Source organism: Capra hircus, chromosome 17 (genome assembly GCF_001704415.2).
Source record: "Capra hircus breed San Clemente chromosome 17, ASM170441v1, whole genome shotgun sequence".
In the NCBI taxonomy this organism is placed as follows: domain Eukaryota; kingdom Metazoa; phylum Chordata; class Mammalia; order Artiodactyla; family Bovidae; genus Capra; species Capra hircus.
In genome coordinates this window covers 51484444-51628622 of record NC_030824.1, presented here as the reverse complement: position 1 = coordinate 51628622, position 144179 = coordinate 51484444, and the positions used below count along the sequence as shown (strand labels likewise).

Genomic DNA, 144179 nt, shown 5'->3' with positions numbered 1-144179 from the left:
GCGGATTCTTTACCACTGAGCCACCAGGGAAGCCTGTAACCCTGGGTAGCCTTGAGTAAATCCAGGGGAATGTGACACAGGATAAAGATTTACTTCAACATAGCATTTGTCTATGTTTTACCTTTCTTCTCCTTAGTCTTTCCTGCCTGTCTGTTACATCAACAATGAAATTTTCCTACAAATTTCTATTAAAACCTTTTTTCCCATTCAGTTGAGAAAATGATCACAGATATACTTCCTGACTCCATTTGCCACCAGACATTACTTTGATGTTCTGAAGGGATTCTACAGAGTTCCTATCAGAGAAAAGAGAAAAAAAAAAAAAAAACCCACATCATTTCGGATTACTGTAAATGCTTGTCTGCAATTTGCAAGTCTGCAAATTGTCAAACTTTGTGTTTAGTTTACAGATTTGAATAAAAAATTTAAATTACACATGAAGTATTAATGTTTGATTGTGTGACTTACAATTAATATACATTCAAGTGTGCATGGATATGTACATAAGCAATAAATACCCACTTGCATATTTTTAATTGTTAGACCATAAAAGGTTGCACTTTTGTCTTACTATTTTATGACGTTATATCCCAGTAGTAACACTAAGATGTAGTCTTTAAACAAAGTACTTATTAGATTATCTAAATTGTGAAAATATAACATTTTGCTTAAAGAGCTGCAGTCTAACACCTGTAAATACTTTTTAAACCATTAAAAAAAACATAACAACCAAAGCTACTCTGACAACTGAAGATCAAGGGTACATATCAAACTGTAAAACAGACCTAACATCTGAATTTTCATTCCAGCAAGACACAGCCTGTATTTCAGTTTAACTTTCTTCTAATTGATTTAGCAGGCCTGACCCTGAACGGCACATAATACAGCCAGTTTGATGAAGTGTGGCCTATCCTGAGGTCACTGGGTAACCATAAAAAATTTGTACTGAATCCTAAGTCTAAGACTTTAAAGCTGGACAGTAATATTCACAAATATATTCAAAAATAAAGTTTCCAGTTGCTATGCACTTTTGAGTTGTACTTTGTTGAGAAGAATGTTCTCTGAAACAAACAACAATATTAGGGACAGAAGCAAGGAACATTCATAAAAAGAAATATTGAATTATGATGGTACAGAAATAATTTTGCATTTCACTAATTAATCCAAAGGTCCTTTATTTGAGAATGGGGAGATGAGTTAGATAATTGTGTTGCTTCTTCCTAGCCCTGACAGTCGGGGTAAACAATAAAGATTAATACCTTAAAGAGGAAAAGAGTAGGGCCAAATGGCGGTTTTCTTTTGATACTCCATATAACTTGGATCTTTTTTTCTGGCTTTCTCTTTCAAATCATGTTTTTTTCCCAATATAAGTATCCTAAAAAGGAATCATCACTCTTACATCAAGCAAAAACTTAGTGATGGGATAACCAGAACAAATCCAGAAAGATAGCTGATGTGTTTATAGCGGTACCGTCCTTGTTCATTTTACTTTGATTTGTGTGTTGCTAGCAAATTCCTTAGCAAAACAACCTCTGAGTCTGTTTTAAAGTGATTTAGAAGGGAAGAGCAAAAAATAATTTGATTTCCACTCTCCCTGATATGTTCCCTCTCATTACAAAAACCCACTTGAAAAAAAAAATGTGATTCAAATCTCTTGTTTCTGACAGCTACTGCGGAGGGAGATACCATGACTGCATTCTTAGACAGCCATCAGACATCATAACCCAGGGGCATATAGTTGAATAAATCTCTAGTATTATCCAAAACGAATTTGTATTCCCCCCTCCCAGTATCCTGGTCTTCAGTGTTGATTGTGCCTCCTGTCTGAATATATTTTCTAAAGGCATTGATAAGCAAAGTTGTTGTGGGCAGAGATCATTCTAAAGAAACATAAAAACTTCATAAAAGCTACACCAATATCCGTGCTTGGAAAATGGGTGCGATTTACAGTGGTACATTTGTGTTTACTTTCTGATGTGTTTTCTGGTTCACACAGCATTTCTAACTTGAGAGTAGAAAATAGAAGCCCATAGGCAAAGGGGAGAGAGATAATTTGGCAGGAAAATTTGCATCCTGACAATAAAATGAAACACTTCTGCCCCTCTGAAATATATTTAATTTCTGTAATAATTTTAAAGAATTTCTTTTTAAAAAGTACCCAGTTGAAAAGTTATGTGCAACATTTGTATATTATCAATGTTCTCCTTAAAGCTTTCTTCATATAGATATTATTTTTCTATAAAGATCAATGAAATATTTATTATAGAGACATTCTAAGTAGGATAAATTATAAAACTGCTTAAAGTAGCATAGAAAATGATTTAATTTAATCAGAAATGTGGTGTGGTAGCATGAAATTTCAATTATTAAGTAGGAACACCATAGATATTAAGTATACAATATGATGACTAAATCATTCTTATGAATAATATGTTATCAACTTTTTGAAAATTATATGGCATAAGTTCTAATGAGGTGGATGAAACTGGAGCCGATTGTACAGAGTGAAGTAAGCCAGAAAGAAAAACACCAATACAGTATACTAATACATATATATGGAATTTAGAAAGATGGTAATGATAACCCTGTATGCGAGACAGCAAAAGAGACACAGATGTATAGAACAGACTTTTGGACTCTGTGGGAGAGGGAGAGGGTGGGATGATTTGGGAGAATGGCATTGAAACACATATACTATCATGTAAGAAATGAATCACCAGTCTAGGTTCGATACAGGATACAGGATGCTTGGGGCTGGTGCACTGGGATGACCCAGAGAGATGATATGGGGAAGGTGGTGGGAGGGGGGTTCAGGATTGGGAACTCATGTACACCCGTGGAGGATTCATGTCAATGTATGGCAAAACTAATACAGTATTGTAAAGTAAGAAAAAAAATAAAAAAAATAATAAGAAAATTATATGGCATATTGAGAGATTTTTTTGATAGAATTTATAAACAATTCAGAGTTGTGTTAATCTATCCATTTTGTACATGAAAACAATTGAAATGGAGACAAGGCAAATCATTTGCCTGGTGTCCCATTAGTATTCTGTGTAGAATGGACTACAAGGGCTATTACTGATCTATCACACTCACCCTGCAGTGTAGGGATCCTTCTACGGAGCAGGACCATCATAGTAATGTGTATCAAGTGTGAATTTAGTATCAGGAAAATTTTACATAACTTCATGTTGAAAATTTGTGTAATATTTCATAGTCACTCCGACATACCATAAATAAAATATCTTATGATTATAATAAAGATTTTGATTCATGGCACAATATTTTCTAAATACCAAGGTGATTTATTATTTGAGCATTGTGTAGTCCTTGTGTAATTGTACACTCATGAGATAAAGCAGACAACTTATTAATGGATGGAGGTTGTGAATTTGCTTTTGTATTTTGTATTTCAGACCTGTTAAATGGAGGGAAAAGAAGCAGACTAAATCTTGAAACTGTGCTTCACAATTGTACAATATTTGGTGTAGTAGGAATTTGAATATTGTTAACTGATATTTTAAAAATAATTCTGATGAGTATTGCTTTTTGGAGCAAGTCAGCCAAAGATGTAGCTTCTTGACCCAGGCTTCCTAAGAAGCTTACAAGTTTAATAAATTGGGTTTTTGTAGAAAACAACCCAGAATTCCAACAAAGTTAATACTTCCTAAGAATCCAACAGCAAGCGTGACAGATATGTTTCTAAGCATACCCTTCAATGTAAAGAAAAAATGAAAAATATTGAGAGGTCAGGGATTATGAGGTGGGTTAGAGATTGAAAAGAGATGGAGTAAACCCTAGAATGTTTCAGAAAATAGAGACCTTGAAACAAACAATTAGACATAAGATGCAATATGCTTTCCTGGAAGTAAGAAATTGCCTATTTAGAGCCTCAAAATTCACTCTGAAGCAAGAGAACAACTGTCAGAGAGGCCATGAGAGAGAGGTTAGTGAGAAATGAGCTCAAGGGAAGTACAGTTGTATGGTAAGAGAATCTGTCTCCTTTCTCCTATACATGATTTCAAATTTCATGTACTAATAGTTCATACTGAACACAGAATTGTGGACAAGAGCATGGATTCTAATTTAAGGGTTATCTCTAATTGCAAAATGTAGATAATAATTTTACTTACCGAATGATCAGCATTATTGGAATTCTTATTATAAACTAGGAACACTTTGCATATGTGAACTCATTAGACCTCAAGATAAATCCCTTGAGGTAAGTTCTCATGCTCTTGTTATAAAGATTAAAAGGAGAACTAAATGCCCAGCACATCAATGAATGTAGCAAACTCTCCAAAAGGCTAGCAACTAGGATCATCTTAATGAGATGGGCTTTAAATTAAAATGAGTGTAAGTTTATTTTTTTGTTGAAGTATAGTTGACTTACAATGTTGTTTTAATTTCTGCCCTACAGCAAAGTGATTCAGTTATGTGTAAAAACAGTGCATGTGTGTGTGCTCAGACATGTCGCTTTTATAGCCACGTTGACTGTAGCCCACCAGGCTCCCCTGTGCATGGGATTTTCCAGGCAAGAATACTGGAGTGGGTTGCCATGTTCTCCCCCAGGGGATCTTTCCAACCCAGGGATCAAACCCATGTCTGTTGCATTGGCAGGCATATTCTTTACTACTGTGACACCTGGGAAGCTTGATTATATAAATACGTATTTTAAAAAATACTCTTTCCCATTATGGTTTATCATAGGATGTTGCATACAGTTTCCTGTACTGTACAGTAGGACAATGTTGTTTATGGCTTCTGTATAAAATAGTTTGCATCTGGTAGCCCAAACTCCTACTTCATCACTCCCCTGTCCTTTCTCCCCTTTGACAATCATGTCTCTGTTCTGTATGTCTGTGAATCTAATTCTGTTTCTTAGCAAAGTTCATGGTGTCATATTTTAGGTTCCACATACAAGTGATATGGTATTTGTCTTTCTCTTTCTGACTGACTCCACTTAATATGATAATCTCTAGAGCCACCAAATTACTGCAGCTGGTGTTATTTTGTTCTTTTTTGGGACTGGGTAGTATTCCATTGCGTCTATGTACTACATCTTTAGCCATTTATCTGTCAATGGATGTTTACATTGTTTGCATGTCTTGGCTATTGTGAATATTGCTGCTAGGAAAACCGGGGTGCATGTGTCTTTCTGAATTATAGTTTTGTCCAGATACATGCCCAGGAGTAGGATTATTGGATCATATGGCAAGTCTCTTTTTAGTTTTCTGAGGAACCCCCATGCTGTTTTGTATAGTGGCTACACCAGTGTACATTCCCACTAACAGTTTAGGATGGTTCCCTTTTCTCCACACCCTCTCCAAGCATTTGTTATTTGTAAACTTCTAAATGATGACCCTTCTGACTGGTGTGAGGTGGTACCTAATTGTAGTTTTCATTTGCATTCTTCTAACAATTAGCATGCGAAGAGTTGACTCACTGGAAAAGACTCTGATGCTGGGAGGGATTGGGGGCAGGAGGAGAGGGGGGCGACAGAGGATGAGATGGCTGGATGGCATCACTGACTCGATGGACATGAGTCTGAGTGAACTCCTGGAGTTGGTGATGGACAGGGAGGCCTGGCGTGCTGCGATTCATGGGGTCGCAAAGAGTCGGACACGACTGAGCGACTGAACTGAAGTGAACTAAACAATTAGCAGTGTTGAGCATCCTTTCACGTGCCAATTGGTCATTTGTATGTCTTCTGTGGAGAAGTGTCTATTTAGGTCTTCTGCCCATTTTTCCAGTGGGTTGTTTGGTTTTTTGCTGTTGAGCTCTTTGTATATTTTGGAAATTAAGCCCTTGTGAGTCATATCATTCGCAAATATTTTCTCCCACACCGTGGTTGTCTTTTTGTTCATGGTTTCCTTTGCTGTGCAAACGAGCTTGTAAGTTTGATTAGGTCCTCTTTGTTTATTTTTGCATTTATTTATGTCAGAGAATGTTTTGCCTATGAAAGTGAATATACGATTACTCAATATCTAGTTAAAGTCATTGTTGGTAGTGACATGACCAATGTCAAGAGAGGGGATGAACAGTTATACCTGAAATTACTTATGAATCTAAGACTCATCATAGTATCTGAAGATCATAACAGATCATCCTGTCTATGTTATGTGTGTCACATTTGTAGTTCAACTATTTTTATTCACTCCTTGTCTTTTGGAAGGTGCCTATTTTTACTGCACAAAGATATGCCTTGAAAATGGGATTCTAAGGAATACATTTTTTGTTTGTGTCTGCCTGATTCTGCTCAAAATATAAAAAAAATACATTGTGTGGGTGTAGTGAAATTTCTGATTGTAGTTGTATTTGGTTGAGTCTTTAAGAATTTTCACCCCTTGTCCACAGTAATTTTGAATGTCTTTTCTCACTATGCCAAGAGCTACCAAAATTTTTGCCTTTTACAACAGAGCTTTGCAACAATAGTTGGCACCAAGGTTCTCCAGCATGTCGGAACAAGCACTTTTGCTAAGGGTCTGGAAATGAATGATTTTAGCTAAAGCCAAAACTTGCCTTCATATCTCTCTGATCTTGGACACAGAGCAATGAGAGTTAAATGAGATTGGGATACTGATTCCCTGTAACAAATATAAACTGGTGCCTGTATATATTGTACATGAATAAAAGGGCAAAAAGTCAATGCTTTTTGAATATTCACCCTAGAAATAAAATGATCTTCCACAGTAGATTTTGTGGCTTTTGAGTAAAGTATAATTATGACCTTAAAATATTTAACATTTCCTAATTTTTGAATAATGTATTTGTATATTGCAATTTAGGGCTTCCCCAATTGCTCAGCAGGTAGAGAATCTGTTTGCAATGCAGTAGACACAGGAGACTCAGATTCAATCCCTGGGTCAGGAAGATCCCTGGAGAAGGAAATGGCACCTACTCTAATATTCTTGCCTGAAAAAACCCCATGGACAGAGGACCCTGGCAAGCTACAGCTCAATGGATCACAAAGAGTCAGATACAATTGAAAGACTAAGGACACATACACGTACACGTTGCAATTTAGTTAAAACAGTTATTAGTCAACAAGCACAGTATGAAATACATTATAAAGTGATTTGCCAGTTAGATGCACGATTACTTTATTAAGAAAACTATAATTGGACAAACATTTGGGATATATTTTAGATACAATTTTTAAAAATAATAGAATGACACAACTCTCCAGCTATGAAATATCCTTGGAGATTGTTGGAAGTAATTTATGCAAGCCAGTCAGCTCAAAATGATAGCATTTTTCTGTTGAGCTTTGATACTTTTCAAAAAGCCAAGAGAGAAAGAGGAGGGAATAGATTTTGAAAAATATTTGTGTTGCTAAAATAATGGTCTCAATAAAATGCAGAAATAAAATATAGGCTGTGCTCCAATAAACTGGTAATCTCCTTGGCGGGGCTCTGAGTAATCCTTTTTTCAGATTGAGCATTTTTTTTCTTTAGGAAGATGCAGTATGCACATTGATTTGTCAGGAAAATAAGCCCCTCTAGAATCCATTGACAACAATTCAACTCTAACTCTGTGAGCATTATATGCTATCTGATATTACTCACACAGAAGAATTTTTTACACTTGCAGGATGTTTTCTCCATCTTTATTTTAATTTCTTTCTTAGTACAGAGAATCTGCCTTGACTCCAGTGGTTTTTTTTTCTCCCTTCCTCCTTTTGTTTTTAGTTTTGTCTGCATTCTTTTGAAAGTGGCTTACTTCCAGTGGTTTGCTCTATTCCTTAGTCAACGTTATAAGTGAGTTTCTTCTTGGATCCAAGTTATATCTTAAATAGATATCCTGATTATTCTTATGCCATCCCTTTATCAACAGAAGTGATGACTGCCTTCCACAATGGTACAGAGGATGTTTTACTAAAACGCTATATTTGGAGTTTCACATATTATAAGAAAAACATAAAAAGAAAGCACTTATCTTTATGGGAAATTGCAGAGAGTAGAAATACTTGCACATGCACTTCAAATACTAATTATCTCTAAGGATACAAGAAAACAATGTGGTTTTAGACTTCAAGACCGTTTGAAAATGATATCAGACCTTCCACAGTTGAAGAGTCAATATAGCAAAGTGCCAAGAACATAGACTTTGGAAAAAGATGCCTCTACATTGAAATCACTCCTCATGGGACTTACTAACCTTGTGTCAGGTTTCTTAAGCTCTCTGAGATTCTGTTCCCTCATCTGTAAAATAAGGATTGTAGTATATACCCCACAGAGGTATTGTAAGCATTAAGTGGGATAATATGTGATTAGAAGGGTAAAGCATCAGTAGCAGTTAGATGGCGGTTGCAAGGGAAAGAAACATTTCATTGAATTATAATAGGAAGTTTTGGGCTTTTCCCATTGTAAGAAAGGCCACGGGAAGAAAGAGCCACCCCTATGGACCGTTGATCAGGGCCTTTTATTGGGCGGTCGCTCTCGGGCAGAACTCCCGGGGGCGGGTGAGCAAGAAAGCGAAGGGGGTCTGTGAAGCAAAGGGAGTCTGCGAGGTATGAGGGGTGGGGAAGGGTTTTATAGCCCGGGCCGGGCTCCCATATAAGGAAGAAAACGCAGGCTCAGCGGTGATTGGTGTCCAAGGGCTCCGTGTTGGCTCCTGATTGGACGGCGAGGGCTCTGTGTCGGCTCCTGATTGGACAGCTTGGTTGTCGGCCCACCTCCGGGGCTTGTCTGCGGCACTCTGCCAGGACATGTCCCGACATGCCCGGGCATGCCCAGGCATGCCTCAACACGCCCGACCTTGCCCTGACCTTTCATCCCGGCCTTTTTGATATAGGACAAGGGGTGCCGATTCTCTCTGGCTACTTCCTGCTGAACGGGGGCGACGAGGGGTAGGGTATGGCCGGGATGACAGGGGGCGTCTGCCGTTAATCTTGCCACGGAGTGCTTGTTGGGAGCCCTTGGTACTGCTGTTGCAGAACCATCAGCTGGACCATGTCGAGCTGTTGTTTGATGAAGGCCAAAAGCTTATTTAGGATACAAGGCCTGAAAGTCAGGAGCAGCAGAAGAATGATGATCGGTCCCATCAGGGAGGATAGCAAAGTTGTCAGCCAAGGGGAGCTCTGGAACCAGGACTCAAACCAGCCCTGCTGAGCCTCCCTCTCTCTCCTCCTGCGCTCTAATCCCTCTCTTACTTTAGCCATGGACTCTCGAACCACCCCAGTATGATCAGCGTAGAAACAGCATTCTTCCTTGAGGGCTGCACAGAGGGCCCCCTGCTGCAAAAACACCAGGTCTAATCCTCTGTGGTTTTGTAACACCACTTCGGAAAGAGAAGTCAGGGACTTTTCTAGGGCCGTCATGGACTTTTCTATGTGGGCGATGTCTTCGTCAATTGCGGCCCTCAGGGTGATGAAGCCCTGATGTTGTGTGGTCAGGGAAGCAATGCCTGTGCCCGTCCCAGCTGCTCCCAGGGCTAACAGCATTGCCAGAGTAATAGCTGTAACGGGCTCCCTCTTATGCCTAGGAGCTGGGGTATTTCGGTCCCAAAAGTTGTAGAGGACCTCTTCTGGATGGTACGTAATCTTGGGCACTACCGCTACCATGACACAGAATTCCCTGCTCTGGTTGAAGACAGCCAAGTGGAGACAGGGCGTTAACCCAGTCTGTGAGCATACCCACCATCCCCCGGTGTCGGGTATGACGTAGGTCTTATTGGCGAAGTTGGTATCATCGCCAGTCTGGGCGCACAAGGTTTGTTTATCTGTAGGGACCGTGCCTAAGCAGGTCCCCGAACCCCATACTTCTTGCAGGGTAAGGCCCACCTTGCGGTCTCCCCAAGAGCACTGTGGTGGGTTGGAGAGAATGGATAAGTTGTAGGTAGCATTTAAGCCCACGGCCTCGTAGTAAGGTGGATGTAGGGAGTAGCAAAGCCAGCAGGATTGGGTCGCGTTAGGATTGGAGTGGTTGAGGGCCTTGTAAGTTTCTTTGACCAAGGCCCACAGGGGTTCCTGGGTCTCTGGTGGGTCAGTCCGGGTCAGCTGAAGGGAGGGTGTAAGGGTAGGTGAGGTCACAACACTTGTGGCGTTTGTCCCCCGTGGTGAGGGGCGGGGAGGTGCAATAACCTGGTTGGGCCCCACAGCATGGGCCTGAACAGGTTCTATTGTCTGACTAACAACCAGAATTCCCCCTGGCTTTGCTTCAAACCACTCAGCATAGAGTTGGAAGCCCCATGATAGCCCGGATACCCAAGACCTCTCCAGTTTAACCGCTTTCTGGTTGAACGTTACCTTCACCTGAGCAATTCCGCAATAGGGTGGGACAAACGAGAAATTGACTAGGTCCCGGTTCCCGACCTCCCATTTCCATCTCCCATCATTGGAGGTCACACAGCTCCAGGACCAACAGAAATAACGTTGCAGCCCACCACAAATCTCCCAATTATGTGTCTTTAGGTGTCCAGGACATGCCCAGAATCCAAAGTTTCTGGTCCGGGTCGCTGACCAAGTAGTCTGTATAAGGTCTTTGAGGTTGAAATACATATCAGGCCACCACGTATTAGGGGGGTGAATTCCGGTGGTCAAATTGAGTACCTCGCGAGTCAGTCCATTCTGGAGCGTCCAAGTGATCTGAAAGGACTGGTGGGGGTTCTGGTTGGTGTGTTCCCCTTTCCCCAGGGCCCCCAGTATCCCCAGAGCAACCCAGAGCAGAGAGCCCCACATTGTTCTGAGGTTGGGGTGAAAGGGGTGCGGTGGACAACCAGTGTCGGGGGTCCCGTAAGGATGGAGCTGGTAACCAGGTCAGGGCGTCCCAAGGGAATAGCACCCCAGGAGTAGAAAGCAGATGGCTAGGTATGTGAGGGCCAGGGACAGTCGAAGAGTGGGGGACCAATCGCGGGAGGCTGCGGCCGCTAATCCAATGGCAAAAAGTATGGCCAGACCTGCAATTGTCAGCAGCCACAGCAGGTGATACCAGGCCAGCATCAGATCGACTTGGACGGTGGTCTCTCAGTTATTCAGGAATCGGCGACAGAGGGGTTCGGGTAATGGTCAGTTTGGTTGGCCCCGTGAGGGTGGAGCGGTAGGAGTGATCAGGAGCGGGGGTCGGGGCTGGGGCCACCCCTGTCTCTGGGAGACCCGGGGGGGCTCGTTTGAGTTGGGTCAGGTGGTACCAGGGCTCGTGTCCCAGGAGTTTGGCTGCTGTAGGAGTGGTGAGGATTACAGTATGGGGTCCCGTCCAGCAAGGCTGTAGTGAGCAGGGACTCAGGGTTTTTAGCAGTACCTGATCTCCTGGTGCTAGAGGCCGGGTGGGCCCCTCATCGTCTGTTGGTTGCGGCAGGACCCGGTCCGCGTGTTCCCTCAACAAGGATCGTAGGAGGGAGAAGAGGGGGAGGTACCCCACGAGTGGGGGAGCCTCTCCCTCGGAGAGGTGAGTCAGGAGATAGGGCCTGCCATAGAGCAGTTCAAAAGGGGTCAAACCTGTTTTGGAGTGTGGTGTGGTGCGAATGCGAGTGAGCGCCAGAGGAAGGAGGTCGACCCAAGATAGCCGCAGTTCTGAGGCTAGCTTGGTCAGATGTGTCTTGATGATGCTGTTCACCCGCTCTACCTTGCCTGATGATTGGGGCTGATAGGGGATGTGGAGATGCCAGCTGATACCCAGGGCCGCAGCCACCTGCTGAGAGATCTGCGAGATAAATGCTGGCCCATTGTCAGACTGGAGAGAGTTTGGCAACCCAAATCTGGGAATGAGATGGGCCGTCAAGACCTCCGCCACCGCTGCTGCCATTTCCTGGGCTGTGGGGAAGGCCTCGACCCATCCTAAAAAGGTGTCCACCAAGACCAGCAGATAGCGGTAGGCTCGATGTCTGGGCATGTGGGTGAAGTCTATCTGCCAATCCTGCCCGGGCATATGTCCCCTAAACTGGTGAGTCTCCTGTGGGGGTCGGAGTCCTCCTTGAGGAGAGGTGGAGGCGCATGTTAGGCAGGAGCAGTGGACGGCATATATGGTCTGTCTGAGATGTAGGGGAGAAAAGACAGGGCTGAGAAAGGAAAAGAGAGCTCTTGGTCCGATGTGGAGGGTATGGTGAATTTGGGATATTATGGTACAGGGGGAGGTCGTGGGGATCAGGAGACCCTGTCCCATGGGACGGTCGATGATGGGCTTTAGCCCCCTGAGGTTGCGAGTAGACAAAGGAAACTGGGACCGGGCTGGGAAACAGGTGGGGTCCCTTAGCCGGATGAGGACTGGAGGGTGGTGCCGAGCCACCACCGGGACTCGGGTGTCCCAGACCTCAGGATTAACAGGAGAGGTTGGAGGGTCAACAAGTAGCATTAAGAAGGCCCCTGACGTGGGAGCCGATCCTGGAGCTTGCTGAAGAGTGGCCTTCAGCTTAGCAAGTATATCTCTTCCCAAGAGAGGAGTAGGGCAGGAGAGGATGACCAAAAAGGAGTGGGTAAATAGACAGGAATCTAATTGACAGGATAGTGGTTGGGTTTGGAGTGGACACAAGGGTTGGCTGTCAATGCCCATAACCGAAACCTGGGAAGGATGTAAAGTGTCTCCGAAAGAGGGAAGGACCGAATAGGTAGCCCCCATATCAACCAGAAAATTGATGGACTTACCCGCTACCTGGAGCGTTACCCTGGGCTCGGCTTGGGTTATTGGGGTCCCCAAGTCTGGGCGGCATCAGTCGCCGTCGAAGTTCAGCAGCTCCAAAGCCGAAGGAGGGCAGGAGGTCTCCCTGGGGCGCTCTGGTCCCCAGCCCCTAGAGGTCGAGGCCCGAGAGGCCTGGGGACAGTCACTGGTCCAGTGTCCTCATCGTTTGCACAACAGGCACGGCTTGGAAGGAGGCCGCGGATTGGGGCACATCTTGGCCCAGTGCCCTTCTTGGCCGCACTTGAAGCAGGCCCCCGGAGGGGGCTTTGGGGCCCCGAGCCTGCCGCCGGCCACAGGGCCACTACCAAGGCCTGGGTTTGCTGGTTTAGGAGGCTTGCCTGAAATTCGGCCTTTTGCTTGAGCCTTGCCTTTTGGCTGGCCTCAGCAGTTTCCTCGCGGGCATGGTAGACCTTAAAAGCCATTTTTACCAGGTCTCGGATAGGGGTCTGAGGGCCGTCCTCAGCCTTGGCCAACTTTTTCCAGATATCGGGGGCAGACTGGGAGATAAAATGATTGGCCAAGGTGGCCGCCCTGATGGGGGACTCAGGGGACAGCCTGGTGTATTGGATGAGGGCCTCGGTCAGCCGATTAAGGAACATGGCTGGGTCCTCGTCGGGCCCCTGGGTCACCTCATCTAGTTTGAGGAAGTTTACAACCTTATGAGAGGACGTTTCCATCCCATCAAGGATACACTCTATCATATAGCGTACTCGCAGCTGGCCGCCACCCCTTTCCTGGTAGTTCCAATCAGGGTCAGTGTCAGGAACCACCTGAGCCCCCGGGGGGCGCTCGGGGGAGGGGTTGGCATAGTGCCGCTGGTCGGCCTGAGCCTTGGCTGCCGTCCAGATGGCCTGCCTCTCTTCAGGGGTGGTGGTAGACCCCAGGATGACATATATGTCCTGCCATGTCAAGGCGTAGGCACGGGTCAGACCAGTAAACTGCTTAATGTACTGAGTGGGGTTGGAGGAGAAGGAACCCAGTTTGGCCTCAATCTGTGCTAAGTCTTGGAGGGAGAAGGGGACATGAACTTGGGCTAGACCCTCAGCTCCGGCTACTTGTCAGAGAGGGAATAGCGGGGCCGGGGGAGGGGGAAGGTAGGCTCCCGGAGGGCTGCTGTGGGAGCGAGTGTGGGAGCCAACCGGAGAAGGGGAGGGAGTGACGGGGGGAAGAGGAGGATACAAGATAGGGCTAAGGGCCGGAGGATCCGGGGCCGGTGGTGAAGTCTCGGGGGCTGGAGCGGAGATAGGAGAGTCTGGAGTGGAGGGGGAGGTAGCAGAAACCGGAGTGGAAGGGGTAGGGGCCGTGGGAGAGGTACAGGGAGGAGGGGCCACCAAATCCTCCGGGGGAACAGAGAAAGCAGAGGACTCAGAGACGGGAGGAGCTGGTTTGGCCTGGGAGGGTGGAATCGGGGGAGCCATGATAAGCAGGATTTGGCGGGGAGTGCACGTGGTGCACAGGGTGGGGCGAGAGCGCAACGCCCAAAAGGCCTGAACATAGGGGACCTCAGACCATTTTCCCGTTCTCCGGCAGTAATTATCTAAATCACGGAGGACGTCAAAGTCAAATGTCCCTGTGGTTGGCCACCGTGAACCATTATGGCGGATATATCCCTTTAATCTTAGGGTCCGCAGGTTAGCCAGCAGGCACTCTAAGGGGGTGGAGTATCAGGGATCGGGTTTGGGGGCCGTCGATCCCATGGCGACCACTGAGCGTGGAGGCAACCCCCGCTGCCCGAACGTCTTCAGGTGCCAAGGGAAGCCAGAGGTCCGTGCAGCCGTTCGGAATGTCTTCCTCCCGAGCTGGGGGACCAGAAAGGCCCAAGCCGGAGGCCAAAGCCAGAGGTCTAGACAGCCGTTCGGGACGTCTCCCTCACGAGCTGGTGACCAGAAGGCCGAAGCCGGAGGCCGAAGCCGGAGGTCTACACAGCCGTTCGGGACGTCTCCCTCACAAGCTGGTGACCGGGAGGGCCCAGTAAGCACGCGCCTGTTACCGGGTCCTAGGAAGTGGTCACCAGGGAGGGCGGGTTCCAAAGCCGAAGGGACTTACCCCCTATCCTGCCGTCCGGGGGTTGGTCAGCCGCCTGGGTCCGGGGCTACCGTGGCGGTGGAGCTCAAGGGGGCCTCAACGGCGAGTGCCAGAGGCCCTCACCTCGAGCCCCGCGTTGGGCGCCAGATGTAAGAAATGCCGCGGGAAGAAAGAGCCACCCCTATGGACCGTTGATCAGGGCCTTTTATTGGGCGGTCGCTCTCGGGCAGAACTCCCGGGGGCGGGTGAGCAAGAAAGCGAAGGGGGTCTGCGAAGCAAAGGGAGTCTGCGAGGTATGAGGGGTGGGGAAGGGTTTTATAGCCCGGGCCGGGCTCCCATATAAGGAAGAAAACGCAGGCTCAGCGGTGATTGGTGTCCAAGGGCTCCATGTCGGCTCCTGATTGGACGGCTTGGTTGTCGGCCCGCCTCCGGGGCTTGTCTGTGGCACTCTGCCGGGACATGTCCCAACATGCCCGGGCATGCCCAGGCATGCCTCAACACGCCCCATCTTGCCCTGACCTTTCACCCATTATAGAAGATATTTTCAGTCTTATTTGGTTTTCTCTGTGAGAATTGAGAATTAAACTATATGCTGCTGCTGCTGCTGCTAAGTTGCTTCAGTTGTGTCTGACTCTGTGCTACCCCATAGATGGCAGCCCACCAGGTTCCTTCATCCCTGGGATTCTCCAGGCAAGAATACTGGAGTGGGTTGCCATTTCCTTCTCCAAACTATATGTTAGGTATACATAAAAATTTTTGTAAGGGAAACCCCATAAACTGTTTCTGACAATGGAGAATCATAGAGGGGAACATGCTGTTTTGATGATGTTAGAAGTTTGCAATGCAAATAGGGCCCTGGTCTGGCACTTCCTTAATAGGAAAAAAAAAAAAAAAAGGTTGAGGCATCAATTTAAATAATAGCACCTAAATATCTTATATCTCTGTAGCATTATTCTAGGTAACAATGAACAAATGAGACAAAATTTCCTGATGTCATAGAGTTTATATGTGGGTGGGAAAGACAAGCAATAGATAAGATAAATAGGTAATTTATGACATATAACAGAAAGGGAGTAAGTGCTTTAGAGAAAAATCAAGCAGAAAATGATTGGAAGCACTGTGTGGGATTAAGAGCTGTTTCATCCAGGGTGGTCAGGAATGGCCTCCCTGCTCAAGACTGGAAAGAGGGAGGGAGCTGGCAGATTCCTGAGGCTCAAGTGTTCCAGGCAGTGGAGAGAGCAAGGGTAAATGCCCTGAGACAGGAAGGAACTAGCATTCCCCAGGACTGGCAGGAAAGTGATACAGGAATGGACTGAAGGGAGGAGAGGTAAATGCTGTCAGAGGAAAGGACTGAGGGAACTTCCAGGCCCTTCTGCTCTCACAAAGCTCCAGTTAAACACCAGGGCAGCAACCAAAGGGGACTCAGTGCTTTAAAACAGCAGTCACTCTGGGTTTCGCGTTCTCAGTGATCTGTGAGATAGGGAACATGATTTATTTAAAATCTTAAAATGTGAAATGAATAAGTAAATAAGAGGCATAACATGTGTTTACTGAAAGCTTTACTCAATGGCTAAACCCTGTTTAGATTTAACATTGGACAATATGGAGAAGGGAATGGCAACCCATTCCAGTATTCTTACCTGGAAAATTCCATAGACGGGGTTGCAAAGAGTCAGACATGATTAACACTTTTACTTTCAATCTCTAATCCTTTCAACTAATTTAAGAGGTAGTATATACATTGCTTATTCTCATTTTATAGAGAGGAAAATGAGTTTCAGCATCTTATCTAAGATCATAAGGCCAGTGAGTCACATTAACATGGTCTAATTCTACATTCCAGAGTCCAGATTCTAACAGTTTTCCTTAGCAATCTTTGGGGAGATATTATTCAGCCTATCACTGAAAACAAGTGAAGACCAGCCTTTCTTATGAAATGCAAAATAATCTTACCAAGTCTTACTATCAAAATAGTCTTACTAAGACATTAGATGAGATTTAAAATGTTTATATCTGTGTATGTGTTTGAAACTTTTTCTTTAAGTTCTTATTTTGCTATAAAGCCTTATTATTAGTTTTTAATAAAATATACTGCCTTTTATATTAATGACCATGAGAAAATGAAAATACCTTCATGTTTCCACCTAATATACTTTGTAGCAGGTCTGAAGCTCAGGAAACAGTTTTCTGTATCAATATCAATATTATTTCAGTTCACATGTTAATGCTCAACAGTGTCAGGCTATTTAAAAAATTGATTCATAAATGTGTGTTCTTTACATCTTGACTCATTCCATGAGACCACTTTTACCCTGATACCCAAACCAGACAAAGATACCATAGAAAAAGAAAATTACAGGCAAATATCACTGATGAACACAGACAAAAAAAATCTTCAACAAAATACTAGCAAATAAAATCCACAGTACATTAAAAGAATCATACACCATGATCAAGCGGGGTTTATCCCAGGAATGGAAGGATTTTTCACTATCTTCAAGTCAATCAGTGATACAATGCATTAACAAATGGAAGAATAAAAACCATATGATCATCTCAAGAAATTCATAAAAAGCTTTTGATAAAATTCAACATCGATTTATGATAAAAAAAACTCTCCAGGAAGTACTCAGAGAGGGACCCTGCCTCAACATAATCAAGGCCGCATATGACAAACCCATAGCTAATGTCATGCTTAACAGTGAAACGTTGATGTACAGTTACTGTACAGTACATTCTGGTGTACAATTTGGCATTCTAATTAAGTTTTTCTAAGGAAATAACAGAGTTTGAAATAGATTCAAATGAATAGATATTTACCTTCAATCTACACCTTCTTTTTTTTTTTTTTAATCCTTGAAATGACTTCTGTTCAGGTTATGGTGACATAGTTAACACCCAAACTTTTCCTGAGAAGCCTGAGGAAATTTTTTAGAGTTCTAGTAGAAATGTGAACATAGGTCTTTTGCATTTCATAAGAAAGGCTAGTCTTAGCTTGCTTCCAGTGATAGGCTGAATAATATTCCCCTAAAGATTACACATATCCTAATCTCTGAAACTTCTGATTATGCCACTTTATTGTACTGCAACACAAAACCTTGAAGATGTGTTTAAGGATCTTAAAATGGGAAGATTATACTGGATTATCTAGGTGAGCCCCTCTGTAATCACAAAGGTTCTTCTGTAAGAGGCAGGAGCTCAGAGGGAAGAGTAGGAGAAAGGAATTTGGAGTGAAGAGGAGCCATGAGTCAGGGAAGCTTGTGTGTATGCTCAGTCCTGTCTGACTCTTTGCAACCCCATGGGCTGTAGCCTTCTAGCCGCCTCTGTCCATGGGATTTTCCAGGCAAGAATACTGGAGTAGTTTGCCATTCCTCCTCCAGGGTATCTTCCTGATCCAGGAGTCAAACCTGCATCTCCTTTTTTGGCAGGGGAGTTCTTTACCATTGAACCATTTGGGAAGTCAGAGAGTGTCGAAAAGCTGAGTAAGGCGGGGAAATTGATTGTCCCCTAGAACCTCCTGGAGGAACCAGCCCTTGCTGACATCTTGTCTTTAGCCTAGTAAGACTGATCTTGGAACTTTTCACCTCTAGAAGCACAAGGTAATAAATTTCTCTTGCTTTGAGCCACCAAGTCTGTGGTAATTTGCTACAGCGACAATAGGAAACTAATGTACTTACTTAGTTACATCCATATTTCCCTCAGATTTTCCCCCAGTGTCATGTTATAGGTTGAGTCTCTCCTTAGTGCGGGCTTCATCCTGGAAGGTAGCTTCATCTGGTTAGTTCAGGAGCCTGATAGGTCCAAATCCTCCAGCACAGCCACCCCACACCTTTCTGTGGTCCCTTTGTGCTCACCTATGACCTGGAGCAGCAGATCCACCTGAAGTTTTGAAGCTGTGTAGAACCGGCCCTACTCGGCATTTCAGTGAGTACCTCTTGGCAATGTCTGGCTTCTCCAGCCACCAGGGCCCTCAAAAGTCCCCTCTGCCTTTCCGCATTTTCCTTAACAGTTGCAGACATTCTGGTTCTTCAAGCTTTTGATGGATTGTGGCCACTGAGTCCTATTTGGGGATTTGTAATGAGACTCTCACTTAATTGTGTTGTAGATGTTATTTGTGGGTTTCAGATCTTTGCTGCTTATACGGGAGATAGAGAGAGATCCCAAAATAAGCTTTCCATGTCTTATCTTCCCAGAAATTTTTAATGTCATTTGTGCAAGTGTGCTCAGTTGCTTGGTCATGTCCAACTCTTTTGTGACCCCATGGCAGACTGTAGCCCACCACACTTCTCTGTCCATGGGATTTTCCAGGCAAGAATATTGGAGTGGGTTGCCATTTCCTACTTCAAATATCATTTGTAAATATGCACAACTTGGGGAATGGAGCTTTTTCTTCTTTGTCTTTGTTTTCTTAAATAGATTATGGAGGAACCTCCAAAAAGCAAAAATACATTATTCAGGGATTTTAAATCAAAAATTTTAATTGACACTTGCTAAATAAACCAAGGGCCCAATATAAATTTATACTTATTGTTTTCTGTTGATCTTGGCTGGCCTTGGCCTGAAGTGGCTTGAAACAGGATTTCGGTTTCCACCCAGAGACTGAAGTCAGGCCTTAGCAGTGAGAGTGCTGAATCCTAACCACTAGACCACCAGGGACCAGCGGTCAGTGACAAGGCCCTGGCCCATCAGACGTGTAGAAATGGATTTCTATGTAGAGATGCAAAGTAGTCAAACAAGTAAAGAATTTATTTGGAGTAAAAAAGAGTACCTGTGTCTAGACACATGGTTGGACTCAGATAGTTGCACTCTTACGGTAGCTTGAATCACTTTTATGAGGCACTTATACTGATTTTCCTTTGGCCAGTCATTTTTGTTTGTTCATTTCCCTGGTTCTGAGTTTGTATTTGGTATATCTCAGGGTCTTCCCATATGTGCACGTGTATCTCTTAGCCAAGATGGATTCTAGTGAAGAGGTGGCTATGAGTAGTTGATATCACTTACTATGACGTGACACCAGTTGAGGCAGTCTGAGCGCAGGTTGGAATTTCCAGACAGAGAGCATTTCAGAAGGAAGTGAGTTTATTAAGAACAAAGAGCAGAGATAATGTGCGTACTACAAGCATAGTGGGCCAACTTCTGGATAGACCAGGGAGAGTTGACAGTTTTCGTGGGTTAGTAGCCGATTTTTATAACCTGAAGATGAAGAAAACTTCTGCTGGAAGGTTGGTGTTAGGTGATTGGTTAGGTCAGCTGGTAAAGAACCCACCGGCAACACGGGACACCTGGGTTCGATCCCTGGGTTGGGAAGATACCCTGGAGAAGGGAAGGGCTACCCACTCCAGTATTCTTGCCTGGAGAATTCCATGGACTGTATAGTCCATGGTGTTGCAAAGAGTCAGACACGACTGAGCAACTTTCACTTTAGGGCACTAGTAAGTGGCTACTGGAGTGGGCGTCTTTGCCTAACTGGGAGTCAGGAAGCCTGTTAGTGATGATGTGGCCAGGGGTGGGGAGTGGGCTGCTTTTTTCAGTGGTTATAAAGAGGCTCAGTCAGCTTCAGAGGTGACTTTGGTTCTGGGCTCTGCTTCTGTGGCCTTGGTTCAGGGCCTCACAGTTGTGGCCTTGGGGCAGAACTCAAAAACACCACATCCCTTTTTGATCTCCAAGAAGCCTTTCTGCTCATGTGTTGTCAGGAGGGTCTCCTTGACTTTGAGAATGAGGAACATGTGGTCTTTTATCTGCACAGGGCCCAGTTCCTCTCTCACATCTGCTGTTTTGGATTATCTGCCCACAGGGGACACACTCCGGCTGCTTAGCCCTGGACCCATCTGTCTCCTGCCTCCCTGTGACTTCCCTTCTTTTGAAAGGAAGCTAAAGGCACTTTATGTCATCTGTTAGGCGTTGCGCTGAGCACTTTGTGTTCATTAGGTCACATGTTCCTCACAGCTTTATGAGGATATGTTAGCTGAAGGTGACAGATAAAGACTCAGGCTGTGTGTATTCAGTTTGCTGGTGGTGGTAGGTGGGATTTTTACAGAACTCTGGCTCCTGAGATGGATGGAAGGTCAAAGGCTCATGCAGAGATACATTCAAGGTAGTAGGGGTCTACTTACAATGAAGACAACGTGTGGAGGAACTGAGGCAAAAAATTATCCACATGAGCTGGGCTTGAGTTGAAACAGGCTGGGCATGCAGGTGACCAAGAGTGATCTCATTCTTGACTGTGGGGCAAATAGTGACAAGACTTTCTGATCCTAACCCTTAGTGAGTGAGGCTGAACCTCACTGTGTGTGTGCTGTGTTCAGTCACTTCAGGCATGTCTGACTCTTTATGACCCCATAGACTGTAGCCTGCTAGCCTCCTCTGTCCATGGGGTCCTCCAGACAAGAATACTGGCGTGGGTTGCCATGCCCTCCTCCAGGGAATTTTCCCAACCCAGGGATCAAACCAACCCATGTCTCTGTATGGGCCACTTTAGCAAAAGGTGGATTTAGTTGAAGGATTACAGTAGATCAAAAACACAACAAAACATGTTCAGCTGAAAGGTGGAAAAAGGATGATTCAAGGACGACAGCAATAAATTTAACCTGATTTACCATCTCCCTTGAGTGTGCCACCAAAAATGTTCTCCTTGGAAGACTTTCCATGTCATACATTGCCCAACCTTCATCTTTTAAAACAGCAAAAATATTTTGATTCTGTCAAACCTATATAAATGGTCGACTTCAATTTCTTCCTCTCATATTTAAAATGTGTCAGAGAAACGTGAGTTATTATAATTGGATGCTTTTCTCATATGGCATTCTCAATTAACATGACCATAAAACACCCAGCCATAAACATATTTTTTAAAAAGTGACTTCCTTCCTCATTTCTCTCTTTTCTCCAACCACCTCTCCTTCCTTCCTTTCTTTCTCCTTTCTTTCCTGTTCTTAATATGCAAACCAGTTTTGACTCAGTTTGCTAGAAAATGATACGAGACACTAGTAGGTACAGCTTGAACCTTACTTCATTGGCATATTAAATATACAAACTTCAGTGCTACAATTGGTAGAATTTCCTACCATTCTCATTAAGAAGTCGAAACCACAAAAACATGGTCAAATACTAGTTATGACAAGTGTACTGAATTTTGCAGTTGGCTGTTTAACTGAAATGGATGCATTCTGACTTGATGTTCATGGAAGGAAAAGACTTCTTTGCCAAATTAAAAACTCACTTCCAGCTTAGAGCTTTGCAAATTTAAGTTATTGTCAACCATGCTGTATTGGGGTCTGAAATCCCCAGGCACAGCAGAACCACCTGCATTACTTCAAAACTGTCAACACATTCTCTCTGCATCAGCTTCATTTATCATCCTCCCCTAACTTTTCAGCTTTCTTCTGAACACCTGTCAAGTCTTGATATTTTTTCCTTTACTTTGTGTTAAAAGTGTTTGTTCCAGATTCACTGACACTTTTCCAGGATGTGATGTATGTTTTTGGTTAGCTGTAACCTAGCTTTCCTCTTTGGTTCTTTCACAAGTGTGGTGTTTGATCATAGCAGGCTTGGATGGGACAGATTGCTATGTTGCAGTTTGCTCATTAACTTGGCAGATTGATCAGCTCAGAGTTTCAAGGGGAAGCAGAACAAATGGACCACCTTGCTGTGTGTTGTGTGGTTGTCATTTCTATTTCAATATAAATACACACACACACACACACACAGACTTGCACAACCTATATGGTCATAATGTAATAGGGAAAAGCGAATCTGACACCACATTGAATCTGTTTCTTTTACATTAACCTTTGTGTTCTATTGCTTTTGTTATATGTTAATCACTGTAGGGATGTTGCCTATAGTTTAAAGCATACATATTAGCCCATCTCTGGGAACTGTGCCTCCCATACCTGAGTGTTAAGCTAAAACATCTTTTATTTCGCTCAGGATGCATCCTGACCTGGCCCACCTGTGAATGCCTTCAGGAAAGAATAAATTACCCTATTCCCTCTGGTGTCTGGCTGGAAACAAGAAATAGTCACAACAATTTATCACCGTTTTACTTTACCTCTCACCTCCTCATCTTTGTTCTGGAAAAGAAATTAGCACCCAAATCCAGGCAAGATGGTTCTTTGGGATGCTTGTCCACCATCTCCGCAGTCTGCTGACTTTCCAAATAAATTCGCTCTTTCTTGCCCCAACAATTCGTCTCTTGATTAATTGGCCTATCTTGTGTGAGCAGTGTGAGCTTGAACTCAGTAACAATCACTGTGCCTGTATTTCTGAGGTTTCTCTTACCCCTTGACTGCTCACCATAGTCTAAAGTCATTGTTTCTCCTCACAGTGTGTTATGGCACATATTAGACCATTTCTTCCTATTTTAGAGACTGTTGGATACATACACACACACACACACATATGTTTACAAGGTGAATAAAACTTGTATTTGTGGGAAAGAATTCTATTATAATTGCTTCAATGTAGCACCACTTTTATAAGGCACTAGCCAGAATTTGCAAACATACTTGCTATAGCATATTTTACCTTTCAATATTATTCCTTTGAGATTGATTTGTTCTGCTTGCTTTTGCTTTATCTTGCATTTTTATTCACGGTTATATTTTCAAAATAATAGTGAGGAAGAAAAAGAACCTGTTAGTTGAAAAACTAGGAAAGAATTCCTCTTTGGTGAAGCAAATGCATTCTCGAGACCAGGGCTGTGCTGGCCATTTGGTTTGTGGAATGATGTCTCTTGGTGTTAAGTATAGACTGGACTAGGAGTGAGGCAAAGGCAAACCATTTGCCATGGCTTGCCATTTCCCTGTGCCTTGCTTAGTTGCTCAGTACTGTCTGACTCTTCACGACCCCCTGGACTGTAGCCCACCAGGCCCCTTGTCCATGGGAATTTCCAGGCAAGAATACTGGAGTGGGTTGCCATGCCCTCTTTCAGGGGATCTTCCCAACCCAGGGATCAAACCCAGGTCTCCCACACTGCAGGCGGATTCTTTACCAAATGAACTACCAGGGAAGCTCTAGGCAGTCTGAGAATGAGAGAGAAGATGAAAGTAGGTAAGGGGTAACGAGCAACTTTCTAACAGTTGGCATTCTCTCTGGAAGGAGGATTATCAGGCAAAAGTCTCCAGATCAGGAAGGTGATCTCAAAACTATGCAGTGCTGTTTCCAGGGACTTATTATTGCATTACTCTGGAGAAGGAAATGGCAACCCACTCCAGTATTCTTGCCTGGAGAATCATGAATGGAAGAGCCTGGCAGGTTACAGTCCATGGGATCACAAGAGTCAGACATAACTTAGCGACCAAACCACCACCACCACTACCGCATTACAGAGTTATCTGCATGTAGGAAGGAACCCTGAGCATATTTATCTCATGGTGTAAGTTATGCAATTCGTGCATTTATGTGTATTGATGGCCAAAGGAGATAAAAAGGAACACAGAGAGAAAAATGAAAGGGAGAGGAGGAAGAAATAAGGGAGAGAGAAAAAAAGGCATGTCAGAATTCTCCAATGTTTTCAAAATTGATCATGAACTTTCTGTTGGATGCTCTTCTCTCCTCCTTTCATTCTTCTCTCCACTTTTTTTCTTTCTGTTCTTTTTTCCTCTTCTTTTATTCTTGCTTCCTTCCTGCCTTCTTGCTCTCGTTTTTTCCCCTGCAATGAAAGAGAATGGATTGCAAAGTAGGAATGAGGGAAGAATTTTGGGAAAAGGTAGCTTTCAGTCAGTAATTCCTGCCCTCTCTTTGGTTTTGCTTACTTGATGCAAGGAAGTAACTGCTCATGTGTGCTCATGTGAGTCTTTGCATATTCAGTGGGATAAAGGATATTTGCCTACTGGAGGCCAAGTATGAATTTATTGTCAAGGGCAGGTCAGGACATGGGAAAGAAAGGGGTAAGCAGTAGGAAAAGGCTGAGTAAGGTCCGTGGAGTACAGCATCGGTTTACAAAGAAAAGCAGTATTGGGCAACTGGGACAAAATAAGGAGGGGTGGTTGGTGGAAATCAAGGATGTTCCTGTGCTTTCTCAAGGACATCATCCCTGACTTTCAGACCATTTCCCTGTCACTTAGGCTCCCGTAGAATCCTTTCTTACCAATTATTCTAATTAAAATAAACTTATTAGCTGCTTCTGCCCTACTAAACTATAAACTTCATGAAGGCAGGGATGGTAAAGTGCTTATTCAGTGCCAGGTATCAATATATAACACACATTATTATTATCACTATTATTATTTTTATTAGCATACTAAATATCCTCACTTTGTGTAATGCCAGGCACATGATTAAATATTCATCAGATGTTTGCTGAGAGATGCACATGGGAAAAGCATAGATTGAAGAGGTCGATGAATTGGGTTGGTTCTTCCAAAGTGCATGTTCTCATCTAAGAGCTATGTATGGTAGGTTATATGACTTCATATATCATTTATACGCTTTGGCAGGATGTTCAAGTGGAAAGAGAATTTGAAATTACAAAACTAATTGAAATACTAAATAAGCAAATTTTAAAATAATCTAATTTCAGTGAAATAATTTTACATTACTAGTTATTGATTTTGCAGTTTATTTATAGTACTTTGTGACACCTGCTAAAGTGAGTTAGACATTTTATAGAAGTTATTTTGGTGAATTTTGGCCCTGAATTTCACGAGATTTTCATATAACTCATGACTGAATTAACTAGGTTTGAATTCACAGTTTATTACTTGTTTTGTTTAACAGATAAAATGGGTGAATAAAATGTCTAGTCAAAGCTATGGTTTTTCCAGTAGTCATGTATGGATGTGAGAGTTGGACTATAAAGAAAGCTGAGTGCTGAAGAATTGATGCTTTTGAACTGTGGTGTTGGAGAAGACTCTTGAGAGTCCCTTGGACTGCAAGGAGATCCAACCAGTCCATTCTATAGGAAATCAGTCCTGATTATTCATTGGAAGGACTGATGCTGAAGATGAAATCAAATACTTTGGCACCTAATGTGAAGAAATGACTCATCAGAAAAGACCCTGATGCTGGGAAAGATTGAAGGCAGGAAGAGAAGGGGATGACAGAGGATGAGATGGTTGGATGGCATCACAGGCTCTATGGAGTTTGAGTAAGGTCCAGGAGTTGGTGATGGACAGGGAAGCCTGTCGTGCTGCAGCCCATGAGGTCACAGAGTCAGACATGACTTAGCGACTGAACTGAGAGAAAAAGCTTTCACCCTCCCTTCCATACAGCAATGATTTAATTTGTAACTACTATTTGGAAAATTTCTTTAATAAGCTTATTCCTTATATGAAGTACAGGGCCTCTAACAAATGAATCTACTGAACACTGACATAAATCATATTGTAGTTATGCTGTCAGTAGTGGTAAAGGGTGTATCCTTTTCAGGGATTATAAGATTTCCTGCTTCTTAAAAGAACAAAGAGTGGAAATCCAAGTTGAGACTTGACTATACCTATATTGTGATGACTGAATATCATGATTGAAATCAAAGAATGTGATTCTTTTTTAACTTGAGTTTCTGAAATGGAAATATCATAAGAATCATGATATTTAAATTGCACATATTTATATCTATATTTATACTTACAATTTATATCCTTTGTCGTTTCTGAATATTTTCTCTGAAGTTCACAGATTTTCCCAATAAACCACAGTGCAGAAAGCTGAAGATCTTAATTACCCTAGGTGTTTTGAAATTGCTCATTTATGAATGATTTTAGTTTGTTTAGGTTTAATATAACCTCAACCATCTGTTACAAAAGAGTGCTTTCAGACATTCCCTGATGACTGATAAAAAATGTATGTTAATAGGAGGCTAAGTACTCTTCCCCAGATCTCTTTTGAGTCACAATTTAGACTTAGTTGAGTGAAATAATTACAAGCAAGACTAGACACATCCTACCATACTAAATATTCCAGTGATTCCCTTACTGGTGTGTGTTGTGAATTCTTCCTGGAGATGATGGTACTTACTGGAATTTTATATGAACTTTGAAATGTCAGATTTTTGTCATACAATTCCATTACATCTTATTAATGAAATCATTCAAACACACGGAAAACTTGGAAAATAATATAACAAACACAGCGTGCACAATTTGAATTTAACAGAGGTTATTTTGCCATGTTTTCTGGAGCTCACATTTTGTTTTATTTGAAACAAATAAAACATTTACAATCCTAGCAGAACCTCATTCCTGTAACTCTTCCCCTCTCTTTTCTCTTCAAAAGTAACCACTCTTCTGGAGTTGGTTAAATCTCTATGTGTTTTTTGTTCTTTCACTGCATATAGAATGGATTCATAAATGCTGAGCAGAATTGTATTGTGTACTTTTAAGCTTTATATAAATGGAAGCATGCTGTGTGTATCCTGCTTCAACTTGCTTTTTTTCAGTTAATCTTATGTTTTTGAGATGTTAATACATGCAAATTTGGTTCATGCATTTTACCAAGTGTATCACATTTCATAGGAAATAAACAGTTTATCTATTCCTCTACGACAAATGGGTAAGAGGTTTCCACATTTTTGCCATTATAAACATGTTGCAATGGGAGATCCTGTGCTTGTCTCCTTTGAGCACTTGAATGGGAATTTCCTTAAGGTAGATTTCTGGAAGTGAAATTCATAACTCATAAGGCAAGCACAACTTTACCTTCTCTAGATATTTCTAAATTGCTCTCTAAAATTATTGCATAAATTTACACTCTCAGATCAATATTTTGATTTTTCCCCATATCCTCACCAAACGTTGGTGCTGTCCATCTTCATATTTGTCAAGCTGAGAGGGGTGAAATGTTAACTATTCTTTCATTTCCTGTTGTAAAACAGCTGGTTAAGATTTGTTACCAGGAGACTGGAAGGTACAATTACTACTTTTATTTCCTTTAGGATCACAAGTGTTACATTCATTGTATTCCTAGGTTCAAGATGCAAAACCATTACTAGTCCATGCATAGCCATATTTTTATTTACCTGTCTCTTTGTTTATAAATAATGTCATGAATGCATATGAACTCTCATATAGATCCCATAACCCTGAATTTTAAAATATTTATCATTTCCTTGCCACTTAGGAATTGTGTGTGTTTGTTTGCTTTTGCTTGCTTTTAAACTTCATGAAAAGAGTATCCTATTGAGTGGCTTTGGGACTTTATTTTAGTTCACACTATGCAAGATTCAGCCATGTTGTAGCATGCAGTATATAGTTTCTTAATTTTCACACTCCATTGTGTGGATAAAACATAATAATTCTGCGGTAGAAGGGAATTTGGGTTGTTTGTAATTTTTTGCTTTCTGGTTGTTCTTGTGGATGTGTAAATCTGTCTCTTAGTTAAATTGCTATAAGTAGAATTGGTGGGCTTTAGGGTAAGCAATTTCCAACTGTACTACTGTTTAGAAATTTTGGTAAGATTCATCTGTGAAACCATCTGTGTTACTGTTCACATTCTACGACTCTTCAATTTCTTTGTAGTTATATTGCAATTCAGGTGTTCTGTGTCTTCATAGATTAGCTATGTTAGCTTAACTTTCTATTAAGAATTTTTCTATGTTTTCAATTAAATTTAAGTAAAGTTGCTGATGATATTCGCTTACTATCTTTTTAAATTTCAATTGCATCTTCAGGATTATGTTTCCTTTATCATTCATAAAATTATGTGTGCATTCTGTATCTCTTTCATCCATCTGTACTACCAGAGGATTGCTTTTATTTGTCATCTTTCAAATATCCAACTTAGAGTTTATTGACTTCTTTATTCATCTTCCTTTTTTATTTCATTTTAAAAATTATTTTCTTTTTTTTAACTTTCTTTGGGCTTATTGTTTGTTTCTAATTTCTTATTTGGGACATTTACTTTTTCATTTTCATTTATTCTTCTCTTCTAAAGTGAGTAGTTAAGGCTATGCATTCCCCTCCTAGAGAGGCCTTAAACTATTCTTCACAAATTTAGATACATAATGCTTTTATTTTTATTCATCTCTAAGAAGTTTAAAATTTTTTACCATTTATTTTTTGATCACAATTTCTTTTTAATGTGTATTTTCATTTTCTTATTTTGAACTTCTAACTTAATTGTGTTATGGTCAGAAAACATAATGTGTATACATTTTCTGAGAAGAGGTGTGAGATTTGTATTATGGTTTTAGTGTAAGTCAACCGTGGTAACTGTTCCATGTGTATTTGAGAAGAGTGTGTTTTTTTCTTTTAATTCTGTCTTGGATGAGACTATATTGACCCCAGGGAGGCTTATGAGGCTGGATAAGATGTCTAGGAGTAAGAATACAGATAGTTGTCAAATAGTGGGTTGTACACTCCTTAAAGCCTTTTGATGAAAGTGAAAGTGGAAAAGGAAAAAGTTGGCTTAAAGCTCAACATTCAGAAAATGAAGATCATGGCATCTGGTCCCATCACTTCATGGGAACTAGATGGGGAAACAGTAGAAACAGTGTCAGACTTTATTTTGGGGGGCCTCCAAAATCACTGCAGATGGTGACTGCAGCCATGAAATTAAAAGACGCTTACTCCTTGGAAGAAAAGTTATGACCAACCTAGATAGCATGTTGAAAAGCAGAGACATTACTTTGCCAGCAAAAGTCCATCTAGTCAAGGCTATGGTTTTTCCTGTGGTCATGTATGGATGTGAGAGTTGGACTGTGAAGAAAGCTGAGTGCTGAAGAATTGATGCTTTTGAACTGTGGTGTTGGAGAAGAATCTTGAGAATCACTTGGACTGCAAGGAGATCCAACCAGTCCATTCTGAAGGAGATTCACCCTGGGATTTCTTTGGAGGGAATGATGCTAAAGCTGAAGCTCCAGTACTTTGGCCACCTCATGCAAAGAGTTGACTCATTGGAAAAGACTCTGATGCTGGGAGGGATTGGGGGCAGGAGGAGAAGGGGACGACTGAGGATGAGATGGCTGGATGGCATCACTGACTTGATGGATGTGAGTCTGAGTGAACTCTAGGAGTTGGTGATGGACAGGGAGGCCTGGCGTGCTGCAATTCATGGGGTCGCAAAGAGTCGGACACGACTGAGCGACTGAACTGAACTGACACTCCTTAAATGGATGAGTTAAACCTGGCCCTGAGGAGGTGGTCCAGGTACTTACTCAGATTAGTTTACATGCAGAATTGCCCCAGGATTATTACATCAGGCCAGATCTGGAGAGTAGTTGTCATGCTAACAGAAAGCCAGGGGGAGCTCACTTATCTCATTCATATGTCATGGTAGATAGCTGGTTGAATGGTCCACAGATGGTGAAGTCCCATCACTTCATGGTAAACAGGTGGGGAAACAATGGAAACAATGACAGATTTTATTTTTTCAGGCTCCAAAATCACTGCAGATTGTGACTGCAGCCATGAAAATAAAAGACGCTTGCTCCTTGGAAGAAAAGCTATGACAATCCTAGACAGCATATTAAAAAGCAGAGACATCACTTTGCCAACAAAGTTCTGTCTAGTCAAAACTATGTTTTTCTCAGTGGTTATGTATAGATGGGAGAGTTGGACCGTAAAGAAAGCTGAGCACCGAAGAATTGATGCTTTTGAACTGCGGTGCTGGAGAAGACTCTTGAGAGTCCCTTGGACCAAAAGGTGCTCAAACCTGCCCATGTTAAAGGAAATCAGTCCTGAATATTAATTGGAAGGACTGATGCTGAAGATGAAGCTCCAATACTTTGGTCACCTGATGTGAAAGATGGACTCTTTGGAAAAGACCCTGATGCTGGGAAAGATTGAAGGCAGGAGGAAAAGGGGATGATAGAGGATGAGATGGTTGGATGGCATCACTGACTCTATGGACATGAGTTTGAGCAAGCTCTGGGAGTTGGTGATGGACAGGAAAGCCTGGCATGCTGCAGTCCATGTGGTCCCAAAGAGTCAGACACAACTGAGCAACTGAATTGAACTGATAGCTGGTGAGCTTGAACCTCTGTCTATGCCACAGAATGAAGTTAAGAACTCAGGTATAGACTTGAGTGCACTTGCTGCCTTCTCTGTGCTTTTGGTACATAAACCTTATTTGATTTTCCAAAGTGGTGCTGGCCTCCAGTAACATTTATTACTACCAGTTTACAATAAAGTGGTTGTGTACCTAATGAGGTACACATTGTTATGTTTTCTCCCAACTGGGTTTTCTCATCTGAAATAGTTTGGTTAAGTCTTTTCTGTCTTGGATTGTTCACCTTTTCTCATAGATTTGCATATAGATATTTTAAACTTTGTGTTTCTCTTATTGAAATAGTAAATATTATTTTTCAGATTAGGCCTATCTATATGTTTATGATAACTTAATGTTTAGAAATGTGTCAACTTAATGTGATAAATTTATAAATACTTATTTGTTTTGGTATTTTTATAATTCTACAAATGTTATTGAGGGAATACTTCATGCTAGGCACTAGGTCTTGGGAAATATTCTATTTCTATCTCACCAGTGATGAAAAACAAATTGTTATGATGAAAAATAAAACAGGGTAATTACTTTATGTTACTGACATAGCCTGATGATCACTATGAATTATTTAATATGTAAGTGTAATATGTTAAGAACATAATTAAAGATTTGCAGGTTTTTTCTCTTTTATTACTTTGGGTGACAGTTTGCTTAAGATGTGAATTATGCGTTCTTTGATTGTTTATGGATCTTTCCTACATAGACACCTGTATGCTTTTTGTGCATTTGTTATACATGATTTTTAAACTGCTGATTAATTGCTATTGAAGAATTCGAAATTTCTGTTTACCCTTGAATCATTGTGGTAATATATATATATATTTTAAAGACGGCTCATTTAATATAATTTTTGAAATAATTTGTCTTGAATTTGTACTATTTTAGTATAGTTCTAAACCTGTATTTTGTTTGTACATATGAACCCTATTTTTCTTCTACAAGAATTCAGTTCAGTTCAGTTCAGTTGCTCAGTCATGTCCGACTCTTTGCGACTCCATGAATTGCAGCACGCCAGGCTTCCCTCTCCATCACCAACTCCTGGAGTTCACTCAGACTCATGTCCATAGAGTCAGTGATGCCATCCAGCCATCTCATCCTCTGTCGTCCCCTTCTCCTCCTGCCCCCAATCCTTCCCAGCATCAGAGTCTTTTCCAATGAGTCAACTCTTCGCATCAGGTGGCCAAAGTACTGGAGTTTCAGCTTTAGCATCATTCCTTCCAAAGAAATCCCAGGGTTGATCTCCTTCAGAATGGACTGGTTGGATCTCCTTGCAGTCCAAGGGATTCTCAAGAGTCTTCTCCAACACCACAGTTCAAAAGCATCAGTTCTTCAGTGCTCAGCTTTCTTCACAGTCCAACTCTCACATCCATTCATGACCACTGGAAAAACCATAGCCTTGACTAGATGGACCTTTGTTGGCAAAGTAATGTCTCTGCTTTTGAATATGCTATCTAGGTTGGTCATAACTTTTCTTCCAAGGAGTAAGCGTCTTTTAATTTCATGGCTGCAGTCACCATCTGCAGTGATTTTGGAGCCCCCCCAAAATAAAGTCTGACACTGTTTCTACTGTTTCCCCATCTATTTCCCATGAAGTGATGGGACCAGATGCCATGATCTTCGTTTTCTGAATGTTCAGCCTTAAGCCAACTTTTTCACTCTCCTCTTTCACTTGCATCAAGAGGCTTTTTAGTTCCTCTTCACTTTCTGCCATAAGGGTGGTGTCATCTGCATATCTGAGGTTATTAATATTTCTCCCGGCAATCTTGATTCCAGCTTGTGCTTCTTCTAGCCCAGCGTTTGTCATGATTACTCTGCATAGAAGTTAAATAAGCAGGGTGACAATATACAGCCTTGACATACTCCTTTTCCTAATTGGAACCAGTCTGTTGTTCCATGTCCAGTTCTAACTGTTACTTCCTGACCTGCATAGAGATTTCTCAAGAGGCAGGTCAGGTGGTCTGGTATTCCCATCTCCTTCAGAATTTTCCACAGTTTATTGTGATCCACACAGTCAAAGTCTTTGGCATAGTCAATAAAGCAGAAATAGATGTATTTCTGGAACTCTCTTGCTTTTTCCATGACCCAACAAATGTTGGCAATTTGATTTCTGGTTCCTCTGCCTCTTCTAAAACTAGCTTGAACATCTGGAAGTTCATGGTTCATGTATTGCTGAAGCCTGGCTTGGAGAATTTTGAACATTACTTTACTAGCGTGTGAGATGAGTGCAATTGTGCGGTAGTTTGAGCATTCTTTGGCATTGCCTTTCTTTGGCATTGGAAGGAAAACTGACCTTTTCCAGTCCGTGGCCACTGCTGAGTTTTCCAAATTTGTTGGCATATTGAGTGCAGCACTTTCACAGCATCATCTTTAAGGATTTGTAATAGCTCAACTGGAATTCCATCACCTCCACTAGCTTTGTTCATAGTGATGCTTTCTAAGGCCCACTTGACTTCACATTCCAGGATGTCTGGCTCTAGGTGAGTGATCACACCATCATGATAATCTTGGTCATGAAGATCTTTTTTGTATAGTTCTTCTGTGTATTCTTGCCACCTCTTCTTAATATCTTCTGCTTCTGTTAGATCCATAACATTGCTGTCCTTTATCAAGCCCATCTTTGCATGAAATGTTCCCTTGGTGTCTCTAATTTTCTTGACCTAATTGCTAGTCTTTCCCCTTCTATTGCTTTCCTTTATTTCTTTGCATTGATCGCTGAGGAAAGCTTTCTTATCTCTTCTTGCTATTCTTTGGAATTCTGCATTCAGATGCTTATATCTTTCCTTTTCTCCTTTGCGTTTGGCTTCTCTTCTTTTCATAGCTATTTGTAAGGCCTCCTCAGACAGCCATTTTGCTTTTTTGCATTTGTTTTCCATGGGGATGGTCTTGATCCCTGTCTCCTGTACAATGTCAGGAACCTCCACCCATAGTTCATCAGGTACTCTATCTATCTACCAGATCTATCTATCAGATCTAGTCCCTTAAATCTATTTCTCACTTCCACTGTATACTCATAAGGGATTTGATTTAGGTCATACCTGAATGGTCTAGTGGTTTTCCCTACTTTCTTCAATTTAAGTCTGTTACTCAATTTTTAATGTACTAATGCCACACATTTTAACTAATGAATAGCTGTAGTATATTTTGATTACCTACTATTCCCTTAATGCTCTTATTTTTCATAATTAAGAAACATTATTCTTCTGTAAGTGCAGAATCGATTTGCTAGTTAAAAACAAAATTAACTCAGCATTTTCATGTAGATCATGTCCTATGTATCAACTAAGAACTTGATAGCTGTATGATATTAGTCTTCCTACCCATGAATATAATGTACTCTTCTATTTGGTGAAGCTGATTCTTTTAAAAATACAAGTTTACAAGTCTCTTATTAAGTTCACTGTTCAATTTTAAATTTGTCATTGTTACTATAAATGACATAACTGGTTTCATTGTTTTCATTTAACTTCTTGCCCATGTAAATATTTATAATCTATAAATAAATTTTTATATTTATTTGTTTTTATTAATTACCTTATAAATTCTTTGATCCTGGTAGGAATTTTTATTATTATCCCCGAATGTTTTTTTTTCCAGGTAATTTATCATAAAATATAATTTTGGTCCTCTCTTTTTTATTTTAAATATTTATTTTTCTTGTCTAAATGCTGTGATAGTACCTCATGCTGCTGCTAAGTCACTTCAGTCGTGTCCGACTCTGTGCGACCCCATAGAAGGCAGCCCACCAGGCTCTCCCATCCCTGGGATTCTCCAGGCAAGAACACTGGAGTGGGTTGCCTTTCCTTCTCCAGTGCATGAAAGTGAAAAGTGAAAGTGAAGTCGCTCAGTCTCGTCTGACTCTTAGCGACCCCATGGACTGCAGCCTACCAGATTCCTCTGTCCATGGGATTTTCCAGGCAAGAGTACTGGAGTGGGGTGCCATTGCCTTCTCCAGATAATACCTCATAGATAATATTAAATAATGGTAACAAAATATTATTTTGTTTTATTTACTCTTCATATTGAGGAATGCTTCTCACATTCTCAAATACCAAAGAGCTCGAATAGGGCAGTGCATTCCTTTCCAATGGCAGGTTTTTTTTTTCCCCCATTTTACCTTAGGCAAGAGTCTTAGTAATTGCAATATAAAAGCCTGAAATGGGCTATGAATGCTCTAATTGCCATTAGTGATGAGGTCCTTACTGCCATTTGACAGAGGAGTGAGTAAACGACCCTAGCACTTTTTTTTAGAATTTACATTCTGGACTACTCTCAATATATCAATCATCTTAGTTCATATTCTATAGAAAAAGACTGTGAGGTGAAGAGGCATATGTAAGCAAATGATAAAGAAATTTTTTCATGAAAACTAGTAAAGGAATACAGAAAGCAGAGCAAGGAGGAGAAATAAGACAGCGAATATGCAACTTTTGTTATACAATTTTTCAGGTAAAGTTTCAGTTTGATTCTTCAGGGAGAACTCTTGAGGATAAATTATACCTTAGAAAATTTCTCAATTCAAGGCAAGGATTTTGGACTTTCATATAATCAGATCAGTGGGTCATTGACTGATATCTCTTAAGGGATGTAGACTTCGAGGTACTTTTCATTCCATTACTTCACAGGCAGTCTTCTGAGGACAGTCACAGCTATGCCTTTATAAACCAGAATAACAAGTCAGGAAATGGGTACACAGAAACAAAAATAGTGATATAAAGAAACTTGGTAGAAACATCAGTAATTGCCTACAATTGATAAAACTTTTTTTATTGATTCAACAAATATTAACAGTGTTGATATTGCCAAGGACAATTGTGTGTGAAATTTTCCTTGTAATTTGATCATAATTGCTTCACTTATTTTGTGTACATATATTTTAGGTACATAAATGTCTTTTCACAATGACTTCATCCATAATAATTCTTTATCTTCAAGTTATTTTGATTTAATTTCATATGCTCTTTATTAAATAGAAGCTAACTGTATCCTCATGTTTTTATAATTCAGTCTAAATCATTGTCTTTTAACGTATGCTTTTAATCCTTTTAAATTTATTGATATTACTCATATATTTTTATATATTTTTATAATCTAATTTTTTTCATTTTATTTAGCTTGCCGATACTTTGCCCTTTTACCCCTTTTTCCCTAATTATAGTTTGGGATAATGGAGGTTTTGCTCTTTTCTTTTGATTTGGGAGTGAGTCATGGATTACTTCTTTTTTTTTCTTTTTATCCTTCCCTCATTTGTTTCTTCTTTCCTTCCCTTTTTATAATTATTTTTAAATAATTCATACGAATACATGACTATATAATCTAAATTGATTAATATATCTACCTTCCTAATGCTCAAATAAAAAGGTATTAGAAATTTTGATCACTTCCTCTTTTTATGCTATTTTATCTGAATTTAGCTATTGTTGTTGTTCAGTTGCTCAGTTGTGTTTGACTCTGTGCAACCCCATAGGCTGCAGCATTCCAGGCTTCCCTGTCCTTCACCGTCTCCTGGAGCTTGTTCAAACTCATGTGCATTGAGTCAGTGATTTTATTTTCTTTTTAGTTTTATTTTAATGAAAAATAAGATAGTTTGAAAATTCAAGTTATTCTACAAAGTTTTTAACAGGAACAGATGTCCCTGTTTTTTAATGCCTCTTTTCATTCTTCCCCTACCCTTTTTCTTGTTCCCCAAATACAACACATGCCCCAGAGCCTGATTTTCTCCTCTTCTTTGTGTCTATATATCTAAATAATATGCATATCCTGTCATAATACAGTTATTTTTGTTATTATAATTGTAAAATATAAAATTTTATACTTATATACAAATAGTATAGATTATATAACACATATATTATAAGTTTATATATAATATAAATAAATATAAAATGTAAATTATAATATTATTTATATTTATAATATAGTTATTATTGCTTTGTATGTTATATATCAACTTTTTGCTATGAAAGATAATGATGTGACTTTTTGGCTAGTCCTTTCTTCTCTCAATCCACTCCTTTTTCTTTCCCTATAGAGCTATAGAATAATATTGTTTCTATTTCAGGGATTTAATAATTGTCAAATATATATCCAATACTTACTAGTCTATAATAAATTATAAGGTAGGCATTCAAGATACAGCAATAAAAATTCATTCCAAGGTGAGGGAGCTCACAATCTAAGGAGGTACAGAGAAAATTAATAAAACTAACTGAAATAAAATGATTATTTGTGATAAAAGTTTGTACAGGAGGTGAGAATGAGACCTGTAAATATTAAGGGAACAGAATTTCAGGCAGAGGGAAGAGCATTTGCAAATGCCCTAAGTCTGAAGCATATCTATGTTATAGGACTAGCAAACTATGAATGTGCAAGAAGAGTTATTAGTAGGAGAAAATCAAAGAAGAAATGGGTTAGCAGTTCCCTTAGGCCAGGGTCATCAAACTTTTTGTATGTTCCCTTAGGGCTTTATAATAGCTTAGGCCAGCGTCATCAAACTTTCTGTAAAGAGTAGGATGGTAAACATTTTCTGCTTTGTAAATTACTCAGTTTCTGTTGCATTTATTCGCCTCTGCTGTGATACTGTCCAAGCAGCTAAATACAATATGCAATAAGTGGGCATCCCAGTGCCTCAGTAGAACATTATTTACAGAATCATCTGTCATAGTTAGCTCAGTGACTTTGCATTACTTTATCCTATTTGCAATCAAAGTACTACTAGACCAAAGGTTGGTAAACTGCACAAAAGCAAAGAATAATTTTTACATTTTTAAAGTGTTGGAAAACACAAATGCATACACCCATGAAGAATACTGGACAAAGACTACATGTGGCCTTAAAGTCTAAATATTTACTACCCAGCTTTTTACAGAAGTTTGCTGATTACTACACTAGACTCACAAAAATAAGTTGGATAGTTACTCTTTTTTTTCATTCTCTTGAATAACTTACTTAATTCATAAATAAGTTATACAATCAATAAGAACTAAAAAACCTTTTTTAGTTCATAAAAATTTGGTATGCCTCCTTTGTAAATCACAGATTCCTGTGATTCCAGGCTCAGTGGTGAAGAATCCACCTGCCAATGCAGGAGACACAGTTTCAATCCCTGGATCTGGAAGATTCCCTAGAGAAAGAAATGGCAACCCACTCCAGTATCGTTGCCTGGAGAATCCCATGAACAGAGGAGTCTGGTGGGCTACAGTCCACCGGGTTGCAAAGAGTCTGAAATGACCGAGGGAATAAACATGCACGCATGTATGTAAAGCAAATGAAGCCTAGGTTTTTTTTGTTTGTTTGTTTTGTTTTTGCCTTAAGGATATCCTTGATTATCACCTTAAATGGTTATTCGATTTTTCTGTTTGTTTTTCTCTTTTTGTTTACTGCCATTTCAGTATCTATCTGTTTTCCAAAAAGATATCCATTTACCGTAGGTTTTTGTATTACTGGCACATAGTTCTTTTCATTATATTTCTTTGTTACTTAAAAACGTTCTCCATCTTGCTAAGATGTTTTCTCTTTTTTATTTTACATTTAATTAATTTCCTAAGTTTTGTTCAATTTGTCAAACTTTTGTATATTAATCTTGGCAAAAATTACAGTTCGCTATTAGAAATGTTTTCTATTGTGCTTTTATTCTTACTTTTCTTACTCCTGAATTTTTTAGTTATCCCAAATTTTGTGTTAAACATGTAGCTACTTTGCTCTAAAATTTCCTTATTTTCTTCTTAATGTAATTTATAGCTTTCAGTTTTCCTTTAAGTAATTTTCACGGAGTCTCACAAATTCGAACATATACTTTTTATTATTATACAATTTTAATTATTTTCTGAATATTTTTTCTCACTTTCATTCTTTAACCTAAAAACAAGTTGATAGTATGATTTTTAATTTACAGACATGCAAGATTTATTGTCTTACATTTTGTAAATGTTACTAATTTCTAATTTTATTGCATAATGGTAAGAGTGTGTAGCTTGTGTGTAATTTTCTGAAACTTTATTGGGGTTTCAGTTGTGTCTTAGACATGGTATTTTGGATAATGCTTTCTATATGCTATAAAATAATCTGTGTTTTATTTGGTGAATAGGAAGTTCTCTATAGAATGACCATCTTAAATTTGTTTATCATAATCTGCAGATTTTCTATGATGTTGCTTATTTGTCTGCTTGATCTATCTATTTTTGAGAGAATGCTGTGAATTTTCAAGTAAAATACTTATTGTTAAAAAATTGAATTTTAACATGCATACAGAAAAGTATAAAAATATAAGTATGCAACCCAGTTAAAAGACGTAGGTATTTACCAGGTTGTTAAATTGCACACAGGATCCTAGAACTGCCTCTGTGACCCTTCCCCCAATCACTTAAATCCACTTATCCCCCAAAGATAGCTATCTGAGTTTTCACACAATAGAAGTTACTTGTTTTTAAATTTTATGTAAATTAAATCATACAGTATGTATGTTTTGCATCTGTCTTCTAACACAATGCAATAGCTATCAATATTGCTGTACATAGCTATATTATCCATTCCGTTTCATTATCTTGTAATATTTCACAAAACAAATACAGTGGTGCATCTGTCCATTCTACTGTTTATGTATATATGTATCATTTTCAGTACTGGCTACTGTAAGTAAAAGTGAACGTGAAGTTGCTCAGTCGTGTCCGACTGTTTGCAACCCTGTGGACTATAGCCCAACAGGCTCCTCAGTCCATGGGATTCTCCAGGCAAGAATACTGGAGTGGGTTGCCATTTCCTTCTCCAGGGGATCTTCCTGACCCAGGGATTGAACCCAGCTCTCCCACATTGCAGGCAGACGCTTTAACCTCTGAGCCACCAGGGAGGCTACTATGAATATTCTCATCCATGTATTTTGGTACATGAATGTCCTGCATTGTTATTGAGCAGGCGAATTCGTAAGAGTGGGATTTATTGGTCAAAAGGTATCTATATGTTTAACTTTAGAGAAAGAAAGTGAAAGTGAAAGTTAAGTTGCTCAGTTGTGTCAGACTCTTTGAAACCCCATGGACTATAGCCCACCAGGCTCCTCCATCCATGGGATTCTCCAGGCAAGAATACTGGAGTGGGTTGCCATTTCTTTCTCCAGGGGATCTTCCCAACCCAGGGATCGAACCCAGATCTCCCGCATTAGAAGAAGATGCTTTAAGCTCTGAGCCACCAGGGAAGCATCTAACTTTAGTAGGTACTATCAAAGAACTTTAAATCCCATTTTAATAATAGCTTTAGAGAATTAAAGGAAGATCTTTGGGATCCACAGCCAATCTGGGCTACTTAGGAAGTAAAAGAGGGCTTGATGATACTGGGACTTTCTAAGTATCCCTCTTCTCTGGTTATTCTCTTATTTCATGAGGGTTTTCTCAACATGGCAGGGGACAGGGCCACCAGTTGTTCTGGCGTCATATCTTTACAACTTCCAACAGATGAGCAAAAATAAACCTAATCTGTTTAGGAATATCCTAGCTCAGGCCACATTCCTCCTATACCCTGCAGGTGGGGAGATGATTATTTTTGGCCAGGTCATTCATTATATGTCCATATTAGTAATCACGGGACAGAAGTTATCCGCAGAAAAGGGAAGCTACAATGACATATTACATCTGTTTTTAAATATTATTTTTATCCCTATTTTATGGAGGGTAAAATAGGGTCTAAGATAAAATAGATTGTCAATAGCTAGATTCTTTTTTAGAAAAGCAATAAAAAATTTTACATGAACAGCATTCATGGAAATGAAATGAAAGAGAAGAAGCCAAATGACAAGGATACAGTCACCCTAACACCCTGACAAGGCAAACTGAGTTTTACCTTCTAGTTCTTGTCACTATGCAGACATAATTTTAATGTTTTAATTACTGTGTCAAAAAATGTTCCATTTTCATTTAATAGCTTTTTATTCCACATAATCTTTGTAAACTTCAATGATTTGTATTATAATTCATAGTTCATGTAACTTCTAGTAATTGGATATTTAGTTTGTTTTAAAAATATTTGTGATGGTAAACAATGCTGCAGTAAGCATCACTGGGACTATACGTTGTCTTTTGTATCATTTTCTTGGGAGGGAGTCAAGGAGCATAAATACTTCTCTGGCTCTACTAGGCAGTTTGAAGATGGAAAAACTCCTTTAAATTGTAGTAAAAATTCCTTTAAATTATAGTTTGAGGTTTCTGTAGAGTCATTTCTTTTCTGTCCCACAATACCTAATTCTGTGCATTTATCTATTTGGATCTCTCTCTCTCTTTTTTTTTTTTTTAACTTTGTACTTTGTATCGGAGCATAGCCGATTAACAATATGTGATAGTTTCACGTGAACAGAAAAGGGACTCAGCCATACATATGCATGTATCCATTCTCCCCCAAACTCCTCTCACATCCGGGGTGCCCCATAACATTGAGCAGAGTTTCCTGTGCTATACAATAGGGCCTTGTTGGTTATCCATTTTAAATATAGCAGTGTGTACATGTCTATCCTAAACCCCCTAACTATCCCTTTCCTTGATCCTTCCCCTCTGGCAACCATAAATCCATTCTCTAAATCTGTGTGTCTCTTTCTGTTTTGTAAGTAGTTCATTTGTATCATTTATTTTTAGATTCCACACACAAGAGATGCCATACTATGTTTCTCCTTCTCTGTCTGACTTCATTCAGTTTGACACTCTCTAGGTCCATCCATACTGCAGCAATGCAGTATTTCATTCTTTTCGATGGCTGAGTAATATTCCATTGTATATATATATATATATACACACCATATCTTTATCCATCCCTCTGTTGGATATTTAGGTTGCTCCCATGTCTTGACTATTGTAACCCTGCTGTAGTGGCTATTCTTTGGGCACTAAGTTAATATTTGTAAATAACACTAGAATAGTCTCCCAATGCTTAAAATAGGCCTAAAGCAGGGGGAGACTATAAATGCATTTGCTTAGAACTAGTTTCTAGGGTACACACATATTTGAAGACCATACAATTTTTTAATTTATAAGTTTAGGACTATTGATTTCTAAGGTAACCCTGAAAATAACTCAACATTTTCTCTGTTAACTACATTTTCTGCAGATTTCTGTGTGATTGGATGAGATACACTGGTGTCTTTGGTAATGATCTGCAGCTTTGCAGAGTTTTGGAATGTGACTATATATGATAGTCCAATCCTTTTGGCCATTAGACGAACTTTAACAACTTTTCTTCAAAAACATTTTTTCCCCTTGTTTGGAGGGGAGTGTTATTTATTCTTAAGGGAATATTTTTCCTCCTTTAGACTTTATCTAACTTCTGTCTGAGTGCAGCCTTACTGTCAATTTATTAGCTCTGTCATTTAGCACAAAAAAATGTTTGGGAACGCATGTAAGAATTAAAGATTTTAAAATTTAAAAAATAAAAAAAAATTAAATAAACATTTCCCAAGCACTTAAAAAATAAATAAATAAATAAAAGTAAAAAAAAAAAATTAAACTGTGGCTCTATGTTAGTTAGAGATGGGAAACCTTTTCTGAGATTCTAACATGCTACACTTAAATCATATTTCTTCAGAGCTGATCTGTTTCCCCTTTTTGGAAAGCAAAGGCCTCTCCTCTCTTCATTATGTAGATGAATCAAGAGAACTGTGTGATCGAAGGACATGTGGGAGGAGGAAGAGAAAGAGAAGAAGAATTTTCCTTTAGCTTCTTTTTTTCCCTTTTATTTCTTTCTTTGGCACTTCAACGAGATTGAATGAGGAAAACTAACCATTTTTATTTTTTGAAAAACATGCAGCTGGGAAAAAGTATTTATTTTGGCTTGATGAAAACACTAACGTGGTATACTCAAAGCAAAGTATTTGGGTTTAGGTAGATTATACAAAAGGGAAATGATGTAGCCTCAGTTACTTGCATTGATGTGGTATAATTTGCTCAGGTGCCAGCATAACAGAAAATGGTCTGATCTCCACTTTTAAGTGGCTGCTTCTTTCTTGTGTCATCCTGGCTTACCTCCTCATCCCCACTGCCACCTCTCACACACACGTTTGCTGTCTGTTGTTTTTGCTCAGATGTTCAGAAACATATTTAATAGTGTTTGTAAATGTAGATTCAGAGTAATGATAACTAATTCTTCTCACTAAAATCCACAATCACCTATGACCACAGCCAAAAGTGGTAGCTGAGATTTCTTTTGGTATTTGTTTTATGAACACTTGATTAAGAAAGTTAATAGGGTTTAAACATGTTTGCCTTTCTTACAATTTCAAATTAAGCATTTTCATTTTAGCTTATATTATTAACATATTTAAAATTTATAATCATAATGTAACAATAGTCTGTATACTTTAGACAAAAATCCTACATAATGTGAACACTTTCTCAGTTTTTATTCTGTGTATCTGTTTTCAAGCTTTTGTTATATGCATATTTTTATATCATTGTAAATGTTGGTTAATTTTGAAATTAGATATTTTTGGTAATTTGTTGGAATAACATGCAAATGAAGGGTATATCTTTTATGAATACTTAGTTTAGGAGGTCACCTAGCACTAATAAGAATCAAAAAATGACTATTTTCTGGAGTCACTAATTTTTGAAGTAGTGGCAATTTTAAGTACTGGTGTGTTATTGGTAGTAAGAAATAGTTTTTATCTTTAATGTTAAGTAAAGCTCACAGTTGTTTTGTGCATGACAGCAGCTATACAGAATCCTTCTAGCTCTGTAAATATTAGATTTGACTGTGTTGCTAGGAAACCCAAAATAAAAAGAAATTTAAGTAAGCAGGAAGCATTATGAAAACTAAATTTTGTTTTTATAAACAGTGCAGCTTTGGGTTATGCTCTGTGATTAAAAGGTTGGTGTAAACTATTTCATATGTACATTAAAGAAAAAGAAACTTCTTACAACGTAGTGATCGTTTCCTGTTTCATTTTTAATTTTCTTCTCGTGTAAAGAGCTTTCACTAGGAGTTGCTTGAAATCTCTGGGAAGGTCTGTTCTGAATTTACTACTTCTGGATTGGTTAAAATCCCTTTTAAGTGTGTGCTTTGTTCTTTGAAAGCTTTGGTCAGTTGAGCAACTTGCTGCTCGTGTTTTAAAAAAAAAAAAAAAAGAGCTGAGTAATGCTGGAGCTTTCTCATGTGGCTGATGCAAACCTGGAGAATTTGCATCATCATCTAGCTGGAGTAAGTTGGTGTGACAGGCAGGCGCTTAAATACCAGCCCATGAGGAAGCTGATCTGGTCTGTAGTGATAGGGCGGCAGCAGCAGCCGCAGCAGCAGAGGTAGTCGGGGAGGTGAACGAACCAGAGCACCATGAATGAACACACAGGTGTTTCTGAGGTGTAATTAGATCGCGGAAGGTGAAAATACACCTTAGCTCTTTTACCTGCGAGCACAATATCACTGAGGAGGAATCTGAAAGCAAAAAGGAAAGAGATCAGATCGGTCAGTCACCCCAAGAGACACCACAGTTGAAAGTTTGGAATTAAAAAGCAATTTTTTTTTTCCATTTCCTTTTACCCCACTGCGGGTCACTACCATGGTTAGAAAGCCTGTGGTGTCCACCATCTCCAATGGGGCTTACCTGCAGGGCAGTGTTAATGGGAGGCTGCCTGCCCCGGGCGGCAAGGAGCCACCTGGGCAGGAGAAAGTTGTGCTGAAGAAGAAAATCACTCTGTTGAGAGGAATCTCCATCATCATTGGCACCATCATCGGAGCAGGAATCTTCATCTCTCCTAAGGGCGTGCTCCAGAACACAGGCAGCGTGGGCTTGTCCCTGGTGGTCTGGACGGTCTGTGGGGTTCTGTCACTGTTTGGTGAGTGTTCCTGCTTCTCTGGGGGTGTGTCTGTGGGGTTGAGCACTGTGCTGTCTGGGAGAGCAGAGGGAGATTTCAAAGGCGTGAATGAATGGCAAAGGCTACCCCAGATTTTCTGATTTTAGGGGAGGTATGCAAACTATCTAAGCACACTGTCCACTGTTGGCAGAATGCTGAGTTCCCTGAAATTGCATCCTAAGTCTATGCTCTCTTTTCCTGACCAAGGCGCTCTATGTTCTGACTTTTCGCTTTGGCATTGAATGTTGATGCTAACTTTGATGACCCAGTAAAATACAGGTGAACTTTCTGTACCCGGCACTTGCGCTCAGTGAAGGTATGTTTGGGGTGTCTTGGCAGCTGGCAAGCTGAATGAAACACCTGTGAAGTGAAACCCAGTGTGGCCTGTTTAGACACAGAACTGAGTGCTCAGCAGAAGTTTTACTGACTTTTTATTGGCAAAACAAATGGATGGCAGTCTTTTCCCTTTTAATTTTTTTAACTTCATGTGCTTGTCAGTTCCTAGTCTTCTTTCAAAAGTCCTTGAATGTGAATAGAAGTGTGATGGCACTTAATTCAGCTCCTTTTGTAACGGATTATTGCAAGGGTGTGAGCATTTTTCACATTTTTTTGTACTTTTCATCTCTCCCCAGTACCCATAACTGTTTGCAATATAAATTGTAAAATTGGAATTGGGTATTATTGCTGTTTGCCCAGCTCTGTTTTCTTCGTTTGCAGTTCACTTGGTCTTCGGAGACACAGGTTATTGGTCCACCTATCTGCAGAGTTAGTCTCAACAGAATTGGTAAAACTGGTGGAAGAAATGTGATTATTAACTTTTTTTTCAAAACCTAGATCTCTTTTATTGACGTGATAATTAATAATAAAGAGGTAATAAATGTCCCCTCATGAGGTGGGCATATGACTGGAATGCTTCTTGGGTTAGCTGTAAAGGTGTTAAAAACTGGTGAATGGTCAAGAAAATTAAATTGTATTTATACTATGGGGAAAATGTCTAAGATATATTTGCTCTTCTCTGGCAAATAGTGCTTTTTTATTCCAAAAGATACTGCTCTTTAAAGGTTTTAACTCTTTGTCCTAACTCTCTAGGACCAAGTACTACTAACTCTTGGTCCTACATGGACTAACCTGTTTATTCTGAAGGTCTTGGCAATGTTTTCATGCATTGGTTTGAACATTTATCTAGAGAACTCAAATTTTCATGATTAGGAAGAAAGTATTTTAAACAAAACTTGTTGAAATAAAAACTTAATATAGAAATATCAACAGAGGAATTGTATTTAGGTGTTTACAAAGGGTTTATGGTATTCATATTTTGTGGCATATACATTTATAGACAAAGAGAAACCTAATTATTGATCTTCTTAAATGATTTTGTGTACCCTCAGCCTTTAATCTTCTCCAACACTTGGTATATTCAGAATAAATCATTGTCTAATAGGAGAAACCATAGCCAGGTTCCTGGATTTTGTATCCTGTGTGCATGCAGCTCCCATTATGGGATTCCATTTTTGTATACTATAAAAGGCTATTCAGATATGATAAAATGGGTGGCTCTGAGCATTTAGTTAAGGTGATGTTGACTTGTACTGAGAAAATATGCTTCTGCATAAGTGTGTCATCTCAAGTGATTAAAAATAAACTAATGAGACTAGCTAAGTTTACACTTGAGTTGGTATTCTTTGATTACTAATCACAGGGAATATGCTTCTATACGAATCTATTTATTGATGTTTGCATTACATTGGTCACTTGAGCTCCTAGGAACTTTTGACAGGAGTGCCTTGCTAACAGAAAGCAAAGCAAAATATAAGGGAAAAAATTCGTTGTCTTAAATCTCTGGAACTAAGAGTATAGAATGTGTATATTGTGTTTACAATTTTGTTTAAAGCCAGGTTTAATACATGGGTTCTTACATCCTATTTTGAACTGTTTTCATGTGACTAATATGGTTATGGAGCTTGAGACCTTCAAATGAAAATTTCACTTTCCCAGAACTCAATTTAAACCTGGGGCAACCATCCTGGAATTTAACCAAAGAATACACAAGTCTAGGTATTGAGTCTCTGGAGATAAATTCTGAGGTTCTTAAGACATTTTCTAATAACATTTAATATTGGATGATTTTTTGTGCACTCTACCAACATGGCAACTGGTTTCCAATAGAGAATGAACTGCAGGTAGTTATAGTTAGTTTTAAACGGACAGACTGTATCGGTGATTCCCAACTATCCATCTGTAGACTAAGTTACTTTAGAATTAGCTGTGCTAATTTTAAAATTATAGATTTTCTTTGATGCCTCTGTCAAAGAGTCTGGCTTCTCTTGATCAGAGAGGAGGTCTGGGGGATGGCCTTAGTGCTTGTATTTTTTATTTTAATTAAAAAATTATTCCCAGGTGACTCTGATACAGTTCTAGTTTGGAAATAGGATAAGCAACACTAAGATTTTGCTGAATATCCAAGTTACATTTATGTTGGACAGTTCTACCTGAAGCTCTACTGATTAGTAATAATTTCTCACGCTTTTAGTCTCCAGAGTAGCTCAGACAGAAATTATGTCTTACATTTGAGTACTTAACAGTATGGGTAGAACTTTTCACATAATGTCAAGATATACTTTTCATTATATATACAATAACTTGCTCACAGTAGTAGGTAAAGCTGTATTTCATGAGGTGCTTTCTGTGTGTCAGGCCTGTTACTGTCCTTGGCATTCATTTTCATACTTATACACACAATCCCCTTATGAAGTGAGAATTAAAATCTTTATTTCTCAGAGGATGAAACTGAGGTTTGGAGAGATTACATAATCTGCTCAAGTCTTTGTGAATTTTATTGCTAAATGTTGAAAATTGGTTCATGATTAATTTTATCTCCATGTTCATAAATATGTTAAAGCATCTCTTTTTCAAAACTTTTATTTCAGTCACCCAGGAATGATACTCTGAAATACATCCATAAGAAACTTTCTCAAAAAGAGAATATCTGAGTCAAATTAATTTTGTTGATAAACAAAACATACCCTATAAATTAAATGAAGCCTTCCAAAACCTTGAGTCCATACTTTTGAGGAGAAGAGAGGAATTTTATTTATTTTGATATGTCACAAAAACATCATTTATTAAAAGGATGCTCAATATAATGAGGTCAATTTGATATAATTCTTTGTCTTGATGTGAAATTATGTTCTTCAAAAATGGATTGTGGATTCAAAATTTTTAATAATATTATATTGTTTTAGAAGTTTGTCTTTACCATTTCAGGTAAAATTACCTTGAACAGAATGAACGAGATTTCAAGCATGAGGAAGTTACAAGGGGACTTTGGAGGTTCTTAGGAATTTGATTAGTATTGTTTGTTTTGAAAAAGGGTGTCATTCAAACCAAAGGAAGTAATATCATCTCATGAAATACTGCTATGTCCATTCTACTGCTGGATGACTTGGTAATATTTTAACTTTGTGCCTTTTTATCATAATTATTTCACAGGAGCCTTGTCCTATGCTGAACTGGGAACTAGTATAAAGAAATCTGGTGGTCATTACACGTATATTCTAGAAGTCTTTGGCCCATTACCAGCTTTTGTGCGAGTCTGGGTAGAACTGCTCATTATACGGTAAGAGCCTAGACAGAAAAAAGATTAAGGAAAAATAAACCTATTCATTATCCCATTTTTGAATCACTTTGATTATTTTTAAATAATTAGAAATATGCATGACTATGTGGTAAATATGTCTCCTTCAGGACATAAAATCTGGGATGAAATACCTTTCTCAATTAATGGTTTTAGTGCCATTTTGCCACTGGCAGTAGTTTCCTAACCATGCCAAACTTTCAAAGCATCTGCTTGTTGTTAACATTCAACTATTCTCTAAGTCATTTTCAGGAAAGATGCTGACCTAAAAGAATGTGAATTGTCAAAATCTACCATGATAAATCAGACCTTTTGTTTGATTATAAATTGTAATTTGACAAAATTAAATGTTCTCCTAGGAACTGGGGTTTTCCTTCTTGTAGATCACTCCATTAAGCCATCTTCAGTTTACTCAGTTTTCGTGACTAGGAAACTTCTGTTCCTAGCAACTTAGTATGTCATCAAGTTTTATATTCCACCAAAAAAAACAAAACAAAACAAAACAAAACAAACACACACACTTGTCACAATGACTCATATCCTCACGTTAAACAAATCAGTGAACTACAGTTGCGAAAAGCTTTTTGATTATATTGTTGTAAGAATGCATTCCCCTTCCTGATTGCCGTGGTTTAAAATCAAACCAAATAATGCTAAGTCACTCTGAATAGCAAATTTCCTCCAATTTTGTGGGAAACTTATGATGTCACGTGAGAACTTCAGATTATCCTTAAAGCAAACTGCTTCCATGAAATGTGACTAGCACATTCTGACAGCAGAATTTAACAGAAATAATTAAAGAAACTTGTTCTTACTGTAAACTTATCAGACTTACACAGCTGAAAGCTCCTGTGAGCTCTTATCCTATCATTTAGAGCTAAGTGGTAAATGCAGAGCTAATAAGTATTGACTTAACACTAATCTTGTTTTTTATAGTCCTAGGAGTCTCTTTTGTAGCAAAGAGCTTAGAATAGTATTTACATCTTTGTTAAGTCTGTTCTCATTTTAAGCAATTTTGCATTATTTAAAACTTATTATTACGAAATAATGATAAAGAAGTATTTTGTTCTTTTTCTAAACTCTGGGATTTGCCTGGGAGGTGCCTTCCATTCTTTTCTGATAATATGAAGATTACTCTTCAAAGGTCAACTTAAGTTCTATCTTTTCCACAGTTAATTTCCTGTTCACCCTAGTTTATAGTATTTCTTTCTTCTCTTAATTCTTCTGAAAAAAAAAAAAAAAGCAGTCTCTGCTTCTCATTTGACATTGAACATGCTGGCTTATATTCTTACTGAATATTTTAGGAATCTGTGCTCTGTTTCCCTGTTAAAACTGCAAGCATTTCAAGCATATAAAACCAGGTCTCTCACTTTTTGTGACTCTTATACTACTTATTGTCATATATTAAATGCAACTGATTGTCATATATTAAATTCTTTTTGAATAGCAGTTGAAAAATTTAGTAAATATTCAATCTTTCAGTAAGTTATATTGGGTTGGCCAAAACGTTCATTCAGGTTTTTCCATTAAGATGGCATGAAAAATCCCTAACAGATTTTTTTTGCCAACCCTAATAGTTTGAATAAAATATACTCAGTAGTTAAATAAGTACAATACTTATTTAGAGTGGTGGCCTGTCAGAATAGCGGGCTTTGGGGCCTGATACAGCTGAGCTGCCCTCTCCAGCCATGTACTGGCTAATTGTGTTGGTTAGCCATACTTTGGTTAACTGCTCAGCATTATGATGGTCTTGATCATTCCATTTGCACTGGTAGCACCAACACAGTGCTCATTCATTCATCTGCTCATTCCACAGACTATGCTACTGAATGGTGTATGGCAAGTTAAAAAGCTCTAAAGTGAAGTGAGCCTCAGTTCTTATTCTCAAGTAGCTTATAATCGTATTACCTTAGACAGCTACTTCACTGGGTATGTGTTTATGGAAGCAATTACCTATATATTTTCTAGAAGCTTTTGTAATGGATTCATATGTTTCTTTGTAATATGGACTCACATTACTAAGTTGTTCTCTCAGAGTAATGAAAGACTTGAGGGTTGACAAAGTACCTGAGTAATATAACATTCCTCTTCCATTGAAAGTACCCATGGTACCTAAATATTTACTATTAAAATTGTACTTCAGGTTAAGTCCCTTTTGTCAGAAATAATCTGTAACAAATCTTAAAAAGAAATCATACATCAGGGTCATTTGAATTCATGCATTCACCATGCATTCATTAGTTTTCTGTTGTGTGACAGACACTTTACTAGACGCTTTACCATACACTGAGGATGAAATAGTGATTGATAAGCACACAGTCATACTCACGAAGCTCACGGTCAAGTAAGGGAAACAATTATCAATCAAGACATCATGTAAGAGAATAAAAAGTTGCTACTGTGATACACACGTGAAAGGGGAGCTATGAAGTTTCATAAGAGAGTATACTCTGGGAGATCTAACGCAATTAGAGGACTGAAGAAGTTTCCTTGGGAAAAAGATTGAACTAAGACCTGAGCTATAAGAAACTGTCAGTGAGTTTCAGGGGCTCTAGGCAAAGGGTATCCATATCCTTCTAGTGGGAGAAAGCACACGGAAGAGGAAGGGAAAGTTTTGACCAGATGGAGCCTTGTATTAAAGGATTTTTGTGGATTCTGACTGTGTTTTGAAAGCACTAAAATGACATTATTAGATATCAATTTACACATCAGAAATTTATAAATGATGGATAATTAGAAAAATGTCTTGTTGTGGTCAGGAGGAGATTGTCTTGGAAAAAAAAATCAAGAAATCTCACTACTGCACATCCACACTGAAGATATCATAATTGAAAAAGACACAGGCACCCCAGTATTTATCACAGCACTGTTTACGATAGCCAGGGTATGGAAGCAACCTAGATGTCTATTGACAGATGAATGGGTAAGGAAGATGTGGTGCATATATGCGATGGAATGTTGCTCAGCTGTAAAACAACGCATGTGAGTCAGTGCTAGTGAGGTGGATGAACCTAGAGCCTGCTATACACAGTGAAGTCAGAAAGAGAAAAACAAATATCACCTATTCACGCATATGAATGGAATCTAGGAAGATGGTACTGAGAAACCTATTTGCAGGGTAGCAGTGGAGATGCAGACCTAAAGATCAGACTTATGGACATGGGGGAGGAGGAGAGTGGGGTGATTTGAGAGAGTAGCCTTGAAACATATACATTACCACAGATAAAATAGATAGCCAGTGGGAATTTTCTATATGATGCAAGGAGGTCAAATCTGGTACTCTGTATCAACCTAGGGGAGTTGGGATTGGGTGGGAGCTGGGAGGGAGGTTCAAGAAGAAGGGGACATATGTATGCCTATTGATGCATGGCAGAAACCAACACAATATTGTAAAGTGGTTATCCTCCAATTAAAAATAAATAAATCTATCTTGGTTTCTAATACCAGTAGGTCAGGGTTGGAATACATAATGGTGGTTGGTTTCCTGACAATCTAGGTGTTAGACCTGGAGGTTGAGTAACCATGAGATGGAAGATAAACTAAAATGGAAGACTTGGCATGGGAAATTTAATAATTCCATTGACTTGCCTGTGTATCTAACAAACATGCATTCATATGCAGTGTATTTAAACTGGAAAGGCCTGTGTCATTTTCTAACAGAAAACTGAAAAGCTAAAATAGAATCATTTGCTACATGTTTTACTATATACCTGAACTTATTTCATTTTCTTATCTCATTCATGTTTTCTCTATTTATAAAATTATAAGACTAATTTTGTTTCTCAACACATACTTTTCACCTAAATATTTCTATGGAATTAAGAATAATCACTTGGCTTTTCAAGGTTTTTCTGTTTGGAAAAATCTAGACTAATACAATGTCAAGCATGTAAGCATATATTTGCAATGAATATTTATTAATACTAATTTTTTAAAGTTGAGTTTTGTGTTCCTTTTTTGAGCCCATTAGACTGTGCTGTTAACTCATCCCTACTCTGCTGGAGTTTAATTGTTGACTTACTGGGAAAGGAGACTACTTCTTGTATGGCCCAGCCCTATTGGATCTCAAGTAATAAACTAGATTTTTAAGCAAAAAGTTAAATATGGGAGGGAAGAAGAAAAACTGACAGCACTCAGCCTTGTTCCTGAGCAGATGTGAAGTTTAAAAACTAGCTACCAAAGTTGCAGACAGTATTTCATTTGGAATATCTGTGATGACCTAATCAAATATAGGCTAAAAACTCAACCTTCAGAAAACTAAGATCATGGCATCCAGTCCCATCACTTCTTGGCAAATAGATGGGGAAACGAAACAGTGACAGACTTTATTTTTCTGGGCTCCAAAATCACTGCAGATGGTGACTGCAGTCATGAAATTAAAAATGCTTGCTCCTTGGAAGAAAAGCTATGACAAACCTAGACAGCATATTAAAAAGCAGAGACATTACTTTGTCAACAAAGGTCCATCCAGTCAAAGCTGTGGTTTTTCCAGTAGTCATGTATAGATGTGAGAGTTGGACTATAAAGAAAGATGAGTGCCAAAGAACTGATGCTTTTAAACTGTGGTGTTGGAGAAGACTCTTGAGAGTCCCTTGGACTGCAAGGAGATCCAAGTCTATCCTAAAGGAAATCAGTCCTGAATATTCATTGGAAGGACATGCTGAAGCTGAAACTCCAATACTTTGGCCACCTGATGTAAAGAACCTGGGAAAGATTGATAGAGGGAGGAGAAGGGGATGATAGAGGGAGGAGAAGGGGATGATAGAGGGAGGAGAAGGGGATGATAGAGGGAGGAGAAGGGGACGACAGAGTATGAGATGGTTGGATGGCATCACTGATGCGATGGACATGAGTTTGAGGAGGCTCCAGGAGTTGGTGATGGACAGGGAAGCCTGAGTGCTGCAGCCCATGGGGTCACAAAGAGTCAGACATGGCTGAGTGACTGAACTGAATCAAATATAGAGTTCTGAAAAATCATAGACTTCTCTATTTAATATGTTCCGTATGCTAACAGTACCTCAAGGTAGAAAAAGTTAGTGAAAGTGCTATTTTTTTTTCCTGTGGTTAACCTAAATATGCATTTCTTCTAGCCCTGCAGCCACTGCTGTGATATCTCTGGCATTTGGACGCTATATTCTGGAACCATTTTTTATTCACTGTGAAATTCCTGAACTTGCGATCAAGCTCATTACAGCTGTGGGCATAAGTGAGTATCATAGGTATAAATATGAGAAAGAAAACAGTCCCTACAAAAGTTATTGGAGACAAAATTTCTGGACACTTTTTGCATGGTGGTACTACTCCTCACATGGTGGTGTTCTTGCTTACAACTGCTTGCCAGATTTGTGTTGGAAAATAAAGAAAAGAATAAGGGTTTGGAGTGATGCCTGATATAACATTACAAGCCTATTTTGTATTGGGTCAATAGATGTGATGGCTAATCTTTTAAAACAGGCAAACAAAACCACCTTGTTAGTAAAATAGTAACTTGATTGTGCCTAAAAAGAGACTTTTACAAGTGAAAACCCAATTTTTAAATGGGTGTTCTGAATTATAAAATATCCTTCCTTAGCAAAAACATGTAGAAGTATAAGGCACTTACCCTCATGGAATGGTGTGTGTTCATGAATTCATGGTATATGTGGTGTTCATGAATTTTCTAGTGTTACCACCTGCCACTCTGTGTTCGGATTTTAGCTGTCCGTTGACAGTCACTAGACTCTTCTTCCACCGTTTGATTATTAGTGGCATTTCTCAACAGAGAAGGCAATGGCAACCCACTCCAGTACTCTTGCCTGGAAAATCCCATGGACGGTGGAGCCTGGTAGGCTGCAGTCCATGGGGTCGCTGAGAGTCGGACACGACTGAGCGTCTTCACTTTCAATTTTCACTTTCGTACATTGGAGAAAGAAATGGCAACCCACTCCAGGGTTCTTGCCTGGAGAACCCCAGGGACGGGGGAGCCTGGTGGGCTGCCGTCTATGGGGTCTCACAGAGTCGGACACGACTGAAGCGACTTAGCAGCAGCAGCAGCAGCAGCAGCAGCATTTCTCAAATAGGAGTTTTCTTTATCATTTCCAAATTAGGAAGTTGCTCATTTTCATCACTGGGCACAGATATTAGAACTTTAAAAAAAAACAGGAAGTAAAAAAAAGAGGAACATGGGCAACATGAAGTAAGTGATGTGAGGCTCAATATGACTCCAACTTCCTGTTGTAAGAGAAAGGTGAGCATTTCACAGTAGAGAGCTGAGTGATTAGTAGGAAAGAGTGGGGTTACACGTAAAACATCTCTAGTACTGGCTCCATATTGCTGCACTTAAGTAGGTTCATCCTGGATTCCCCCCTTAATTCATGAAATGTAATAATTGTTATGTGGAATATTTGAGGGAAGACCAAGAAAAATACTTGAATGGTATATGTCTAAGTTCTGGAGTGGTAATGGTGTTCTCGATTGATCTTACCCTTTACACACACTATGGCCGTGAGACTTAGGGTCAAGTCACTTCTTCTTTCTGCACCTCAGTGTTCTTATTTATAAATCATGTCCAGTCTCATAAGGTGTCTTTGAAGATTAAATGATATTAAAAGAGTGTATATAAAGTGTTTTGAGTAATGCTAGAAAAGTTTAAAGAGTGAAATTACAAATGGTAGCTTTTTATACTCCTGTGGGAACACATCTCATCAAGTTCCATAAGACCAGGGCCTTAACTAACTGCTGTGTTTCCAGCCCTTCACATAGCCCATAGTATGTTGTTTGTGCTCAACAAATAATTGTTCATGACTGATTTTAATGAGAATAGATATGAGCATTCTTCTCTAGTAGAGAAGCTAATGGAATGCCTAGGTGTTAAACTTAAAGAATTACACATCTTCACGTTTCTCAAGCAGCAGGAAATGGAGGGAAATGAAATAGATTTTGTTCAGATCTAACACCATGAAGTTTTAATTTTTTGAACCATTTTAGCATTGTGGTTATAGCTCAGGCTCTGGAGGGAAACAACCTGGAATTGAAATTTAGAGTCGGGATTTTCAGTTATGTGATTTGGGGCTAAATATTAAATCTCATTAAGCATCAGCTTTATTTATTGGTAAATTACCTGTGAGACGATAATTTATCTTGAATGGCTCTGGAAGGATGAAGTTAGATTTTTAAGACTTTAGCAGAGTGCCTTGCCCATAGTAAGTTCTTGATAAATCTAATGTTCCACTTAGGGACTGGATCAGTAGCCACTGTTGTACTCATTTCATTCTTGTTTCTCAACTGACTGAGGCAGAATCATATCACAATTATTATATTTGAAAAGAGAAACACAGGGGTAGCATTTTGAGAGCTCTATAAATTGCCAATCAGAGGTTACTGATTAAAAGCTGCAACAGCAAACTTTCATTATATATTATGTAAACATTTACAAATCCACAGCTTGGATTGAGAAGGACTTGTAATGAATTAGATAATGACAACACATTACCATTTTGGTAAATCTAGATGGCTCTTTTATTTGTCCCAATTCTGTTAAACATTTTAAAGGGAAAACTGTATTTTAGAGGACTAAATAGAAACTGTTCAAATCAAAAATTTAAAGCAATTATAGGTAAGAATGATTAAATATGTTGCAGTTTACAAAAGCTGCAGTATAGTTTGGTGATGGTGTAACTAACAAAGAGCCTGAGTAAATCTTGGGTGAACTTAGTCATGTTCTTCCATTTTTACCATTAGTTATAACATTAATTTACAGATTTTGATGCAAGCTTGAGTTTCTGAGGAAATTTGTTCCTAGGATCAGAAGCACTGAAAGATGAAACTAGATATTCTTGCAACTCGGTGGCAGGTGATATAAATCAATGGCCTAATTGGGAATGTCAAACTGTCTTTGAGAACTTAGCTTTAAAGCAACAGCAGGTGGAGATGGAGATAGAAAAGGAGACATTTACCTGGGGGCAAATCTCACATTCTGAATGGTTCAAAGCGAGGAGAGAGGTGATTTTCTGCCTGCTGGGGGTGAAAGGTTAGTGAGATGTAGAAAACGGAGTTTAATTGCATGAATTGCTTCCCTGTGTTCTCCTACAGGGATGGAAGCAATTTGTGGTAGTTTGAATTCTCTAGTTCAAGTGTAGAAGAAGAACAAACTTGAAGGATATTGTTATATCATAGAAGAAAAGCAATTTGTGGTAGTTTGAATTCTCTAGTTCAAGTGTAGAAGAAGAACAAACTTGAAGGATATTGTTATATCATAGAAGAAAAGGAATTTCAGGGTTTGTGAAATGTTACTGATCACTTGAGAAGTGAGAGTGGGGTGGAAGTGTGGCATTGCTAAATACTAATTACCCCTCTGGGGCTTCCCTGGTGGCTCAAACAGTAAAGCATCTGCCTGCAATGCGAGAGACCTGGGTTCGATCCCTGGGTTGGGAAGATCCCATAGAGAAGGAAATGTGCTCTTGCCTGGAAAATCCCATGAATGAAGGAGACTGGTTGGGTTTACTCCTCTCCTCTTTTGAAAGTATTCAACTTCATTTCTCTCAAATTAATAAAGGTGAAAAGTTTTGGAGTACTTCCCTGGTGTTCCAGTGGTTAAGACTTCTGTCTTCCAGTGCAGAGCATGTGGGTTCGATCCTTTGCGTGGTACTAGATCCCACATGCCTAGCAACCAGAAAACTGAAACATGAAACAGAAGCAATATCATAACAAATTCAGTAAAGACTTTACAAATGGTCCACATTAAAAAAAAATAAAAAGTCTTTAAAGAAAAAAGGGTTTTGCTTACTCTAAGTTTTGTCCATTCTGGCAAGCATGTCAGGCATGTGGAAGTTGAGTAGGGAAATCTTATATATTCACATTTGTCTTCTCTCCTCTAGCCCAGTGTCCCTAGGTAAAGGGCCATTGCTCCCTTTACTTTCTATGGAACTTCATGAATTTTCACTCTCCTCGAAGCTTCAATAAACACTGAAGTATGTTCAAGAGTTAAAATGACATTTAGTTTTTGGTTCTGGTCTCCTGAAACCAGACCCTGTTTAAGTATACACTTGAGTGGCAGAATAGTCTAATAAAAGTTCCTTATGTCAGATGTGGGCTCTTATCTCAGACACATCCCTAACAACCTCCCTGAGTCTCAGTTTTCTTATTTAATTTACATAGGTGAATAAAGAGCATTAGCTTCTTCTGACAACCTGTGGGAATAATTGGAGAAAGTCAACAAAATAACGCTTGTGATTATGATGTGAGAAAGAGAGATGGCCATTTCTATAAATGCATTACTGAATTTTTTCAAACTGTATTCTACTAGCATCATTAAATTACATGAAAGAAAGTCTAGGCTGAGTTCTGTGCTAGCTTGTCAAATATTGCACATAAAGTGGCTCTGTTTAAACCCCAGATTGGACTATCTTTACTCCTCTTCTACCGTAACTAAATACCAAGACAACCAATTCTTAGGTAGAGATATGTAGTATTGAAATATACAAGGACTTCAAAACAACAATCAACCCTTCAGAAGGATGAGAAATAAAATGAGGAATCAAAGTGTCTTGAAATCCCAGCCAAGATAAACATGATCCTTAGCCGAGAGGAAGAGCATCAGATGTCTGCGAGAACTAGTGAAATCATATGTGTCTTTTGACCTGCTTCCTCATTGTTGCCTGTGAACTGCTGGTAAAATTGTGGACTCTGGAGCTTACTTGGCTTCAATCTTATCTTCACCTTTACCTCTGTGAACATGGACAAGTTAAGTAATATCCGGGTTCTCAGCTGTTCATCTGAAAAATAATGCTGATGATGGTAACCAAGTCATAGAGATATGAGGATTAAATAATATTCATGTAAGGTCTTTGCACAATATGTGTCATATAATAGTGTACTTTTATTTAATGCTTACCATTTTTATTCCCAATAGTGAAATCCTAGATATAGCCTCTCTCCTTCAAAAAGGTGTTTATTGTTACATAGCTTCTCTGCAATGAATCCGTAGAGGAAACAAATGCTAACAGAAAAATGGAGGCAACCCAGGCAGCTGCTACAAAGAACAGTGGAACAATTCACTTCAGCTCACCATGATGCATCTGTACAGTGCCCATATATTTTATCAGCTTAGCACAAAGCAGCCAGAATCCAGGAAGAACCTGAACCTGGGGAAAAAAAGACAAAAAACAATATATCCAGACTTAGTAACCTCACTCTGCAAAACAAAAGACAAACTTGAATTACTGAAGTACAGAAAGAAATGCTTGCTAGTCCTTAAATCACTGTATCAGTTTTTAACACTCCCCTAAACATCCTTTTCAAACATAGCTCCCTTCCCTATGTATTTCTGATTGCCAGAGTTTATACCTAAAACTTTCGTTGCTCCATTTTAGTTCTTAGGAACCGACCAGCACCGTTAATAAGTAAATACAAGCTATATGTCTCTCTATTTTCATTTTGGTAACATTTAAGGTCAGCAAAATAATAATAATAATAAAAAATAAGATCAAATCAATACAGGTAATTTTTAATGCATAAAATTAGCAATTATCATTCAAAGGAAGTAAAGCTAGGATGAAAGCTTGCTCAGATTTATCTAATGATTACAGTGTAAATAGATAATGTATAAAAACCAGAGTAGATACTATTTGTTTCAGAAACTCTGAAAGCTCTTAGCATCTAGTGAATCCCAAATCCCTTTTCAACATTGTTGGATAAGCAACATACATGGACTTAGACCTCTCTGTAAAGACACATGAGGAAACAGCAGTCCTCGCCACCTGAGGACCTCCACAGTGCCTCGGTGCTGGCTGCCTCGTTGCTTGTTAAGCTGTATCCCTTCAGGGTCATAGAGGTGAGTCTCAGCCGGAATTTGGCATATGGAGTAATGAGGGCAATGTCTGGATGCTCAGATAAACGCAGGGTTTTGAGAAACCTTTTGAGAGAAATCAGGCTTAACCAGAATTTTGATTTCAGCTGCCTGAGAGGAAAGCAAGATGAGATTATCAATTCATAATATTTGTTTGATTTTTGTCTTCCATTTTTCTAAGAAAACTTTACAAAATAAAAAATTCCCAGCACTCACTTTTGTTTTCTATTTCAATAGGCATTGAATTCTAACACTCTTTATGAAAGTAACAAACCTTCTTTCCTTTTCCCAAATACATAGAGGTTCTAATATGAGAATGCCTCTCTTTTCCCTCCCCCTTCCCCTCCTTCTTTTCCTTCCTTCCTCCCTCCCTCTATTCCTTTTTTTCTTCTTCCTTCCTCCTCTTTTCCCTTCCTCTCTTTACAATAGCCCTTTTCTACTGTGGAGTACTCTCAGAAATGGTGTTTGGGTGTTTAGGAGCTCTGCTTAAAAGAAAACAGTGCTCTTTTGTGTTGGTGGGAACATGAGTCCAATTATTTTCAGACCAATGCTGGATCTCCTTAGCTAAAAAAACAATCCCTTTCATATGATGATTCATTTATCACAGAGCCATTTGCATAGAAAAAGGACAAGAATCACTGGTTGATGACGATGAGTGCACAGTTGCATTAAATTATTTTCAGTATATAAGTGCTTTTTACAGGGGCGAGAAAAATCATTTTACTCTTTATCTTTCTGATAAAATAATGTACTTGGCAATTAACAGTGGACCTGTCTAGTTCTTCATGTTTCCAGCTTCAAACACAGGTAGAATATTTCTCTCAGCCTACCATATAGCTTATTCAGGGCTTCAGCCTTTCTAATCATTCTCATCATTTCTCCTTTGAAACATTTCTTCATCAGTAACCCCCTATTTTAACTTTGTATGGTTCCTTACTCTTCCCATCTTTGAGCTTTTTTCAAAGATGAAAATTTCTTCTTTTGAGTTTTTTACTTAATGCTTCATGTTCATTATTAGAATTATTAAAAAGTGTAGAAAAAGAAACTTTTAAACTTAAAACTTATTCCGTATTCTATTATCTATAGATACCTTCTCTTAATGTTTTGGTAAATAGTCCTTCAGAATTTTTCCTTTCCTTTCTTTCTATGTTTGTAGCTTTGTCTTCTACCTATCTTCCTATATGTCAATGTAGCATCTATTTGTCTCTCTCTAATTTTCTGTATTGGTCAGTAACATGTCATGAACCATCTTTTATGTAATAAATATTTACCTGTGTCATGATTGTAAATGGCTGCATAGTAACCCCTTTAAAAGACATACCTGAATCAGCCTACGTTTAGAAGGCTAGATTATTTAAAATATTTTTGCTGTTGTATATTATGTGTTGAAAACATTTGTACCAATTCTTAAATTCTGAAATGAGCTAGTGATTGTATCAGGCAACTGGAACTATGAAGATCACTCATTAGTGTACATATGGAAAGCTTCCTATTGCAACCTGAATTGTAAGAATTCTGTTTTTTTTTTTTTAATCCCCCAAGAAGTATTTTCATTCATTTTTGTTATTTGTTTAGGGAAAATACACCTTTTAAAAATAAAGCTTGTAGCTAATAACTACAAATGTCAGGTATGAAGTGGCTTATTTGTTGGGAGTGGGGAGGAGAGGGTGAGTAACACCAAGTGTGAGGTTTTAGAAAGAGCATAAAATTGAAATCTGCTGTCTAGAATAACTCAGTAGTTCTAGAATAGTATAGGAGGCAGGGCCTGAGAGTACCACCATTTATTTTATGCCTTTTTGGCTGAAGGTATTATAGATTTTGTTTTAAAAACTGAGGATCCAGCACATTCATTTATTCAACAAAACTGTGTTAATGATCTTCCTGGGCCATGGATGAAGCTGGGTACTAGCAAGACAGAGGTGAATGATGCTTGTTCTGTTCTCAAGATTCTCATGGTCCACAGTCCGGGGTGAGTGGCTAGTTGCTGAGGACATTGTAGATAGCATCACCAAGAAAGAGAAATACTGCTGGCTTCAGACGTCGTGTGCATCCTACTCTGGAAACACTTTTGGATTTATCATTCAAAACATTTTTTCAAGTTCCAAAACATATCTTGGAAACCTGTACATTGAGGGTAGGTTGAAAGTCACTCCTTACTATGCTGATTGGAAAGTGGAGAGAAAATGCAAAAAGTGCTGGCTAAGGCTAATTCTGAAAGTAGAATAAAGTCCCAGCCCACTTTTCCACACATTGTCATTTCTTGAGTGTGATCCCAACTCTGTCCCTTCTTTAATGTGATCCCAAGTTGGCAGGTGACTATGCATGCGGACATTGAGGGAGGAAAAGAGCTGTCCACTGTGTCAGGCTAGAGTCACATTCAGCAATCTGCGTGTGATGACCTCAGGATTTGCTTAGAAGATATTTTCATATGGTTGTTGGGGCACCACAATCCTTGTTCACTCTTATTGACATATACAAGGAATCAAACCGTGGTCTCCTGCATTGCAGGTGGATTCTTTACCAACTGAGCTATCAGGGAAGCCCATACAAAGAACAAGAGATAACTTTTTACTGTCCGCACATTTTATCCAGTTTCTCAAACTTCAGGGTGCATAAAAATCACCTAGAGATCTGATTGAAATGCATGTTTGTAGTCCTTAGGTCTGGAGTGGCATATGAGAGTGTGCATTTCTAAACTGCTTCCAGGTAATGAATGGCAATACTGCTGGTTCACGGTTGGCACTTTGAGTAGCCAGGACCTAAGACGTCTTCACGTATACCAATGAGGATTCACCTTTTGTAACTTCATCTGTTTGTTTGCAGCTGTGGTGATGGTCCTAAATAGCATGAGTGTCAGTTGGAGTGCCCGGATCCAGATTTTCCTAACCTTTTGCAAGCTTACAGCAATTCTGATAATTATAGTCCCTGGAGTGATGCAGCTAATTAAAGGTATGGACTGAAAAGTAAATGCTTTTTAAAATACGTATCTGCTTTTGGTCTCTTCTAACACTGACTTTCACTTGTACTAGCAGAATCCCTTAATTAGTCTCTCTGCTCATGGAACTTAGACTCTATACTGTCATCTAATTGATTTGAAAGCCTGTAACATTGGGGGGTGAGTTGGTATTTACAGCTGATTGGCAACAAGAGGATTAAGCCTGGGCCAAGCAGCAAAATAAGGCATCAGTGAATTTTCTCTTGGTCTAAACTGTTTGTAGTGAAAACACAAAGTGAAAAAAAATAAGCTGTTAGTTTTAACTACAGATAAATGTGTCTTCTTATTTTTACTTTAAAGTAGTTCAAGGATATATTAAACATTAGAGAGAGAAAAAGATATCTGGAAAATAATGAAAAATGATAAAATATTGTTTTACTTTTTTGTAATTATTCCTTTTACCTTGAGAATGGAATTTTGAAAGGAGAGTCAGATATGGAAATAGCATTCATAAAAAAATGCTATCTGACAATAAAAATAGTTGTAAAAATGTGTTTTATTGTTACATTATTTTAATGTAAAATCTGCATTTCTATAGAAATGTAACACCATTTTCTGGGAGTATTTGCCTTTTTAGAGTTGAGATGGTTGAGAGTGATGTCATTTAGAGTTTCAATTGTTCTAGGTAAGAAGGCACAGGCAATTGCTTGGATTCAGGGGAAATTATTGGATGAGAAGGAGGTCTAGTGAGTTATTTAACTAACAATGGGCACAGATGTAGGAAATAAGTTAGGAAGTAAGAAGAAATGATAAAGGAGTGATGTGTAACTTTGGCACGTAAAGTATTTCACGTTCACTTATGTTGTCTGTTCCAAGAAAAAGAGTTTATAGAGAAATTTGATGAAGTTGCAAGAGAAGGATTACTCAAGGCAAAAGGAAATACCAAAATGAAACAAAAAATCATTGCTGAATGTAGAGGCATTAGACGATAACAAAGGTGGAAAGATTTGTCATTCTATACCTGGGGAAAGGGAACCACTGCTGTCCATTTAATAAAACCTAGTGGGACATCTTAGAACTCTCCCGGCTAAATGGTTGCATCAAATTCAGCAACCTCAGCCAACTCAAAATAAACACAATGAAGATCTTTAATACGATAGCTTACACTGAAGGGAAACCAAGAACTCTCCTAACTCATGTTGGTCTCCACAGAGCTCGCCTTCTCATACTTTGTCTGATCCATTAGAAATGTAGGGAAAGTAACTTATTTTATTACTGCTTTCCTTTTCTGGGCTAACTCTATATTTCTGTAAGGAATTTCTTACATTTTTGGAAAGTTCAGAAACTGAGTCATTTTAGATTCCAAAAAATGACATGCAGTCCTTTAAAACAAAGATTATTTTTTTCTTTTCTCTTTTTGATGTAAGACTGTAGTCAGTTTTTACCACTTAGTTATATATGTTGGTGAGATGAGGTGAGGTGAGGTGAGGTGAGGTGTAGTTGCCCAAATGTTACTGGATTGCAAATTCCTTGAGAGCAGAAGTCATGACATATCTTTTAGCTTTTTATTTTTTTTTTGACACTTGCAATAGAATGATCCTTTAATATTTATGGTATTGTTGCTGAATCAAGCTTGGGTCTGCTTACCCAAGGACCAGCAATGCCAATCTACTGACACCAAATTGTGGTGAAGGAAAGCATAGTGTTTGTTGCAGGGAGTCAAGCAAGGAGAATGGGCACCTTATGTTAAAAAAATCTAAACTCTCTGGTAGCTTTTAGGAAAGACTTTTTAAAGAGAGTTTGAGGGAGAAGGTCACAGGCTACCTGATAAGCTCCTGCACAATACTCTGATAGGTTGATGATAAAGGTGAGGTCACAGAGGTCAACATTATCAATCCTTAGGTTCCAGCCAATTTGCAAGCTATGTGATTGTGGTCATCTTACAATTAGCTTCTTCCTCCTGATACAGGCTTTAACGTCTGGGAAACAACTCAAGGATAGGACTCAGGATGTCAGCTGTAGCCCTAAGGAACAACTGGTGATAGTGGTTTTAGTTGCTAAGTCGTGTCCAACTCTTGAGACCCGACGGACTGTAGCCTGCCAGCTCCTCTGTCTGTGGGATTCTCAGGCAAGAATGCTGGAGTGGGTTGCCATTTCCTTCTCCAGGGGATCTTCCTGACCCAGGGATCAAACCTGGGTCTCCTGCATTGCAGGCAGATTCTTTACCAACTGAGCTACGAGGGAAGCCCAAGGAATAATTAAGGAACTTTAATTTTGCTTTATAGCTAAACTATTACTCTTTTATCTTTCTTGACTGCTTTCCTTTGTTTCTGCATTTTCTCACTTCTCTGATTAAAATTGCTCTTTGGAACTCAGGGAAGCCTAGGAGGCTAAAACTTCTACAAACATGCAGCAGGGGACAGGAGAGTGGTCTGTCCCCAGTTTCATTATCAGTGCTTAATGTGACCAGGTTTCCTTACATATCTCACCTAGCAGAGAAATGCGGAGAAGGCAATGGCACCCCACTCCAGTACTCTTGCCTGGAAAATCCCATGGATGGAGAAGCCTGGTAGGCTGCAGTCCATGGGGTCACTGAGGGTTGGACACAATTGAGTGACTTCACTTTGACTTTTCACTTTCGTGCATTGGAGAAGGAAATGGCAACCCACTCCAGTGTTCTTGCCCGGAGAACCCCAGGGACGGGGGAGCCTGGTGGGCTGCCGTCTATGGGGTCTCACAGAGTCGGACACGACTGAAGCGACTTAGCAGCAGCAGCAGCAGTAGAGAGATGACCTGGGAATTTTCCCACATTTAAAGTAAGTTAAATATTTTGGAGATTATTCATAGCAGGTATATTTGCTCTATTACTATAAAACAGTGATATTTCTTTGTCTCTAACTTATCACATATGTTTCACATTAATACAAAACTTCAAGAAGAGAAAATTTTTACTTACCCAGATTGTACATTTATTTTGATCTAATGAGATTCAGAAAATAATTGTATGTTCTATATTCTCTTATGAGGATTTGTTAAACTTTCCTTTGAATCTAATAACTTTCATCTTCTTGAGATCTCTGTTATGCAGCCAAATACTCCTGAAATTTGGAAACAACTCTCTTTTGTAACACTTTGTCCTCAGGATTAAGTCTTTACAAAGTTTTGTATCTTTTATTGATTATTCAGTATTGCACTTTTAGCAATATTGTCCCATAAGGCCTAGGAGACCACAGATAATGATAAAGCAATATACAGCAGATGTTTTTAATCTGGGTTCTAAGATTTATGTTTTTCTTCTATGAGGACACAGAGATGTTTTAGTAAAACAGATATATCTCAATTGAGAGTGTCATTTTAAAAAATGAGATATATTTAGGAATTGGATGTTTTGAGAGAGTCATTTAGTGGATAACACAATATTCTCCATTTTTGGCCTCAAAACTCACACACTGTATTGATATATATGTTGTTGTCTGGAAACTGCAAACAAAGACTGAGATTTAAGTGTGGAGAGAGTTTTCTGTACACCATCTATCTTCCACCCCCTCTTTTATTTACTTATGTTATGGCCAATTTCAAAATAGTCATTGTTCCCATTTAGATAATCTCATTTGCTATTTTCTTTGGGAAACAGAAACTCATTATGCTTTACTTTGAATATTGACTGGCTAAATCTGAATTCCTATTTTTTAATTATCCAAAAGATATAGAAGAAAAGTCCCATCACAAAGAATAGAAAACTGTGATGCATAAAAGCACTCAGTCTACATGTTGATGCAACAATGTGTTTAAACCTATTTAAAGTTCAATACGGTTTCTTTTCCATGCTTCTAGAAGGAAACAGTGCTGTTCTCTAGGTACGGGTCCACAGACCTTCTCTGTAAACGGGCAGATAGTAAATGTTTTCAACTTTGTGTGCCGTGGGATCTCTGCAACAATTATCAGCCCTATTGTTGGAGAGTAAAATTAGCCACAGACTGATGGCATCATGGCATCCGGTCCCATCACTTCATGGCAAGTAGATGGGGAAACAGTGGAAACAGAGGCTAATTTATTTTTCTGGGCTCTAAAATCACTGCGGGTGGTGATTGCAGCCATGAAATTAAAAGACACTTACTCCTTGGAAGGAAAGTTAGGACCAATCTAGACAGCATATTCAAAAGCAGAGACATTACTTTGCCAACAAAAGTCTGTCTAGTCAAGGCTATGATTTTTCCAGTGGTCATGTATGGATGTGAGAGTTGGACTATATAGAAAGCTGAGTATAGAAGAATTGATGCTTTTGAACTGTGGTGTTGGAGAAGACTCTTGAGAGTCCCTTGGACTGCAAAGAGATCCAACCTGTCCATCCTAAAAGAGTTCAGTCCTGGGTGTTCATTGGAAGGACCGATGTTGAAGCTGAAACTCCAGTACTTTGGCCACCTGATGAGAAGAGCTGACTCGTTTGAAAAGACCCTGATGCTGGGAAAGATTGAGGACAGCAGGAGAAGGGGATGACAGGATGAGATGGTTGGATGGCATCACCGACACAATGGACCTGGGTTTGGGTGGACTCTGGGAGTTGGTGATGGACAGGGAGGCCTGGCATGCTGTGGTTCATGGGGTCTCAAAGAGTTGGGCACGACTAAGCAACTGAACTGAGCTAAACTGATAGTATCTAGATAAATAAGTAAGCCTAACTGTGCTCCAATAAGTTTTCCTTTATAAAACAAGCTTGGAAGTGTCAAGCAGGTTTGTTTCACAGCATTTTGCAACCCCTGTTGGTATCTAATGAACTATATGGAGAAAGCAAAAATATAAGTTAAATGATGTGAGAAGGTGGTTCTGGGGTTTCATGCCACCTCCTCATTGAAGATAGACCTTTGAATAATTCTTCCCAAGCACTGTATTATCATCACTGTTGAGAATTATATCACACTCCTAAACACTATAATTTACAGGTGATCCTTTAGTATTCTTTCATGGTGAAACTCTGTTAAGAGTAGAGGCATGCTAAAGCAAGGGATTGTTTTTGAAATGTTGTTTTCTTCTTTGCCATGATTTTATTAAAATAAATGTGAAGTAGTGTTTGGCTACATGATGAAAAAAGCTGAATCACTGGAAAAGACTGATGCTGGGAAAGACTGATGGCAAAAGGAGAAGGGGGCAGCAGAGGATGAGATGGTTAGATAGTACCACTGACTCAGTGGACATGAATCGGAGCAAACTCAGGGATATAGTGAAGGACAGAGGAGCCACATGCTGCAGTCCATGGGATTGCAGAAAGTCAGACATGACTTAGTGACTGAATAACAGCAACAAAAGCTTCTTCTTAAATGGTATTTTATGATTACATGGTTTAAAACAATTGCCTATTTATCTTTACAGTAACAGATGTGACAACTAATCACAAAAATTAAAAAAAAATGTGAAGTAGTGTTAGTGGCAATCAGCATATGTTTGGGATTCCTTCTCTATAATGGATGCAGCATTAATAGATAAAGTTGGAAATGAGCAGAGAGTAAGAAATCTAGACCTGAAACTGTATAGTTCATCCCCAAGCCCCCTTCTCCCCCTTTTCATGTTTATGGTTAAAGAATGAATAATAACCAGCTGTTTGAAAAGCCCTTAATCTTTCTATTCATATTTCAGGGCAAACACAGTATTTTAAAGATGCCTTTTCAGGAAGAGATGCAAGTATTATGGGATTGCCATTGGCTTTCTATTATGGAATGTATGCGTATGCTGGCTGGTAAGTTGATATCACTATCAACTGGTGATTTGGATGATTCATTAATTCCTTTAAGTACTTCAAGTGCCAAGTGAGGTGCTAGGTAATTGTGAACAGCCATAATTCAACATGATATGCTGTACTTGAAGAGAGGAAGGTAATGTGGCTCCCTTCACCAGCCCAGTCACTGTGTATACAACTTAACACAAACATCACTGAGGTTTCCAGTCAAGGCAGGTACTAGATTTAACCTGATAATGTAAATTTAACATGATAATGTGAAAAATAAACAAATGCTGGGTCTTGAGAACCAATACAAGTCATTTGTAAGTATGAATCAGTAAAGGCATAATAGTGCCAAAAGCCATTAAAGAAGAGTACTTTGTCAAAAAGTCTTCCAAGTTGAAGCTCCAAGGTCCACGCAAATAGTGATTAGTTGATTTTTTTTTTTCCACCTTCCTATGAGAAAGAAAGAATTCAGATATAGAAATGAGTAACCTGTTCCCAGGAGGTAAAATGGTCCTCTAAAGGCAAGAAGGAGTAAATGGGATAGCGAAATCAGATGTACTAGGTAATCTGCTACATTTTAAAGGACTTTATAAATTCCTTAAAATTTCCTCAACATTTGAAAACAAAAAATGCAGAAAAGATGAATAAAACCACAGTGCCATAGGTACATTTCCGTGGTGGATCCATGTCAAAATGTGATGACATTTTGGTTGAAGCATTAAAGCTTTGTATTTATGTCCTGCTTTGTTTAGGAACTTGAATAACAATAACCATGGTTATGAGTAGGAATTTTTTCTAATTAAATTTTATTGATCTAGTAAGATTCAGTTGAGGTGATTATTGCAAGAAATGCCACTAGAAATGCCATTATTTAAACATCGAAATGATTGTAGTAAAATTACATTTCAGTTTTGAAGTAATTAGTAGCTATATTTCTTTTAAAAAATAATTTATGGAGTTAATTGTACAGTTGCAGTGAGAATGTTCTATGAGCCTAAAAAGCAGCAAACTACACTAGCTTAAAATTATGTAAATGCATCTCAAATACAAACACAATTTCTTTTTGTTTCTTCAGTTTTTAGGATCTTACTCTCTAACTAATGCATGGAATATAAAAATATATTTTTCAATAAATGAAAATTTTACCCTATTAATCTCACTGAATTGTGGAAATTCAGAGCACTAGAAGAGGATTAGGAGAGTCAAGGAACTAAAAATTTTAGCATGGCATCTGAAGCATAATGTTTGAAGTTCTTAGAAAATTGTAGCTCTGAAGAGTCTGGCATAAAATATTTGTGTACTTTTGGAATATTTTGATAGCCATTGTGTATGTGTGTTAGTCTTAGTATTCTTGAAGTCTTTTTATTTTTGTCCAAAGCACAATGTGGTGCTGAGCAAGAAAAAAAAATGAAAAAAGGAGTTGTGCTCCCACAGGGTTAGCAGTGGAATCATCTATTCTATGGCTATTCAGCCTGATCAGAGCTCCAGCGCCCTGGGGCAGCGGCCAAGCCCTGGGAGGGTCACCAGGAGGGGCCAGAGCAAGTTGGGGAGGTGACAAAAGCTTTCAGTTAGAGCCAAGTGTTGGGGGCTTGGTAATATTCAGTCAGGAATGTGGAATGTGGAGATCCTCATGAAGGAGTTTTGATTAATTCTATTGAATGAAGTTTCTTTTGCCTGTGAGTGCCATGCATCTGTTCCCACGGAATCTTAAAATATTCTTCTACCCAACTCACTCCCCTGCTACAAGGGCTGAATACTCAAGTCACCTGCTTTATGGAGAGCAAAGCTTCACTTCTGTAAGCTTTTGAGGGCTGCTAACTTTCTCCAAGTATAAAGAGTCTTTTCATTTTGAATTATCTTATTATCTTAATCTTTAGTTTTGTTGATACTAAACCCAAAATGTTACTCTTATTAGAAAGATTTTAAAAAGACAGTTTTGGTGGTATAAACAAGAGTCCAGAGAACTTAAAAAGGAGGTGGAAGACAGGAAGCTTTTATGGGGTGAAGAGTAAGGAAAAAAGAAAAGAAAAATGGAAAATGAATGTAAAACAGGGAAATAAATATAGAACCCAGGGTTGGCTTGGAGATTAGTGGCTTCATCTTAGACATAGAAATTTATTTCAATACTCTGTTTACAGGGCACATGGGGTTTACATGAACCTTTGTTTATATTATACTTTTCCTCATAGAATCCTCAGGTCCATGTCCTATTTTAAAGAACAGGAAACTTGCTTTTCTTATATTCTAGAGGGTTCAGTCATAAGACATTAAGGCCAGGATTTTAAATGAATGTCATCTGATAAAAGTGATTTATGTATGGGGCAGATAAGTAATTGTATATTTCCAATAGCTGTTCAGCTACCTGAATGCTGCTTTGCAGGTAGGTAGAAATAACCTGCCTGTTAATATGTGGCCATTTGTCTTAGAAAAAGGGAGCTGTGTTTAGAAGAAATAGTTTGCTGGTTTGGAATTCCAGAGGAAAAAGTTAATATCTGGATATAAATGGAACAAGATGGAAACTAAAAGAGTGCCCAAAGCGGGGGTTATGTAGTCACTTTCCAAGTATGATCCTGCCTCTCTGACCTTTCTTTGTCTTTCATGATGGAATCAAAAGACTGTGTTGTGGAATTATAAGTGGGGCACCGTAAATGAGCCTCCACTCCCTGTTCTCCTGCCCTGACAATGTTTGATGCAAAAATAAAAGTGTAGGGGGCATTGCAAATAAGGAGACAGAAGCAGTCATTGTCCTCAGAACTTAACCACCCACGGTTTAAGTAAAAGCAGCAAGACCCTTGTTGTCTGGGAGGCCTGGTTCAGTTAGCAAGTCACCACCTACCCATTGAATAGGAAAAAGGCACGGCCAGACCTTGGATGTGAATAGGGCAGGCTGTTGGTTTATGAGGAGTGCTGGACCTTTTTAGAATTATGAAAATGCCTTCACAGAAACATGATTGGGGGAAAGAAATCATTAACCCAGCCAGGTCACAGAGTTGGGTCAGAACAACTTTAATATTATTGCCAATGTCTGCATTCAGAGAAATATGTCAGTCTCCCTGTGGCCCAAGGGAACTCAACCAATTTCAGTCCCATATCCTGATCCAAAGCTAAATATTGCTTGGTGGGAATTTTTTTTTTTTATTTAAACGTGTGATAGGAAATAGTTTTTCATTGTGTGTGTTTTTTTTTTCCCCCCTTTAAATCGTATCCTCAGGGGATTTAGTCTTCTAAAGCATCTGCTAGGATTATTTTGTAGCATTGTGTCAAATATAATCTAAAGAATAAGCTTCTTTTTAAAATAATTCATAGTTGGGTATTAGAATGCATTGCCAGCTTTGCAGTGCCTTTTATACGCAATCATGGAAAAGCTGGAACGATAGATCTTATGGACATTCTCTAGAGAACTTGAGTAGATGTATAGAGAACGCTATGGATGCATGACTGGAGACTAGGAGCGCATAAAGGTATATTTCCCACAGGATGTGAATGTTTGGACCAAAATAAGAAGCTTTCTCCTTCCCACCCTGCTACCATGTCCCAAGTCCTTTCCTTTTCTCTATGGAAAATATTTGAAATTGGGTTCTTTTTTCATAAATATTTCCTTTCTTTCCTTAACATTGTTGGAAAAAGACTGGTTTCTAAAACAACTGTTTAGAAGGAACTGGCTATTTTTGAAGTGAGAGGCCTGGAAATATTTCTAAGTGTGTGTGTGTGGTTTTTGTGTGAGTTTTTTTTTTCCTCCTTGGATTTTGTTTTGTTCATTTTCTTCTTGTACTTCCCATTGCCTTGGGCTTATAACAAACGCATCAAATCCCTCAGAGTGCATATTCCAGATATAAGTATTGATTTTTGCTTGCCTTCCTGGTATAACTACAACCTCTATTTTTAGAAAATTACTTTCTAGTCATTAAAAAATATCCTTGGCTGCTAACCTTTTAGATCACCTTTGTTGCTACTGTTCTCTCAGATATTCAAATGTTTCTGCTTCGCATATAGTCCTTAAAATATCAGACACCTTAACTTTATTAAAATATAAATTGAATCATATTAAAAATTTTAAGAGTTTGAGAAAAAAATCGATATGAATTGACAGCATCCTATCTAGCAGATAGAAAGGAACTCCAGGGAGCTGTACAAAAGAGAAAGCTTTTTATAGGCTGAAAGGGTGGGAACAAAAAAGTTATACTAAGCTAAAAAACAGATTGGTTATTACAGAGTTATTTTCATTTAGGGGATAGCAAGAGTCTACCAGGCAGAATACTTAAATAATGCAATTCCTAACTGACTGGTTTTGGATTCCATTTCTGGGAGGTGTGAAACTTTAACTGAATTATGTTTTGATTTGATGACATGAGGATTAAGCATAAATGACTCCATTTTGGGCCTGTTGTCTTGGTTTTTTACAACTATGAGCATCAGTTGCCTGCTCATGAATAAAGATGGAATAAGACAGGTTTTCTCATCTTTGTTTTAAGTTATGAGATACTTTAAGTATGTTAAAGGCTGATGGACTAATATTCTAGTCACTTGGTTTTAGATTATATAGAGGATTTGTCCCTATCAACCCATGCTTCTGTGGACCTATGTAATGGCTATTTTATCTTCTAAGGAATAATAAAAACAATGGAAGACTACAATGAAAATATGACTTTTTCACTTTGTGGACATTTTCTAAGCCTCTACAATGAAGAAATGGAAAGGTCTTTGTCCTTATATGTCTAGCTCTATTCATTATGATCCCTTAGTTTCCCCATCTTCACGATTTGGTTATCTATATCTGCATATCTGAGGGGTCTGCTGCATCTTGGAACCTTGGAAGAGAACTTTAAGGGCTTTAAAGGGTCTCCAGCAGTCCTTTTAGACTGGAAAAAGAAGTCAAGGATGCGAGGCAGCCACCATTCCTGGGTGGGATAAGGAGAGTTATAAAGTGAAGGAAAGGAATCTGAATTTTTCTTGCGCCATAAGTTTAGGGTAATATTTGCAGCCCTATGGGACTAGAAAGTTAAATGTCATGTGTCTAGAATGCTTCTTGTCATGTAAGAGATGACAAAAGTGTTCAGGTCTTAGGGGAAATATTCAAAATGTTATGTTCTTTAGTATCAGCCTATAGTGTATTGACTAACAATGGACCTAAAATTAGCTGCCTAAATATACAAAAAAATTGGCAACTTCATAGTTACTATTATGCATAAGGCATATTTTCCTCATGTTGTTCTTATAGTTGCCTTATGACTTGAGATTATTTGGATGGGATGCATATTGGAAAACTGAATTGAAAGGAAGAAGTGAAAATTGAGAATTTATTATCTTTTACCCCATTTTTTATTTCCTATTTGTCTCAGTGTTCATATCTAGTAAGTCAGTTCCCTAAAACTGAGAAATGTTATTATCATACTTCTATTTTCCTACAAGTTTTTATTGACCTGTCACCCCTACTGAAATCTAGATTCCCAGAAGCCAGAGGCCATCTTGTCCTTACACTCTATTCTCACTCCTGGGCATCCTTTGTACTGCAGAATACCTATCTGTAGCTCATATCTCTGTGCATATAGAGCTTTACCAGACTCACATGTGAATATGTTATACTCCACCTGGAATGTCCTTATGCCATTTCTCCAGGGCTAGTAGTTAAGCATTTTTGAAGCCTCTACCTGGGTGATGCCGCCTCTCAAAAACTTTCTATGACCTGCCAGTCTGGTTTTGACCTCACCCCTGCCTGGCTCCTGGTAACCTGGACATGCTCTAGCATTGCCTGTGTTATATCCACAATGGACCATTCTATGAACAATGAGCTCTTTAAGGAGAGGGATTATAGATTTCCTACTTTTATTTCCCCAATGACTAACGCATAATAATCTCATATATTGCTGGAATGCAATTAGGAATCTAAAAATGGTAAAAAATAATAATAATTTAATAATAAATATGTATCTACCCTATGATCTAGTGATCCTATTCTGAATATATGCACAAGAGAAATAATTGCATGGTCCTTAAAAGGACATGCACAAGCATATTTATGGTATCCATATTCGTAATAGCTATAAATTGGAAATAATTCAAATACCATCAGTGGTAGGCTCTATTGGTGTTACATTCCTACAATGAAAAGCAAAAATAAAGAATGATGAAATACTGCTAAATACAATAACATGGATGAGAGCCAACAGATATAAAGTCCAGTTTTAAAAAAAAAAGACACAAAGGAATAAATATTGTGTAATAGTTATACAAGCAGACATTATTAGTCTATTGTATTGAGCAAAACTAATCTATAGTGATAGAAATCAGAATAGTGGTTGCCTTTATAGGAAGGTGAAAGAGATGATTGCAAAGGGCCTTGAGGGAACCTTCTAGGGTGCTAGAAATGTTTTATGTTTTGATCTTTGTTTTGGTTGTATAGGTGTATAAATAAATGAAAATTTATCATTATATATTGAGATTTGCTTGCTGTTTATACATTATCCATATTTACAATTTACTGTTTACATACTATTTACATGTTTATACATTGAGATTTGTTCACTGTTTACTAATCAGTTTGCTGTTCATGTTATACCTCCATAAAAAAATTAAGAAATAGAAAAGAACTCCATAAATACTGTTTAATAGAAAAATAAAATGCAGGAGCATTTAGTGTTGGAGAATTTCATCTTAGGTTATTTGTTTATAAAGTTTTTATAAATCTGAGTTTGATTATAAATATTTAAAATGTGAAACTTTGGATAGTGATCATAAAGTTTATTAATAGTTTGTAACATGTATGTCTTTTTAGGTTTTATCTCAACTTTGTTACTGAAGAAGTAGAAAATCCTGAAAAGTAAGTAGTTATATTTACTGTGAAATATTTATAAGGAATAAAATGTAAGGTTAGATGGTTAAAGAGTAGACCTAAAGAAGGAATTCAGTGGGGGCTTTCTCATCATCATCATTAGCTTTCTCATCATCATCATCAGTGTCTTGGGCAGAAAAATGTACTTGAGTTTATCATAAGTTAGATGTAAATAACTTTATTGTGTATTCTACAGCCAATATTTAAATTGTCTGATTACCTGAAAGCATAAAAGAATAGATTTATATTTTAGGTAATTCATTTCTTAAAAATATACATACAACTTAAAATGGACTCTTGGCTGCTCACAAATGTTCTATAATTTGTGAACTCCAAAACTTGAGTGTTTCTAGTATTCATGTGAATTTTTTTCATAACTATTCAATTAAGGAAAATAATGTAATTAATGAATAAGTAGTTATGAAAGCCTGTAAATAGCTGTAGAATATCATAGGAACTTGTAAATTTGAGGAGCTGGATGACTGCTTTTACTTTTTGTTGTTGATAAAAATCATCCTTTTATAATTAGGTGGCATGATAGTTTATATATGTTCCAATGAACATATATAAATGAATTATTTTTAATCTAGAACTTTAAAAAATGAATTTTTATGATTTGTATAAACAATGGACTTTATACAGGAAAATCGCATAATCTATGGCCAGAAAGTCAAAAGAAGGACAATTTAAGTAGTACAGTGTAAGATAAAGACAGAATTTTGAAGCTATTTAATTCATCTGACTTTTATTAAATATCTACCATGTTCCAACTATTGTGCATCATCTTACATGATGAATAAGACTTGCATTCAAGATTCTATTGTCTAGTCATTGAGTCAAATATGTCATCAAATAACTGTAACATGGTGTGATTGGTACCACAGTAGATTATTTTCTCAGTCTAACAGAGATGAAAGGAGGAAATATTATCTAGAGAGATGTTGCTTATACAGAGACTCAAATGATGAGCTGGTGATCCGTGTTGTTGTTTAGTTGTTAAGTTGTGTCCGACTCCTCTGTGACCTTATGGACTGTAGCCCACCAGGCTCCTCTGTCCATGGAATTCTCCAGGCAAAAATACTGGAGTGGGCTGCCATTTCCTTCTCCAGGGGATCTTCCAGACCTGGGGATTGAACTCATGTCTCCTGCATTGGCAGGCATCTTCTTTACCACTGAGCCACCAGAGAAGCCCCAGGTGTTCCTTAGGTAATAAAGGAGAGAGAAAGGAAGATAAAGGGAGAGGAAGGGACAGACTTTGAAGAAAGCGAAACAAGTACAAAGGTGAGTCAGTATGAAGTAACCTGGACTTCAGAGAACATGCCTAAGGGTTGACAATTCAAATGAAGGTAGACTAAAGTTCTGGCGGCAAATATATTGGAAGCTGATTAACTCTGGCCAAGTACCAGAGTTGTCAGAATTTTGAACGCATAAACCAGCTTGTGTGCATGCTAAGTCAGTTTAGTTATGTCTGACTCTGCAACCCTATGGACTGTAGCCTGACAGGCTTCTCTGTCCATGGGATTCTCCAGGCAAGAATACTGGAGTGGGTTGCCATGCCCTTCTCCAGGGGATCTTCCCGACCCAGCAATTGAGGTTAAAACAGTATTTCATACTATCTGATGTAAGCCTTTATGCAAATTTAAACATATGAAAAGATTCTTTTATTGAGAAACAAATTTATAGCAATCTTTTTATCTTTATAACTAGAACTGTGGCAGAGAACATACATTTACCAGAAACTAGTTCTTTTTAGCATTATTCTGAAATGATAAACTACATTTTGACTCTAAATCTATTGATTACAGAGATAAATAGGTTGCTTTGTTGTTGTTTTTTAAATAATTAGTGTGTAAGTGGCAATGTGGAGAAAAGACTTCTCTTACTAGGTTTCATGTAAAGTATTTATTGAATTTGCTCTGTGTTAAAAAGATAGCTATGGTTTATGGCTGTCTCTTTTAAGCCTAAAAACATTTTGAGAGGCCTATTGCTAAAATCCATTATCAGAGACAGTTTCTTCTGAAAACAAGGGTAGGTTTGGATGTGAACCCATAATATAACATTTATGACATGGTACCTCAGTGGCATGGAGATAATTTGCATTCTTTTTAAATGTTATTTAATAATTCAAGCATAGGTGTTGTTTTCAGTGTGTACAATAATACTATTGTGCATATTAAGCATATTCAAAACTATTTATGCCATTATTAGCTTGGAATGAATTTTTGATGTATTCTGTCAGAGAGAGATGCCAGTCAAGGATTCTCTTTCTCCCCTTTTCTTTTTCTTAAAGAGCCTTAGTTTCACACATAGATAATATCCACGATCAATATATATACAAATACTAAAGAACTTTGATGTATTGGTTCAATGACTTTTCAACATCATCGTTTTTTTTTTTTTAACTTTTTATTTTAACTTTATTTTACTTTATAATACTGTATTGGTTTTGCCATACATTGACATGAATCCACCACGGGTGTACATGCGATCCCAAACATGAACCCCCCTCCCACCTCCCTCCCCACAACATCCCTCTGGGTCATCCCCGGGCACCAGCCCCAAGCATGCTGTATCCTGCATTGGACATAGACTGGCGATTCGATTCTTAAATGATAGTATACATGTTTCAATGCCATTCTCCCAAATCATCCCACCCTCTCCCTCTCCCTCTGAGTCCAAAAGTCCGCTATACATATCTGTGTCTTTTTTGCTGTCTTGCATACAGGGTCATCATTGCCATCTTTCTAAATTCCATACATATGTGTTAGTATACTGTATTGGTGTTTTTCTTTCTGGCTTACTTCACTCTGTATAATCGGCTCCAGTTTCATCCATCTCATCAGAACTGATTCAAATGTATTCTTTTTAATGGCTGAGTAATACTCCATTGTGTATATGTACCACAGCTTTCTTATCCATTCATCTGCTGATGGACATCTAGGTTGTTTCCATGTCCTGGCTATTATAAACAGTGCTGCAATGAACATTGGGGTACATGTGTCTCTTTCAATTCTGGTTTCCTCAGTGTGCATGCCCAGCAGTGGGATTGCTGGGTCATAAGGTAGTTCTATTTGCAATTTTTTAAGGAATCTCCACACTGTTCTCCATAGTGGCTGTACTAGTTTGCATTCCCACCAACAGTGTAGGAGGGTTCCCTTTTCTCCACACCCTCTCCAGCATTTATTGCTTGCAGATTTTTGGATCGCAGCCATTCTGACTGGTGTGAAGTGGTACCTCATTGTGGTTTTGATTTGCATTTCTCTAATAATGAGTGATGTTGAGCATCTTTTCATGTGTTTGTTAGCCATCTGTATGTCTTCTTTGAAGAAATGTCTATTTAGTTCTTTGGCCCATTTTTTGATTGGGTCGTTTATTTTTCTGGACTTGAGCTGCATAAGTTGCTTGCATATTTTTGAGATTAGTTGTTTGTCAGTTGTTTCATTTGCTATTATTTTCTCCCATTCAGAAGGCTGTCTTTTCACCTTGCTTATATTTTCCTTTGTTGTGCAGAAGCTTTTAATTTTAATTAGATCCCATTTGTTTATTTTTGCTTTTATTTCCAGAATTCTGGGAGGTGGATCATAGAGGATCCTCCTGTGATTTATGTCGGAGAGTGTTTTGCCTATGTTCTCCTCTAGAAGTTTTATAGTTTCTGGTCTTACATTTAGATCTTTAATCCATTTTGAGTTTATTTTTGTGTGCAGTGTTAGAAAGTGATCTAGTTTCATTCTTTTACAAGTGGTTGACCAGTTTTCCCAGCACCACTTGTTAAAGAGATTGTCTTTACTCCATTGTATATTCTTGCCTCCTTTGTCAAAGATGAGGTGTCCATATGTGTGTGGATTTATCTCTGGGCTTTCTATTTTGTTCCATTGGTCTATATTTCTGTCTTTGTGCCAGTACCATACTGTCTTGATGACTGTGGCTTTGTAGTAGAGCCTGAAGTCAGGCAAGTTGATTCCTCCAGTTCCATTCTTCTTTCTCAGGATTGCTTTGGCTATTCGAGGTTTTTTGTATTTCCATACAAATCTTGAAATTATTTGTTCTAGTTCTGTGAAAAATATGGCTGGTAGCTTGATAGGGATTGCATTGAATTTTTAAATTGCTTTGGGTAGTATACTCATTTTCACTATATTGATTCTTCCAATCCATGAACATGGTATATTTCTCCATCTATTAGTGTCCTCTTTGATTTCTTTCATCAGTGTTTTATAATTTTCTATAGAGAGGTCTTTAGTTTCTTTAGGTAGATATATTCCTAAGTATTTTATTCTTTTTGTTGCAATGGTGAATGGAATTGTTTCCTTAATTTCTTTTTCTACTTTCTCATTATTCGTGTATAGGAATGCAAGGGATTTCTGTGTGTTGATTTTATATCCTGCAACTTTACTATATTCATTGATTAGCTCTAGTAATTTTCTGGTGGAGTCTTTAGGGTTTTCTATGTAGAGGATCATGTCATCTGCAAATAGTGAGAGCTTTACTTCTTCTTTTCCAATTTGGATTCCTTTTATTTCTTTTTCTGCTCTGATTGCTGTGGCCAAAACTTCCAGAACTATGTTGAATAGTAGCGGTGAAAGTGGACACCCTTGTCTTGTTCCTGACTTTAGGGGAAATGCTTTTAATTTTTCACCATTGAGGATAATGTTTGCTGTGGGTTTGTCATATATAGCTTTTATTATGTTGAGGTATGTTCCTTCTATTCCTGCTTTCTGGAGAGTTTTTATCATAAATGGATGTTGAATTTTGTCAAAGGCTTTCTCTGCATCTATTGAGATAATCATATGGCTTTTATTTTTCAATTTGTTAATGTGGTGAATTACATTGATTGATTTGCGGATATTGAAGAATCCTTGCATCCCTGGGATAAAGCCCACTTGGTCATGGTGTATGATCTTTTTAATGTGTTGTTGGATTCTAATTGCTAGAATTTTATTGAGGATTTTTGCATCTATGTTCATCAGTGATATTGGCCTGTAGTTTTCTTTTTTTGTAGTATCTTTGTCAGGTTTTGGTATTAGGGTGATGGTGGCCTCATAGAATGAGTTTGGAAGTTTACCTTCCTCTGCAATTTTCTGGAAGAGTTTGAGGAGGATAGGTGTTAGCTCTTCTCGAAATTTTTGGTAGAATTCAGCTGTGAAGCCGTCTGGACCTGGGCTTTTGTTTGCTGGAAGATTTCTGATTACCGTTTCAATTTCCATGCTTGTGATGGGTCTGTTAAGATTTTCTATTTCTTCCTGGTTCAGTTTTGGAATATTGTACTTTTCTAAGAATTTGTCCATTTCTTCCACATTGTCCATTTTATTGGCATATAATTGCTGATAGTAGTCTCTTATGATCCTTTGTATTTCTGTGTTGTCTGTTGTGATCTCTCCATTTTCATTTCTAATTTTATTAATTTGATTTTTCTCTCTTTGCTTCTTGATGAGTCTGGCTAATGGTTTGTCAATTTTATTTATCCTTTCAAAGAACCAGCTTTTGGCTTTGTTGATTTTTGCTATGGTCTCTTTTGTTTCTTTTGCATTTATTTCTGCCCTAATTTTTAAGATTTCTTTCCTTCTACTAACTCTGGGGTTCTCCAATTCTTCCTTTTCTAGTTGCTTTAGTTGTAGAGTTAGGTTATTTATTTGACTTTTTTCTTGTTTCTTGAGGTATGCCTGTAGTGCTATGAACTTTCCTCTTAGCACTGCTTTTATAGTGTCCCACAGGTTTTGGGTTGTTGTGTTTTCATTTTCATTAGTTTCTATGCATATTTTGATTTCTTTTTTGATTTCTTCTGTGATTTGTTGGTTATTCAGAAGTGTGTTGTTCAACCTCCATATGTTGGAAATTTTAATAGTTTTTCTCCTGTAATTGAGATCTAATTTAATGCATTATGGTCAGAAAAGATGGTTGGAATGATTTTGATTTTTTTGAATTTATCAAGTTTAGATTTATGGCCCAGGATATGATCTATCCTGGAGAAGGTTCCATGAGCACTTGAGAAAAAGGTGAAATTCATTGTTTTGGGGTGAAATGTCCTATAGATATCAATTAAGTCTAACTGGTCTAATGTATCATTTAAAGTTTGCGTTTCTTTGTTAATTTTCTGTTTAGTTGATCTGTCCATAAGTGTGAGTGGGGTATTAAAGTCTCCCGCTATTATTGTGTTATTATTAATTTCCCCTTTCATACTTGTTAGCATTTGTCTTACATATTGCGGTGCTCCTATATTGGGTGCATATATATTTATAATTGTTATATCTTCTTCTTGGATTGATCCTTTGATCATTATGTAGTGGCCTTCTTTATCTCTTTTCACAGCCTTTGTTTCAAAGTCTATTTTATCGCACATGAGTATTGCCACTCCTGCTTTCTTTTGGTCTCTATTTGCGTGGAATATCTTTTTCCAGCCCTTCACTTTCAGTCTGTATGAGTCCCTTGTTTTGAGGTGGGTCTCTTGTAAGCAGCATATAGAGGGGTCTTATTTTTGTATCCATTCGGCCAATCTTTGTCTTTTGGTTGGGGCATTCAACCCATTTACGTTTAAGGTAATTATTGATAAGTATGATCCCATTACCATTTACTTTATTGTTTTGGGTTCGGGTTTATACACCCTTTTTGTGTTTCCTGTCTAGAGAATATCTTTTAGAATTTGTTGGAGAGCTGTTTTGGTGGTGCTGAATTCTCTCAGCTTTTGCTTGTCTGTAAAGCTTTTGATTTCTCCTTCGTATTTGAATGAGATCCTTGCTGGGTACAGTAATCTGTGCTGTAGGTTATTTTCTTTCATCACTTTAAGTATGTCTTGCCATTCCCTCCTGGCCTGAAGAGTTTCTATTGAAAGATCAGCTGTTTTCCTTATGGGAATCCCCTTGTGTGTTATTTGTTGTTTTTCCCTTGCTGCTTTTAATATTTGTTCTTTGTGTTTGATCTTTGTTAATTTGATTAATATGTGTCCTGGGGTGTTTCGCCTTGGGTTTATCCTATTTGGAACTCTCTGTGTTTCTTGGACTTGGGTGATTATTTCCTTCCCCATTTTAGGGAAGTTTTCAACTATTATCTCCTCAAGGATTTTCTCATGGTCTTTGTTTTTGTCTTCTTCTTCTGAGACTCCTATAATTTGAATGTTGGAGTGTTTCATATTGTCCTGGAGGTCTCTGAGATTGTCCTCATTTCTTTTAATTCGTTTTTCTTTTTTTCCTCTCTGATTCATTTATTTCTACCATTCTATCTTCTATTTCACTAATCCTATCTTCTGCCTCCTTTATTCTACTATTTGTTGCCTCCAGAGTGTTTCTGATCTCATTTATTGCATTATTCATTATATATTGACTCTTTTTTATTTCTTCTAGGTCCTTGTTAAACCTTTCTTGCATTTTCTCAATCCTTGTCTCTAGGCTATTTATCTGTGATTCCATTTTGATTTCAAGATTTTGGATCATTTTCACTATCAATATTCGGAATTCTTTCTCAGGTAGATTCCCTATCTCTTCCTCTTTTGTTTGGTTTGGTGGGCATTTCTCCTGTTCCTTAATCTGCTGAGTATTCCTCTGTCTCTTCATCTTGGTTATATTGCTGGGTTTGGGGTGGCCTTTCTATATTCTGGGAATTTGTGGAGTTCTCTTTATTACGGAGCTTCCTCACTGTGGGTGGGGTTGTATCAGTGGCTTGTCAAGGTTTCCTGGTTAGGGAGGCTTGTGTTGGAGTTCTGGTGGGTAGAGCTGGATTTCTTCTCTCTGGAGTGCAGTGGAGTGACCAGTAATGGGTTATGAGACATCAATGGTTTTGGAGTAACTTTGAGCTGCCTGTATATTGAAGCTCAGGGGTGTGTTCCTGTGTTGCTGGAGAATTTGCGTGGTATGTCTTGCTCTGGAACTTGTTGGTCCTTGGGTGGTACTTGGTTTCAGTGTAGGTATGGAGGCGTTTGATAAGCTCCTATTGCTTAATGTTCCCTGAATTCAGGAGTTCTCTGATGTTCTCAGGCTTTGGACTTAAGCCTCCTGCTTCTGGTTTTCAGTTTTATTTTTACAGTAGCCTCTAGATTTCCCCATCTATCCAGCACTGATGATAAAACATCTAGGTTAAAGATGAAAAGTTTATCCACATTGAGGGATACCCAGAGAGGTTCACTGAGTTACATGGAGAAGAGAAGGGGGGGGGTAGTTAGAGGTGACTGGAATGAGATGCGGTGAGATCAAAAGAGGAGAGAGCAAGCTAGCCAGTAGTCACTTCCTTATGTGAGCTCCATAGTCTGGACCGCTCAGAGGTATTTACAGAGTTATACAGGGAAGAGGAGAGGGAGGAAGTAGACAGAGGTGGCCAGGAGGATAAGAGAGAGGAATGAAAAGGAGAGAGACAAATCCTGCCAGTAACCAGTTCCTTAGGTATTCTCCACCGTCTGGAACACACAGAGATTCACAGAGTTGGATAGAGAAGAGATGGGGGAGGAAAGAGACAGAGGCTACCTGGTGGAGAAAAAGGAGAGTCCAAAGGAGGAGAGAGTGGTCAAGCCAGTAATCTCGCTCTCAGGTAAAATTGGGTAGTGAAGTTTGGGTTTTTAAATGTACAAAATTGACAACAAAAACCAAAGAGCAAAGATTAAAAATCTAGAGTAGAGGTTGGATTTTCAAAAATACAATATTAAAGAAAAGAAGCAGAAGAAAAAAAGAAAAAAGAAAAGAAAAAAAAAGCCACAAGAATTATTAAAAAACTCCAAAAACAACCACATAGAGACTATATATGGTGTTAGCCTTAACAAAATAGAGTCTTTTTTTTTTAAAGTAATAGTAGGTTATAGAAATAAAAATTAGAGGAGAAGTAGAAGACTTAACAATTAAAAAAAAGTTAGAAAAAAAAAGCAAGAAAAAAAGAAAAAAAAGAGGGGAAAAAAAAAAAGAAAAAAAGATATATCTGGCCCTTCTCTGATGTTGTGGACAGTGTGGGGTCACTTCCAAGGCGGTTCCCTCTGTTTAACTTCTTCTGTTTGCTGGTTTTTTAGGCTCAGTAGTTCAGTCGCGCTGTGGGGAGGGGGGGGATGCTGCAAACAAATAGCACTGTCGTGTGCACACAGTGTCTCAGCCCCGCTCGACCTGTCCCTTCTCGCGGCGCACAAACCACTCCGGCTCTACGATGCTCAGCCGGGAACTGTCTGAGGCCGGCCCAAGGCTGCATGTACCTCCCCGGTCTAAGCCGCTCAGGTTCGGCGCTCAGGCAGCCCTCAGAGGCTCAGATTCGGTTGGGACTGCGTTTTGTGCCCTTCCCAGGTCCGAGTAGCTCAGGAGTTTGGCGAGCACAGTCGCTGCGAGTTGTTGCCTTTTCTGTCTCTGCTGCTCAGCTTTCTGGGTGTACCACTGGCGCCCCTTGTGAGGCAGATGGTGACTGTCCAGCACCCCCAGAAGTCTTAGCAAAGAAGCCAGCTTGCAGTTTGGTAGGTAGAGTCTCTCCAGGGCTGCAATTGCCCCTTTCCAGCCCTTACGGCTCTGGCTGCCTATCCCCGGCGGGGGATGGTCTGCAGCCAGCTATTTCCGTTCGGTCCTTTGTTCTGTGCGTGGTCCTGGTGGTGTCTTATGTTCGAGCTTTTCGCGTGGTAGCTATCCCACAGTCTGGTTTGCTAGCCCAAGTTAGATCGTTCTGGTTACACGTGGCGCGTTCCTGCCCGATTCTTACAAATCTCTGCAGCCTGCGCCTCCTGCGCTTCCCTGCCCTGCCCCCACTTGCTAGTGGTGGATGCAGGCTTCTGTGCTGCTTTTCCGCTGGGGGAGTTACTGTTGGGCTTGTAATCTGTTGGTTTTAATTATTTATTTATTTTTCCTTCCTGTTATGTTGCCCTCTGTGTTTCCAAGGCTCGCCACAGACTCAGCAGGGAGAGTGTTTCCTGGTGTTTGGAAACCTCTCTTCTTAAAATTCCCTTCCCGGGACAGGCTTCCCTTCCCGGGATGGAGCTCCCTCCCCACCTCCTTTGTCTCTCTTTTCATCTTTTATATTTTTTCCTACCTGTTTTCAAAGACAATGGTCTGCTTTTCTGGTTGCCTGATGTCCTCTGCCAGCATTCAGAAGTTGTTTTGTGGAGTTTGCTCAGCGTTGAAATGTTCTTTTGAGGAATTTGTGAGGGAGAAAGTGGTTTTCCCATCTTATTCCTCCGCCGTCTTCCACAACCCCCCATCATCATCATTGTTGTTGCAAAGAGATTTCCTCATCTCAAAAAGTAATCATAATAATAGCACGTGCCTTATTGGATTATGACAATGAGTTGATATGTATAAATAATGTAGATTAGTGACTGTTATTTTTAATCTCCACACAGTTGGTTGTTGCTAATATTTTTATATTCTTACTTTTGGAACAAGGTAAAATGTTACTCCCATAAAAATGTTTTCTAGTTTTCAATATCTTAAGCAATTCTTTTTCTCTGGTGTTTTTGAAGGAAATACAAAAAAATTATTTCATACCATATTGAAACTTGTTGCATAAGACTAAGGTTGTTATCACTGGTTACATTGGATGAAATATTGTCTTTTATTGCAAATTATGATTCTGCAAATTTCATTAACTCTTCCTAGAATATTTTTAATTTGAAATTATATTTTAAGCTCTTAAACAAAGGAACTTTTTAGGAGAGAGTACAGATCCCTAGATCTTTAGCTTAAGATGATGAGTAACTGTGAAGACTTCAGCTGAAGAAAGAAACCTCTGATTTCTTTCTGTTCTTTTATGTTAGGTACTCAGATATTCCATTTTTGCATGGAAGATTCTTTGTAAAACTCAGACAACACATTTATTTTCTCAGAACCAGAATATGAGAAGTCTGCAGAATCCCCTTAGTAAAAAGTACTATGGAAAGTACCTAATGGAAAGTATTAATTTATAATATGTATTTATCAACCAATATTCAATGCATTAATTTTAAAAATAATAATCCTCTGAAGTGTTGACAGGTAATCCAAGTATTTTAAAACTCATATTAAAAAAAAAAAAACAGACTGCTTTGGGAAATATTGATGGTTGAATATAGAGAACAGATGGTAAAATTATGCAGACTTCATCCAGCTGTGTAATTTGTATTATTTTGTAGGGAGACACAGCTCCCAAATACCTTTAGTTACAAGGAGAATAATTATTATTCCATCTCCTTTGTGACGTGCCAAGATAAATATGCTTCCCAATCAGTCACGGGTGCGTGTCCAGGTGTGCTGTAATGGGCAGCATTCTGGCAGCTGGTGAAATGAATCATTAGCTGGAGATACAATACTTTTTACTGTCCTCTTCCACCTAGGCAGTATAATTTCCCTAAAATTGTGACCTGATAGAAAAAGAGATCATTAATTTAGATCAGTGAAAATAGTGATGTGATTTAAAATATATAGAATGTAGAATAAGGTCTCATGATCACAATTAGTTACCCTTTATATATAATTTAATTTCAGTGGAAATTTTTCAAATTAACTAACATTGCTCTATGGAATAATTCCTGAACTGCTCTTATGACTATGACTTATAGAATAGTTCCTTAACATAGCAAATGAGAGATAAACTGGGAAATTAATGGAATCTGAATAATGGAATCCAAATAGTGCATGACTTCTTTCTAAAGTCTCATTTATTCTTTAAAGCTTATAAAATACTAAAATTTTGGGCAAAATTCCTGTTATATGTTTATATTTGTAGTGTTAAAAAATGTTTCCATGGTGTTTCTTATAATTTATATTTTCTTCTCTAAAAGTGGCTTTGGATCTATGGAAGAAGTTATTGTTTAGGAGTTGTTAAAAATTTTTATGTGAAAACACAGTGATTATCATTAAAATTTTGTAGTAATATAAAATTATTCCACTTAATAATTATTTATAGCATGGTAACTGGCTTCACAAACAATAAATATTAGAGTAAGAATCATATTTTGAGGAGCACAAATGTCCAAAGTTTGGACCATGAAGGTGATATATAGTCCCAAGAAATGTCTGAATTTTAAAATGATATTTTCCCCCCAAATGAAGTGTGCAATAGTAATAATTGTTAATGTGTATAGTTGTTCTTAAAAATAAAAATGTTTTTATTTGAAAATATAATGAGTTTTTGCTTCGTGACATTACTTTTCTGGCAACTGTGCAATCTATCATTGTTCAAAAAGTTACATGGTGCGAAGAACATATCATTGAGATGTATAATGTTTGTAATCCTGCTTTCAGATGGATAAATCATGTCTTGTGCTGATGAGAGCCAAGAAATGGATTGCTTTAGTTTGACCTTGGGGGTCTGAGATTGGTCTACTTGTTCCAGTCTTCTCACTTCATTTATTCCTTCTGTTCTGAAGAGCTGGAAATAGTAGACTTGAAGGAAGTCAGTAAGCCTTGATATCATCTGTCATTATTGAAGAGCAGGCTATCAACATGCTATGATTAATCAGCTTTAATAGAAGGTTTAAATAATCAGAGTGTCAAGTTTAATTAATACTTTGCCTGCTTTCAATTTGTATTAATTGATGCCTGAAAGTCATCACACCTTATACCAATGATAATTTAGAAGAGGAGAAATTGGGTTTGGGAAATATGCCCAAAGACCTTTAAGGTCCTGGGATCGATCAGTGTGGTTCATAAATGGTCCATAACCATGTTATTTACATTCAGTTCAAATGATGCAGTCTTAAATTCTTAGTATGTATGTTTTTATCCTTATTGATTTGTAGTAAGCCAGAGTAAAGGCATTTGTTAATAATATTTTATGATTTTATGTGCCTATTGCTTATAGGACATATGAAACTGTTAATATGATTAAAATCATAGCAAAACAAAGCAATTTAAAAATTGTCCAAATATGCTGAAGCAAAATTGCCTGATAAAACATAAAAAGTTGACTTGAAATCTTTTATCTTGCATTTTGGCATTTAAAGGATGTAATTTTCTATGAAAGACAAGTTTTCTTAAATGCTTTCTAGCTTTCTAATGTAATAGTTGCTAGAAAATAGCATATAATGTATATATGCACAGATTATAGTAATATTGTTTTGTGATCTTTTTAACATCAAAAAGTAATATTATTTTCATTCTTATAGTATTCCCAAGGTGTCTTTTATAAATACTCAAATGTTATATGCTCTTAAGGTATGTAAACTAATTTTTACAGAAAATTACCTCACTGTAGGTAAATGTATCTAGAAAAGTACAGATTATTAAGCAGAATTAATTTGTAAAAGTCTTTGCCACATGAGCTCTTTAGACATGATGTCTCCTAATGAAGCTAATTTGTAAAATTGAATTTATACCCAAGTTTACAAAGATTTCTTTGGCACAGTGAGGCATCTCTTTATTAATGGCAATAAAGCATTGCTAGGATTATTTTAATATGTGACAGTGTTTCTCTTCCATTGTTGAAATAATTGAAACCTAAATTGAAATCATTCTACTTTATGTATTTCTTCTGGAAATATATATAAAAAGTTTGGCAGATGTATTTTTAACTATTTTCAGAGTAGGAGGATAATTATGCTGGTTGAGCCACTGAGGCAGACAAAAGATCAGGATTTGTACAAATAACACAGAGAAGAGATGATTCTGTGTTCAGAGAACAAGGTCACCAAGTCACTCTTCCTTGCCTTTGTGCTGTCTAAAAATTTCTCTCTAATGGAACATGAGGTTGATGTACCCTGCGATCACAATTTTTGCATTTCTCAGCTTCACATATGCATAAAAAGTATGTTTGGCTCAAACTCAGTTTGTTCATGTAAGGCTAAAGTGTCAAATAAGTGATGCAGGAACTACAGGATTATGTTATAATATTTTATCAAGCAGTAATCAAAGAAGACAGATATTAATCCTTCATGTGCTTTATGGAAGATATTTAAAATTTTTTAATTTTTAGGATTCTAATGCTATTATGAGGCAAAAATCTGAAGGTGAATGCTTTTGACTGTTTTAGGTCCTTTCATTTTAGTTGTCTCTAAATTTGAATTTTAACTTTTTTGAAGTTTATATCTTGAGTCTAAATCCATAAACTTATGTTTTAGGAGCAATAGTGGTGGTTCTACCCCATGTTTCTTTCCCCATTAATTATATGTAAAACAAGAGACCACAAATGGTATGATGAATAGAATCAAAGAATTTCAGAACTAGAGGGGGACTTTGCATGCTGTCTAATCTAACGCTTTACCAAATATGAATCTCCTCCATATCTTTAAACAGATATAATTCATATAAGAAACATTGGGAAACTTACTGTAGCCTTTTTGAACTGGGCTACCAATGTTTTTTACTTGCATCTATTGATTATCAACATGCTAATTTCTATAAGCATTTCATTTTTTTAAAAAATTTTTTAATTTTTTAAATTTTTTAAATTTTAAAATCTTTAATTCTTACATGCGTTCCCAAACATGAACCCCCCTCCCACCTCCCTCCCCACAACATCTCTCTGGGTCATCCCCATGCACCAGCCCCAAGCACGCTGCACCCTACGTCAGACATGGACTGGCGATTCAATTCTTACATGACAGTATACATGTTAGAATTCCCATTCTCCCAAATCATCCCACCCTCTCCCTCTCCCTTTGAGTCCAAAAGTCCGTTATACACATCTGTGTCTTTTTTCCTGTCTTGCATACAGGGTCGTCATTGCAATCTTCCTAAATATAAGCATTTCAAATGTTGATAAATTGTTGACTGGCTGGCATAAATAGGGTGGATCAAATGTCTTGACTTTATTAGGTACAACAAGAATGTCCTTTGGGGGCTTCCCTGGTGGGTCAAGACAGTAAAGAATTTACCAGCAATGCAGGGAGACCCAGGTTTGACCCCCGGATCAGAAATGCCCGCTAGAGTAGGAAATGATAACCCACTCCAGTATTCTTGCCTGAAGAAGTCTATGGACAGAGGAGCCGGGGGGCACCTGTCCATGGGGTCGCAGAGTTGGACATGACTAAGTCACCAATACTTTCAAATATCATTTAATTCCTCAAACACTAGATGTTGCAGAGTTAGAATCCTCTTATCTGAAAGGAAATACCTTCTGCAATTAGAAGTAATGGTGGTCACTAGATTGTCTCCTGCTTTTGAGTTCAACGTTCCAGGAGCTCCCTTCATCAGTATTCTGCTTTATGCAAATAAGCTACCCTTCTCTATGCCTGGATTTGAAAATCAATGATTATACTCAAAAGATGGTTCATAACTAAATCTTACATTCTGGACTATACCAGGTAAAAACTTCTTAGAACACTAATACCTAGTTCATGAACTGCTGCATGATATTCATCCATTTGTTAAACAGTGTTTAAGATTCTCACAAAAATAGATTGATATCCCATATTGTTTGTCTTGGGAAGAAACAAGATGTGTCTAGGCCACTAGCTGTGTGCTTGCCATGCACTGAAATAATTTTGACAATTTTGTTTTAGTCATATTCAAACATTGACTCAGCTTATCGATCTACTCAGGAAAATGAGCAACTTTTGAATTTGTATAGGTGTAAGCTAAAATTGTATTCCAATAATGTAAACATCTAAAATGAACCCAGTAAAGTTGAGACTTTCCAGTTAAGCAACATTTCCTTCAGTTTTATGAACTATAAAAATATTTACTTACTGAATCTTTGAAAATAGCGTTTGCTCAGGAATAAAAATTCTAATGCTGTCTCCTCTTAATGAGATGTTTCACCTTGGGCAGACCTCTAAATTGCTTCTGAGTCTTTATTAACCCCCCTTTAAATAGAGGGTATTAATCCCTATATTGCAGTTCCCATGGGGTTGTAAGGATAAAATATGTGAAAATAAAAAATGTTAAAGAGCCTGACAAGTAATATACAAACACCATTTGCAACTCAAACCTATATTCTTCAAAGATTAGAATACTTCATAATCTTTGGAAAAAATTAGAGGATTAGCATAATTGTTTTATGAACAAAGGTGCCTTTTCAACACACATGACCTATTAATCAGCTTGAAAAGTTGTTCTGCACCATCAGCAAAGTGCCCAATTATTAGTAGTTAAAGGGTTCAGACGATGATGAGAACTGCTTTTTATTTAATAGTTTCTAACCTCCCTCAGGTGGTAATAAGCTCATGCATCTTAATCAGAATGAATTTCTTGGCAGGTTTTTTTTTTTCTGTCTGAACCAAATATTTGCATACCCACATCCATACTGTCCTCACCACTTCGTTGGCCGATGGTGCTGCTATAATGGATGGACTATTTGTATTTCCAGTGCAGTCACCTATTTTTAGGTTCCCTCTCTTCCCAAGAAACTCCTTTATGAAATCTGACACACATGTTCTTGATCTGAGCGGCTGGTTTCATGTACTGAAATTTTTATTTCCAGAAAGGAAATTATGGAGCTGACACAAAATAGGAGAACACAAGTGCTAGTTTAGCCCTGAAAGGTGTTTGTGTATGTGTGTGTGTGTGTGTGTGTATGTGAATGTTCACCTCATTTAAAAATGAGTTATTGAAAATATGATACTTGTTATCTAAGTAATAGATGGATTACTTCAGAGTAACACTTCACTATTTTTAACAATATAATGTGTCTTATTTCCATTCTTCAGTTGAAAAAGCGCATAGAAGTGAAGCAACGTCTCATGGCCATGTAATTAGTACATGAAAAGACTAGGATTATAATCCATGTTTGATATAATAATGGACTATTTCTCTGGCTCCAGAGCTTTTCTTTTTTTTTAGATTCAAGTATAGTTGATTTACAATGTTGTGTTAGTTTTTGGTATACAGCAAAAGTGATTCTGTTATATAAGTATACATATATATATATAATTATTTTTAATATTCTTTTCATTATGGTTTATTACAGAAAATTATATATAGTTCCCTGTGCTATACAGTAGGACCTTGTTGTTTATCCACTCTATATATAATAGTTTGCATCTACTAGTCCCAAACTCTTAATTCACCCTCTCCTCCCCCTTCCCCCTTGACAAGCACATATCTGTTTCTTATGTCTGTGAGTCTATTCCATAGGTAGATTCATTTGTATCATATTTTAGATTTTGTATATAAGCAATATCCTGGTATTTTTCTCTTTGCTTAGTATTATAATCTCTAGGTCCATCCATCAGAGTTTTTCTCAAATACCAGCTATTCTCCTTGGAGGCAAAACAGATGTGACCCATGGGTGTGCAGGGTGATGGTGTAATGCCTGATGCTTCCCTGGTGGCTCAGAGGATAAAGCATCTGCCTGCAGTGCAGGGTACCTGGGTTCAATCCCTGGGTTTGAAAGATCCCCTGGAGAAGGAAATGGCAACCTACTTCAGTATTCTTGCCTGGAGAATCCCATGGACAAAGGAGCCTGGTGGGCTACAGTCCACGGGGTCGCAAAGAGTTGGACACGACTGAATGACTTCACTTCACTTCAAGGATGTAACTTGGCTCTGAAAGAGGAAGTTTGGAGAAGGGCAGAACCTGGAAGGCTAGAATAGAGAAGTGAAGGCATCTCTGATAGGGGATGGGCATGCACAAACCCATGGAGCTGTTTGGTGGTTTTAGGGAGTATTGTGTGGACTCCTTTAGCTAAAGCAAAGGATTGTGAAGATGAGTAAGAAGACACAGTGGTAGTTAATACGTGGGTGCTGGCGTGAGGTGAGCTTTATCCTCCATTACAAAAATTTAGGACCTGATCTAGGAGCCCTATGGGAGGGGGTGGGTGGGGGTATGTTGAATGTTTTTGGGGTACATGAAGCAGTGTCTGGGTAGGATGACCCTGGTGGCATGTTCAGTGGATTTTCTTTTTGTGACATATATACAGCTTGAAGAGAATTCCAGTCAAAGAAGTCACATTTCATTCTTCTTTTATATGATTTATTTTTATTGGAGTACAATTTACAACATTAGAGCTTTACAATGTTGTTTTCGTTTCTGCTGTACATTGAAGTGAAGCAACTGTATGTATCTTAGAAAAGGTAGTTGTGTCCTGAACTTGAACCATTGCTAGAGTCAGACAAGGTGGAAAAAAACGTGGCAGAAAATTCTGTCAAATAGCGCCTTAATCTCTTTACTGCCCAAGCCTAAAGATGTGGACTAAACAAACTACTTAGAGAAAAAGAGTGAATCAGCATAGTCTACATATAACTCTCCTAAAAAATATAGAATTGTCTTTTTTAATGAAAAAAAAATGGTGTCATTTATTCTCCATACCAATAAAAGAGCAAGTGAAGCTAAATTAAATGAGAATAGGGTTCATTTTAGAGTAAAATTTCTATTGATATGTGTTGAAACAAAGAGAATTTGGTTAGGCATTAGAATTATCAAAATCAAGCTAAATGGGTTATCATTTAGCCACAATGATTTAGATATTCATGTTGAAAAAAACCAGAGAAACCATTGCCTAAACTTGCTACCAGTTCTATAATATAAAGATTCTCTTTTTAGATTACTGAATATATAGGAACCAATGAGGGGAAGCATATACTGCATCACAGGTCTATATTATTGGGGAAGGTGTCACATACTAGGAAGATAGATGAAATCCGGAAATCCTTAGTTAGATTTTTAAGAAAAATAGAAATAAAATAGAAATCACAATATTGTAAAATAATTATCTTTTTATTAAAAATATAGTTGAAAAAAAAATCCTGTATCAGAGTTTGGAAGTATTTAAATAAGATGGGTTTAAAAAATCTGACATTCAAACATTTGAATTCTAGGGGAAACGAGTGTATGGAGGCAAGGAAAATAGCAGTATCAGTACAGGACAAGAGTTGGGCTGGGAGGTAGTTAGCATTGCCAGGTATAGTGAGATTCACAATGGTGTAGAAAAAGCTCTGAACTTGGAATAAATGATGAGGAGTCTGGAGATATTTAATTTTGTGTCTGTAGCTACATCCTTTATCTTCTCTGAGCCTTTGATGTCTCAGTGCAAAAAAGGAAGGGCAGAATAGCAAATCTTGAGTTTTCTGTCAACTCCAGTATGTTCTGTGATTCTTGTAGATGACATGCAAGTACCTAGTTTAACAAGTAGAAGGCATTTGGGGAGCATGGCCAAGGGATGAAATTTATGAGACCTCTCTGAGGACGAAAAATTGTCAACTGTGACCAGTTTCTAGATCACATACTAATTGGGAGATTGGACAGGACTAAAGTGTTTGAGTTACTTTAGAAAATGGTAAGAAGTTTGGGTGGACATGTGGGGATAATAAAGACAGATTGGCATCCACCCTCATCCCAATGTGGGAATTTATCAGACCTGAAGATCTAGGGTGAGATACAAGCTTTGAAAACTGACTCATTGGGTCCACCTTAACCATAGGATCTTATGCTATGTGGAGTGTGCCAAGAGGAATATAGATATTAATACACTTGTTAGGATGATCAGTAAAATGTGATGATGAACCCTGGATCTGTTTACTAATTGTATCACATATATGATAAACTCTATTATCTCAAGTGTTAGACATTTACAATAATTAGGTTAGAATTATTGATTTATTTAGGATTTTATGCTTCCTACCTAAGAAATGAGAGGTTTTTTTGTAAAGACGTTCAAAAATGTATATTCATTCTTCTACTCAGCTCTTCAGTGGGTATTCATATGCTTATCTTGCAAAGTTTTGGTGACAATCAGAAACAAAATACTGATGTGTCTGACATTACTTTGATCATAGTAGATGCTTATTTAATGATAGGCCACTTTTTATTGTTGTCATCAAACATCATGTCATCAACTCTTTTGTAATCCAGTAAGGGTTATCAGATCAGGATTTGTAAACTTGGGCAAAGTATTTTTTTTTTCCTCCTGCAATGCTTTATTGTTGGGTTTGCAACTCGTCATGACAAGGTTAAAGACACCCTTGTTTGAAGTGCTTTGCCATGGGAAGCAGAAATTATCTCAGTTTCAGAGTTAGGCTTTTCTGATCTCTGGCATTGGAGGCTGTTTTTCAAAGACATGTAGTATTTCATTGGTTTTCTAAGGAGACTAGCTCATAGCTTTTGAACATCAGAAGAATCTTGCAACTATTTACTACTGTACCATGTTTTAATACCCTGCTTTTAGGTATTCTTTCTTCCTCTCTTAAAATTATAAACATGTGACAGATAGAAGTATCAAAAGTTCAACAACAATCATTACTAATGCAAATTTGTTGAGAATGCAGTGATGAAATACAAAGGCCACTATTTTATATGGTGTGCTGTGCTTAATTGCTCAGCCATGTCCAACTCTTTGCAACCCTCTCGATGGTAGCCCCCAGGATCCTGTGTCCATGGGATTCCCAGGCAAGAGTACTGGTGTGGGTTGCCATTCCCTTCTCCAGGACGTCTTCCCAACCCAGGGATCAAACCCAGGTCTCCTGCACTGCACGTGGATTCTTTACCATCGAAGTCACCATATATTTTATATGGCAAGATATATTGTATTATATGGAAGATAATTTATGAAATTAAGTCTATGGCAAAACAATCAAATATTTTATAATATGTGAAAAAGTAAAGCTTGTAATATAATCATGTACCATAAAATGAGAAAGAGACTAATGATTATAATGCATGATTTTTTAAACTGAGTTGTTTCCAGAACCTGGTAGGTTACCTATCACACTGAGCTTTTTATAGGCATCTGCTGTCCCATTCATCTAAAGGGTCTTTCCTTTTGGCCTTTCATGATGTCATTTTTTCTTCTTTTCTGATATTGTACAGTCAAGGTCATTCATTCAATGATAGATTGCATATAATAATATCTCTAAAGGGCTAAATTGTTTCAATTTTCATGTTACCTCTGTGTAAAAATAGTTCTCTGCCCATTTACCTTCTTCCATTCACACATTGGCATTGTTGTGGCCCAGTTTATCAGACTAACTCACTGTCACAATTAACAACACATTGAACTTGACCTTGAAAAAATAAACCACTTGATCTTGAAAAAATAAACCACAAAGCCTTGGGGTGTTAGAACCAGAAGGAAAGTAGCCATGAAATTTTCCAACCCTTTCCTTATAAAGATAAAACAGTTGAAGTCAGTTGTTGGATTGGTGGATTAATTTGCTTATATTTAGGAGTTTCAGTCTTGATCCTTTTCCAGTCCTCTTTCTAAAAACGTAATGATGTTTGAATTGGAGAAGGCAAAGACACCACACTCCAGTACTCTTGCCTGGAAACTCCCATGGATGGAGGAGCCTGGTGGGCTGCAGTCCATGGGGTCACTAAGAGTCGGACACGACTGAAGCGACTTAGCAGCAGTAGCAATGATGTTTGAATACAAATCTGAGAGAGATGGATAGAGCAAGATTGTAGCCTTGAAATTGTTAACAGTTACAGGGAGAATATAAACATTAGGAATCACCTGTATGTCATTTGAGAAGAGAACAAAACTGCTTTTCAAAAATATTAACATTTACCTATATTTGACTTTCTAAAACTGTTATTCACACACTTAATGAAAGAAGTCCCAGGCTACTTGAATTAAGTATCCTCTTACAGGTCATTTATTGAAGGTCTTTTAGTTACAAAATCAAAACAGTGGTGGATTCATGTCAATGTATGACAAAACCAATACAGTATTGTAAAGTAAAATAAAGTAAAAATAAAATTAAAAAAAATTAAAAAAAAAAACAGAAACTTGATGATTGCTGCTGCTGCTAAGTCACTTCAGTCGTGTCCAACTCTGTGTGACCCCATAGATGGCAGCATAGGAAATATTAAAATATTAGGCTATTATAAGGAAATGGTTAGGTTTTTAAAAACTTTTCTCTAACTAATCTTTAGAGATAGACTAGTGCTTGAAAGAGTTCTGAAGTCTCTCTGAGGGGCAATATTTAATTTCCCTGCATTGATATTGTCAAACAGACAAAATCTCACTTCCTTTATTCTAGCCTGAGGCAGGCAAAAGAGAAATTGATATAGAAGACACGATTAATTTTTTTTTCTTCTTTGAGCCAGGAAATGACAAAAGAAATGAATGAGATAGATAGCAAAAGGAGGTCATGATTCTAAAACGCTGTTTTCTAGCTGCTCGGAGTCTGATAGAGGAAAGGTTAAATGTATTTTAAACGTATGTATTTAGCTACTGGTCCTCATAATGCCATGTGATCCTGCCAGGGAGAGGGGATCCAGTGGCAAAGATGGGGGGCAGAATGGAACTGCAAATTAAACTTGGTGATATCTCTGTCTGGGCCATGAAACTGTCTTTCTGCCAAGCCACAACCTGAACTCTGAACTGCAGCAAGGGAGAGAGCTTCTGCTTGAATATGTAGGTGCTTTCAAACTGTCAAAGTTACGGTGCAACTCTGTGACTAAACAGAGCGGCAGTTTTCTGTTCTCTAAAAGATAGTGCTGATTCAGTTCCTACTGTTGTTATTTCTTTTTTTCAATTAATTTTTATTGGAGCATAGTTGCCATTTCTATAGCAACCCCTCCCAGAAGACCCTCACCTCTCAATCTGGCCTCCCTAACTCCACATGGCTAGTCTAGGGGCACCCAGGAACACAAGATACCCAGTATCTCATTCTCATAATTCTCCTAACACACCTCGTTTATTCCATTCTTAACTGGCTAAGACACAAATTCCCATATGTAGTTGTGGTCAAATGATTTAGTCAAGAGATAGAACAGAAAATTTCTTTTTATGTCTTCTGTACCCTACCAGGAAATGTCAAAGTAAAACTTTATGATTTTCATAGTATTTTCAATAACAGTCTATAGTCTCCTTTTATCTTAAATAATAGATGATCATTTTAGAATATCAAAAATATGTAGAAGGAAATTAAAGTCGGCTATCATCTCATGATTAGATCAAACGTAAGTACTCATTGTTATTGATAGTTTTTTTCCCCCCATTTGTGTGTGTATTTGTGAGATGCAGGTATTAGTAGAGATAAATATAGAGAGGTATTTTTTTTTCATAACCTTGGCATTTTACTATGTATTTACTTGTTTGCTTATATATTGGCAGTTTCTCCTGTGTCATTCATTGCTGCATCTGCAGCAGTTTGAAGATACTGTGAAGTCTTCTCTGCCATCTAGTTTGCTGTTTGTCAAGCTTAACACTTTTGTTCATCTAGATCTATCTCACTTTTTAAATTTCATGTCATTTCATTATTTTCCTAGATCTTTAAAATCTAATACCATTTTTAATGGTGGTATAATATTTTACTGGATAGGTGCATCAGTGTGTACTCTTTCTTTTAGGCATTGAAAATGTTCCCAGTTTTTCTTAGTCTAATAATGTTGTTTTTATGTATTGAATATATAAATCTTTGTACATAGTCAATGATTTTCTTAGGAAGATTGATAAAAGAGCCTTTTACTATGTCAAAGGCAATGAAATTTTAAAAGGCCTCTTTTTGCATTACCAAGTTGCTTCCCAAAATGGGTACATATATCAATTTCCTTTCCCAATAGTGATAATTAAGAACACTTAATCAGCATTGTATCATTATTTATAAAAAATCTTTGTTAAATGAAAAGCAAAAATTAAACTTCCTTGTTTTAAGTTCCAGTTTCACACAAGATGCTTAATACTTCTTCCTTGTCAGGTAGCTGTGTGGATGCCACTTGGGGGCGTGGATAGTCATGATTCAACAGAATTCTTTGTATATCATGGGCACTGATTCTTTACATCCTTTTTTTTTTTGTAAACATTTCATGAATTTTTCATATAAATAAATTTTTCTTTATGATTCAACTTATAGAACTTTGAATTTAAGTATAGTAACTAATAAGTAAAATGTTTAAATATCTATTACATTTAAGTGTGGGGCTTCCCATCTGGCACTAATGGTAAAGAACCTGCCTGCCAATGCAGGAGACACAGGAGATGCTGGCTAGATCCCTGGGTTGGGAAGATCCTCTGGAAGAGGAAATGGTAGCCCACTCCAGTATTCTTGTCTGGAGAATCCCATGGACAGAGGAGCCTGGTGGGCTACAGTCCATGGGGTCTCAAAGAATCAGACATGACTAAAGTGACTTAGCAGCAGCAGCACGTTTAAATGTAACCATTAAAAATTTTTTTCTGTACATTGCTTTTATATCATAACTGTTTCTATATCCTAGATCATTTAAATCTCACTCATGTCTTATTTGTTTTCCTTGATTTTTTTTCATTGAACATTTTGTCTTATCTGGAATGGATTTCTTCGAGTGTGATCCATCCAACGTATCCATCTATCCTTGATTTTTCCCCAATATTCCAATATCCCATCATTTCTTGAACAGTCATATTACCTTTAGCTTATGATATTTACTTAGTTTATAACATTTACTACAGTTATTATATATTAAGCTTCTATGTCATGTACTAGATTGTATTTCAAGGTAATCTATTCTGTTTCACTTATCTCCTCTATTGATATATCAACAAATTAATATGCAATTTTTATTATTAAAAGTTTTAACGCTTTTTTAATTGAGAGGAAAAGGAGGCCTTAATCAGTATTCTTTTTCTCTAAATAAATCAACATTGGTATAACATATTTGTATTAAGACAGTTTCTACTCTTAGCTTTCCATGCATAGTAAGAGAATCTATGCAGTACTTTGAAATTTAAAACTCATGGTTTTTCAAGTTATTTTGGTAATATTATCTCATGATAACTTGTACTATATAAAGATATTTTCTGCATATATGCATAGAGAAGAAAATGGCAACCCACTCCAGTATTCTTGCCTGGAGCATCCCGTGGACAGAGGAGCCTGATGAGTGACAGTCCATAGGGTTGCAAAGAGTTGAACACGAGTGACTAAGCATGCACACATTGTATATATGACTAAATTCTTTATAGTCTAGAAATTTCTTTTGCTGTGTACTATAGTTAATTGTTGGCTTATTCTTTTTATTCTATTAGAGTTTTAAAATGCTGACTAATTAAGATAACCTACAGGTTATCATCCAATAATATTAGTCTTAATCTTTTCCCCTTTAGCCTTTCTTTTTTTAACACCTGATCTCTACTGATAAAGCACCTTTTGTAATGATTGTCTCTGTTCAGAAATATTTTTAAACAAAATGCCAAATGCCAGAATATCAATAGAAATTTCAGTGGAAACATGCACAAGTTATTTCTTTATGATGCTTGTAGTTGTTGAATCAACCATGTAAGGGGTTAAACATGAAAGAATGTAATTATTATGTATGTATCCAACTAGTTCAATTTATACTCCTGAGAAATAATCTTTTGCCACACAGAGTATAAACATGGCAATATACACAATTCCTAAGCAACATATATTAGAAATAATAAGTTTTTCCCTTGACATCTTTCTTATCATTGAACTAAACATCTGTGGGAAAATACTTGAATCATGTTTTTAATGTATCTCTTAGACACTTACTACTTTTCTTACAAAATGAGAATGCAGTATTGAATTATGTCATTTCTAGCACTCATTTTCTCATGGTGGTTCCAACTCATTTGGTACAGTTCCAAATGTATGCATAGAAATCAACTCAAGACACAATTGTGTTGCTCTCTCAATCCAATAGTCAATCAAGAAGCTCAGTGCTTTGACCGGGAGTGAGTCAGCTGCTATCACGTATTTGGAAGTGAGCCTTCCTTGTGCCTTTTCCCTTCCTCAGTGATATCTTTTCAGTCTGTGATCCCTTTCCATTGGCTGCTGCCTCTAGATTGCGAGCCCTGATCCCTGCCACAGTTTGGACACTCTGTTTCTTTGTACTGCTGTTTCTCTGCCGATGGTTGCCAGCTGACAGTGCCATGCTGTGTTCGTGTTTTATGGGGAAACATTCATGTGTGGCTGCTGTGTTTGATATTAAATCTGAGATGAACTTCAGGAAACCTCCTGCTTTTTATTAAAAATGATTTTGGCTAGGGGCTGTGTTATCCTGTTCATAAATCAGGTGTTCACAGAGATTTAATAATTTAGAATTCACATGAGGTTTGGGTGGAATAAACATTCCTTTTTTCGTTAAAGCTGCCTCTTAACATTTTTTTCCTTTTTCCTCTTCATTGCTTCCATTTATTTATTTTTTTAAAGTCTTCTTTTGGGAGGTTTGTACAGATTTATCTCATAGCTGTGAAAATAATATAAAAGGAAGAGTCAAAACGATAGCTTAGTTTGCTGGAAGTAATTTAAATTTGCTAAGTTTTTTGAGTCTTTCCATCACAATTATAAACACACTTTTAAATTTTTTAATCCCATTATACATCCAAAGTAGTTATCTTCTCTTCTTGCTTTAATGAACTATTTCTTTTAGAACATGTCCAAAAATAACAGGTTGATAAAAAGCAAATAAACAAATAAATAATAGAGGCCAAATAGTCCAGGAAGTCTTTCCACATGTGATTACGAAGTTCGTAAAAAGCAGAATTAGCCTTGACAGTGACAGAGTCCTGACAGCTCCTCATGAAAATATTTGCGCTAGAGTTTTAGAGCAAATGCTTGCAGGACTCTTGATGTGCTCAGGTGAATGTCCTTAATTTCTCTGTTGAATTTGGTAAATGTGGGTATACAAGGATATTTGCAAAGACAGTTGGAGTTAAAAATGTTGTGTTTTCCTCACATTGAAAATAGTAGGGAATGAGGAGTACAGGTGTTGTGGGACATACTCTGAAATGGAGAGGAGGCTTCTCTAAGGAGGGATTTCAATCCGAGCCTGACTGACTGGGGCATCATGTGAAGAATGGGAGATGGGGAGCTCCATGTCTTATCCTGTTCAAATTTTGGATTCCATAAGGGAATGAATTTTTTATTGTAGTTTATATCTTTATCACTTTACTTATAACAAATGTCTAGCATAAATAAGATATTTGACAAACAGTGGTGAAATGAATGAACTTTTTTATAAGCAACTCTGATAGATCAAATGACAATATCCTTAATAATGTTATTACAAATGTCCTCCTAAGATTCATATAATTTTTAAAATATATTTGCAATAACATTTTGATGAAAGCTAAAGGCATGAAATATAAAGGTCTTTGATAATATTGTCCACTTAATGTGGCATCCAGAGGTCTGACCTGATCTATAAACACTGTCTTAGAATTTGGAGAACGGACAGACCACTTAGCCTTTAAATACTTTTCTGTAATGGTCAGCCAGGCTGATACAATATAGGTGGTTGTAAAGTACTTTGGCCCCCTCATGAGAAGAGTTGACTCATTGGAAAAGACTCTGATGCTGGGAGGGATTGGGGGCAGGAGGAGAAGGGGGCGACCGAGGATGAGATGGCTGGATGGCATCACGGACTCGATGGACGTGAGTCTGAGTGAACTCTGGGAGATGGTGATGGACAGGGAGGCCTGGCGTGCTGCGATTCATGGGGTCACAAAGAGTCGGACACGACTGAGCAACTGAACTGAACTGAACTGAACTGAATGTGCTGGTATTCCTGATTGAGGATAGAATCATAATCTCAAGACCCAGAAGAAGAGTTTGAAAGTCAGTATCCTATTTTTTTCTTTAAATGACAAAGCAAGGCAAAAGCAGGCATTTCCTTAGGATGCTCTGATATACGAGCAAGGGCTCAGCTGAGTATTCAAAGGATTCTGTTAAACAGTCTTTACAAATCAGCTTCATTTGCTAAAGTGATCAAATGATGATCTTCCAAGTGAAATGGACACTGGATTTCATTAATTCAGCACCCTCTTTAAGGAGGAAGTTTAAGCCTGGAGAGGTCCAATGATCTTCTAGGTCCCTGCAAATGACTGGAACATGACTTGAACCAGCCTTCAGATTGGAGTCCAGAGAATTTTTCATAATTCTATGAAATCAAGTTAAAACAAACATCAAAGGCAAAACTTCAGAGAAAAGGTTTTGCATAAAGAAAGTTTACACTTGCGATGGTATATGTACATTTTTTTTCTTTTCTTGGTTATAGGAATTCGAGGATAGGACTAAGGGAGACTACATAAGAGAAGGGAAATTACAGGGTGGGTGAATGAGGGAACCACTTCTCTTTCTGAGGCAGGTGGCCCCTCAGCCATTGCATGTTGTGTTGGACTTTGTAATACAGTGTATCCCTAAGGAGAGAGCTTGCCTGTGAATCCTTGCAATCTAAGAAAAGGCATTAGCAAATACAAGATAAAGCACAAAAGCTTATTTTTCAAAAGGTTTAACTTTTGAGCTGAAAGATAAAAGATGACGATATCCATTTCTACTGGGAATACAAGTCTTGGTAAAGAAAAAGCCCAACGAGAGCAGAGAGGAGCTTGCAGGAAGTTCTGCCATTCTGGGTGCCTTTGTGACCTTTGCAGGGAGCTGTCAACTGTTCCACGCAGGAGTCTTCATCATCACTTTCTTAATAATGACATATCATCTCTCTTAACTGGCAAGGTGCTTAACCTCTCAGCTCTTTTCCTTCTCATCTTCACCGTTCTCTGTGGCTCCATTAAGCTGCTGCGTCATGTTCTCTGGAGCCTGGCCTTGTGAATTTACCATTTTGATTAAAGTTAAGATATAACTATTAGCTCCCCTATCAACTTTATACCTTTCCTGCTAAGAATGTTTCCCTTAATTACCTATACGTAGGATTTGTGGCAGTGAAAAATTATTTTAACGTTTAGGATCAAATATATCCATATATGCAATCATTTATAGATAGGCGATTTATGAAACCAATTCATGTACCTTTAATAGGAAGCCAGTATTGAGTCCAAAAATTATCTAAAGACATGATTTGACTTGTAGCATCTGGAAGAATGATGTTAAAACTATTCAAAAGCACTGGATCACTTCAGTTGTGTATCAATACATAGAACAAGTAAAAGAGGACTGATCTGGTTGAAGTGAGTGAGAATAGGTTTGCCTACTTACCTATTAGTTAGTATGTCTATGCATGTATGTATGCTAAGTTGCTTTAGTAGTGTCCAACACAATGAGGGGAGAAGGCAATGGCATCCCACTCCAGTACTCTTGCCTGGAGAATCCCATGGACAGAGGAGCCTGGTGGGCTACAGTCCATGGTGTCTCAAAGAGTCGGACATGACTGAGCAACTTCACTTTCGCTTTTCACTTTCATGCATTGGAGAAGGAAATGGCAACCCACTCCAGTGTTCTTGCCTGGAGAATCCCAGGGACAGAGGAGTCTGGTGGGCTGCAGTCTATGGGGTCACACAGAGTAGAACACGACTGATGTGGCTTAGCAGCAGCAGCAGACGCTATGAGATTCTATGGACTGTAGCCTTCCAGGCTCCTCTGTTCACGGGATTCTCCAGGCAATAATACTGGAATGGGTTGCTGTACCCTCCTCCAAGGGATCTTCCCAACTGAGGGATCAAACCTCCATCTCTTATGTCTCTTGCATCATTAGCTGAATTCTTTACCACGAGGGCCACCTGGGAAGCCCAGTCCTACCAGTGACTGCCTTCTATTCTGATTCCCAGAGCACCCAACTGGAAAGCCAGTTATCAACGTAAAATGATTGCAAATAATTAGACTTGTCATTGCTGATCACAAATGTTGAAGGCTGTTTTTGGTGGTAGAAGCAGTAGTTCATTTGTTGTGGTTCATTGTCTCCATGTTTACCTTCCATTTCTTATCATGCAGCTGGTCAGAAATGTGGCTGGATTTGATTTATGGGTTTATAGTAGGAGAAATGTTATCAGTTCCTTCTGAGACTCATGTTAATGGCCTGAGGGAATTTTGACTCTTAATTCCCACTTACTACACCAAAGTGGGTATATTTATTTTACATCACCTTGTTCTTAGTGTAAGAGTATATTTATTAAATGTTGCATTATATTATTATGTGTCCTTGGCCAAAAAAAGGCAATTATACTTTGATCTTTGTTGGATTGGTAGCAATTTTCAGAAGTGCTGGGGATATTATATTTCAAAAGAATGAATAACGGGGTCTATGTTTGCTCTGTTTCTAGGAAGTTGGAATAATAATAGAATTTTCACTATTCTAACTTTTTCCAATGTTTTAATTTATTCTCGTCATGTGGGATGTTATTTTAAAGACTTTATGTCATATACTAGTCTCTTACAAAACAAAAAATATAAGATAATAATTAATGAGGACCCATTTTGTCTCATATAAATTAATTCACTGAGATCTACAAAAAGTCTTGATAAAATGAAATCCTTCATTCCCTTATTAGTTAGGGTAATGCTAGCTGCTTTAACAAATGAGCCACAGATTTTCAGTGGCTTTAAACAATCAGAAGTTTAATTTTTAAATCATGTAACAGTCCACTGTTGGTGTCCCTGGCTGAGGGTGGATTTTATTCCACATATTGATTCTGTGGCCCAGATTCCTTCTTCCACATTGTAGTTTTGCCTCTATATAGATCCTCTGCAACTAGGGAAGTAGGGGTGGGGTGCAGGGGTGGACAAGGTCTTAACCACCTTGGCCTGCAGTAGTCACATCAATCAACATGGGTGAATGAGCCGCACTCCCACCTAGATACTGGAGAGTCTGGGAAATGTCTATCTAGGTAGCTGCTTCTCAGGAATAATTGATACTATGGAAAGAAGAACACAGAATTGTGATGAGTAGTTCATTTTCTCAGCCATGTGTATCTGAGGCCTTCCCTGATAGCTCAGTTGGTAAAGAATCCGCCTGCATTGCAGGAGATCCCAGTTAGATTACTGGGTTGGGAAGATCCAGTTGGGAGAGGGGATAGGCTATGTACTCCAGTATTCTTGGGTTTCCCTTGTTGCTCAGCTGATAAAGAATCTGCCTGCAGTGCAGGAGACCTGGGTTTGATCCCTGGGTTGGGAAGATCCCCTGGAGAAGGGAAAGGCTACCCACTCCAGTATTTTGGCCTGGAGTCGGACATGATGGAGCAACTCTCACTTTAACTTTATGCATCTGAATCTCAGGAACTTGGTTATTTTGAAAATATGGTTTGCATCACCTTAGAGTACTTTACACAAAATCTCAAGGAAAATATAATGTTTTTAAAAGTATACTGTAAAAACAATATAACAAAAATGAGAATTGAACATTAGTGTGAAATGTAATTTATTGTTATTAAAATATTTTATCTTCTGATTTATTACTTTCTAACATTTTATCAAAAACCAATTTTGTTTCTATTTTTGTGCACTTAAACTTGCCTACTAATATCTCTACATTCATCCATGATAAATATGGATAACTGTAATACATCTGGAAGACACACTCTAAATCTTGAGAAAATGAGAAAAAATGAGATGCAGACAATGCAAATTTTTTGTTCATATGAAATTCAAGCAAATGAAAATTTACTCTCAAGCTATTTACATTTTGCTGAATAATTTTATTTAGGCATGAATTTATTCTAATAGTGGGATATAAAAAATCAAGTGTTGTTAGGGCTGAAAATGCTTATACTAATGCTTCTGATTGCTTATTACCCTCTGTTTCTGAATTATAAGTTTCCACTTTAGTTCATTTTTCTGAGTGGTTTTGCTGCACTTTTGTCTCTCTTTCATGTATCTGTGTACGTTTTTCCTTGAGCCTCCTTCAGCCTGCAGTCTTTTAATCCGTTTCTGTTCATTTCTTACATCTCCCTACAGGTTTCTCTGTCTTCTTTTTGTTTATGGAGTTCTTCATCTGTGCACAATGGAAAATGGTGAGATTTAGATTAGATATCAGTGGTATTGAAATTTACAGCGTCTCAGTGAAAATACCCATAACTTTGCCAGAGTGCAGTTAAGAAGCAGAGGGCAGGTGTTTAATCCTTGAAGTCAGTGAGATCACTGTGTCCCTTTATGTGACAATCTGCTTGTCACATCACTGTGTTCAGCCTTGGCCCAGAAATTGCCATTAAGTTAGAATGTGAACTGTGGACCTCTAAGAATGTTTAGAAATAGGTTTATTGAAGATATTCTTCCTCTTGCTCCATTTTCTCCTTTCAGTGACAACCCTTACCTTCTTCCCAACTACTTGCTGTGTCTCCTCCAGTGCAGTTCTCGTATAGTGTTATTAACAGTCCAGTTCCCACTCACGGTGTATGATAGAGATATGATAGCAGTAAATGACAATAAGACAAAATCACCGGAAACATATAAAGCAATTCATCAGATTCCAGTCATCTGTAATCTAACTGTTTCAAGTCTGGAAAACAATCCAAGAACTCTTCTTTGTAATACAGTCCCTGCTGGAAACATCAGCAATCACATAGCCAGATATTACATTTCCATTCTAGAGGGCATCTCTGGAGAGTTTGAGATGAACAAGAATCAAGGAAATTATGTAAAAATGTATGAAAGAAGAATCACATGAGTGAAAAATATAGATTTTCTTTGATATATGCTATTGTTTATCTTTTGGTTTGTAACATATTTGGAGTGAGATAAAATTAACAGCAGTGGTAATAAAATAAACAATAATTCTTCAAAATTAAATTGGTGGATCAAAAAGGGATTAGTAAGACTTGCTTGAGTTACTTCTGGGTCAGATCTAGAGAAAGGCTTTCCAGGTCCACTCAGGGTCCTTATAAAGAAAATGGGAAATATGTATGATTCTAAAATAAGTACTCAGAAGCAAAAAAAGTATTTATAATATTAAATATTTTGTATTGACATCAGTCATGCTTTTTTTCAGTTATACAGAAACAGTTTACTAAAAATTTTAAAATTCTGTGAAAAATCCTATTTTCCTTTTTATTTGTATCTCATATTAAGAAGTTTGCTGTTTTCATGCCCTTCCTTTTTTATTTTGATTTTTTAAATGTTTAACTGGAGGATAATTGCTTTACAATACTGTGTTGGTATCTGCCATACAACAATGTGAATCAGCTCTAAGTATGCCTGTGTCCCTTCCCTCTTGAGTTTCCCTTCCATCCCCCAACCCCATCCCACCCTATAGGTTGTTACAACACCAGGTTGAGCTCCCTGTGTTATGTAGCAACACTTTGCTTCCCACTGAGTGGAAAGTGCTTAGCTCCTCGGTCCTGTGCGACTCTGTCACCCCATGGACTGTAGCCAGGCTCCTCTCTCCATGCAATTCTCCAGACATGAATACTGGAGTGGGTTGCCATTTCCTCCTCCCGAGGATCTCCTCCACCCAGGGGTCGGATCTGTGTCTCCTGTGTTCCCTGCATGCAGACTGATTCTTTACCCACCAAGCCATCGGGGAAGCCCCAGCTTCCCACTAGTCACCTATTTTGCTTATGCTAATGTTCTTGCCCTTCTTAATTTCTCTTTTTTCCCCTCCCTGCTTCCTCCTGAATGCCAAATACTTGCATTAAAATATTAATGATTTTTAAGTTAAAAAATGTAAAGAATCAAGCACTTCTATTAGAAGATTCCGGTATACACAAGAGTAGGTTTTAGCAGAACTGTCATCATGCCCAGTTCCATAGCTCAATGACAATTTTAGATGCCTGGGGACCAATGAGTTTTGTGGTCCCCAGTGGGTATATCCACAGAGGAATGTATGAAACTTACTTTCATTCAGATAAATCTCGGAAGATTTTATGCCAGTTATAAAACAGCTTTAGAAATATCCAGAAATTCAAGTGATTACAGAATTACTCAGATGTCTGAATATCAGAAATCTTTGTGACCTTCAGATTCCTCAGCTCTGAAGAATCAAGCTAGATTTGTTAAGGCTGTTTTCATGGCAGGAGTCTTTTTAGCCAATATGAAGCTGGAAACAATGATCATTTTTGATGCTCAATCATACAGATGCAAAGTGTATTGAAAATGCATCCCAAATGCATTTTGCATCCCTGCAGCATTTGTGATGATTAAGTGCATAGTAAAATATACTTGGCTTACAATGTGTCACATGGTAACATCAGAAGATATCAGCCTTCTGATCTTTGTATTATAAATGGAGTATGTGTTTGTCAGCATGTAAGAATCCTAGGAACTTTGTACCTAGAGTTCAGGAAGGCACAAAGCAGACATGTTATCCTGGATGAGATAAATTCCATGGATGTGGAACTTAGCATTGGAAGATCAAGCTCTCACGCTTAGTACTTTTGTGACCTTGACCTGTCAAGTCGTGTAACCTCTCTGAGCCTGGGTTCCCTTGTTTGAAAATACAAACAAGGGAAAATTATTTGAAAATTGCCTCCTGTTTCAGTGAGTTTTAGATTTTGTCATTTGTTCATATTCTATTTTATTTCACAAAGGATATGAAATGCCATGTGTGTGTTTGGAGATAAAATGTATTTTCCAGCACTTTGTAGATTATACAAATATAATCTACCTGCCATTCCTATTGGGATTATTTAAATTTCTGAGGAAGTCTACCTCTAGAATGAGAGTGCTTCTAAGCAGATGTTCCAGAGACCTCCATTTAATAATTTCCGATAAAATAAACATTTATCCATGTGTTACATAGACTGGTTACAGATGCCAATTTAAAATAAGCCTACAACAAAAGACTATCCAAGACCTTTTAATTGGAGATTATTTTCAATTAATAAAAATATCAGATTCTCACTTAATTCTTCCCATTAATACATAAGTGAAAAGACTATATCCATCTGTCTGTCGATCTGTGTATATAGTCTGTTGTTTATGGTTGTTATTTAGTTTCTAAGTCATGTCTGACTCTTTGCAACCCCATGGACTGTAGCCCACCAGGCTCCCAGTCCATAGGAATCTCCAGGCAAGAATACTGGAGTGGGTTGCCATATCTTCCTCAGGGTATCTTCCTGATCCAGGGATCAAACCCCTGTCTCCTGCATTGGCGGGCAGATTCTTTACCACTGCCATACCTGGGAAGCCAGGTATATAGATAGATAGATATGACGAAAAAGCTCTTAAGGATTAAGTCTCTTTTCCCAGTACTATCTTTCTAATACTTAGTATCTTGCTAATCATTAAAAAAATGCACAAACATTTGAGAGAGTATAAGTAATAGGTGCAAATCATTTTCATTCAGCTTAAAGACAATGCTTTTGTTGCATTACAATTGTGCATACCTCACAGTAACACAGGGGCTTTGAAATATCAGTGGCCTACCAGGTCCCTTGATTCCTTTTGTTATCACATGCCATTTGCCTTAATCTTGGGTACTAACTGTGCTTATCTGCCCTCTGCATCTAAAGCCTCCAGAAAGATTGCTTCTGCATGGCCTAAGAGCTTTTATCAGCTCACCCAGTGGCTCTTAGGCTTTGCTGCTTGAAATCCAGGAGTTACGCACACGGTGCCAAGCCCTTCTGAACAAATGAACTGTTCTCCTCCGTAAATGATCGCTGTTTATGCCAAGGCAGCCACAACCTCCTCTCCTTCCCTTTATGAAAGTGAAATGGAACCTTAAGGACAGACGCCACTGGCTATCTGGCCTCATCCTCTCCAATTCTCATGGCTTAATTTTACCTCAAGAGGAATTACTGGACTTATTGTGAATTGCTGCAAGGTTAGACCCTTTTCCTCTTTTATCCTATAGTTTAAACTCCTTTGATTTCCCCCCCCCCCTGGTATCTATACAGTGTATTTGGCTGATAGTAAAACTGTTAATAATCTATTTCAAATTATCTGATGTGTATGCTTACTTTTCCTCCTTTTCTTTAAGAGTTGTCTAGGGAAGTTTATTCAGTGAGTTTTTGTTGTTTTAAAATTAAGGAGGAACCAGTATTTCCTAAATATTGAGACTTTTGAAAACATTTCCTTGACATTATAGTTCACGTAAGACAGAAACACTGAAGTATAGCTTTTAAGAACTATAATGTTTCATGATTTATGAAAATCCTGGAATAAGTCTTTTCCTGGAGTCAGACACAACTGAAGCGACTTAGCAGCAGTAGCAGCAGCGGCAGCAGCATACTACATGAAACTGCATTTTCAGGGAATACATGAAGAATACAGCCATGATGAGAGCTTTCCAATGAACATTATACATATTCAGTAGTTATGATTTCTCTGAAAATTGAGTTTGAAGACCCACATCCATGGGAAAGAGTATTCTTTAGTGGTTTTAAGGGCTTTGACTTCAAGGTAGGCTAAATCTGTGGCTGAATTCTGAGGTTCTACTTATCAGCTGTGTATCCTGAACAGTTCTTTAAACTAAGACTTCATTTACTCATATATAAAATGGTGATGGTGCTCCTAAATCACAGGATTTTCCAAGGATAAAATGAGACAAATATGTAAAGTAGGGGGTACATAGCAGAGTTGCTGCTGTTGTTTTTGTTATTGACAAGTTGAGGAAGGAAAAAAGAAAGGGAAACTAACCTGGAAACTTCAGGTTTTTTTTAAGATCCCTTCTGCTGGAGTCAGTTTAGAAATCCCCCCTCAGAAAAAATGGTAATCTCTGGGCAGGAAACAGGGAAGTTGCCTTGGGAGGCTAGGTTCTCTGCTGGGAGTGAGAGTGAATTCGCTCAGCCGTGTCTGACTCTTTGCGACCCCATGGACTGTAGTAGCTTACCAGGCTCCTCCATCCATGGGATTTTCCAGGCAAGAATACTGGAGTGGGTTGCCATTTCCTTCTCTAGAAGATCTTCCCGACCCAGGGATTGAACCTAGGTCTCCCGCATTGTAGATAGGTGCTCTACCCTCTGAGCCACCAGGGAAGTCCTATCTCTGCTGGGAGAGCCACCATCAAATTTCAGACTCACTTCTTTCTGCTCTGTGGCAGCATCATGTGACTGACAGTACTACCTCTCCTGGACAGGTTAGGTGCCTTCACTGCACTGAACAATAAATCATTTCACTTTTTGTTAGCAGAGCCTTCGCATTTCTTAATCCTCTTGCGAGGAATCTCTAGGGAGTCTCTCCCTCTCTGCTTCCCTCCTCCACAGAAAGAACTCAGAACCCCATTTGGGATGTTATAGAAGCTTAGGGATTCAAATTTAAAGGAATACAGCGAGTGGTTGAAAAGTGGCCTAGTCACCTTCTTGCTCAGCTGCTTCCGCCTTTGCATTGATCTGCCACCTCTCTTTCAAAGAAACAGGCATCCTTGTGTGCTAAGTCACTTCAGTTGTGTCCAGCTCTTGGTGACCCCAGGGACTGTAGCCTGCCTGGCTCCTCTTACATGGGATTCTCCAGGCAAGATTACTGGAGTGGGTTGCCATGCCCTCCTCCAGGGGATCTTCCCCACCCTAGGATCAAACCCATATCTCTTATATCTCCTGTATTGGAAGGCAGGTTCTTTACCACTAGTGCCACCAGGGAAGCACCCAAAGAAACAGGATTCATCTTTAATTTGCCCTATGCCATTTACCCCTCTGTTTTGTATTGGCCCAGTGATTTCCTTTGCTTACACTTAGCATTTATCAATCACAATGAGCAATGAGTGTTATGGTGTGAACAGCAAATTCCACAGGACCCTCTTCATACTGGGGAAGGGGAACATCTGCTCCTTTCCTGTTAGGATGCCAGGATTTTAGAGGTCAGTGTGTTTCCCCATCGAGGCTTAAGGCTTTGGGGATCAGTGGAAGTGTCAGGCTCCAAGCACTATAATGAATGGCAGTTGCTGACTGGCTGGGTTTGCCTGTTCTCAACAGGGGATATTCAGCATAATGAGCTGGGACTTCGTGTGCTCAACACACCCAAGCTTGGGGAGTGAGGCAGGCTGTGCCTTTTTTTCCTTCCTGTTTTCAGAACTGTATTTTCATCTTGGAAGAAATTATATGGAGGTCTTCATTAGTGGCATCCAGCAGGGTTAAGGCTCCATGAGGGCTGATAAGTTCTATGGCTAAAAAAAAAACCCATCAGCCTTTGTGCAGGGAGCTAAAGGTTTAAGTTGCTTGAACCGGAAAGAGTCTGAAGAGGTGATTATGTTAAGCAAGTAATGTGTATCGGTAACATGGAATCAAATTATTAGGGTCAGTAACTTCCTGGCTCTCCAAGTGCGTTAAATGAAGACATGACATGGCGTTTGTGCCGGATACTTCATGATGCCGCGTGGTCTCAGTGCTGTCCCGTCGTCTGTACTTCACAGCATGTCGCCTCTAATTTCATGGGATCGTCTGTGCTACGGCTTTAATAGATGCTCATGATCTTGAGCTTCCTTTGAACTCACAGCAGGGCAGTGCAAAACCATTATTGGAAGCACTTTTAGGCGTTTTGTGTTATGTATGAAATTATTATTGCCATCATTTAGAAAGGTAGATATATCCTGTTCCCATGCTTCCAATACTGTACACTAATTTGATGGTAAGGAGAATTACTGAAGGGGAAAACACTGAACGCAAAAGACCTTTTTGGAAACTAGTTTTAGAAAGGTTGTCAAGCCAAGTGAATTAGTATTTGAAAGGCATTTGAAAAGCCAGTGGATCTCAAAGTGTGGTACCCTGGCCAGCAGCACTAGAATCACCCAGGGAGGTGTTACAGATGCAAATCCTCCTGAATCAGAAATTCTTGAGGTGGGCTCAGCAATCTGTGTTCTAACAAACCCCCCAGGTAGATGCGTGCTCGAGTGTGGGAAACACTGCTCTAAGATCTATGCAGTAAAAGAATGGGACAGACCCATGTGTTCTGGGGCAGAGCAGTAGACACCACAAATGTAGTATCTCCCCTCGTGGACCTCATTAAATTACAAAGGACTATGTGGAACTTCACCCAGCTGAACAGAGCCTGTAATTATCCATACCGTTTCTTTCTTGCTTTGAATGAGCCTGCTATTTTCTTTGGTCTCAGAGAAGTGGCTAACAAGAGATGACTAATAAGCAACTCCTGTGTGCATTTCAGAACCATCCCCCTTGCAATATGTATATCCATGACCGTCGTCACTGTTGGCTACGTGCTAACAAACGTGGCCTACTTCACAACCATTAGTGCCGAGGAACTGATGCTTTCAAATGCAGTGGCCGTGGTAAGTTTAAGCTGGGCTAATCCCAGTTTGAATTTAGGCTAATGAATTGATGCAGTTTTATAGCTGTTCCCTCCAGTGGAAAGTGTTTTGGTAATTTAGTAATTTTTTTGAACTGAATGATAATGAATATTTTAAAAATTTAGGACATACCTTAGCATATTCCATTTAACTAAACTACAGCTATAGCTACAGCCGTAGCTGTTGATACAACTACAATCCTATACGATTTCTGTTTTATTAATTTCATGTAAAATATGTCCACATATGCCAGCTTGAAAACACATTTCCACACACACACATTGAATAGAAGGCATTATTCTTCCAATGTGTCTTTAAGTACAGGTGGGCAGTTACTGAATTTAAATGAATTCATTTTGGGGATATGCAAATTGCAATTTATTCTGTACTCTTTCCTGTTTAGACACTTTTTAAATGCTAACTTAAAATCTTTCTCCCACAGTATCACTTTAGAATTTCCAAGTAGACCATATGCATCTGTTTTTTTTTTCTCTAGTATATATATCTTTTTGAATACTAGCTCCTAGGATATTATTAATTTGGGGAAATAGAGTTATTCAAAGTTAAACAGATGTCATTTTTATTGTACTTCTCAGAATATCACAGAAGCTAATGTGTATTTTAACTCCTAAAGAAGTGGATACTTATAATTTCACAGCATTTTCCAAAATTTATTTGACTTCAAGACCATCTTTTGCTTCCAGAGGTCATGTTATGGGACTGCTCTTCTGTGACACAGACTTTTTGGTATAAAAACTTAGCTAGTAAGAGAGCACTCATTCATGACCTTGTAACAATGAAGGGTGGAAAAAAAGAACTTTCCGCCACTAGATGTCAGTTCCTTTTAAAATAGTCACTATTACCTCATAATAATCATCTGCAGGGAACATCCACAGGGAACAAATTATCCCATTTCGTGAACCTATGTATGAGTTCACTGTATTGAAGAAGACTTTGCCCACTGCTGTAACTTCTACCAGACAACCAAATGCACAGAGCTTTCTGATGTCAGGTCGTCATCTCATCTTACTAGACAAAGGGCAGCACTTAGTCTCTGAGCGTAATGTGGTCCATTAATTACATAGCGCCAGTTGCTCAAGGACAAGTAAAGAATCCCACATCTTTTTTTTTTTTTTTAATATATCCTTCATGAAAATTTGTGGTCTTGCACATGCCATAGAATAAAAGGAAATGTCATAAACTTCTTTCCTCCTTTATATTTTCTGTGACTTGATTTCCTCAGACTTGTATTGGTATTCTAGCCTTTTAATAAGAAACTACAGAAGGAATTGGCAGATACCTGAGAGGGTGGGATTGACTTGATAAACAGAGATGAAGCTGATGTGATTTTTCCGGGGCAAAAGATTTTCAGAATGGTTCTCATCTATGATACACATATTAAGTCATCACTTATTTCTCATCACACTTCTAAGTCATAAAACTAGGATTGGTATATGGAATAAGTATCTGCAACACTCCTCAGTCTGCCTTTTTACTTCACTGTAAATATGTGGCTTTCCCGACTAAAGAGAAGGCATCATACAGAAGGATTTCTGTCTCCAAAAGGAGAAATTCTGAACTGAGCTTTTTTTTTTTTTTACTTCCCAGAGTCAGAGACAATAGATATCATAGTTGATAGATTTGATAAATGGATCACTGCTTTTTGAAGGTAGAGGAAAGGTGCTTGTTTAGACCGTTGTCCATAGTTTGTAGCAAGCAAGGCTTACCTGCCTTTGATTATTATCCTAAGAGGTTAGTCTGACCCTAACCCAAAAGAAGGATTGTAAAACACACACGTATCACCAGGTGAACAGAGAGCCATGGAGCGAGTTTGGCCTAAACTGTTTCATTTTATTCTACTTTCTGGCAAAGCATTAATTTGCTCCCTTCTGCCTTTCACTAGACCTTTTCTGAGCGGCTCCTGGGAAATTTCTCATTAGCAGTTCCGATCTTTGTTGCCCTCTCCTGCTTTGGCTCCATGAATGGTGGTGTGTTTGCTGTCTCCAGGTGAGTGAGTTCAAGCCTTTCTAGAAAGGCATTTCTGTTTTTGAGATGGGATGTGATAAGGATAAGTTTAAGAAGAAAAGAAATAGTGCCTCCAAACCTGTTGTTTTTAAAGTGACGCGCGAGATTGAAGTCTTCCTCAGCACGTCCTATTCTGTCCATTAGAGGGCACTGCTTGTCTGCTCATAGCCGTCTCTGAAGCCAGGCATCGAGGGTTTTTTTGTTTTTTGTTTTGTTTTGGATGTACGTCTATAACAATAGCATTTTATATCTAGTAATAAAATCTTTGGTTTCTCTAAAGAAAAGATGACAAGAAAAAAAAGTAAAGCAATAGACACAAGAAATCACCATCCCACCATCTGTATCCCTTTTGTTTTGTTTCATCTAGAAATTCCTTTTGATTTAATATGATGAAAACCCAATCAGATAAATATGAATATTTGGTGTGTGTGTGTATGTTGTTTGACAGCACACAGGTAATAATAGGAACCTAGAACTAAATTCCCTACCAGCTATGTATATGGGGGCACAGCTGTGCTGAGTCGGATGTTGCTATTGTTTCTCCTCAAGGAATCATATTTTGGCAGATATTTATAAAAATCAAAATTTGATTTCTCATAATGTACTCTACTTTAAAAAGCAAAACCTAAGTAATCACCATTTGGTGAAAAGAAGGTGCAAGTTTTCTCTTAGATTTCTGGATTTTCCCCCTTGGAAATGATCAATTATACATTTTTCTCCCATCAGGTTATTCTATGTTGCATCCCGGGAGGGTCACCTTCCAGAAATCCTCTCCATGATTCACATCCGGAAGCACACTCCTCTGCCAGCTGTTATTGTTTTGGTAATGCATATTAACATGTGTATCTAGATATAGCCTCAAAGGACAGGTTAGTAAGGAGGATTTCTTTCTGTTCTCATTCATCTCTAAATTGGCTCTCTTTGTATCATGGTGGAGTTAGAGAGGCAGGATGCTTTCCATTGCTTCCCTTTATCTAGTATGCTGTGCTGTGCTTAGTTGCTCAGGTGTGTCCAACTCTTTGTGACCCCATGGACTGTAGCCCTCCAGGCTCCTCTGTTCATGGGGATTCTCCAGGCAAGAATACAGGAGTGGGTTCCATGCCCTTCTCCAGGGGATCTTCCCAACCCAGGGATTGAACCCAGGTCTCCCACATTGTAGGCGGATTCTTTACCATGTGAGCCATCAGGGAAGCCCAAAAACCCTGGATTGGGTAGCCTATCCCTTCTCCAGGGGATCTTCCCAACCCAGGAATGGAACCGGGGTCTCCTGCATTGCAGGCAGATTCTTCATCAGTTCTGATGCATGTTTGATGCTTTGGAGCAATGACCAAATCACTTCTCTTTCAACTTTGTAAAAATTTGTGAAATGGAAGGGAAATGATTACCTGGGCTTTTGCAAATGACTTAGAGCCTTCGCAGAAAATGGTTTAGAGTAAAAAGTCCTAATTCTACTTATTGAAAGTGGAGCTAAAAGCTACAGTCCCCAAATATCCAGATGTCTCATCAGAGGCCCCATATGATGAAACACATACAGATTTATAGAAAAAGTCAATGAAATCCTAGACACTGAAGTGATTCTGTGCTTAAAAGTGAGACTTTTGAGGGCAGCCTAAAGGGAAAAAATAAAAGCACCACAATTTAAACTGGAGCTGTAGGATTCTTTATGCAGAGAAAAGTATTTGCAAAATGTGGGATACAGAAGACTATGTAAGGTGTGCAAGTCTTCAAATCCTCATTGGCAATATTATATTCCTTTTTATTTACTATTTTGTAACATTTTTCTCCGATGGAATCTGCTGTCAGGACCACCATAGAATGCATTGAAACATCTTTTTTTTTTTCCCATGAATTTCATTTGTTTCAAAATGTCTCCTTGAAATTTCTTTGTCAAGTATGTTTACTCTGTGTGGCATCTGGAAGTTTACGTCACTTTGGAAACAGAATGTATTTATTTGGTGAAGAGGATTTTTTCCCTTTAAGCTTCCGCCATCAGTCATGCCGTCCTTGGTATGTGCAGCTGGAGAGACTTACTATGCTGATCTCTGCACTTCATTCTCTTCTGTGGTCTTGAGGGTCATACGTGGCAGGCACATGGGGAAAGGAAGTGTGGGGGAAAGAAAAGTCATGTTTTGCATTCAGGAGACCACACAGTCACCTAGAAGTGGCTGTCATTCCTGTATGTGCATAGCCAGGAGCTCACCAGACACCATTCACAGAGCTTTCTGTAAATTTTTGTATTGGATACACTTTTAATTTTTATTGTTATTTATTAACCATCTCTGCCCTCTGGATCTTTAAATTTTGAGTTATTGAGTGTCCTGTGTTTTACTCTTGGAAAACACATTCTCTTAATGAAAAACAACAAAAAATAACACATCCATGTATGTGTGTATGTAGGAGTAAAGAGTAAGATATAGCTAGGAGGGTAGTTGAGTATAGATTTTAATCACGATCCTAGTTAACCAGTGAAAATAGTCATTTGGAAAATACAATAATATTGTGTAGTGATGTCATTGCTTATTATCATGTTTGTTCCCTTTTAACTCACTGAGTGTGATTTTTTTCTTCCTTCCCCCAGCACCCTTTGACAATGATAATGCTCTTCTCTGGAGACCTCTACAGTCTTCTGAATTTCCTCAGTTTTGCCAGGTGGCTTTTTATTGGGCTGGCAGTTGCTGGGCTGATTTATCTTCGATACAAACGCCCAGATATGCATCGTCCTTTCAAGGTAACCTCAGCAATCTTCATGGGTTTACATAAATCTTCCTCCTAATATCTGGTCCTCTCTTTGTCATAACTTGATGATGAGAAGCTTGGGCAGAGGGCAGAATCCTCTAAAATAAAACGTTTAACTCTTGCAGGTAATGCCTTCATATGGGATTTATTTTAGTTTGGAAAAAATGGTTGATTAGCTTGCTTGTGATGTACTGAGCTTTGTATGTCGCACTTTTGAAAAGGAGTATTAATATTAAATGGTCGTTACATTGATTTTTCATTAATGTGCCTAATGATCTGATACATTCAAAATACAGACTACTCTTTTATGCTGAATAGTTGTGGACAATCATGCTGAGAAAGAGTGAGGCAGATACATATGAAATCGACACTAATTAATACTCTACAAAGGAATTATTGTTATTTAATAACTAAATCATGTCTGACTCTTTGTGATCCCATGGACTGTAGCCTGCCAGGCTCCTCTGTCCATGGGATTTTCCAGGCAAGAATACTGGAGTGGGATACCATTTCCTTCTCCAGAGGGTCTTCAAAAACCAGGGATCAAAACTATTTCTCTTGCATCTCCTGCATTGGCAGGCCAATTATTTACCACTAGCATTACTAGGGAAGCCTCTAAAAAGGATGCTGCTTTTCAAAAAAGGCATTTTGAGTATTCTTGAATGTTATGACTTGTTACATTGGCCCTTTTCTGCATCATGCACTCCAGAAGTAATAGAGATGTAAAATACTTAAGAAAGTGAAGATGTCTGAATTTACCACTTAATAGAACATCCATTTACCATAACGATGCATTTCCTTTTGGGAAGGCTGATGAATATGCTTCTCATCTCCTTCAGCCTTGAATGTTCATGGTTTGATTTGAACTCACTATGTATTTGCTTTTAAGAAATAACACAGATAATGTTGTCCATCATGTTGTCAGCATTTTTTTCTAATTATATTCATTACCTAATGCTGGCGACATCTTTATTAGTGGTTGAATAGGAGTTGGCCTATTTTATCCCTGTCAGTTCATATTGTGAATCTCCAACAGAAAATCAATATGCACTGAAAGGCTTTAACATGTAACAAGCAGCCTGTGCTCTTGGCTCTACATTAAAGTGGATTCTAATCATAATTATCAAAGAAGCAATCTTTTACAATCAGAAACATAAATCATAATGGTACTTAACTAGTAAAATAATTCAAACAGAACGTCTCTAATGAAACATACTTATTTATCCTTAGATTTTGTTCTACCCAAAGATTTAGTTTTTAATTTAAAGGAGTGTTTTCAAATCAGTATCTGCTCTGTGCCCTACTCAAGAGATTTTCGTAGGAAGGTAAGTGGGATGGTGCCTGTCACCTGGTCGCGTGATCAAAGTGTATCACCTGATCTCATGACCAGTGCTCAACTCGGATCTACCTTCTGTCTCCTAAGCCATGCTTGAAGTGGTTTTCTTTTTCACTATGTTCCAGGTGCCGCTGTTCATCCCAGCTTTGTTTTCCTTCACATGTCTCTTCATGGTGGCCCTTTCCCTTTATTCAGATCCATTTAGTACAGGGATCGGCTTCATCATCACTCTGACTGGGATTCCTGCCTACTATCTCTTTATTATATGGGACAAGAAACCCAAGTGGTTCAGAAGAATGTCAGGTAAGATTTTTAAGCAGTTTTAGGACCTTTGAGAGACTGTGTTGTAGAAAGCCCATCTCTGTGTACATATATGATACATACCTCAAAGTCTGAAAATACCACTTGGGAAACTGCTAATTTGAATATATTACTGCATTCTAATGAGAACTTGAAGAAGAAAAGGCAGGAAGAATTTTTAGGGTAGAGTCACTGAATCCTTTGAGGGTATTTAGTTTGATTTTCTTTAATCACTTCTTAGAAGAACAAATTTTTGTATAGAATTTTTATAAGCAGTACTATAAACCTAATTTTTCTACTGAATCCCTCACTTACCTAATTGTTTTTATCCTGGGCTGAATGCACTTTATTGATTCTGTATGGTAACACACTACTTAATGAGTGGTGTGAGATTTGGTGGGAGGTCATGTAGAGTCTGAAAAGTTCTCAAGTATCATGATTTCTTTTATTATAATATTGCCCAACTGGTGAATCATGGAGAATCATAGGAACAACAAGAATAATCAAGAAAAGAAGAGCAGTTGACAATTACTGAGTAATTTCTATGTGTTAACATACAGATATATAACCATATTTAATCCATAACCATATATATAACCATATTTAATCCTTACATCAACTTTCTGAGCTAGAAAAAAATTATCCATATTTTATAGATTTTGAGTTATGGTATGGAAGAATCCATATAACTTGTTCCAAGTCATGAAGATATTAAGTAGGAGACCTAGAATTCCCACTTGGGCAGATTTGCACCTTCCAAAAGTCATCCTGATGAGAGGGACAAAGAGAATGGAACAGAGAGCATGAGGCTGAAGACATTCTCAAGAATAGTGATTAGTGGTTATCACAGTAATCCTGACAGAACTGAGGAAAGTTTGAATACAGGTGATGTTGGCAGGGTCCAGAGGAAAATGAAAGATATTAAAGATGAAAAATCAGCAGAGCTTGGTGACCAGGTGTGTTGAGGGAGGAGAAAATATAGTAAATCAGTAGGTAGGAAGAGTACTTAGGAATAGCCTCTGCCAAAAGCCATCAAAAGCCTGACCCTCCGTCAGGGGCTGGGAGATTCTCTCTTACATCACCGTCTCTTTCATTCCTCCACAAGATCCATGTGTGAATTTGTTGATTTCTATACCCAGATGGGACAGCCAGAATGCAGGAAGATGTAGCATTTTTTAAAATATTTATTTCTTTTTGACTGAAGGATAATTGCTTTCCAATATTGTACTGGTTTGTGCCATAGATCGACAGGAATCAGTCATGTTGTACGTTAAGTACACACATGCCCTCTTCCTCTTGAACCTCCCCCATCTCTTCCCACCCCTCTAGGTTGTTACAGAGTCCTACTTTGAGTTCTCTGAATCACACAGCAAATTCTTTCTGGCCATCTATTTTACATATGGTAGTGTATATGTTTCCATGTTATTCACCTGGGATTTGAAGCCATAGCTGCTGGACTTCAAATTCATGTTCTTTTTATACTGAGTGCCTGGGGGAAGAGAGAAAGAAGTAAAAAAATATATCCAGAGGAGCAAATGTGTTCTTGCTGGTGAGTTTAGAAATCCTCTTTTGTTCTTCTCATTCATTTTAATTTACTTACTTTACCATCATTAATTTTTTAAAGCCTAGTGAAAAGTTCAGGGAGCGTTCTGGTAAAATTATTAATAAATAATGTCAGTGTTACTAAATATAAAAAAACAAACAACAACTTTGTGTACATTTTGCATCTCTACTGTGCTGCACAAACTCATTTAGAAGCTAGTCCTTTAACATAGACTTCAGCTACTACCTTTTATTAGCTTGGGATTTGATATCTTTAGACCTTATACTACTATTTATACCTGCATTTTGTTTCCTAGCTAGCAACATTCTTCCCCAAAGAAGTGTTACTATAAAAGTTAGGTTCTTCAGCGCTAACACAGGAACACTGATTGCCTAGCAGTATATTTAATCCTTGTTTCAGTGGTCAGATGACATTAGTTTTCTGTAGAATAGTTTTAGTAAACTTTTCTCTGCTGGAGGCAGTAAATATAGAGTTTTTTTCTGAAAAAAAAAAAAAAAAATCCAAGTCCTGTTACACAATATTTACCATTAGGATTGCTTGTTATTAATTTTCAGGGTAGATGAGTATTTACCACTGGGAGGTCTTTGTCCATTTCAGAATAACTAGCTAAAGACAATTAAAATCCCTGAACACATGGAAAACCTTGAGAATTTTAGGAAGAGCAGGTTGCCTTAGAGTTGAACAATGAGAGAGATTACATGAGAGAAGGAGTTCCTTTTACTTTCCCTATTGAATAAGCATTTTGTCCCTCCTGTTTGTAGTTAGCCAAAACGCTAACAAAGCTTTCCTTCTGCTAACATGTGCGTATTTTCTTTCATTTCTTTGCTGGTGCATATTAACTACTGATTTTCCTACTTGCTCCTTCTTTGATGTTTTTCCGTGCTCATGTAATTTTGAAGTTTTCTGTTATTTGTCTGTCTCGAATAGCGTTTTGAACATCTCCAAGGACTCTAAATGTAGTGTTAGCCATTTGTGAAAGTAGCAGCAAGTAGTTGTCCCATAATGGTTATTTGGTTCTCAACAACGTCATCGAGTCTTACCAGGGAGCGTGGCAAATCTGCCTCTAAACTGCGATCATTGTAACCCTTTATCTTTATAGTTGCCTTGAAAGTGAGTCTGCAAAAAGCAACAATCCTCCGTAATTTTGTTTGACTTTCCTCTTAGGCAGCATTCTTATAGTAAAATAAAGAAAGTTCATACTATTCATTGCAGCTGTAGCAAGTGGTTTCCTAGCCTTTGGCCAAAACAAAACACACACACAGACAACACAGCAGAATCTGAACCACCGTCTCACCTCCTCTCCCAACTGTTTCTGTTTGGGGCGAGAGAAACTCAGTGTGAACTCCAAGGCCAGAGAGCCTCTGCTTGGTGCCCTGTGTACAGATTCAACATCAGATTGTTCTGTTGGGGAACATTCTTTAGCCTTGATACCATATTTTCACCCAAATATGCATGAACAGATTAGCCCTGTGAAATGATAGTTTATCAAAACACATCTTTCCGAGGATGCTTCATTGAAAAAAAAAAGAAAAAGAGGTCACCAGAACAGCATTCAGAAAACAGGGAGATAGACTGCTGAGTTCAGATAGCCAGGGAACTTCAGGACCGGAGGAGCTGAGTTTCAGAGATTTGATGTATTTCTGTGGCCACAGGATGCCAGTATTGAACCACGTTTCATTTAGCGTTCCTGGGATGAGAAGAAAAAAAAACGTGCTCTTAAGGGAACAGTCAGATGTGCAGAGAGCTTTTTTCCACCATCTGTGACGGAGTGTTTAATTTTTCTGGATCTTTATTTATTTATTTACAGAGGCATGAGCTTCTCACCCAAGGAAAAAGGAACAGATACCCCACCGATGTAGTGAAATTCATGGAGCTAGCTAGAGCCAACAAACACCAGCCAGGCTTCCCCACAGCCCTTTTACTTGGCTGCCTCTCTTTATCAGTCAAACCTCATCCCAGCTGAGACTGAATGGGATGACTGGAAGCTGATGCTTCTGGCTCCGGGCGTGATGTGGAGGACAGCTGTATTTAAACAGAATCTTGAGTTATAGAGGGTCACACTGGGCAGCTCCAGCAGAGTGACTGTAGTCCGTCGTGATGGACAGTGATTTTGCAAAATCAGAGTCCTAAGAGCATAGTCTGCATACAGTGTGTCGTGATCAGTTTGTTTATGGTATTTCACTGAAAGCTGCTACATGCATTTGACAGACTCTTCATGAAATCTGCAGTGCAAGCTTTTCAATGAGTTTAAGCCTGTCTACATTTCTTAGGAGGTCAAATCATCTTCACTGTAAGGGTGAAATGAAGCCAGGCCTGTGAAAGGGTTTTGAAGGCTTTTCAAAAAAACATAAATACTGTTATTCTTATTATGATTTCTGGGAAAGCTTGGTTTTATGCCAATACTTCAATAGGCTTATTCACATTTGGCTGTAGCTCCTATGCTTGTACCAGGCATGATTGGGTAAATCAGATTTGCAGGGTCAGAAGTTGTTTCATCTGATTTCAGAAACAATTACTGAACATGAAAGGCAAAGCTAAAAATCCTACAATTGCTGTTTGGCTTTACATAACTAAAAATATCAAATGCAGACTCAGTGGCTCAACTTTATTTAAAGAAATATTGTGGGACTGAGTTATCCCGAAAGCCAAAGACCTTATATGGGTAGGGATGCAGTTGGAGGCCACTGGCCTGCAGCTTTCCTGGACAATCAACAAGTTTTTGTTGCCTGTGTTTCTGGTAACTTATCCAAGAAATCATTGCCTAGACCAATATCAAGGATCTTTCCCCCTATGTTTTCTTCTAGGAGTTTTATGTTTTCAGATCTTAAATTTAATTCTTGGATCTATGTTAAGTTAATCTTTGTGAGTGGTATTAGGTATAAGTTAAGTTTCATATTACTTATTTGTTTATTTTTTTGGTATATATATATAGTTTTCCCAAATACATTTATTGAAGAAACTGTCCGTTCTCTATGGTGTGTTCTTGGCCTTCTTGTTAAAAATTAGTTGGCTGTATACATGGGAGTTTATGTATGGACTCTTCATTCTGTTCCACTGATCTGTAGGCCTGTTTTTATGACAACACCATACTCTTTTGATTGCTCTATTTATAATATGGCTTGATATATAATCAAGTATTGTAATGCCTCCAACTCTCTCCTTATCTTTTAGGATTACTTTGTGGTTCTAAGCAAATTTTAGGATAGTTTTTTTTTTTTTTTTTTCCTGTGAAAAATATCAGTGGAATTGTGATTGGGATTGCATTGAATCTCTAGATTATTTGGGTTATGTGGACATTTCCCCAATATGACCTCCTCTCAACCTATAAACACAGGATATCTTTCCATTGGTTTGCCTTCTTCACTTTCTTTCATTAGTCTTGTAGTTTTTAGTGTACAGATCTTTCATCTCCTTGGTTTTATCTATTCCTAGGTGTTTTAATTTTTGATACAGTTGTCAGTGAGTTTGCTTTCTAATTTCTCTTTCAGCTAATTGATTGTTAATGTATGAAAAAGCAACTGATTTCTATGTGTTGGTATTATATCCAGCAATTTTACTGCAATTCATTTATTAGTTCCAATAGCTTTTTACTGGTTTTTGGGGATTCCTATATATAAGATCATGTTGTCTGTGAACAGAGATTAGTTTACTTCTTCGTTTTTGACATGGACACCTTTTATTTATTTTTCTGCCTAATTGCTCTGGCTGCTGCTGCTGCTAAGTCGCTTCAGTCGTGTTTGACTCTGTGCGACCCCATAGATGGCAGCCCACCAGGCTCCCCCGTCCCTGGGATTCTCCAGGCAAGAACACTGGAGTGGGTTGCCATTGCCTTCTCCAATGCATGAGAGTGAAAAGTGAAAGTGAAGTCGCTCAGTTGTGTCCGACTCCTAGCAATCCCATGGACTGCAGCCTACCAGGCTCCTCCGTCCATGGGATTTTCCAGGCAAGAGTAGTGGAGTGGGGTGCCATTGCCTTCTCCGAATTGCTCTGGCTAGAACTTTCATTACTATATTGAATGCATCCTTGCATTCCAGAGATAAATCCCCCTTGATCTTGGTGAATGATCCATTTAATGTGTTGTTGAATTTGGATTGCTAATATTTTGTTGAGAAGTTTTACATCTGTATTCACCAGAAATATTTGTCTGTAATGTTCTTTTCTTCAGTGTCTTTGTCTGTACTTAGTTTCAGGGTAGTTGTGCTCACTCAGTTGTGTCCGTCTCTTTGCAATCCTTTGGACTGTAGCTCTCCAAGCTCCTCCGAACATAGAATTCTTCAGGAAGAATGCTGGAATGAGCTGTCATTTTCTCCTCCAAGGGATCTTCCTGACCCAGGGTTCAAACCTGCATCTCTCACATTGCAGACAGATTTTTTACCACTGAGCCATCAGGGAAGCCCGTCAGGGAAGCCCATCAGGGAAGCCCGTCATGGCAATGCTGGCTTCATAAAATGTTCGGAAGTGTTCCCTCTTCTTCATATTTTCATGTTATTGATTTGTGTATTTTTGTCTCATCTTAAAGAACTCCTTTTAGGATTTCTTATAGGGCATGTCTGATGGCTACAAATTCCCTCAGCTTTTGTTGGTCTGGGAAAGTCTTTATCTCTCCTTCATTTCTTCATGATAGCTTTTCTGGGTAAAGTATTCTTGGTGGTAGTTTGTTTGTTTGTTTGATTTTTTTCCTCTGAATATTTTGGATATATAATCCCATTCTCTCCTGGGATCCCAATCCCAATCTCCGTAAGATTTCTGCTGATAAGTTTGCTGATAGTCATATCAAGATTCCTTCATATGTGATGATTCTTTCTTGTCTTGCTGCTTTTAAGATTTTCTCTGTGTCCCTGATTTTTGAGAGCTTCACTACAATGCATCCAATAAAGATCTCTTTGGGTTGAATCTGTTTGGGAATCTTTGAACTTCTCACACCAATATGGCCATATCTCTCCCCAGATTTGAAAGTTTTCCCCATTATATTTTTAAATAAAATTTTTGCATCTCCTTCTCTTCTTCCTGGATTCCCAAAATATGGATATTCTTTCTTTAGATCATGTGCCGCAGTTGATAAAGGCTTGCTTCTTTTTTATTTTAATTTCTTTATTCTCCTCTGACTGGATAATACCAAGAGATCTGTCTTGAAGCCCACAGTTTCTTTTGAGCCTACATGTTGAAGCTATCACATTTTTCATTTCATGTATTTTATACTCCAGAATTTCTTGATTTTTTAAATGATTTCTATTTGTTGAATTCCTCATTCTCTTCATGGACTATTCTTGAGTTCATTGACTTGTCTGTGTTCTCTCATATATCACTCGGCTTCTTTCAAATCATTACTTTCAGTTTTTTTTTTTTTTTTTTTTTCAGTTTGCTCACAGACCTCCATTTACTTGGGGTCAGTTACTGGAGTAGTACTGCGTTATTTTGATGGTGTCATATTTCCTTCATATTTCTGATGGGTTTGTTCTGATGTTTATGCCTTTGAGGTGAAGTCACCTCTTCTGGCCTTTTCAGACTGGCTTCAGTAGGGAAAGCCTTTCCCCTGGAGGTGGCTGTGAGAGCACTTGCTGGGTGAGATGCAGTGTCTTCGGTTCCTGAGGAGGCACAGTGATTCAGCCTCCATGCTACCCCACTGGCTGATCTTGGCCAGAATAGGGGATCTTTTATGCCTAAGGCTACAGAGGACAGGCAGCAGATGGGGCTATTAGTATCTTCAGAGTCTGAGGTTGCTCTTTGCCTATATGGAGAGGTCTAGTTGAGGAGACCCTCTTGGTGCTTGGTCTGGTGTGCTGACTCGCAGAGCTATATTGGAACTGGGGTCATAGGACCAGGCACACGTGGAACTACTACAGTGCCAGGGCCCTGGAGCTTAGGCACAGTTGCTGCGGGCATGGCACAGGTGTCTAGGGTGTCGACATGTGCATATAGCTTATGGAACTGATACTTGGGTTTCACCCGCTCTCTGCTGTGACTTGTGAGGAGGGGAGTGGATAAGGCAGTGACAAGGGCCCTGGGATGACAAGGTGCTCTGGTGGCTTGGGCTCAGAAGGCAGGATGCAGTAGTAGTGCAGCCTTGGAATGGTAGGTTAAAGTCTCAAGTCTGCCCCCACCCCTCCCCACCATGCAGAGCACTCACAGGATGGCAGTGGTACACCCCCAGTGGTTGTTAGAGCTATGTATTGAGACTCTGGGGAACTGGGCACAGGGCGTGGTAGCAAGGCCCTGGCAGCGACAGCTCAGAGCCTCAACCTGGCTTGGGAGGTTCAGGGCAGTGGTAGCCTGGTCCCAGTCTTGATGGGTCAGAGCCCTGACCTGAAACCTGATGGGTAGCCCCCCGGCAGTGATGGTTCAAGAGCCTCAATCTGGGATAGGGGTGAAGCTCAGGGTACCGGCAGCCTAGTCCCAGCAATGATGGATCTGAGCCTTAACCCCCCTGCCTGCCAAGGCAGGGCTCAGGACAGGAAGGTTGCCTTGGTAATGGTGGAGCAAAGCCCTAACCTGGGACTGGGGTGGGCAAAGAACAGTGGCGGCTCTGGTCTCATATGGGGAGGTGTGCTATGGTACCAGTCTGTGAGAGTGGGGCACAGCAACAACTGGGACCCTTGAGGGCAGGTCTCACCTCGGCAACAGCTCCAGCCTCTGGGAGTAGATCCAGAGCCCAGAGCCTTGATACTACAGACTGCTCCATCAGCTAGGGTCAGCATCGCTGAAGACTGAGATACCCTTGTACCCAAAGCTGCTAACACCCACGATGGTGAGGCTTGCTGAAGCCCTTCTGCTCTCCTTCTCCTCATGTGGTGATCTTCCTCTGCAAGGATTCCTTCCAGTGCTTAGCAGTTCCCTCCAGGGAGATGGGATAATGGGAGCAAAATGCTTCCTTTATTTTCCTATGTGGCCATCCTTGATTTTTGAGCTCGCCTTGTTTTTTGCTACTGCTTCTGTATTGTCTAGAGCTTTGCCTGAGATGTTTTCTTCCATTTGTATCTGTTTATTGTTCTTGGTTTTCTCTTTTTGTTTGCTTGGTTTAGGGGGAGAAGATAAGCATCCCTGCCCTCTGTCTTGCTGATGTCATTCCCAGGTCCTTCATTCTATTGATGAAGCAAATGAGGCCCTACCTAGGAGATAATATATTTGCTCAATAATATACTACAAGTTGAGACTGGAAATTATATTCTGATTTTGCTGCAGAATTGGATGTACTCTTGTAGGTGCAAAAACAACAAACCAATTTTAGACTTAAGATGAAGTGTAGTTTTGAACATTAATTTATACCTTGGTCCTATTGTCTCAAAGATTTTCAGCCATTTTATTCATGGTTCATGAATAAAAGTCTTTATCTGAAAACAAAATATTAATGTACTCTTGCTGAGAAGCCATCATAGGAAGTTACAGAGGTGACATGTAAATTAATTGAGCATGATAGGATTCTAATGAAATAAATATTTCTTGAAAGTGCTCAATATTCAACCCCAAATAACTTGCATTTTGTTGTTTATATGTATTTCTGATATCTGTGCATTTTAAATTTCTCTTCTTTATTTCTTTGTAGACATTATAACCAGAACATTACAAATAATACTGGAAGTTGTGCCAGAAGAAGATTGCCATAAATTATGAATTAATGCATTTGAAATCTTGGCATTCAATCCTTGGCTTTGTTTCTGCCCAAAGGCTGAAACAAACAAACAAAAAGGATCTTCACTCCATTTTATGAAAATCCAGAGGATTGCAACTTTGGGGATGGACTAAAGGAATTGGTTATTTCTATTTAATTTTCCAGTGTTTTCAAAGTGGTTACTAAGAAATTTAGTTATTACTCCATGTAGTTCTAGAAAGCTGATATGCAGATATACCATAAGTTCATATGATCATTGAGTTCCCTATACCTACCTGTTGAAGTTAGGGAAAAGGCTATAGAATGTATAATTACTATAGTCATCTTTGTCTGTAAGATATCTTATGGCTAAGAACCTTCAAATTGAAGACTGAGATGTTTTCTGCATAGAAGGGTTTTGTAAAAACAATTTTTATATGCTGTAGATGACTGTACTGTGAAAATTATTTCTACTCTTTTGGGTAAAGAAAAGTGTGTGCCATCATTATGGACAGTGGAAAGAAATTTATTTTACATAGGCATAGCATGGCTTCCCATAGATACCAACTTAGATATCCTTCATGGTTTAATGGATTATATCCAGAACATTTTGAACAAAGAACAGAGAGGGTATGCCTAATTTTAATGAATCCATTAAAGAAGAGCTTCTAGGGGTTATTGTTTAGGAGGCAAATTCAGGAATTATGTTTAAGCAAAAAAATATCCTTGAGAATATTATGTTAGGATTTTTTTATTCATTCATTATCAGGAAGCTCTATGGATACATGCCATTTTGTTTTCATGGTAGCCTAATTGATCGGGAGAGGATGTAGCACCTTTCTTAGAGTAAAGCAATAGTCAGTTTGGTATTAAATTCTCTTAAGCACAGTCATGTGTTTCACTAATAATTTATTCTTTGATAAATTTATCTAAATATGTGCATTTTAGATCTTCAAATTAACAATATCAACAGAAGACAGAAATCACCAAGAGAGAAAATGTCCAAAATGTATTGCCCATATCTATAGTTCTATATATACATTGTCAGTGATTCTGAATAATATTTCAATTTCATAGCTGGTTTTACATGGTGATGAATTTTGACAGTTTTTACATTTTCTCTTTGGGCAAAACTGCCCAGATCAATTAGGAAAAGACATGCAGGAGGCTTGTGTTCAGTCCCTGGGTTGGGAAGATCCCCTGAAGAAGGAAACGGAAACCCACTCTAGGAGTCTTGCCTGGGAAATCCCACAGACAGAGGAGCCTGGCAGGCTACAGTCCATGGGGTCTCAAAGGGTTGGACGTGACAGCATGCATGCATGCTAAGGAAGAAATGTCGCTGCTAAATAAGATTTACAATTGATGTTTCTAAAAAAGAATTTCATTTCTGCATTTAGGATTGGTCAGTAGTCTCAGTAATCTCTTCACCTTAATTATCATTCAACTTGTGAAAGAGATAACGAATAACAAATTCACTGAAAGAAACTGCATGCAGTGTGTATATTCAGACAGGTATTATTATGCTAGCTTTAGAAAACATTGCGGAATTTTCAAATAAGAATAATGTAATGAAATTTCTTAACTCTTACTTAAGTCTTGGATTGAATAGTCACAGCTAGAATATTTTCCATTCTTTAATTTTTGTCCATTTGAAAAAAAGATTTTTGGAAAAATTATACTGATTAAAATTAGTAACAGATATTGAGTTCATAGGCAGTTGATAATAATTTGAGGCAATTACAATTCCTTAACTTTCAGTTAATTAATTTCAATTTCAAATTTTAATTAATTAAATTTCAATTTAATATATATCTGAGATTGAAATTTTTGCCCAAACCTAGTGTTTGGGTCTTTAAATGAATTTATAAACATTCCTTCCTTTTCTCTTACCATGGGTTCTTAAAATTGGATATGAAATTTATACTTCTTATATCCATTTGTCTACGTCTCTTCCCACTAAATAGTTGCTAAAAGTAAAAACAAATTTCTTGTATACTATTTTTTCTAGTCTAGGCCCATATAATCTAAACCAGCAAACTCTTTTTTTTTTCCATTGAGGAAAAAAAGCATCATGGAAATTTTGTATACTTCTGGATTATTCCTGTGGAGAAGGCAATGGCACCCCACTCCAGTACTCTTGCCTGGAAAATCCCCTGGACAGAGGAGCTGGTTAATGTGCTTATATAAACAGTGACAGATAGGTCTCCTCATTTTGTTTTTTCTTTAGTTTTGGTTCTAGATTTTCTTTTAAAGGACTTCCCTGGTGACTCAGATGGTAAAGCGTCTGCCTATAATGTGGGAGACCCAGGTTCGATTTCTGGGTTGGGAAGATCCTCTGGAGAAGGAAATGGCAACCCACTCCAGTACTCTTGCCTGGAGAATCCCATGGATGGAGGAGCCTGGTGGGCTACAGTCCATGGGGTCGCAAAGAGTCGGACACAACTGAGCGACTTCACTTTCACTTTCTCTTTTAAATATATCATTATACAAATTGATTAGATTACACATTATTTACATCATTTTAAAAAATGATTTTATCATTGTTAAATTTATAATTGTAATGACATTTAATTTTTTAATTTTATTTTATTTTATTTTTTTACTTTACAATACTGTATTGGTTTTGCCATATAGATGGAAAGTCAGTTAGCAATTTTTTTTAAAGTGATGATTAATTTGTATTTCTACTTATTCTTAAGATATATCATGACAAGACACAGGCCTTTTGTAATCATTCATTTAATATTCACAACATTTATTTGGAATGGTTTTATGTCAAGCAGATTCTAGTTTGAAAACTCCCCTACACACTTTTTTGTATATGTGTATTTTTATACTAAATAATTTTTTCTCATATCTTTAGGAAAATTTTTTCTCATATATATTTTTTATATATTGAACTTTTGCATGTGATATATTTGTACCAATGTACATTTTCAAATGTTTAGATACATTTTATCAGTTTATTATAATGCAAAAAGTATAAGTAGCCAGTATAGTTTATAGCAGCTAATATAACATTTTCAAATGTTCTGCCTTTTAGGAACATAGATTCTCAAGTTTTTAATTATGAATTAAATAGACCTAGTAATGACTTCCAAAGCTCAAGCAGTCTGATAGACGAAATGGAATGACTCTCCTCACACAATTATGAATATTTCAGTAAAAGTTTTTGACCTCCTTTAAAAAATATTGGATTATTTTTCTGAGATTTTTTTCTTTTATGTAATGAAGAAAATTGACCATTATAAATGGTGTCTTGGTCAGCTAGAGGTAAACTCCCTTCTTGTCTTTCATTAGGAGATTAAAGATTTATCTTAGAAAATATGGCCAAACATAAACAGTAGGTGTGTATATACACACATTTGCATACGTACTTGTACTGTATCTATCCCACTTGTGAGGTGCAAAATTAGGGCAGAGTATTAGGTTACATTAGCAGTTCATGGCGGTTTCTCTAACACTAAGATAATATACTTTGAAGCAAGTTTCTAGACTGTTTTGTGTGTCTGGTACAGTTGCTTCCCCACTGCTATTTGATATATCAACAAATGGTTAACATGAGTAAAATTACATAACTCAATAGAATTCTATGTTGAACTGAATCAGTCTTCAGGAAACTCATTATCTCTAGTATTTGAGATGTACGTAATGGTAACTGAAAAAGGGCGCACCTTTGACCTGTAGCTGATTTCTTACAGTCAAGGAATGGGTTATGAAAAGATAGAAACTGATAGAGAGTAGCAGGAAATGAAAGATAGTATGTGATTGGAGGTAGCAATATTTTGGTCTAACATTATACAATATAGTCAGACAAATTTGTAAAAATTAACTGCTGTACACAGATATCCCCCAAAGCTAATGAAATGTAATGTTCAGCGCCTGTTGCTTAGACATGCCTTTGTTAGGGTCCTGTATCTCATTTTGCATTAGGAAGTTTGTATTACTTTTCTTGAAGAAGATTGGCAAAATTATATATTTATTTCCGGCCCTACAAAATCCGCATCTGTCCCTGTGAGAAAGAACAAGGGATTCTCATTACTTATTCTACTAGAAATAAGCATGGGATATTTGTTGATATATTTTTAAGGAATATAGTTGTGAGTTAATTGAATTATCTCTTTGTAACTATAGAGTGGCTTTCTCCTAATACGTATTGTATGTAATATATAATGAGAGAGTTGCACTTTTGACATATTTTATGTGTCAGTTCTGAATGATAGGAAAACAATGAATGAGATTTTAATTGTAGCTCTTTTTCTTAGTTTGGAAAGAAATATGGAAATATTTGAGATTTGAATGCAGATGAGTCAAGAAATTTGATTTTCGTTAAACCCCGCTTCATTTTACCCTGCGTAATATGCTGTATGTTGGTATCGATCATGTTTACAGAGCTACATTTCCTGACTTTCCTAACCATTCAAAGTCAGGAATCAAAGCATGTCATTGTGTAACTGATGAGAAGCTCACGGTGGATGTAAATTAGAGTAGATAATGAGTCATTTTGACAGTTTCTGTTTACATTATTTATATATAAAATAATTATTAGGGCTTCCCTGGTGGCTCAGTGATAAAGAATCTATCTGCAATGCAGCAGATGTAGGTGGTTTGATCCCTGGGTCAGGAAAATCCCCTGGAGGAGGGCCTGGCAACCCACTCCAGTATTCTTGCTGGGAAAATCCCATGGACAGAGTTTATTACCTATAAATGTGTTTTAGGTTAATTTTCTGTTAAACTATTTTTAATGTATCTCTCTATATAATACATAAAAGTGTAACCTCTAGGTATTATTAGTACTGTACTTAAGAAGATATTTTAATAGCCAATTTTGAGAGATAATCTTTTCTTCTTTTTGTTGCATTTACAAATTAGTTGGCATCTAAAAATAAATGCTTGGTCTATTTTTAGATCTGATACAAATTCACAAAGGTGTTCATCATGGTCTCCCAGCAAGTTCATCAATTTTCCATATGTTGTGAGATATTGTCACCTCATCAGGATAAGTGATATTTTTGAAGCATTTCTCTGCTCCTTTTAGTTAATCAATGATTCTCTTTATTTTTATTTTGACAAGTTATTTTCAAAATAAGAGTGAGCTTTAATTTAATTTTATGTAGTTACTTGATATTCTTAGCATGAAACTACCACTTCGGTTAGTTGTAGGTACTTAGGAGTCCCCCGCCACCTTCTCTTTGTTACCATTGGCTTTAAAATATTGATGGAGGATGGTTACAGTCCCCAAATAGTTATCTGTTACCTGTGTGTGTTTTGGCTACTTGGACCAAGGGTACATTTATAGTATCAATAACTGCCTTAACAGTTTTGTAGATAACAATCTCTCAAGAAAGAGAAACTGTGGAACATTAGATACCTGGGAGCCCATACAGATGGATGCACTGGTTTGAAAGTGAGCATTCATTTTTCCCTCAACAGACACACTACTGATTTTATTTTTTAAAGTATGACTTTCAAGTGAATTAATTTTCTTGGTAAAAGATTTGCTTCGTGAGTCCTAGCAAGGACTCTTGTTACCTCTTGTTGAAGCCTCTAAAGGGCGTGTTGAAAGCTAGAGAGAGAAGAAAAAAAAGACCAACGCACAATTGTTTATCTCATTTGCAGTAGTGACTGTATCTGAGTACTTTGTGCAACAGGGTATTTTGCACAGCATCTTGTGGGAAAACAGTTTAGGCCTTTGGATGTTACAGCTGTGTAGCTGGTTGGGTTTGAGAGGCCTGACTTAAATGAGGATTGTGAAGTTAGACTCAGCTTATTTCTACTGATTAGCATTCTTCTGTGCACACTTGGAAACACATTCACAGTGCACTAAGAATGCGACGCAGTACGGTTCCCTGGTTTGAGTTTGAACTGTCTTATTTTAAAGGATTTCTGAATTATTTTTTCCCTTACATTTCTCCTTCATTCCAAATCTTAACTCACTGGCTAATGGACTATAAAGTAAAAAATACTTTGGAAAAGTAAAACACAGATTGTTTCAAATGAATGTATGATTATAATAGAATAGAAATTATCTACATTAAACTACTGTGTATGTCAGTTACTTCAAACACTACCACACAGCACTTTTTAATTGCTCTGGAAGCAGTTATATATATATATATATATAACTATGGTTTTCACACAAACCACAAGAACCCTTCAAAGATTTTAAGTGGTCTAGAGTTCCTTCTTTCTTTCTCTTTTTTTTTTTTTTTAAAGCCTGGGATTATTTTGATCCTCTTTTTGGAGAAATTTTTTATCGAATGGTTTTCCCTTGTGAATGTTATTACTACTGTTATAAATCTAGAACTAAGCTATTGATGCTTCTATCTTGAAAACAGGGTTCATCTTTTGACAATATCCATGTTCTAAGAATGTCATATCACTCTACTCTTGCTTATTGTGAACACAGGCATTTGCCCCAAATTTTTATCTTTTTGTAGATGGATTATAGCACTATAGTAATGAATTTTCAGTGGTACCTCTCAGTATTTGGGGAACTTTGCAAACATAAGCATTGGATGTGTTAAAAAAGAACAAAACACAAAAACATCGCTTATTACCAAGTAATGCAGTGTCTTCTCTTAGGGTGGACAAATGTGGTGTAGAATTGTTTCACTGATGCTACATGTTGATTACCTGCAGTTTTATAATAAGTACAAGTCACAAAGAGGAAAAACAAAGGACTTCTTGTACTGGATGCTTTGAGAACTTAATTTTTCCTAGTTTGCTATCAGAGTTTTGATGCTGGGTTTTGTTGCGCTTGGTTTTTAGTTTTCATAGGGTATATTAGATGGTAGCAATGCACTGGGAGAGGTGGTTTTTACGTATTGACTCAGAATTCATTTCATTTTGAATCTTTCATGTTGTCTTTTGTATGTATAACTGTATTGACCCTATAAAAAATGGGTTTAGTGAGTTTTGTGTTCAGATTTGACCTGATAACAATAATTTCTTTTTCAACTATCAAGGGACAAAAAATATCCATATGTATTGGTATGGTCATTAACATATTATTAGGTACTATATGTGAATGTATTTAAATGCTTTTTATAGTCTCTGGCAAGAATCATTAATTTGCACCAAGGGAATCAATTTAGCCCAGTGGGAAAAGAGTTCAGTTACCCTGGAGGGCTGTGTCGGCAGCTGTCTCTTTGACCTGGCTTAGATTGTAATGAATAGACCAGCCGGCCAGCCTATTCCATTAACTCGGGTCTGGAATGTATTCCCCAAGACCTTGGAATGTTTCTCTGATGGGAAGAGGGAGGGAGGTGGGGTTGGCCTGATGCTCTCAAGTAGAAGAACAAGAAGTCTGGCAGAGGGAGAGAGCCTCACCATTCTAACGGGTCCTCATCTGTGGCAGCGTTTCTTCCTCTTAGCATTGTGATTGTGAACCTTGGCAAATGGGATTGTGTGTATTTTATACACGTTTTACACAATATCCATTGATAAATTCTTAAGGTGCAAAATTCCTTTTCTGCATCTATATTCCAGGATAATAGAAGTACTGAGATATTTGTGAAAATACACATGATGCAAAGGGGCTTGCGTTTGTGGATTGTGCAGTGCTTCTTAGGATTCGCTGGCACTGATACCTATACCAGCATGTGATATGTGAAATAAAATGGATTTTTCTACAGCTTAATGATTGCCCTCTGGGGAGAGTTCTGGTACAGCAATCACACTACCAGATGGTGTTTATGGGCTATTTGTGTAAGTGGTAAGATACTATGAAATCAGTGTGCTTTCATCTGGTGGAAACCCTTGATGCATGTGTTTTCTTGTGGAATAAATTTTGGTGCAATATGTTGTCACTCAGTGTTGCATTGCGTTTATTTCAGTTGTATTTATGTACATGCATACCTGTCATGCTTCTGGTTCAAACTTTGCATACATATTTTTGTACATATTTTTAGTAGAAAATACCTTAAATGGAAATCAAATAAACATTTGATAGTTTACCTAATAAAATTTATGCTGTGTTTTTATTTAGCATACATTTTTAAGTGTACATTCCATTAAATTGAATGTTTTGGTTTTAATGATTGGATTTGTCACAAATTATATAAATTTGTTGGAGTGTCTCACTTCTAAACAACTTCCTATACTAAACCCTGAAAGTGGTGGTGAATTCAGCAACACGGTAGACATTCTTCCTCATGGCCCACGTTTGTCTGTCCTCTGCCCTGAAATATCTAGCGACTTCTCTCTTCCATTTTTGCCTGTCCTAGTTCGGTCCTCTTATTTCCTGTGTCTTAACAAAAGTCTTATCTCCTGTCTATCTCTAATTCAGCCTCACATGTTTTCCCCAGGATGTTCTTTCAAAAACACAGCAATGCTAAAAATCCTCGATAGTTTCACACTTATTAATTTTTTTTCCTGGGTGGGTAAAACCCATACTTCTGTATAGCATGCAGTATTTTCCATAATTTGCCACATTTCTTTCTCCACCTACATATGGTGACCTCCATATTCTCTGCCACAATATTAAATGCCTTTTTAGTAGTCTAACAAAGAGAAAGATGCCATTATTTCATCTGACATGGTTGAAACAATGTAGGGATTCTGCAGATACCTACAGGAACTATATTATCCCCCTCCCATTGATGTATTCTACGCCCAACATAGCATACGTCTACCCAACATTCAAGTTTGAGTATAAAAGTCACTAATTCCAGAAACTTCTTCCAAGTTGGGTTAGGATCTGACTGCCGACCATGTTCATCTTCTGCAGCACACTTCTTTAGTGGAACTCAGAGTACAGCGTTGAAATTGATTTTGCCCAATTCCTTTCTCTGCCTGGATTCGCAACACCTAGTTATCTTTTACTCAACTGAAGTATAGTAGGTACTCAATGTTTTATTTGATTTTTATTTATTTATTTATGTTCTTGCCGGGTCTTCACTGCTGCGTGCAGGCTTTCTCTGGTTGTGGCAAAGGGGGTGACCCTCCAGGTGCAGTGAGGAGGATGCTCTTAGTTGCAGCGTGCAGGCTTCTCACTGCAGTGGCTTCTCTTTGCTGCAGCACATGGGCTCTGGGGCATGCAGGCTGCAGCAGTTGTGCCTTGTGGGTTCCAGAGCGCGGGCTCAGTACTTGTGATGCACTGGCTTAGTTGCTTCTTGGCATGTGCAGTCTTCCTGTACCGGGGATCGAACTCATGTCCCCTGTATTGGCAGGTGGTTTCTTTACCACCGGCCCACCAGGGAAATCTGCAGTGTTTTAGATTCATACATTCAATACATGAACAGTAATGGTTATTCATTAGGTTTCATGGTAAGGTTAGTTTTTCTTTTGGAAGCACGTTGCGTTACCTTTAAGCCATCTCTTCGATTCTGTGGAATTCTATGAAACGTCTTACCTTCAGAACATAAGAAAAGTGGAGTGTTTCAGCCTTTCTTCTCTCCTCTTTCTACACCCTCCTGAATTGCTAGTTCATATTGCTATGTGGGTCTTGAATAGAAAAAATGGCAATGACCTACTATGAACTCATTCCATGAAAAGATATTTGGGTTCCTATAGTCTTGATAAGATATCTCTTTCATAACAGTAGCATGAAACAAATAATGGTCTGAAATAGCAGAAGAAAATTTATATCTTTGATGATTCAGCTTCTCTTTGAAGTAGACACAGGGGACTGAGTAGCACTTTTTCCTAATATATTTTGGGAGAGCAATAAGAAAGGAAACTATGAATAACTTTTGCACCTGTTAAATTTAAACACTTGAAGAGAAATACAAACCATGTGATATGTATTTATACTTATTTTATATACTTATCTTAAGGAATATGACTCAAAATGTATTTATTGAAAATGTGTAAATCAGATAATACATAATTAGGCTCTTAAACCTCCTGGTTTAGGTTCACAATGACTTTGCAGCTGAACTACATTAATAATTTTCTACTGTGAATTTTAGGCTGTTTCTAATTCATAAAAATTTGAGCCGATATATATGACCAACCTATTAAAAAGCAGAGACATTACTTTGTCAACAAAGGTCTGTCTAGTCAAGGCTATGGTTTTTCCAGTGGTCATGTATGGATGTGAGAGTTGGACTATAAAGAAAGCTGCGCACCAAAGAATTGATGCTTTTGAACTGTGGTGTTGGAGAAGACTCTTGAGAGTCCCTTGGACTGCAAGGAGATCCAGCCAGGCCATCCTAAAGGAGATCAGTCCTGGGTGTTCATTGGAGGGACTGATGTTGAAGCTGAAACTCCAATACTTTGGCCACCTGATGCAGAGAGCTGACTCATTGGAAAAGACCCTGATGTTGGGAAAGATTGAAGGCAGGAAGAGAAGGGGATGACAGAGGATGAGATGGTTGGATGGCATTATCGTCTCGGTGGACATGGGTTTGGGTGGACTCTGGGAGTTTGTGATGGACAGGGAGGCCTGGCGTGCTGTGATTCATGGGGTCGAAAGAGTCGGACATGACTGAGCGACTGAACTGAACTGAACTGAACTGATCCTGGGATGGGTAGGCAGGTCCTAAATAACTGTATTGTTACTTTTGCCTCCACATGCCCTAAGAATTACATTTGCAGACTTTCTGGAAATCTGACTTTGAAGGTTGGGTCCTCATAGCCACTCTATTGTTTTTATAGTCTTAAGTTTAAGAACACCTGGTCCCCAGCAGACATTAACTCAAAACTATGATCTTAAAATGTTTGATGTTTGAAAGAATTTAGAAATAAAAATATAATTAGGGTTCAATACCTTTAAAATTTTTAGCTTTGAAGATTTATTAATCTCTGGAAGACATGAAAGAGAATTTCAAAGGTGTTAATTCAGGTTAAATTACTATAAAAATTGAAACACCCTCCAGCTATAATAAAGTAAATTGGTAAGTATAAATGAGTATAACGCTAAGAAATGTATGAGCAAGCCAGTTATTTTCCTCTCATTCTAATTTTTGTTAAAAATAAGAGACTAATCTTACTTTTCTCATAGTAATTAACATTGTAAATGTACAATATGTCATTACTATCATTATGTACTCTATTTCCTAAAATCTCAATACACCATAAAATTTTCTTTCATGTTCTGGATTCTATCTTAAACTTATGTTTATTTCTCACTCCTGCATTGTCATTTTCCTTTCAAATTTGTTATTCAAGGCATTAAAATAAAAGCTTAATCATTCATTTACTGATTCGACAAAAATTCAAGTACCTGCCCTATGCCAAGCAGTATAATGATGCTAGAGATAAAGTAAGAGTTAGTATTGCCTATGATTCAAACAGTTGAGGACATAGATATTTTTCTCTTAATCACTCATATGCCTTGTTAAAAATTAGGGTAAATCTCAGGTGCTAGAATGCAGTATACCCCAATATGATCTGGTCTAGGAGGTTGGGGAAGGCTTTCCTAATGATATGGTGTGAATTCTTATTGAAGGATGGGTGCTCATTAACCAGGTAAAGTGGAAGTGGGATGGGAAGGGTTATAGGCAAAGTAGTCTGTGTGATAAAGGCCCTGAGCCAAAAAAAAAGCAACATTTGTTAAAGAAATAGATGCAAGATCTGTGTTCCTAGAGCACAACACAGTCATAATGTACTTTCCAAAGAAAAAGACCAGTTGCAGAGGACTTATTAGGCAATGTTCAAAATTGTGGTCTTTACCCAGTATGATGGAGATGGTAGAGACAAATGAAATTCACATGTGACGTGAACATTGAACCTTATCAAAATTTCAAATTTTACCCTTTTGCAAAATTTCTAAATATAATTATTTCAGTAGTAAATGATGAATGGTTTTTTTTTTTACCACTTTCTTATTATTCTTTTATCTAATTAGTTCACACTGCCAGAAGTATTTGTAAAGTACAATAGGCTCAACATGTAATATTGAAAGAGAAAGTAACTACTGGAATGTGTAATCAACAAAAGAGATAAATCTCTTTTTCCAGGAATTTTATTGTTGGCTCTCCTTAGCGTGTTTTCCCCTCTCTTTTTCAAGTTAGATCACATCTGATCCACAATACTGAACCTCATCAATTATCATCTTTAGGAAGGTTTGTAATTTTTTTTGAGAGATAGTCCTCTGGTGCTATAAATTTACATCTCTCCTTAATTTCTCAATTTATTTTTTTATCCAAATGAAAATATTAAACAAAAGTCTACCTTGAATGACCTACTATAACAGAGTCATTGTCTCACAGGTAAAAGTATCATTCATTTGACTCTAATGGGTTAATTTTAAAAATGTCAATACCATAAATATTTGAAATTTTTCTGGTTCTGTAGAAATATGGAGAAGAATGTTTAGTATTTTTTTTTTTCCATTCTTCATAATCCACAGTTGATGAAAAGTGACTCTTCCAACAAAAGTACAAGAATTTTATATAAGCAGTTGGGAAATAAAGTGATAAAACTATTTGAGATTATTTAAAGAACAGATCCATGGAAAATAGGGAGTTCTCTGATACCTTTCCCCCCCCTCAGCTTTGTTGAGATATGATTGACAAATATTATTGTGTAAGTTTAGTACAATGTGATGATTTGATACATATTATGAAATGATTACCACATTAAGGTTAGTTAACACATCCTTCGCCTCACACAGTAACCACATTTTTTCTGTGTTAACACATTTAGGATCTATTCTCCAGCAAATTTCAAGTGTACAGTACAGTATTGTTAACTACAGTCACCATGTTTTATATTACACGTGCAGAATGTATTCATTTTATAACAGAAAATGTGTAACTTTTGGCTATCTCCCCATTACTGCCACCTTTCAGTCCCTGGTAGTCATAAACCTGCTTTCTACGAATTTGACTTTTTAAATTCTACATATTAGTGAGATCAGAAAGTATTTGTCCAAGAGTTTTTTGGTAAATATATAATCATGTCATCGACAAACGAAGACTTCTTCCTTTCTGATTTGGACTCCTTTTATTTCTCTTTCTTGCCTAACTGACGTGGCTAGTACTTTTAGTACTATGTTGAATAGGAGTGGTGAGTAGGCACTCTTGTTCCTTATTTTAGAGCGAAAGCACTCAGCTTTTCACCATTAAATATGATGTTAGCTGTTTGGTTTGCCGTGCATGTGTATGTTGAGGTATATTCCTTCTGTATCCAATCTATAGAGAGTTTTTATCATTAAAGGGTATTCTGCTTTATCAAATGCTTTTTCCTCACCTATCGAGAAAATCATATGATTTTAATCTTTCATTCTATTAATGTGATGAATCCTATTTATTGATTTGCATATATTATACCATCTTTACAATCCTTGAAATAAATCCCACTTGGTCATTGTGTACAGTCCTTTTAATGCTGAATTTCATTTGCTAGTATTTTGTTCACAATACTTGAATCTGTGTTCATCAGGCTGTGCCCCCTCAGCTGGATGGTGCCCCTGGTTGGACTCTGTGTTCAATCCTGGCTGCAGTCTGTAATCATGGAGTCTGCTGGCTGAAATTCACGCTTAGTCTAAGTCTCTGGCTGGGATCCCTGGTGGAGCAGGGCCTCCAGCTGCACCTTGCAGTTGGGTGGTGCTAGAGTCTGTGATCTGTAAGGGTTGCTGTCTAAGTTTCCTGGGCACGTGGAGCCTTAGGCTACATACCATGGTTGGGAAGGGTGGCCAGCTGGGCTCTGCCTAGAAGAGGAAGATGGCTGTGTTCAGCCTTTAGGTGGCAGTGTGGGCTCAACACGAGAATGCCTTTGGGCTCCCATGCCATGCCATGGGACTGGAAGTTATGTTCTGTGGTTGGGTGGGACAGCCAGCTTGGCTCTCTGCCTCAGTTGGGTTCCAGGGTGAGCACCACAGCTGCTCAAGGTCTCTGGCTGGCCTTGCTGGTCAGGCAGGGCTGGAGGCTATGTCTAGCAGCTGAGGGGAGCTGCAGAATTGCTTCACTGTCTAGGCAAGTGTACAGAATGGGCTCTGCCACTGGGAGCCTACTGGCTGTGGACCGAAACTGAGCAAAACTTCCTACTAAGCTGTCTGGCCAGATGGCCACTGACTTGGGTCCACAGATGGACAGAGCTGCTGGCTGGAATCTAAGATCAGGCGTCACTACCAGCAGAAAGTTGTCTGTCAAGATCTATAAGCTCCTTCACCCCACTTCTAGCTGTTCTCCAGGTAAATCCCATGAGGCAATACCTTAGAGGGTTTCCTGGGAAGCTTTCTGCATGCTGGAGAAGCTAGGTATTTGCCTTGGGCCCTCCTTTTTGCCCTGGAGAAATTATAGGTCAAGGCGATGGGGAAGGGGACCTCCTGGGTGTGGCAGCATACTGTCCTGGGGCAGGAGAGATTTGGCCAAAAAGAAACAAGTGCCCTGACCCTTTTGATGTGTTTTGCCTGGATTTTTATGGTCCAGGTATGTGCTTCAGCTTCATCCCCATGTTCTGGGATCTTCACAAAGGCATCTTGTCTGTGTGCAGTGCTAGTCACTCTTTCTATGAGGGAAACTGAGGTCAGGAACCATCCATTTTGCCATTTTTCTTTGATGCAGTTTTTCCATACCCAAGTCTCCCTAATCTGAAGTCCCATTACCAGATGTTTCTCTGTATTTATAGTGATATATTGATTTCCTTAAAAGAATAATTTGATATCATCCAGGTGTGGCTAATGATAAGAAAAGGTTAATGTGGAAAGTCTATGATTATTAGTAAAGCACTTTCTCAAATCACAGCTCTCAGATTCCAGTGAGAGAATATTGAATCAAAGGACTGAAAGGGCAGAAGAAATTGAACAATGGTTCAATTTTGTAATAGATGTTATTTATCATTTTTATTAAACTTTGTATTAGCCATGTGCTTTGCATTGACTAGGATACTCCTCAACACTTTCTATGAATAAGACAGATGACAAGTCTTACTTCCATTTTTGGATTAATAAAATGAGTCCAAAATAGCTAAAATGCTTGCCTCGAGCAACAGAGAAAGTCAAAAAGATCAGAGTAGAAATTCTGATTACTACTTAAATCACTCTTAAGTTCCTGAATGTTGGATCAAATCATTGCTTAGGTTGAAAACAATTACTTTCTTATATTTATAAGTCAATCAGTCATTAAATATTTATTTCATATCTACTCTATGATTTACAATGAACTTTATGGTATGGGAAATGTACCATGATTCTTCATCTGAATCTCACACAAATTCAGCTTGGATAAAGAAGAATCTGTAATAAACCACAGGGACACATAACTGAATACATTATGGGATTAACTGAAAAATGTGTGTTGGACTTTGCATTAGTCCTTAAACATTTGAAGGAGATTGTAGAGTAGAAGTTGATTTGGATGATGTGTGTATGTGGTTTACAATTTGATGAAAGGCATATATTCAAAGGATAGTCTGCCTTTGGTTCATAAAGGAGTTAAGTCCAAATAGAACTGAAGATAGTAAATACAGAGAAGTTGACTGTATCCAGACTTCCCTGGTGGCTCAGACGGTAAAGCATCTGTCTACAATGTGGGAGACCTGGGTTGGATCCCTGGGTCAGGAAGATCCCCTAGAGAAGGAAATGGCAATCCACTCCAGTACTATCACTTGGAAAATCCCATGGACAGAGGAGCCTGGTAGGCTACAGTCCATCGGGTCGCCAAGAGTAGGACATGACTGAGCGACTTCGCTTTCTTTCTTTCACTTGACTGTATCCTGGTCACTTATGGCAGTACCTTTAATTCAGGAAAACGAGTGTGATCTGAGGATGGAAGCCACTGAAGGCATTTCTGAAGGGAATCATATGGCCAAAGGGGCAACTGGGCA

At 38.2% G+C, this 144179-nt stretch overlaps 1 protein-coding gene across 2 annotated transcripts; it reads left to right on the top strand.

Moving 5' to 3' along the window:
* Positions 43718 to 130762, top strand: SLC7A11 (solute carrier family 7 member 11). 2 transcript variants are annotated; one of them, XM_005691243.3, is made up of 12 exons: positions 43718 to 44380; positions 47888 to 48014; positions 53123 to 53238; positions 61681 to 61806; positions 67424 to 67523; positions 74284 to 74328; positions 112775 to 112898; positions 114820 to 114923; positions 115668 to 115764; positions 117520 to 117669; positions 119139 to 119316; positions 128418 to 130762. In XM_005691243.3, exons 1-12 carry the CDS (start codon positions 44104 to 44106, stop codon positions 128483 to 128485), a joined length of 1512 nt encoding a protein of 503 aa, XP_005691300.2. In that variant the 5' UTR covers positions 43718 to 44103; the 3' UTR covers positions 128486 to 130762. The 2 variants fall into 2 exon arrangements, with proteins under 2 accessions (XP_005691300.2, XP_017917024.1); XM_018061535.1 differs by lacking the exon at positions 128418 to 130762 and adding an exon at positions 120643 to 121079 and having other exon boundaries at positions 43719 to 44380.

Excerpts from the sequence above, each read along its gene's own strand:
- SLC7A11 (XM_005691243.3), top strand. The coding sequence starts at position 44,104 with ATGGTTAGAAAGCCTGTGGTGTCCACCATCTCCAATGGGGCTTACCTG. Across the intron at positions 53,239-61,680 it reads CATTACAGCTGTGGGCATAA|CTGTGGTGATGGTCCTAAAT; the intron begins GTGAGTATCATA and ends GTTTGTTTGCAG. Across the intron at positions 119,317-128,417 it reads GTGGTTCAGAAGAATGTCAG|ACATTATAACCAGAACATTA; the intron begins GTAAGATTTTTA and ends ATTTCTTTGTAG.